At 41.4% G+C, this 125,299-nt stretch overlaps 5 protein-coding genes across 8 annotated transcripts; 3 read left to right on the top strand and 2 right to left on the bottom strand.

Moving 5' to 3' along the window:
• Positions 1-10,460: 10,460 nt before the first annotated feature.
• Positions 10,461-30,905, bottom strand: LOC146645053 (uncharacterized). The gene is made up of 5 exons (XM_085393134.1): positions 30,661-30,905; positions 25,690-25,905; positions 23,448-23,663; positions 22,815-23,066; positions 10,461-13,049 (listed from the first exon to the last, which is right to left on the bottom strand). The coding sequence occupies exons 1-5, from the start codon at positions 30,821-30,823 to the stop codon at positions 11,341-11,343; spliced, it is 2,556 nt and encodes an 851-aa protein (XP_085249260.1). The 5' UTR covers positions 30,824-30,905; the 3' UTR covers positions 10,461-11,340.
• A 598-nt stretch (positions 30,906-31,503) lies between these two features.
• Positions 31,504-39,884, top strand: LOC146645052 (tonsoku-like protein). Its single transcript, XM_085393142.1, has 6 exons — positions 31,504-33,057; positions 34,687-34,838; positions 35,000-35,076; positions 35,554-35,814; positions 38,123-38,432; positions 38,619-39,884. Exons 5-6 carry the CDS (start codon positions 38,148-38,150, stop codon positions 38,775-38,777), a joined length of 444 nt encoding a protein of 147 aa, XP_085249268.1. The 5' UTR covers positions 31,504-33,057; positions 34,687-34,838; positions 35,000-35,076; positions 35,554-35,814; positions 38,123-38,147; the 3' UTR covers positions 38,778-39,884.
• A 187-nt stretch (positions 39,885-40,071) lies between these two features.
• Positions 40,072-60,471, top strand: LOC146645051 (TELO2-interacting protein 1 homolog). Of its 2 annotated transcripts, none has more exons than XM_085393144.1 (4): positions 40,072-42,258; positions 45,213-45,361; positions 45,681-45,821; positions 60,275-60,471. In XM_085393144.1, exons 2-4 carry the CDS (start codon positions 45,308-45,310, stop codon positions 60,458-60,460), a joined length of 381 nt encoding a protein of 126 aa, XP_085249270.1. In that variant the 5' UTR covers positions 40,072-42,258; positions 45,213-45,307; the 3' UTR covers positions 60,461-60,471. The 2 variants fall into 2 exon arrangements, with proteins under 2 accessions (XP_085249270.1, XP_085249271.1); XM_085393145.1 differs by lacking the exon at positions 40,072-42,258 and adding an exon at positions 44,516-44,620.
• Positions 60,472-61,239: 768 nt separating this feature from the next.
• LOC146645050 (twist-related protein 2-like) lies at positions 61,240-65,045 on the top strand. The gene has a single exon (XM_085393139.1). The coding sequence runs from the start codon at positions 61,745-61,747 to the stop codon at positions 62,378-62,380; it is 636 nt and encodes a 211-aa protein (XP_085249265.1). The 5' UTR covers positions 61,240-61,744; the 3' UTR covers positions 62,381-65,045.
• A 3,003-nt stretch (positions 65,046-68,048) lies between these two features.
• On the bottom strand, positions 68,049-124,456 carry hdac7a (histone deacetylase 7a). 3 transcript variants are annotated; one of them, XM_085393122.1, is made up of 26 exons: positions 124,263-124,456; positions 106,355-106,423; positions 85,468-85,661; positions 85,239-85,329; positions 84,471-84,591; positions 84,198-84,292; positions 83,561-83,683; positions 83,215-83,324; positions 82,514-82,615; positions 80,834-81,005; positions 80,249-80,454; positions 79,678-79,881; positions 79,179-79,404; positions 78,701-78,834; positions 78,396-78,516; positions 77,609-77,658; positions 76,964-77,071; positions 75,626-75,681; positions 75,050-75,137; positions 74,818-74,937; positions 74,627-74,724; positions 70,669-70,787; positions 70,178-70,311; positions 69,577-69,658; positions 69,301-69,439; positions 68,049-69,188 (listed from the first exon to the last, which is right to left on the bottom strand). In XM_085393122.1, exons 1-26 carry the CDS (start codon positions 124,279-124,281, stop codon positions 69,146-69,148), a joined length of 3,024 nt encoding a protein of 1,007 aa, XP_085249248.1. In that variant the 5' UTR covers positions 124,282-124,456; the 3' UTR covers positions 68,049-69,145. The 3 variants fall into 3 exon arrangements, with proteins under 3 accessions (XP_085249248.1, XP_085249249.1, XP_085249250.1); XM_085393123.1 differs by lacking the exon at positions 124,263-124,456 and adding an exon at positions 107,548-107,750; XM_085393124.1 differs by lacking the exons at positions 106,355-106,423; positions 124,263-124,456 and adding an exon at positions 93,601-93,757.
• Positions 124,457-125,299: the final 843 nt, after the last annotated feature.

Genomic DNA, 125,299 nt, shown 5'->3' with positions numbered 1-125,299 from the left:
ACTTCAAGCCGCATACAAGTGTAACGCTCACAATTTTCTGCTATCACTCTAAAAAGCAACTTAAGTGTTAGTGATGTCACACCTATGCGCCACTGCCCTCTGTGGAGAATGGGAGAAATGTGCTTGCACCTCAACCTATGGACTCAGACGGACATTCAATCATCATCTTCCTCACTCAAGGTAACCTTATGGCTTGTAGGAACACTGCACATGTATGATAAGACTGTAGCCGTTCAACCGGCCCTTGTAAGGTTGCTGAAGACAGTGAACACCGTGGAATTCTCAGTATCACTGTGGTCCTGGGTTTTTCCACTGTCCTGCTAAGTGCCTATGTAATTGTAACCAACATAGGAGAGAGACGTAACATCGTGGAAGAGACATAAAGTGAGTAAAAATGATCTAAATGCATTTAGAATATATTTAGAACTACAAATTACACGTTTCTTAGCAATTATTGTTTTTTATGTCAAGCTTCAAGCTAGCTTCTTTATTGGGGCTTGGGACCAGCAAAAGTGACCCGAAATTTGGTCTTTAAGTCTGGTCATTAGCGTGTCTGGACCCAAACTACACTGCAGGTCCCAAAGTCAAATGATCACTGAGAGTTAAAAATCTGTCTGAAGTTAGAAGTTAGCAGAGAGTTAGCTCGCTAGTTTCCGTCTAAATATAATATACCAGGTTCTGACTGAGGGATTTCTAAAACAAATTAAAAGGCACAGCTCTGCTATCACTTCTGACATACATGAAGACAGGAAAGTAAGCAGCAGTGATGTTTGTAGGGTTACTGAAGTTTTGCTAGCTGGTATATAGTGATGTGATATGTGACTAGCGAAACAGCTATGTTAGCATAACATTAACACAGTGATGAAGGGGAACTTTTTTCCCACTGGATAAGAGTTAAGGTGAGGGTTCCCGATGGTTAGGGACAAATGCAGTGGCATGGCAGGATGCTGTAAACGGACCAAACTTCAGTCAAGAGAACAACTGAGATAATCCATCCACATACAGGTTAGTCATTAATGTGCTGCTGCATTGCCTGGGCTGTAGTTACATGGTAAGGTTTTAAAAACTGAGCTTTAAAATGAATAGTTGTAATAAAAACTGAGAGAGGCCGACAGTGATCGCTTACTTTTTGTAAGGGGCTTGTTGAGATTAAATAGAACAAGTTACAAAGCATTAAAACATGTTAAAAACACAACAGCCTTATTAAACGCAGAGTAGTTTGGGCCCAGAAGTAGGATTGATCACGTCATCACTTAAAGACCGGATAGACACACGGTGAAGTTACTCATGTTTACTGTTGTTGCCACTTTCTAAATGTAGCAGGATGAATATTATATGTACTGGTTGATCCCACTTTTAGTCAGGCGCATTTTGAGGAGAAATAACTTTGCTCGTTATCAAATTATCAGTATCTCTGGAAACATTTAATACATTGTGATGGTTTAAATGCTCAGTCGTTTTCTCTTGTAGAATTCATATTCATAATAATATTTAGACAGCGGCACTATAGGTGTTGGCAGTTTTTGCAGTTTTACAAGCCCTCACGGTAAAAATATGGAATTAAATGTCACTAATGGGCTCTTCTCAAAAAAATCAGCGTCTGTGTCACACTGATTTTGATTAACTGACTTATTTTATTGTAATCAAACCTATTTTGATATTGTTGTCTTGTTTTTCCTTTAGCGAGGTGGTTTCCTTCCAATTGTAGCAGTACCAGTACGTCTGCCAGCTCCAGGTAGAGCTCCAGTGACCAGGAAGACCTCAGCATTCACCAATTCCTGCTGAATTACCGCAAACAGAAAGAACTGACAGAGGGCATTGGAATAGAGGATGATTATAACACTGAAGACCAAGGTAATAGGTCTGTCTAAGGGCCAGTGGAATATAAGCTATATGTTGTAGTGGTGATTATTTTAGATTAGGGCTGCCACGATTAGTCGACTAGTCACGATTACGTCGACTATCAAAATCGTCGACGACTGATTTAATAGTCGACGCCTCGTTTGAAGCATCACAAAAGACGCAGGAATAAGTAGTAGGATTTAAGAGTGTAATAACGGACTGAAATAGAAGATGGCAGCACTGTATGTACAAGGATGCCAGCTGCCGTTAAACCCCAAAGAAGAAGAAGCTGTATCCCAGAATTCATAGCGCAGCGCAGCTCAGTTTACAACAATGGCGGCAGCTAGTTAGTTTTAATATTACTCTTATTATTCTTTCTGGGTCACAAAATAAACGATTAAAATATTTTCAGGCGAGAATGTAGCTGTGTAAACCTCAAATATTTGCTCAGTTTATCAAGACACCACACGTTTTCGGAGACGTCTGTTACCCACTAGTTCGATAGCTAACTGGGGGCAAGGCTCACTAGGGCTGTATCCCAATTCAGGGTCTGCAGCCAAAGTACGCAGCCTCAACGATCCTCAAGGGCCGCGTACTTAAAGACTGCTAAGGCCGGAAGTGCGAGGCTTGTGAAATGGGACGGTCTAGCCCAGGTTTCCTAGCAACCATGATACTAACAGCTGGAAACGTTTCATACAGCTTTGTTTGACAGAAATGAAGGAGAAAATCTTTTGTTCATTTGTTTGTTTGTTTCTACATGAGCTTTGATCATTCTCTGTAAGATTAAGCTCAGCTATTGAACGGCGTATATTTTAAAGTAAAGGCTTTAAAACCAAGTTAGTACAAACGTCACTAATGTCACATAACTTTGCCGACATGTGGCCAACAGTAATGTTTTAATGTTCTTCGTTATTAAACATTTGTACATAAATAAGTGACATAATATTCAGTACTTAAAGTTTACTCTTCGGGCGCCCCTCATCCGCTGTTTTTTTCGGCAAAATTATCCACACCCACCGCCGCGCTATGCATTCTGGGATATGTTGGGCCAACGAAGTCTACACCGCCACGTCCTTAAAATTCAGGGAAATGAAGGACGCATTTGAGGGCCGCATTTCGAGCAGCCTTTCGAGCAGAATCCCGGAGCCACCATTCTCCCAAATTTCCACCTGGACAACAAAATTGAAAAACCATATTGCAGAATTCATAGCACGGCCCAGCCAATTCCAGTTTACAACAATGGCGGCAGCAACTTAGTTTTAATATTACTCTTATTTCTCTTTCTGGGTCGCAAAAAACAAAAACAAAACTTTTAACATATTTTCAGGTGAGAATGTAGCTGTGTAAACTTCAAATATCTGAGCCGATCGACACATCGTCTTCAAACCCCCGCGATCTTTCACCACTCGGGTTAAACATGATATATAAGTCACTTTGATAACTTAAAAATGTTATTGTTTGGCTTTTTCAGTGTTTTATTTGTTCGTGAGTAAATCGGTTTGGCTGAGATTAAAGTTATTAGATTAGATTAAATTAAATTTAACTTTATTAATCCCTCGGGAGGGTTCCTCCGGGGTTTTCACACAGCTGAATAAACATCAAACAGAAAACTAATTAAACAAAGTGTGAGACGGTCGAGAGTTTACGCCAGCGCCCGGTTATATTTTAGATAGCAAGGAGCAGACGGCAGTTTCACTCCACCGAGGGAACTCATGACGTACTACCCGGCTTTCTTTAGACCGCGAAGGGCGGGTCCTCAGGTGGAAGCAGCCTCTGAATTTGGACACCCCCGCTGTTTCCGGGCCGGCTAATAATAACGGTGACATTTAACGTATTTTATCCGATAAATAAACCCTGTAAAATGTATTTATCACCCCCCCCAACAGCCCTTTTGAATGTCTCCCTAATTCTGAGGTCTCAAGGTTGGGAAAGTATAGCCACCACACCTCACTGTTGGAGCACTTTTTTGCCACATGTATTGCAAACCATGTCTCAGCTGTTTGTGGAGGTAAAATACGTCCGCACAATTACGCTCAGCCATTGTTGTGAGTGCGCGCGCCAAGGGGCTACGAGACATTTATACAGCCGTATTTCGCACATGACTATGAAAGGCGGAAGAGGAAGTAGTTCCTTTGAATGTAGACAATCCGAATGTTATAGTTTCTTTCCACTGTGTTGCTGTTAATGATAAACTACAAATTTACCCTAAATTACTAAAAAATATCGATATTTTAATGTGAGAATCGATTCTAGAACATAAATGACTGGTATCGGAGGAATCGATATTTCAGGATTGATCCGCACATCACTAGCCGTCAGCAGTGTTCATGGGTCTGTGTGCAGCCATGGTTCCTGCTGCTGTTATCGTTTGTGCAAAGGCATGAAACATGCTTGTGGTGTTTGCATATAGTATTAGCTATACTGCTTTTAATATGGTTCTACTGCTCTTGCTCTTGTCATCATTCTCAAAGTTGGAGGAATTTTCATTTTAGCATTGATAACCTTAGCTACTAAAACTGAATTCTGTGTCCTTTGTAGTGCAAAGGAGGATTTACCACCTAACATTTTCAGCCTTTCTGTACTTCAGGAAGCAGAGGACAGAGTCAAGCAGAAAGGATTTTACTCAAAATGGTGAAGGAGGAGTCAGTCTTCTTGCTGTCAGGAAGGCCAGACATAGGAGCAGGAAGGTGAAAGCTCAAAAGCCGGCGTCTTGTATTTCAAGTCCCACAACTTCAGAGCCCTAGCTAACACAGTACTTCTCATCCATAATGGAATTAAGGTAAAGTTGGTCTACTGTCTGGCCCTCCTCCACCCCATCTCCTGCACTTAAGTAGAAGTACAGATACTTGTGTTAAAAAAACTAATCCAGTAAAAGTACTGAGTCAACTTCTTTACTCAAGTTAAAGTGAAAAAATACAGTCTCTGAAATCAAAGTAAGAAAGTCCTTACTTCTACCATCCATCTACCATCTATTTTTATGCTCAAGTAACTCGATCTTCAGCGATATAAATATAAAACTAATATAATATTAGTACATGACAATACAAATGATCATCGAAGCTAAATTCTAGTTCTAAAGAACAAAGTGGTGTTAGGTGTGGCTGTGTGCAGACAGGAATAGGACCCAAGGTGCAGACTCCGGAGACAGAACTTAAACCAAAACAGCTTTAATGCTGAACTCAAACATAACATAACTGGGAAAAAAAGGTCAAAAATAAACTAACACCAGCGGATTGACAAAACACACAGCAAAATAAACGGTAGATCGCGACACGGACACAGAGAAACACAGGGCTTAAATACACAGAGGGAGCAATCAGGGAATGGGTAACAGGAGGGAAACACAGCTGGGGCAAATCAGGCCTAACGAGACAAGGGGAAGCAAAACCAGACACATTAACATCAGACATAGACTTTCAAAGTAAAACAGGAAACACATAACACAGACTGAACAAAGACACAGACTCGCACGCACTGCAACAGAGGGAACAGAGACGTGGGACCAGGGCAGACACAAACACTGACTGGACACGGGGATATAGCCACTAAGGACACACAGAGACGCGAACTAGACAAGGGGATACAGCTGACAGGGGAGACAGAGCAGCTAGAGAAGACAGAGACATAAACTATAAGACAGAACTCAAAGAAACCAAAGACTAGAAAGTGTAAATAATATAATAAACTCAAAACCCCTGGGTCAACGACCCAGGCATCCTAACAGTACCCCCCCCCCCCCTTAAGGGCTGGCTTCCAGACAGCCCAAACCAAAACATCAAAACAAAACAAAAACAACCCAACCAGGGTGGGCGGCGGGGGAAACAGGATGGAGGGCTCGAAACAAACCAAACAAGGAGCCAGAAACTAAAAAAAAAAAAAAGAACAAACAACGGAGCCTGGAAAGCAACAGAACAAAACACAGGAACAAAGTCCAAAACAACAGCACCAAGGCCCAGGCATAGTCCAAAAGCAAACAAACAAAAGAGCTCACGAAAGGCGCAGAGGCCCAGGCAATAGTCTCAAAAAAGTTCAGGGGGGCCGGCCCGGAGGCTAACGGCACAACAGTCCAAACCCGGGCAGGTCAGGGGGGCGGCCCGGAGGCTGATGGTCCAAGAGCCCAGAAAACAGGTCAGGAGGCCGGCCAGGCGAGAGGCACCGGCCAGGCGGGAGGCACCGGTGGCGACCGAGCAGATCAGGAGGCCGGCCGGGCGGGAGGCACCGACGGCGACCGAGCAGATCAGGAGGCCGGCCGGGCGGGAGGCACCGACGACGACCGAGCAGATCAGGAGGCCGGCCGGGCGGGAGGCACCGACGACGACCGAGCAGATCAGGAGGCCGGCCGGGCGGGAGGCACCGACGGCGACGTAGTTCAGGGGGCCGTCCATGACGGCAATGGCGTCCAGTCATCGGCCGGACAGGACGTGCAGGACGAGCAGGCCGGACAGGACGAGCAGGACGTGCAGGACGAGCAGGACGTGCAGGCCGGACAAGATGTGCAGGAACAGACAGCATGGAGACCTCAGGAGCAGACGAAGCTGAACACTCGGAGGCCGGACCAGGCAGAGCTGCAGAGGCTGAGGTCCGATCAGGCGGAGCTGCAGAGGCTGAGGTCCGGACCAGGCGGAGCTGCAGACTCGGGGGCCGGACCAGGTGGTGGAGCCGGTGGTGGCTGAACGGCCTTGCCAGAACCATCAGCAGACACTGGGACGTGCTGGCTGGGTCCTCCCGGACCCCCAGCTGACGAGGCAAGAGGCTGAACGGGCCCCTTGGATCCTCCAGCAGGAAGAGTCGGCTGAAGCGGTTCCTCGGACCCTCCAGCGGAGACAGGTGGCTGAACGGGCCCCTCGGACCCTCCAGCAGAGACAGGAGGCTGAACGGGCCCCTCGGACCCTCCAGCAGGACGAGTCGGCTGAAGCGGTTCCTCGGACCCTCCAGCGGAGACAGGTGGCTGAACGGGCCCCTCGGACCCTCCAGCAGAGACAGGTGGCTGAACGGGCCCCTCGGACCCTCCAGCAGAGACAGGAGGGTGAACTGGCCCCTCGGATCCTCCAGCAGGAAGAGACGGCTGAAGCGATTCCTCGGACCCTCCAGCAGAGACAAGTGGCTGAAGCGGTTCCTCGGACCCTCCAGCAGAGACAGGTGGCCGAACGGGCCCCTCGGACCCTCCAGCTGACGAGGCGTGAGGCTGAACGGGCTCCTCGGGCCCTCCAGCTGACGTGGCGTGAGGCTGAACGGGCTCCTCGGGCCCTCCAGCTGACGAGGCGTGAGGCTGAACGGGCTCCCCGGGCCCTCCAGCTGACGTGGCGTGAGGCTGAACGGGCTCCCCGGGCCCTCCAGCTGACGAGGCGTGAGGCTGAACGGGCTCCTCGGGCCCTCCAGCTGACGTGGCGTGAGGCTGAACGGGCTCCTCGGGTCCTCCAGCTGACGAGGCGTGAGGCTGAACGGATGACCGAGGAGAGGAGCGACGGTGGCGTCGCTTCCTTTTAGACGAGGGAACAGGAACCGGTGGAGAAACGGAGACCATCCTCTGACCACACAGCCGCCAGAAAAAAGGCAGGCGAACGGACAGGCGAACAAGGTCCCGGCTGGCGTGAGGAAGGGGAGGAAGCCTGCAGTGGCGATGAGGCAGAGTGTGCGTTGCCCTGCGGCAGCGGTGGGGAAGATGTAGTGAGGGAGAGAGCAAGCTCACTAGCCCTGACTTGCTCTCTCCAGGCAGTTATGGTGTTCCCCAACTCAGTGTCCTTAGCAAACTGGCTAAGCCGGGGATTATGCCGAATGATGGCCTCCACCGCGCTCAGCCCCACTGCCATGGTCCTTAAATCCGAGGACTGGGCGATGCGGTCGAGCAGGCTCACCAGCCGCTCCATCTCGCCGCTGAACTCTGAGAAAAAGGAGTCTGCAGGGTCCATGTTCTGGTTGCGATCTTCTGTTAGGTGTGGCTGTGTGCAGACAGGAATAGGACCCAAGGTGCAGACTCCGGAGACAGAACTTAAACCAAAACAGCTTTAATGCTGAACTCAAACATAACATAACTGGGAAAAAAAGGTCAAGAATAAACTAACACCAGCGGATTGACAAAACACACAGCAAAATAAACGGTAGATCGCGACACGGACACAGAGAAACACAGGGCTTAAATACACAGAGGGAGCAATCAGGGAATGGGTAACAGGAGGGAAACACAGCTGGGGCAAATCAGGCCTAACGAGACAAGGGGAAGCAAAACCAGACACATTAACATCAGACATAGACTTTCAAAGTAAAACAGGAAACACATAACACAGACTGAACAAAGACACAGACTCGCACGCACTGCAACAGAGGGAACAGAGACGTGGGACCAGGGCAGACACAAACACTGACTGGACACGGGGATATAGCCACTAAGGACACACAGAGACGCGAACTAGACAAGGGGATACAGCTGACAGGGGAGACAGAGCAGCTAGAGAAGACAGAGACATAAACTATAAGACAGAACTCAAAGAAACCAAAGACTAGAAAGTGTAAATAATATAATAAACTCAAAACCCCTGGGTCAACGACCCAGGCATCCTAACAAGTGGGGGAACACTAGGATCTGTTGTAGTGGCTCAGCGTGGGGAAAATACTAATAGCTCACAATAATAATGGGCTGTGATCAGCTGACCTGCTGTTATTTGTGGATTTACACAAGTGAATTCAACAAAATGTAAGCAGATGTTTCACATCTGGGCTGAGTTCCAACATTTTTCTGTATATTGTCTTTATATCAGACAGTATGAAGTTGGTATGAACTTAAATATAAATGAATCTCTGCTACACTTGATGTAACCTTTCGCTGACCACCACAGTCACTGTGATTTCTCCACGTTAATGGTAAATGGACTGGTTCTTATACAGCGCTTTTCTACTCTGAGTACTCAAAGCGCTTCATACAACTTGCCTCATTCACACCAATTCATTTTTCTGCATAAGTGCTTTCTATCTAACAGTCACACACATGTATATGTCATTCATACTCTGATGGACACATCGGAGAACAACTTGGGATTAGTATCTTTCCCAAGGATATTTGGCATGTATACTACTTTCCACATCCTGCTCTACATTGTCACATTACATGTGTAAATCTGCAGTTTATTTCACTGATTACAACACACTGCACTCGTTCCGGCCCAATTTGACTCCTGAGTATGAACACAATCACTGCAGTACTTTCAGCTTTCTCTTTCATCTCTCTGTACCTCAGGAGTTTGATCCACAATGAAAAAACAGCGCACTCTAATGGCTTCAAGCTGGAATTTGAGCTCACTCAACAGACCAATGGACATCAGATTCCTGTTATGCCTTGTGCCACAGCTGACTGTGATCTTGAGTGGGCTGAACTACTGACACAAGTGTCAGTTTTTCTGCTCTAGTAAATGAAAGAAATCTTTTTCAGCATAAAGTGCAGTAAATACATGTGTCAAGGTTCAGATATCTCATTACTCAAACTGTCTTATAATGAAAAAAGAGAGCTCTTTAATCACTGTAAAATCAGAAATTTCTATAGTTGTGAAATAACAGAAAGATCTCTATCATTTAAACATTTATTTATTGACTGTCTGTCCATGGTGTTACTGTGTCTGCTTGTGAGTCTGTCTGTTGAGTTCAGTGTCTTGTCTGGTTCTTTGTGTCTGTAAGTTTCCTGTTATATTCTGAAGGTCTTTGTCTCATGTGAGTGTGGTCAGTTTACGTTTCCCCTGTCTCGTCAGCTCTGATTTGTCCCAGGTGTGTTCCCCTCCTGTCTCCCATCCCTTGGTTACTGCTGTGTGTATTTAAGCCCTGTGTGTTCTCTTGCCTGTTGCTAGTTCGTCTGCGTTAATTCCCTGTGTCAACCTGTGTTCCTCCCTGCGTATTTCTATGTTCCCGGGTCTCCAGTTAGCGCTTCAGGTTCGTTTTGTTAGTTTTCTACAGTTTAGGTTATGCTTAGTTTCCTACACACCTCCGCCGTTTCTGTTTGTATCTCCATCTTCTCAATAAAACTCTCCTGCATCTCAGCTGCCAGCATCTTGGGTCCTAGTTAAATTCCACACAGCTCACCCCACGAGCCATGATACCTCCTAAGGAATTGTTGACTGCATTAATTAAGTCCACTTTGATGTTTAATTGGCTAACTTAATCTGAAAATACCATCGCAGATTTGTTTGAACAATCTGTCTTCACGTCACTGATGGTGGTATAGAAAAGTCTTAGACATGCTCTTGGCAGACAGGGGAGGTGTGTGTTCAGTGTTTGCTATTATTTGCTCCACTTTTGTTCTGAAACACACAACTTCAGGAGACATTGATGGAGTACCGTTGAGGACCTGGAAAGTGAGGACGAGAATCAAGGAAGTTAGCATGATTATCCACTTGAATGCGTTGAATCTTTCTGACCAGTTGATCACCAAAAGGCAGATCACACGAAGCCCTGTTTAACAGCTCGTTTGGAAGTACTGTTAGTTTTTCAAAGAGCAGCAGGATTGTGGGGTCGCAAATTTTAAAGGCTTTGCAGAATTTCTATAGGCTGGAAAGATGTTGATTCAGGCTTTTGGAACACAATTGAAACCAAAACACAAAATCTACAGGAGATGAGTGAAGTGTGATGCCAACAGTTTTATTGAACATACAAGATTAACAAAGATTTAGAAGAAAGAAAAGCCCACTAGGGTGTTCGCCATAAGTACATGCAGGCCAAACACCAATCAAGATAAATAAAGATGAAGACTCCCGGGACTCTTCTGAGGTCCTTTTACAAAACAACAGCTGGGTATCAACAGGTGTTCACATAACAGTAGTGCAAGCTATGTTAAAAATATGAATAATAAATGACCTAAGTATATGGGTCACAAACAATACGAGAACTTGAATCAACCGCCTAACATTGTCATTCCCTAAAATATTCCCTTTCCATCTACAAAGCACTTCCCATTAATGTCAATCTAGTGTATAAATTCATTTAAAAAAAAAACAAAATCCCAACAGGAGTTCTGGCAGTGTGCAAGTTAGCGAACAGTGTACAGTTAGTAAACTGTCTCATGCTTTAAACACCTTCAAACTGTGAACTTCAGAGAAAAAACTGATTTCAATAAAGGCTACCGCATGTACACGGGTAGTTTTTTTAAACTGATATTTCCAAGTGTGATTCTGAGAAATAGTTCTTTTATGTCAAGACCCAAAAATATCTCAAGCACTGTTGAGGCCATGCCAAAGAAAATGAAGAAACTTCAGTAAAGACAAAGCCCATAAACAATAAAAAATGATGTCAGAAAATGTGATAAAGGTGCAAACATTTCATGTTGCGAGACAAACACTTTTTCTTGTCCATGTGTGAAAAAAGAAACTGAGCTTCTGAAAACCTTTTCAAAATGAAGTTTTTTTTCCCGAATGCTCATTTTTAAATGATCCAAACACTGTTTATGTGATCTGCCATCACCATTTTCTAAGAATGAAACTTAGCATGTAGGATGGTTTCCGAAATGCATTTTCAACTGTACTAAAGTAATACAGAATGTGGCTTCTCACCTGTGTGAATTCGCATGTGCATATTCAAGTGACTCTTGCTAGTAAATCTTTTCCCACAGGTGCTACAGCAATGTGGCTTCTCACCTGTGTGAATTCGCATGTGCATATTCAAGTGACTCTTCACAGTAAATCTTTTCCCACAGGTGCTACAGCAATGTGGCTTCTCACCTGTGTGAATTCGCATGTGCATATTCAACTCACTCTTGCTAGTAAATCTTTTCCCACAGGTGCTACAGCAATGTGGCTTATCACCTGTGTGAATTTGCATGTGTCTCTTCAAGTGACTCTTCCTAGTAAATCTTTTCCCACAGGTGCTACAGCAATGTGGCTTATCACCTGTGTGAATTTGCATGTGCATATTCAACTCACTCTTGCTAGTAAATCTTTTCCCACAGGTGCTACAGCAATGTGGCTTCTCGCCTGTGTGAATTCGCATGTGCATATTCAAATTACCCTTCACAGTAAATCTTTTCCCACAGGTGCTACAGCAATGTGGCTTATCACCTGTGTGAATTTGCATGTGTCTCTTCAAGTGACTCTTCCTAGTAAATCTTTTCCCACAGGTGCTACAGCAATGTGGCTTCTCACCTGTGTGAATTCGCATGTGCCTATTCAAGTGACTCTTCACAGTAAATCTTTTCCCACAGGTGCTACAGCAATGTCGCTTCTCACCTGTGTGAATTCGCATGTGCATATTCAAGTGACTCTTCCTAGTAAATCTTTTCCCACAGGTGCTACAGCAATGTGGCTTCTCGCCTGTGTGAATTCGCATGTGTCTTTTCAAATTTGATTTTACATGAAATCTTTTCCCACAACTACTACAGCAATGTGGCTTCTCACCTGTGTGAATTCGCATGTGTGTTTTCAAATTTGATTTTACAAGAAAGCTTTTCCCACAGGTGCTACAGCAATGTGGCTTCTCGCCTGTGTGAATTCGCATGTGTATATTCAACTCACTCTTGCTAGTAAATCTTTTCCCACAGGTGCTACAGCAATGTGGCTTCTCGCCTGTGTGAATTCGCATGTGTATATTCAACTCACTCTTGCTAGTAAATCTTTTCCCACAGGTGCTACAGCAATGTGGCTTCTCGCCTGTGTGAATTCGCATGTGCATATTCAAATGACCCTTCACAGTAAATCTTTTCCCACAGGTGCTACAGCAATGTGGCTTCTCGCCTGTGTGAATTCGCATGTGTGTTTTCAAATTTGATTTTACAAGAAATCTTTTCCCACAGGTGCTACAGCAATGTGGTTTCTCACCAGTGTGACTTCGCATGTGTTTAGTTAAGTCTGACTTCCAAATAAATCTTTTCCCACAGGTTCTACATAACTTAGCTGTCTTGGAATTTTGAACTGACAAGCCTGATACGATTTGCTCCGACTTATTTCTGTGTGAGTTACCATCCTTGCTTTCATCCTCATCTGTGTCAGAAGAGTTGTGAGAAAGGCACTGGTCACAGCATGGTTCTGATTCACTGTGGTCACTTTTTTCACGAGATGGAAAATTTGCAGTCTCCTGCATTAGTACAAGCGGTTTTTCCTCTTCAGTGGTACTGAGTTCCTCCTGTTCCCCTTTAATCTGTGAAGGATCCTCCTGGCCTAAACTGGAGTTCTTCTCCTGGTTACAGACCTGCTGATTTGTGAGCCCCTCCACATCCTTACAGTCATGTTGTGGAAAATCTGAAGGGACAGATCAAAAAGCATACATTTTTTGCCTTAACCATTAGCAAATCTCCACATGGTAAGCATGTTGCTTAGATATACCAATGAAAATCATGTTGTGGGGAGAAACAGTTTTGCTGACTCAGTGAAAACCATTTTGGCTGCTCATTTACAAACTCTACAAATAATATAAACAGACCATCTACGATGAGAAAATAAAGACGATATATAATCAAACAAAACAAAGTCGTATCCCTGAAAATTTTTAATCAAAGTGCACAAAACATTTAAAAGTTTATTTAAAATTAGTTAAAAACTTTACAGGACACTCACTGCAGTATTTTTTTGTTTATTTTTTAGATTAACCATTCATTGCCTGAAAGTTGGGGAGAATGGCAGGTAGAACCTTCACCTTTCAGGTCCCTCTTCTGTGAAAACAGCTGCCAATTTGGATTCGGAAGACAGATACCCTCTCTACTTTTAAGATTAGGCTTAGGTCAGTACTGTTGGGGCAGTTAGCATTCTCTTAAAGTCTCTTTGTATGTTTTCCTGTCTGGTGGCCTCTTGTTGGTTTACATTATGGTTAACACTAGAAATACTGACTTTTTTCTTGGTGCAAGTCCCTACCACTAGATTTACTAACCCCGTGCAAATTTGCGTAAATTCCCTGAACCTAACACCTACTAGCACCCCCAATATATATATATTAGGGGTGCAACGATAAACAAAATTCACGGTTCGGTTCGGTTCGATACTTTGGTGTCACGGTTCGATATTTTTTCGATACAAAAAAAATGTTCATGCCTTTTTAATTTGTCATTTATTAAAATTATAAATATATATTTTAACTCAAAAGTACAGTTTTTAAATTTAACCCTAACCCTTGTGCGCGTTTTTTATTTTGACAGCGAATGCGCACCTGTGGACCACTTATGTGCAGCCCTGGTTATATAGCTTGTCATATTGCAGCCACAGAAATTATTTTGTCCATGAAACCATAAAGCTGCACTTTCTTTTTGCCTTATAGTCTGATTTGTCATAACTTCTCCGTTTTGTGGTAAGCTTTTATTTGGCTGTCACTTCTTCACCCTGACCTGTCTTATTTGGCTCAGCAGAACTGAAATGCTTTTACACGCGCACTCACATAAGCTCAGCGATTCTCTGCGCGATCAACCTCTCACATGTTTAAGCTGCGGGAGATTTCACTTGTCATGTTTGCATAGTAAGCTAACGATTAATAAGACGATGTCAGAGGAATTGGTGAGGAATCACTCATCTTTGGAAAAGAGAGTTTATTACAGAGAAATGGCTCTTTCCAAAATAAAAGCTATACTATCCGCTTCTTCTGGGCTATATTCTCAGCAGCATAAGGAGAATCATGTGCTAACAGCTGTCTAAATGACTCGGCTAAAGTTAGTAGCATGCTTGTTGTTTTTGTCTTTGCACTAGGATGATGTCGGTGTAAATGTGCAGTCATATTCGTTGTGTTCCCACTAGTGCTTTCAGGTTAATCTCGTTGAAATGACCTTAACGCCACAACACGGCAAATCTCCGTTAACGAGCTACCGCCGATCGCTCCGTGCATGGGGCTAGACGGCCAACACGTTAACGAGCTAACTGCGCTAACACACTAGTTCACACCAATGTAATTGAGCATTGCATGGCACATCCAACATACTGTTTTACTTTAGTCCATGACTCGCTTACCTTCAGGGTCATACGTCACATGAAAACCAAAATAATTCCAAACGCCAGATCTGAATGAGGGTCAATTTGCCTGTTGCAAGGAGAGCTTAACTTCTGTCTCGCTAGCTTGCCCTGTGCTCTTCCTTCTGACTATGCTGTCTGTGTGGAGCGCTCAGTGGATCTGCGCTCGACAGTGCAGCCTAGGCGGAGTAGTCGAACGCAGATCCACTGAGCGCTCAACACAGACAGCATAGTCAGAATGAAGAGCGCAGGGCAAGCTAGCAAGACAGAAGTTAAGCTCTCCTTGCAACATGAACCTCCCCCACCCTCATTCAGATCTGGCGTTTGGAATTATTTTGGTTTTCATGTGACGTATGACCCTGAAGGTAAGCAAGGCAAGGCAAGGCAAGGCAAGGCAAATTTATTTGTATAGCACAATTCAACAACAAGGTGATTCAAAGTGCTTTACAGAGACATTAGAAACAAAAACAAATAAAAAGCATGATTTAAAATTGATTAAAACAAGCAAACAAACAAACTAACTAAACACACACATTTCACACCTGTTCGCGCGATCTGAACCCTTATCGTAAGGGGAGCTACCAGTCCTTCTGTGGACGAGCTACTTTCTATTTTAAATTCCCTGAATTTAAAGTACTCTCTAGACCCAGTCTAGACCCAGTTGGGGAGCTACCCAGAGCTCTAATCCCACACCTGTTCGCGCGATCTGAACCCTTATCGTAAGGGGAGCTACCAGTCCTTATGTGGACGAGCTACTTTCTGTTTTAAATTCCCCGAATTTAAAATACTCTCTAGACCCAGTCTAGACCCAGCTGGGGAGCTACCCAGAGCTCTAATCCCACTTAACAAACAAACAAACAAACAAAACAGTATATAAAATCAAAACAGATAAAATCAGAACAGTAGATAAAATCAGTAGTTAATGTAAGTTTTGAAATTTAAGCTTAACTAATTAACAAACAAACAAAACAGTATATAAAATCAAGACAGATAAAATCAGAAATAGATAAGATCAGTAGTTAGTGTAAGTTTTGAAATTTAAGCTTAAAAGTGTGGATTTGGTGCTTTATTCAAATGCAGCTGAGAACAGGTGAGTCTTCAACCTGGATTTAAATAAACTGAGTGTTTCAGCTGATCTGAGGCTTTCTGGGAGTTTGTTCCAGATATAAGGAGCATAAAAGCTGAATGCAGCTTCTCCGTGTCTGGTTCTGACTCTGAGAACTGATAAAAGACCGGATCCAGATGACCTGAGGGATCTGGAAGGTTCATACTGGGTTAGGAGGTCACTGATGTATTTTGGTCCTAAACCATTCAGAGCTTTATAGGCCAGCATCAGAACTTTAAAGTCTATCCTCTGACGGACAGGCAGCCAGTGTAAAGACCTCAGAGCTGAACTGATGTGGTCCACTTTTTTGGTCTTAGTGAGGACTCGAGCAGCAGAGTTCTGAATGAGCTGTAGTTGTCTGACTGATTTTTTAGGTAGACCTGTAAAGATGCTGTTACAGTAATCAAGCCTACTAAAAATGAATGCATGGACTAGTTTTTCCAGGTCCTGTTGAGACATCAGATCTTTTATCCTTGAAATATTCTTGAGGTGATAGTAAGCTGATTTTGTTATTGTCTTAATGTGTTTTTCTAAGTTTAGGTCTGCATCCATCACTACACCCAAATTTCTCGCCTGGTCTGTGGTTTTTAGATGTATAGATTGAAGTTCTCTGGTGACCTGTAAAATTGCAAAGTGAAAGCAAAAAAACAAGCGCAAATTCAAACGGGATTTCAATATGTCACATATTGACAGTGGCTCACCGATGCCAATGACATAATTACCCAGCTACATTTCTGAAAGAATGCAAAAGCATTGACATATATTTTTCCTTCCTACAATAGCCCGACGGGCAGGGCAGAGATAGATTTTGGTAGCCCGACTGAAAAAATTGCTAGCCCCAGGATGTCGGGCTAGCGATTTTGCGAGCCCTGTATCTGATTGAGGAATCACTCATCTTTGGAAAAGAGAGTTTATTACAGAGAAATGTCTCTTTCCAAAATAAAAGCTATACTATCCGCTTCTTCTGGGCTATATTCTCAGCAGCATATTAAACATATCAGGTCCCCATAAGGAGAATCATGTGCTAACAGCTGTCTAAATGACTCGGCTATAGTTAGTAGCATGCTTGTTGTTTTTGTCTTTGCACTAGGATGATGTCGGCGTAAATGTGCAGTCATAGTCGTTGTGTTCCCACTAGTGCTTTCAGGTTAATCTCGTTGAAATGACCTTAACGCCACAACACGGCAAATCTCCGTTAACGAGCTACCACCGATCGCCCCGTGCATGGGGCTAGACGGCCAACACGTTAACGAGCTAACTGCGCTAACACACTAGTTCCCACCCATGTAATTGAGCATTGCATGGCACATCCAACATACTGTTTTACTTTAGTCCATGACTCGCTTAGTGGAGCTGTTCTCATCGAGACGACCCCTCCTAACTACAGTTTTATCAGTGAGGCCAGGGTGAGCAGGAGAGGAGGAGGGGTTGCTGTCTTATTTAATGAATCATTTCAATGTAAGCAGCTATCTCCTGGAAGTTTTCAGTCTTTTGAATATGTGGCTTTACAGCTGAAGGCCCCGTCCAAAGTTGTGTTTCTTAATGTTTACAGGCCTCCCAAATACTGCACAGACTTTTTTAATGACCTCAGTGAACTGCTGTCTGTGATCTGTGTTGATTTCGACTGTGTAATTATTGTTGGGGATTTTAACATCCATGTGGACAACCCTCAGGACAAAGGGACTAAAGACCTGAGTAACACTCTGGGCAACTTTGGGCTGACTCAGCATGTAACAGAGGCCACACATAATAGAGGACACACTCTTGACCTACTGATCTCCAAGAGCCTGAGCATTTCAAACATTACTGTGTCTGATGTGGGCTTATCTGATCATTACTGTGTTTTCTTTGAAAGTAAAATCTCAGCCCACACAAATACAGTGGGGCAAAAAAGTATTTAGTCACCAATCGTGCAAGTTCCCCCACCTAAAATGATGACAGAGGTCAGTAATTTGCACCAGAGGTACACTTCAACTGTGAGAGACAGAATGTGAAAAAAAAAAAAATCCTTCTTCCTCCAAACACGACGAGTTGAGTTTATACCAAAAAGTTCTACTTTGGTTTCATCTGACCACATGACATTCTCCCAATCCTCTGCTGTATCATCCATGTGCTCTCTGGCAAACTTCAGACGGGCCTGGACATGCACTGGCTTCAGCAGCGGAACACGTCTGGCACTGCGGGATTTGATTCCCTGCCGTTGTAGTGTGTTACTGATGGTGACCTTTGTTACTTTGGTCCCAGCTCTCTGCAGGTCATTCACCAGGTCCCCCCGTGTGGTTCTGGGATCTTTGCTCACCGTTCTCATGATCATTTTGACCCCACGGGATGAGATCTTGCGTGGAGCCCCAGATCCAGGGAGATTATCAGTGGTCTTGTATGTCTTCCATTTTCTGATGATTGCTCCCACAGTTGATTTTTTCACACCAAGCTGCTTGCCTATTGTAGATTCACTCTTCCCAGTCTGGTGCAAGTCTACAATACTTTTCCTGGTGTCCTTCGAAAGCTCTTTGGTCTTGGCCATGGCGGCGTTTGGAGTCTGACTGTTTGAGGCTGTGGACAGGTGTCTTTTATACAGATGATGAGTTCAAACAGGTGCCATTCATACAGGTAACGAGTGGGGGACAGAAAAGCTTCTTACAGAAGACGTTACAGGTCTGTGAGAGCCAGAGATTTTCCTTGTTTGAGGTGACCAAATACTTATTTTCCACCCTAATTTACGAAGAAATTCTTTACAAATCCTACCATGTGAATTCATGGATTTTTTTTTCACATTCTGTCTCTCACAGTTGAAGTGTACCTCTGGTGCAAATTACTGACCTCTGTCATCATTTTAAGTGGGGGAACTTGCACAGTCGGTGGCTGACTAAATACTTTTTTGCCCCACTGTATATTTCTACTTGGAGAAATTTAAGAGGCTTATCCCTCAAAACTTTAAATACAATAAAGTTGCAAAAAATAGTTTCCCACCACAGGAAATTTATTTTGAGTGTCTTCATAGTTTTATTTTGGAGATACAGCAATTTTTATATACTGCAGGAAAAACAAAAAACAATCCTATGATGCAAATTTGCAAAGAAAACAGCATGTGCATCATTTCACTGTGGGAAGTGTTACGAACAGCTGATAGGAACGGCAAAGCGTGTTTCTGGAATATTATGTTTTTGTTCCTGCAAGCGCTTTTTATGCAATTTTTGCAAAGCTATATGTGGAACGAAACCGTGACCGAGGACAAGCTGATGGCATCAGATGTAAGTACAACTCCTCCGGTTTCATATGCAAAACAAATTATTGCGCTAGCTTACACGGTTCAGGTTCTACAGGGATTTAAAAATAGTTACGCAAAACGGAGCGTGCTGCTCTGACCGGCTTTAAAGGGTTAACAATGACTTTAAAAAAATAATATAAAATAGTGTGCAACACCACTGAAGTTTGTTTTTTTTTAAACTCTCTTTTCAACCAACGGCAGTCACTCTCCAAATAACTTCTGCTTAGCTTTCCGAGCTTCCCTCAGGTCCTCTTAATCAGCGGTCTCCAACCTTTTTTGCGCCACGGACCAGTTTATGCCCGACAATATTTTCACGGACCGGCCTTTAAGGTGTCGCGGATAAATTAGGGAGGGGCTAATAATCGGCTCAGTCATTTTTAATGATCGTTGAAAGCCCAGATCGTAATCGTGATTAAAATTCGATTAATTGAGCAGCCCTACGTACTATGGCAATGACAGACCTTAGCAGACTCTGTGGGTCCAGCACGAGTGAAGCACGAGCGATTTGCTACTGCACTGGGCATTCCAATGTCCTCCTCTACCCACACAGTGCCGTCTTTTGCCGTGTGGCTCAGACTGGGCTTCCCAGTACCACGGTGCCTCTTCCATGGAGGCATGTTGGGTTCTTGTTCCGTCTCCTTTTTAGATTCTTCTGAGGAGGTATCAGTGGCCTGCTGGACAAATGAAACCTCTCCTCCATCAGAGTCTGCTTCATCCATTTCCTGAAGCAAGGAAATGGATGCGCGCCTGTTGCGCGCAGATGTTCTTCCTGTGAGGCAGTGATACAGAGGCCATCCTGATGTGCCTTGTCAGAAATGCGAAGAAGAAATGATTCTCCAGCCTGGGCTGTCTGCTTTTATGCACAGCACTGTGCTGAAGTAATGCAATGCCACTCCCTCACATACACAGTCACAATGGAAGATCTGTGGTGAGAGTCAAGGAACTGCATTGCTGAATGCTGCAAACAGACTATGACACAGACAGACAGACTGTGTGGGAGAGTAACCTAAGACAAAAGGCAGAAAGATGAAGAGATGAACCAACCTGGAACTGAGGGACAGAATTAATTTTTTATGTTTTGCTATTTTTACATGAACAGGCAAAGGAGAGAACATGCAACGCTGGGGAGATCACACATGTCACTCATGTCATTGTATTAGCAACTTTTCATTCTGTTTTCACACAATTTTTTATAAATAAAACAGACTTGTGTTTCCATATATTGTGAATGTGTCTTACACATTTGCAGGTCAGTCAATGTGTGGGATATTTTGTATAGATACAGCAGGCATTTCTGAAGGTTGTAACACAGAGGTTTGGCCTGCCTTGGATCTGAGCTACTCTGAGTAAACGTGCCAGGCCTCAAAGATAATGGGTGGTTTGCACAACAAAAGCAGGAGAATTGAGCTGACGACCTTTGAAAATCTCAGTAGGGGTGAATAACACCTTGGGTTAGTAAATTTAGTGTAAAAAAAAGTAAGAAAAAATAAACAACATCATTTTAAAAAATGTTTGAAACTCAAGAGGTCAGAAATTTCACCAAGCTGTGTTACGGCTATTCTTCCCATCCCATGCAAGGACACCTGGATTGGCTGGAGGACTGTTTACTTAGCCTGATAGGCCGAAGGACACTGTCTCAGCTAAACTATGGACACGCAGACACACACACTTACACTGATAAGCACTCACTCATCCCCTCTCCCTTTCCAACGCCTTCGATGCTTGTGCCCTACCGGGGAAGATAGCAGTCAACTGGACCAGCACAGATGCTGCAGGACCGGATGCGCTGTCTACACCGGCTCTCTCTTACCCTTTACCCGCCCCTGTTGCTTGTCTTGTGTTTCTATGGTGTATTGATAGTCATGTGCTTTTGTGCTGAGGTGTTTTTTCTGTTATCAAACTGTTCTCCCACTAGGAGCTCAGTCTGAGTGGAGTTTTTTTTCTCCTCCTCTTACCTCATGTAGTGTATTTTCGTTGTTTTTTCCTATCAGCCTACCTTTCTGACATGTTAGATTAGATTAGATTAGATAGCACCGACAGAAGTTACAGAGTTACAGAATATTATATATATATATATATATATATATATATATATATATATATATATATATATACACACACACACACACACATATATATAAATACAGAGACAATATAAATAAAATATACGAAGGGGATAAATAGAATAAATAGGAATAAAAATAAAAATACAAGTGAATTGCACATTTCAAGTATTGAGTCTATTGCACCGTTGACTATTTACAAAAGTATTGCACAAAAGGTATTGCACAGTGAGGTGAAGAGGCACTACAGCTTAGTTGTTCCCCCCTCCTTTGTCCTCCTGTTTCCCCTCCCTCTCCCCTCCAGGGAGGAGTTAAACAGTCTGATGGCGTGTGGGACAAAGGAGTTTTTAAGTCTGTTAGTTCTTGTCTTTGGGAGAAGCAACCTGTCACTGAACAGACTCTTCTGGTTGTTAATGGCCGTGTGCAGAGGATGCCCAGCATTGTCCATAATGTCCATGTCTGCCCAATGTGATGTTTGTGTAAAGTTGGTCAGAAGGTTCCTTTGTAAGTGCGCATGCGCCATTAGCGTGCTGCCTGCTGTAACCCTAATTTCCCTCGGGATGAATAAAGTATTCTGATTCTGATTCTGAAGCTGAGCATTTTTAAAATCAGGGTCACACCTATACTTCTCTATAGCTCGTAAACATGAAGCAAAGACAGCGCTTTGTATGTTGCAGACATTCATCAGCAGCTGCTTAAAACAAATCCTCCGTATCCAGTGGCCAGAGAGGATTACAAACTGTGGACAAGTACAAACCAGAAACCAATAGCAATACAGTTCTGAGAGAAAGTGGTGCTGGATTGGCCACACAATCAGGAAGTCCACCAATAACATCACTACACAGGCCTTGTGCTGGAATCCAAAGGGAAAGAAGAAGAAAGACCCAGAAACACATGGCACAAGGACACACCTATCATAGTGTTGTGTGGTTTGCTAAAAGCTTAGTTTCAAATCGATATATTTTATTTTTAAATTGATCGTTCAGTCCTCATGGGGATTGTTATGTTATCCACAAAAGGTTTAGTGGATGTACTCAGTCATAATGTACAGGGGCGGCTCCAGAATTTTTTCATATGGGTGGCCATATGGGGGCCACTGAAAACATTGAGATGGCACACCAAAAACATAATTTAAAGTTCTTTTTTTTGTTTTATTTTTTTATATGCTGTTGTCAAATATAGGTCACTTGAAAAATGTGGCCAAAAAAAGAAAGAAAAGTACATGCCTAGTTAATTTCCTGTTATTAAATTTGATATTCACTGTAAGTGTGCCTGCAGGTGCAGGGGCGCAGCACAGGCGAAGGAGTGACGACTGCAATTTGGAGGGACAAACAAAGTGACCATATGAATGACAAATATGAATATGGAGGAATAAATAACAAGCTGACGTTTCAACTCATTGTAGGGTGTCTTCCTCTCTCTTGTACTCAATTATTTTCAACATAAGACAGTCCTGACAGGGGCGACACTGGGAGGGCTAGACATTTTGGCTCTTAGAATATTACGTCAGTTTCCTTATTGCAGTCGGTCTTTAAATTCTTCATGTGCCTCTATAAAGTATATTGGAGGTCTGATTAGGACCCAACATGAGTTAGATTTCTTAATACAAAACTGAATCTATCTATTAAAGTTTTGCATACCTATTCTGTGCAACTTTACTTCAGGGTTCCACATGATGCCCAGCTCCTGCCCGGTCCAGATGATGATGCCTTTGGTTTCCTGCTTCAGTGCAAGCTGCTCTCCTTCCTGATTGGTGGAGATTTCCTCCTGTTCCTCTTTAGTCTGTGGAGGATCTGTGTTCTGCTGGTCCAGACTGGAGTTCCTTTCCTGGCTACAGACCTGCGGGTCATCCAGATCCTCATTTTCCTTACAATCATGTTGCTGTGGGAGGTCTTGATGGACAGAACACACAAGAAAAAAGTCACACTGTGAGCAGGTCTCTCAGATATGTGAGCGATATTTAAATATTCTCTCTCATGCAGCGAACAGAGAAGAATTCTGTTTACATGCAGAAAGTCATCATTTATGAGGCGTACAGCTCACTACTCCAACTTGGTCCTTGTGGCCAATAATCCACAGTTTTCATTGTCTCAACATTTTTCTACATTCTGCGTACAGTTCTGGGCTAACATGACTTAAATCTGAAACAGAAAACATGTCTCCAGTGAGGCAGTATCCCAGGCGGTAATGCACGCCATGTGTCTTTGTGACATTTTGTTATAAGTCATATTCATTTCTATATTATGAAATCTGCTTATTACACTTTTACATACCAAATCTGGTCAGCCGTGATCCAGGTTTCCACAACAAATCCAGCTGTTCTCCGGTCCAGACATTAATCCCTTCATCCTCCTGCTTCAGTGCAAGCTGCTCTCCTTCCTGATTGGTGGAGATTTCCTCCTGTTCCTCTTTAGTCTGTAGAGGCTCTGGGTCCTCCTGGTTGAGACTGGAGCTCCTCTCATGGTCACAGAACTGCTGATCATCCAGACCTTCGTGTTCAACAAAAGGACACAAGAAAATAGTGACTAATGTGATGATAAGAAAGCTCAAGAAGGATGAAAACGGTCACCTATTGAGAATTTAGCTTGCGTTTTATGTTGCCACAGAAACATTCACTGATAGTCATTTGTTCACTGGATGATGTTGATAACCTTACAGCTGTCTGGGGTCTGATTTTTAGATGTGACTGCCAGTGATCATCACACACTGTGAATAAACAAACAAATGAACAGCAGCATGATCTGAATATGATCATGAAAGCTTAAAGTATTTTACGACGGCAGGTAAGATATGCTGTTAATGCTAATCTTTTAACATTTTACTAATAAATATGATGCAAATCTCATGGTCCACTACATTCCAAAGATGCTCTGTTGGGTTGAGAGCTGGTAACTCTGGAGACCCGAGTACAGAGAACTCAATGTCATTTTAAGGGAACTGCATATTTTCTCTTTTTTGGACTACTCTCTGTAAATCATGCAGATGTTTGTGCTGGAAATTTAAACAGATCAGCAGTTTCTGAAATACTCAGATCAGCCAATGTGGCACCAACACCCACACCATGATCAAAGTGATTTCAATCACCGTCACTGATCGCTATATGCTGAAATGCATGGACTGCTGCCATCTGATTGGCTGATTACATTTTGGATTAAAGAGTAGTTGAACGGGTGTAGTTAACAAAGTGGCCGTAAGTATGTTTACATAGATGCAGTGTTAGGGAGTAACGGCATACATGTACCGGCGTTATGCATTTAAAATACAAAACATGAGTAACTGTATTCCGATATCCATCCATCCATTCGCTTATCCTTTTCAGGGTCGCGGGGGGCGCTGGAGCCTATCCCAGCTGTTATAGGGCGAAAGGTGGGGTACACCCTGGACAGGTCGCCAGTCTGTCGCAGGGCTAACACATAGGGACAGACAACCATTCACACTCACATTCACACCTAGTGGCAATTTGGATTATCCAATTAACCTATCCCCACAAGCTGCATGTCTTTGGACGGTGGGAGGAAGCCGGAGTACCCGGAGAGAACCCACGCAAACACGGTGAGAACATGCAAACTCCACACAGAAAGACCCCGGCCTGATGGTGGAATTGAACTCAGGACTTTCTTGCTGTGAGGCAACAGTGCTAACCACCGTGCCGCCGATAGTTACCGATAATTTGGTAATAATTAGAATACAGTTACTTCTAAATAAATGGATTACACGATGGTCTTTTCCTGTTTCATATGTCAGGCTATACCCTCTCTAATTTTGTTGATTTCACGCATTACCGGAAACCCAAACAAAACACGCAACAAGAAGCTCTAGTGTAAGTGTCTTGGTAATGTTGGTGGCGTCAGTTATACAATGGACCCAGAAACCGAGCTGCTCTCAACTATAAAGACTCCACCCGAAAGAAACATCTGGAAGTACATTCTTTTTTTAAAGACTAACATTAGCTAGGGCTGTGCGACATGACCAAAATCTCATATCCCAATATAAGACGTTTCTCGTCTTATATTGTAGTTTTATTTTATAGTGTTTCTGTGTTCTGCTGGTCCAGACTGGAGTTCCTTTCCTGGCTACAGACCTGCGGGTCATCCAGATCCTCATTTTCCTTACAATCATGTTGCTGTGGGAGGTCTTGATGGACAGAACACACAAGAAAAAAGTCACACTGTGAGCAGGTCTCTCAGATATGTGAGCGATATTTAAATATTCTCTCTCATGCAGCGAACAGAGAAGAATTCTGTTTACATGCAGAAAGTCATCATTTATGAGGCGTACAGCTCACTACTCCAACTTGGTCCTTGTGGCCAATAATCCACAGTTTTCATTGTCTCAACATTTTTCTACATTCTGCGTACAGTTCTGGGCTAACATGACTTAAATCTGAAACAGAAAACATGTCTCCAGTGAGGCAGTATCCCAGGCGGTAATGCACGCCATGTGTCTTTGTGACATTTTGTTATAAGTCATATTCATTTCTATATTATGAAATCTGCTTATTACACTTTTACATACCAAATCTGGTCAGCCGTGATCCAGGTTTCCACAACAAATCCAGCTGTTCTCCGGTCCAGACATTAATCCCTTCATCCTCCTGCTTCAGTGCAAGCTGCTCTCCTTCCTGATTGGTGGAGATTTCCTCCTGTTCCTCTTTAGTCTGTAGAGGCTCTGGGTCCTCCTGGTTGAGACTGGAGCTCCTCTCATGGTCACAGAACTGCTGATCATCCAGACCTTCGTGTTCAACAAAAGGACACAAGAAAATAGTGACTAATGTGATGATAAGAAAGCTCAAGAAGGATGAAAACGGTCACCTATTGAGAATTTAGCTTGCGTTTTATGTTGCCACAGAAACATTCACTGATAGTCATTTGTTCACTGGATGATGTTGATAACCTTACAGCTGTCTGGGGTCTGATTTTTAGATGTGACTGCCAGTGATCATCACACACTGTGAATAAACAAACAAATGAACAGCAGCATGATCTGAATATGATCATGAAAGCTTAAAGTATTTTACGACGGCAGGTAAGATATGCTGTTAATGCTAATCTTTTAACATTTTACTAATAAATATGATGCAAATCTCATGGTCCACTACATTCCAAAGATGCTCTGTTGGGTTGAGAGCTGGTAACTCTGGAGACCCGAGTACAGAGAACTCAATGTCATTTTAAGGGAACTGCATATTTTCTCTTTTTTGGACTACTCTCTGTAAATCATGCAGATGTTTGTGCTGGAAATTTAAACAGATCAGCAGTTTCTGAAATACTCAGATCAGCCAATGTGGCACCAACACCCACACCATGATCAAAGTGATTTCAATCACCGTCACTGATCGCTATATGCTGAAATGCATGGACTGCTGCCATCTGATTGGCTGATTACATTTTGGATTAAAGAGTAGTTGAACGGGTGTAGTTAACAAAGTGGCCGTAAGTATGTTTACATAGATGCAGTGTTAGGGAGTAACGGCATACATGTACCGGCGTTATGCATTTAAAATACAAAACATGAGTAACTGTATTCCGATATCCATCCATCCATTCGCTTATCCTTTTCAGGGTCGCGGGGGGCGCTGGAGCCTATCCCAGCTGTTATAGGGCGAAAGGTGGGGTACACCCTGGACAGGTCGCCAGTCTGTCGCAGGGCTAACACATAGGGACAGACAACCATTCACACTCACATTCACACCTAGTGGCAATTTGGATTATCCAATTAACCTATCCCCACAAGCTGCATGTCTTTGGACGGTGGGAGGAAGCCGGAGTACCCGGAGAGAACCCACGCAAACACGGTGAGAACATGCAAACTCCACACAGAAAGACCCCGGCCTGATGGTGGAATTGAACTCAGGACTTTCTTGCTGTGAGGCAACAGTGCTAACCACCGTGCCGCCGATAGTTACCGATAATTTGGTAATAATTAGAATACAGTTACTTCTAAATAAATGGATTACACGATGGTCTTTTCCTGTTTCATATGTCAGGCTATACCCTCTCTAATTTTGTTGATTTCACGCATTACCGGAAACCCAAACAAAACACGCAACAAGAAGCTCTAGTGTAAGTCTCTTGGTAATGTTGGTGGCGTCAGTTATACAATGGACCCAGAAACCGAGCTGCTCTCAACTATAAAGACTCCACCCGAAAGAAACATCTGGAAGTACATTCTTTTTTTAAAGACTAACATTAGCTAGGGCTGTGCGACATGACCAAAATCTCATATCCCAATATAAGACGTTTCTCGTCTTATATTGTAGTTTTATTTTATAGTGTTTCTGTGTTCTGCTGGTCCAGACTGGAGTTCCTTTCCTGGCTACAGACCTGCGGGTCATCCAGATCCTCATTTTCCTTACAATCATGTTGCTGTGGGAGGTCTTGATGGACAGAACACACAAGAAAAAAGTCACACTGTGAGCAGGTCTCTCAGATATGTGAGCGATATTTAAATATTCTCTCTCATGCAGCGAACAGAGAAGAATTCTGTTTACATGCAGAAAGTCATCATTTATGAGGCGTACAGCTCACTACTCCAACTTGGTCCTTGTGGCCAATAATCCACAGTTTTCATTGTCTCAACATTTTTCTACATTCTGCGTACAGTTCTGGGCTAACATGACTTAAATCTGAAACAGAAAACATGTCTCCAGTGAGGCAGTATCCCAGGCGGTAATGCACGCCATGTGTCTTTGTGACATTTTGTTATAAGTCATATTCATTTCTATATTATGAAATCTGCTTATTACACTTTTACATACCAAATCTGGTCAGCCGTGATCCAGGTTTCCACAACAAATCCAGCTGTTCTCCGGTCCAGACATTAATCCCTTCATCCTCCTGCTTCAGTGCAAGCTGCTCTCCTTCCTGATTGGTGGAGATTTCCTCCTGTTCCTCTTTAGTCTGTAGAGGCTCTGGGTCCTCCTGGTTGAGACTGGAGCTCCTCTCATGGTCACAGAACTGGTGATCATCCAGACCTTCGTGTTCAACAAAAGGACACAAGAAAATAGTGACTAATGTGATGATAAGAAAGCTCAAGAAGGATGAAAACGGTCACCTATTGAGAATTTAGCTTGCGTTTTATGTTGCCACAGAAACATTCACTGATAGTCATTTGTTCACTGGATGATGTTGATAACCTTACAGCTGTCTGGGGTCTGATTTTTAGATGTGACTGCCAGTGATCATCACACACTGTGAATAAACAAACAAATGAACAGCAGCATGATCTGAATATGATCATGAAAGCTTAAAGTATTTTACGACGGCAGGTAAGATATGCTGTTAATGCTAATCTTTTAACATTTTACTAATAAATATGATGCAAATCTCATGGTCCACTACATTCCAAAGATGCTCTGTTGGGTTGAGAGCTGGTAACTCTGGAGACCCGAGTACAGAGAACTCAATGTCATTTTAAGGGAACTGCATATTTTCTCTTTTTTGGACTACTCTCTGTAAATCATGCAGATGTTTGTGCTGGAAATTTAAACAGATCAGCAGTTTCTGAAATACTCAGATCAGCCAATGTGGCACCAACACCCACACCATGATCAAAGTGATTTCAATCACCGTCACTGATCGCTATATGCTGAAATGCATGGACTGCTGCCATCTGATTGGCTGATTACATTTTGGATTAAAGAGTAGTTGAACGGGTGTAGTTAACAAAGTGGCCGTAAGTATGTTTACATAGATGCAGTGTTAGGGAGTAACGGCATACATGTACCGGCGTTATGCATTTAAAATACAAAACATGAGTAACTGTATTCCGATATCCATCCATCCATTCGCTTATCCTTTTCAGGGTCGCGGGGGGCGCTGGAGCCTATCCCAGCTGTTATAGGGCGAAAGGTGGGGTACACCCTGGACAGGTCGCCAGTCTGTCGCAGGGCTAACACATAGGGACAGACAACCATTCACACCTAGTGGCAATTTGGATTATCCAATTAACCTATCCCCACAAGCTGCATGTCTTTGGACGGTGGGAGGAAGCCGGAGTACCCGGAGAGAACCCACGCAAACACGGGGAGAACATGCAAACTCCACACAGAAAGACCCCGGCCTGATGGTGGAATTGAACTCAGGACTTTCTTGCTGTGAGGCAACAGTGCTAACCACCGTGCCGCCAATAGTTACCGATAATTTAGTAATAATTAGAATACAGTTACTTCTAAATAAATGGATTACACGATGGTGTATATATGATATATATGATATATATCCCGATAATGATATATATGACAAAATAGTGCTTTTTCTGTAAATTCTGTGAATATCGGGCAACTTGACTTTCATGAAGTGTTTTCAGCTGGGTGTCGTGTACCTGGAGTCGAGTATTTTGACCAATGCACTATATATTTTTAGATATATGTTGTAACGGCCGCCATTTTCTTTCTGAGTATTTATTACACGTGGGGGAAAAGCCTGTTCTAACGTATGAGTCTAAGGTTTATTTTGAGCACCTGATGGCTCTTTTTTGCTTCTCATCTATAAACTCTCTCCACAAACTTTCACATGATTCATGCGCAGGTGGTCGAAGAGGTTTGTCGTGTTTGAGTCCGTGGTGGGAACCAGTCTGGGCATAATTTCCATAGTACAGTTTTCTGATCCGTGTCAGACTTTTCATAACCAAACCATGTCCATGCAACAGGGGGAGCCCCTCATTTAGGAATAACATCCTCAATTTGTTTTGACTGGTCCTTCTGTTTGGAGCTACCAGGTTCTGCCTCATCTTTATTGATTGTACAGCCCTAACGTAAGCCTACTACAACTACCTTGTATTAGTTTATGTAGCTATCTAGGTTATGTCTCACTTCAGAATCTTCGATGTACTATTGCTGTGTGACTCATTACTATTACTGAAGGCTGCATTACAACCTGCTACTTGCAAATAATTATGTGCAGTTCTGAAAGCAAACAGAAAGAAAACCTATTACTGATACAGAAATTGTGTTCTATACGAGATCGCTGCAAAAACTGCAGCCTTGCCTAATGTCCACCCTACTGTTACTCATTTTACATCACGATTTAAAAATTTACTTGAGATTGCTTTCAGAACTGCACATGATTGTTTGTAGCTAGCAGGATGTTAATGCTATGAATCAAGTCTAACAGTCTTTAGTCTATGAAATAACTTTAGCTAAAGCCAGCTAACAATGTTAGCTCGGTGGCTAGTAGCCTTCAGTTATAGCAATAATTCACACAGCAATAGTACATTCAAGTAGTTGTAACAAGCAAGTAATAAAGTAATCCGGACCAAAGTATTCAGAATACGTTATTCACATTGAGTAACTTAATGGAATAGTTACAAACTCCATTTGGGCCATGTATTCTGTAATCTTTCGTGGAAAACATTTTAAAAGTAACCTTCTCAACACTGCACAGATATAACTTCATACACTTTACTGTGGTGTATTACTAGTTCAATGCATTTAGATCATGCCCACGTGAATCACACGATGATCCCGCAACCCTCACACCTCCACACCTGTATTGTGTGACTTTATCCCGGGTCTGATATCAAGCAGTCTTAGCTGACGGATCTCTTCCTCATACCGGACGATCGTTTTTTCAAACTCTGAGAAGATTTCTTCTGCAGCAGAAGTTAATCTCTCCTTGATAAACTCTCTAAGATTCTGAACTGAAGACATTATTGCAACAACAACCGACACGGCCAAACCAACATCTTCAAACTTAATTCAGGATCGCGATGGGATCTCTCAATGGCGCCATTGCTGCTATTCTTCTTCTACTGAATTTACGGTAGGCTGGAGGTATAAAAGGCGTAATACTGCCCTCGTCAGGTCTCCTGATTTCTCTAGTACAGACTCTGCTTTGTCTTTCTACAAAGAGTTGATGACATTAAATACAGATGTTTTAACAGTGCTTGAATGTTTTATTTTGTTTACTCTAGCCTCCAACTCAAACTTTGGCTGCTCCTATGCCCACGTCACTTCCTCCACCAATCAGAATGAGGGTCCGGGTTCAGGAAGACGTCTTCCTGATCCCAGTTCCACAAAGGTCGGTGAAAACTTTTAAGTTTGAGCAGTATATAAAAATAAATCCCAATCTGATTGGTATAGTGTTTTTTTGTTGTTGTTGTTGTTTTGTTTTTAATTTCTGTTTAATCGCCGGTCATTGCTCTGCATCCCAGTGAGGCCAACTCCTGCTCTGTGTCGTGGCTGTGTGAGCAGGCAGCTCAGCATTACTACCAGAAATGTGGCCTCCTGCCTCGTCTCTCTCTGCAGAAAGAAGGCGCTCTGCTCTCCCCGCAGGACCAGCTACTGGCCATCCTGCACACAAATGAAGAGGTGAGGTGACACTGAGGAGAGCCAGAAGTGACCATACTTGGACCACAGACAATTTAAAAGATGCTGAAGACTACCATGATTGGTTGATGAAGTCTGATCACGAGTGTTTAAGACAAATGTTGTCACTGTTGCTATCTTGGATTTTTTTTAAAAAAAAACCCACAGTGACAAGAGGATGGCTATGACTGTGAAACAGCTTGCATGTCAGCCAGTGAGCATACTCCTTTTCTTAGGCAAAGTATGACCCAAATTCATAAAATAGACTTTCTCATAGACACAGAGGTCTTTTCATTAAATCACTGATAGAAGGAATGGAGGTTCTAGGTCCTTCCACAATGACTTCATCTTTCATTACCCAGATGAGGCGTGCAGGTTTTAGACTGTATGATTCTGGTAAGAAGGTGAAGGGCTGATTATGTTAACAAGCTGCCTGAGAAACTACAATCTGAGAAACTGTAAAGATTAGAACCATTTCTATTACCAGACTGGATGCTGACTTGCTTTTGGAGCCAGCTTCCAGAAGACACTGAAGGAATCACAGTTTTTGGGATTGAATCCTTGGCTTCACTTTCCTGCACCAGTGCAGGATAACTGATGGGTTTGTATTGCAGGTTCTGGCTGAAGTTTGCTCGTGCACTCTCAGAAATAGAGGTATGAGAGAAGAACATTTTTGTACCTATAGGTACATTTTTTTAAAATGTTCCCTTAAAAGTACAATACTGGCCTTTAAAAGTCCAGAAATGCCCCTTTAAAGGTACAATTTAAAGTACAAATCTGTACCATTTTGACCTGTACTGCAGTGACAGTGGCAGAATGTGGTAATGGGTCAGCATGGGAAAATCTGGATGGGCCTGGTTAATTGTAAAATTCATATGAGATGTGAGTGTGCTCATAAAAGCTACATGTTATAATCAAATCTGTTGGTCCTCTCCTCTGTACGTAAATTATCCTATGATGCAAAGAATATCTGTAACCTACCTTTGTGTAAGTTATGTTAAATTATATTTAAAAAAAAAACACACAATGACATGCAGGCACAACCAAATGATGTTAAAAAAAACTGGTCCATTTCCATTTTATTAAGTTCCAGTTATAATTTTTAATGTTTTAAATCTTGGTTGTAGCCTTCAAAAACGTGAAATCATATTACTGTTATGTTTGGCCATTTACTTTTTCGCTTTTACTACATCCTAGAATTGTTCATTAATTGGGAGGTTTTTATGGAATTTGCAACATCAAGTTAAACCGAGGTTCTTTGGAAGTTAAAATGTCAAGCAGATGTTTATGTTACGGTGACTACACTTTGTAAGTTACAAATATAGTTCGCCAAGACAGCATAACGGTTTCTAAACAACTGCGCATTAATACCACAATGTTGTATTTCCATGTATCAAGTTCGCAACGCGCATTAATCCCAAAGGCTGAAAAGCCAGCAGCGATGAGTGCTCCGCCTCCGCGCTGACTAGCGTTGACGCAGAAAATGACTCTCAGGGGGTTATCAATGGAGGAGCTCCTTATAAAGTTGATGGAAGAAGGCATTGATGTGTCAGACGACAAGGCGCAAAGGTTTAGAGGTAAGTCGGGTGTGATTTTGTGTTGTTATAAAAATTACAACGTGTAATTTTACAGTAGAGTTAGCAAAAGTCCGAAGAGCTAGCTTTAACATGGGTGAATGCTAGCAGTTAGCTAAGTTTTAAACAAAGAAAGGTACAAATGTGGACTATTTAGACCAGGGGTGCTCAATACGTCGATCGCGATCGACCAGTCGATCGCAAAGGTAGTATTGGTAGATCGCATGGCATTAAAAAAATAGATGCCAGCCTATCATCCATCCCGTCACTTGATTGATACAGGGAAGCCAGTCAGATGACATCAGATTTTTTCTGACGCTTAGGTCGCTGCGCATGCGCAAACAGCGGCGCGAAGTGTAGTAAAACTGACAAGCTAGTCAGCGAGTTAACTCCAATTTTTAGCTCTCGGTTTTTTCTCTTAAACCTGGCCGTCAGCTATGAAACGCTCTCACACACACAACTGAAATTTTAGCTCTCACACACACTACTGAAATTTTAGCTCTCACACACACAACTGAAATTTTAGCTCTCACACACACTACTGAAACGCTCTCACACACACTACTGAAACGCTCTCACACACACTACTGAAACGCTCTCACACACACAACTGAAATTTTAGCTCTCACACACACTACTGAAACGCTCTCACACACACTACTGAAACGCTCTCACACACACTACTGAAACGCTCTCACACACACACCACTGAAACCAGAGGCATTTCTGCTGAACAGGAAGTTGTTTCCTGACAAGGAAACTGATGGAAAAAGTGGTATATTTCAAAACACTACAAGGATTTCTACTCAGCAACCTGCTAGTACAGCAGTCCCCAACCTTTTTTGCGCCACGTAAACAATATAAGAAATAAAAAAACGATAAATACCATGAAAACCATAAATAGAAATGTGTTCGAATTTTTGTGGAGGAATAAAACCCATTACATAGAAAGATCTCAGCTTGTGAAGGGATACAATAAAGGTGGTATCAAAACTCCAGAATTGGAATTTGTGGTTGGCACCCTTAGAATTAAATGGTTAAAATCTTGTCTGGTTGACGATTCCACCAACAGTCTAAATTTTAGACTGTTGGTGGAATCGTCAACGTCTGTCTTCCCGCCGTATTCCAGTGCTTTATCAATAAATAGTCACTAACCTTGTACAACAATGTAAAAAAATCAATAATTTCTCAAAACATGCTTGTATGTAAATATAGCTATTAACAAAAACGTTTTCTAAGCAAAATTTATCGCATCTAACTTGTTTCCCGCTCAAAGGGATTTTAAACAATGGAAGGTACACATTTGCACCATTCCACCTACTTAGTGGGATTTGGGATTTTCGAATCTGAGAGCTGTAAGCTCTGCGCAGGGACACTGTCTGCAACCCAAGAATTGTTAAGATGATTGGGGAAACAGCTAATGATTTTTTTTTTTTTGTCTCTAAATCTGATTATTATTATTATTTTCTGTACTAGCTGATTAATCAATCTGTTTATTAGCTTTAGAATTTTTTGATCAAGGGTTAAAGTACTTTACATTTATCTCCAGTCTGTGTCTTTAAACATGTCAAAAGTTTAAATCCTCAATGTAAAATGTCATTCTTTTGTCTATTCTGCTCTTTTCATTTCCAGTTGTGTGATGAGGTTGATTTAATGCATCCCTGCCAAGACAACATCTGTCGCCGCTTTAGCAAAAACTTCACTGCTGTTCTTCAAATGACCAAGGATTTGCCACTGAAGAAGGTCTACATGGAGGGAGAATGCACTGGCTGAAGACATTACAGGTGCTAATTTGACCGCATACAAATAGTAAATTTTGTGACAATTCATTTGCTCTCTCTTCCAAAGATAATTGATGTACCATAGTGTCATGTGAAGAGCATGTTAATGGGAATTTGCATGCTATCAAAATCTAATGAAGTGCATTTGCATCTGTATGACCTAGGAATTGACTTCAAGGGGGCACTTCTCTTGCCATCCATCTTCAAGGAGAAGATAGAAGATTTCATCATCCTTGGAGAGGTAAATGCATGATGCAATGCATAGCCTTTGGCCACAAGTTTCATTCTCTGTGTTTTGTTGGCATGGAGCTGAATTCAGCTGCGGTTCAGCATCACAGCTAAGCTAATGTAGGGGAAACACTGCTGTTAATCCACAGTGCTGCTGTGCTCTTGGGTTTTGTCTGGTGTTTATATAGATAGATAAACCTTTATTGTCCCCTTAGGGAAATTCTTCTTCACAGGTACTGTCACTGTCAGGGGTGATTGCTTTTGCCCTTGAATATTATGTCAAACTTTAGCAGCTTATCAAACACTACCACAACAGTCATTGGTCAAGAAGCTTTTTGTTTGGAGTAGGGGCCATGTTTACAGGTTATCAGAATAGACAGTTTTGTTTTGCAGCAAATAAAGAAGGTAATTTGAGGAATCTGTTGAAAATCCACTTGGCACATATTGCTTAAACATACTGTATACTAATGTTTTTCTTCCTCTTCTGCAGAATACTCCCACGAGTCCATACCCAACCATTCGAATGAAGGATAAGAGTTGGACAACTGCCCTCTTAAGACAGTTTCGCTGTGTTGTGACAGTTGAAGGAGTGGATGTTTGCTCGTGCCGCTCGCTGGATGAGGCCTACATCTCAGCATTCTCCACCTTCTTCGTGTTCAACATGACCTACCCTGCATACTTCAAGAAAACACTTGTCTTTCTTCAGAACTGCATTGTCAACATAGGAGACCAGGGAGACAAACCCCTGCCAGTAAGTGTCACCAGGGTACTTAACCAACTCTATTAAATATGCCCCCACCCAAGTGTCACTACCTTATTCACTACCCAAGGCTGATTTTGATGTATGGTCCTCTTCGCCCTTTGTGGTGTATGGGATATGAAAGCAAGCATCAATATTTCAAAAATCTAGCGAGTAAATGCAAAAACTTTGTAAACATCACTGCAACTCTTAACAATCGTCATCAAATGAAACAGTGCTGGGAGTTTTCTTCAGATAAGTTGCTTGTTGACTTTGAACATTCACTCAGCACAAGTGTCAGTGTGCCATTTTCATCTCTGCCAGGTGACTTACAGAATGCTCTGGAAATGAACAAAAGTTTTACAGATGTGCATTTTCAGGATAAAGTGCTTCAGTGTGTGTCTGCTATATCTGTCAGCAGTAGGGCTGGGCGATATGACCCAAAATTCATATCTCGATATTTTTTAGCTGGATGGCGATATAAGATATATATCTCAATTTTTTTTTTTTTTTTAAAAGCCATAAGTTAAGAACAAAAAGAGAGTTCTTAGTCACACTGTGTCCCAGATGTCACACGGGCACTTTTATTTACATACAGCGTAGATGTACATGAAAAAATTACTCAAAAATAAATTCTCAGCATTTATTAAATAATCATGGTCCATAAATAAAAGAAAACTATGTTCTTTTTGTGCATAACAAAAAGCTCACAATTGTGCAGTCAAAATGTAAACTAACAGACGCTGAGCATAATAACAAAGAGACAGATTTCACAGCTGCACCACGTCTCTGAACAGGTGCCATTTGTGGTCCTTATACACACACAGTACGGTAATATTACGTTGAAGCACAGTATGTATCACTCCGCGAGGCTCCTCCTCGGTAGCCGTAATCATCCGACAATCCATCAAGCGGTGCAGCTCCGTAGCTTAGCAAAGTCATATTAAAACATTTTTTGACAGATTGCTGAGCGCTGTGTACCACATAAAATTGGTTCGCGGTCAGTAAGCACAACCAGAATTCATACATAGGGCGCACTGTCGAGTTTTGAGAAAATGAAAGGATTTTAGGCCGTGCAGCCCGGTTAGCGCGGTTAGCTCGCTAACACGTTGACGCCGTCCAGCCCCACGCACGGGGCGATCCGCGGTAACTCGCTAACGGAGATTTTCCGCTTTCATCTTGTCATTGCCTGCAGATGAAGCTATGGCGGAGGGGCAGTTGTGTTCAGTGAAGGAGAGGCGAGGCCGAGTAACGCAGCGTAGAGACAAAAGTGGACGAAAGAGAGGCAAACCTGCGGCTCCACAAGTATACTATATCGATATAAACGATATTGTCGCATCTTATATCTCGCATGAAAATATATCGATATTTTTAAAAAACTCGATATATCGCCCAGCCCTAGTCAGCAGTGTCAAATATGAACTTGAGGATGTTTTTGTAGTTGGCCATACACACACTGAAGCCATACCTATATTCCTTAAAATCAAGTATATTTTGAATGTTGATACTTGTTGGGTATTGTGTGGGAAACTGTTACTTCCTTGCACTTATGAATGTCATTTCCATGCTTACCAAGTTCAGTTGACAATGACTGGATCCTGTTCAATCCAGGAAATGAATTAGACTTTCAAGCTCTAGACACGTATTTAGTAGATGATAGGCTGTTTGTGTCCTTGAGGTATTCTGTGTGACGTGATTGCAAGCACATTTTCCATTGTGTTCAGGTGTTTAATGTCTTTATGTGATTGTTTACTTTTTTTTTTTTTTTTTTTAAATGAATGTATTTTTCTTGACATGTCCTATGGCAATATACGAAAGTAATCAAGGATGTATTCCTGTGGTTGTTTAAATGCTTTGATGTGATTCTATTATCGAGAATAAATGGTTAAATAACCAAATATTTTGGAATATTGGGGGTACATTTTTGTCTCTTTAGGTACGAAATAGGTTGTCGCTGGGGGGGTACCCTCATAGGTACCCTACTGTACCCTTTTCAAGGGAACATTTCTGTACTATAGTTTCAAGGTACATTTATGTCTTAGGAAAGTACATGATTGTACTTCAGATGGTACAACTTCATAAGGTACAAAAATGTCCTTCAAAAAGGAACACCCCCAGTGACAAGCATTTGTACCCTTTTTGGTACACTTTGGTACCCCTATTTCTGAGAGTGTGGGGATCTCCCTCCTCTCCCTGAGCGATACAAGAAGGCCTGTCAAAGTCTGGCAGTGGGTGAGCAACACAGAGGAAATGCATTATAAAACGCACACAAGTGCATTTTTGTATTCTGTTATGAAGTACCATCTCTTTCTACCTGTAGATGAGAACAAGCGTGTCTCCCGGCTATGAGGTTCGGGACCGGGGTTCCTCCGTGTCAGGACTCCAAGTGTCTCGGTTTGGCCGCCTCTTCCCTCGGCCCGCTCCTCCGTGCCCTAAAACTTCAGGCCAGCCTCACGGAGCTGCGAATTTCTGGAAACCGTATGTCTGACGACCTTCTCCCTGAGCTGATTGCCACAACGCTCACCATGCCTCGTCTGCAGCTGCTGGACATTTCTGCCAACTGCATTACAGGGGACGGCCTGGAGAAGGCTGTAAATGCTTTAAAGGGACAGAGTGCACCTGCATTCCCGGTAAGGGCCTCAGCTAGCCAATAGTGGCAGCTCTAGGTTTACCATCTAACCTGTATTTAAGTACCTCTGGTCTTAATAACTACCTTAGATCTTAATAACAAGCTAACCTGATTCGTATCAATGATATCTGTCAGAGAGAATTGGCTCTCGTGATCATTTGCTTTTTCTGCTCGTTTCCACTCAAAGTGCCTGGAGGAGCTGGACCTCAGTATGAACCCACTGGGGGACGGCGTGTCTGAGTCTCTGTCCTGTCTGCTGTCCTGCTGCCCTGTGCTAGCCAAGCGGTCTCTGCAGGCCTGCGGCCTCACTGCTCGTTTCCTTCAGCAGCATCGACTGCATAATTAATAATGAATTATTAATTTCATAATAATTCATAATAAAAGTGGTCATTTTTATAAACATTTTGTTTAATGAGGCTACACCAAAAAGAAACAAGATAAAAACAAAATAAAGTGACATGGCGTCCACCGACAGTCTGTGGATAGCTTGTGTTTTATGCATTTTTGTCTGCCTTATTTATACATGTAAAGCTCTGTATCTGTATAAAGAGTTTGTGTTAGTGTGTGAGAGGTTTTGTGTCACAATGGTCCTGTTTTGGAGGATTTGATAAAAAACAAAACAAACATAATTAAAGTAACCAACGATGCTATACGTTGACATCGTTCTTTCACTGTAATACTCAGCAGGCTATGGTGAATAATCACAGCAATTTTCAGCTCTGAAGAAATCTATCTAGGAGCTATGACAGTGTAAAGACACCCTGCAATTTTAAATGTGTGGCGACATTTGAATGAGGCGCGTACCAGTAGAGGGAGCCAACGCACCACGAATGGTACACAGCCACAGATGCGCTTTGTGCAATGCAGGAGTGTCCGCAAAGAAATGTGGATAAGTTGTAAATCAAAAGCTAAAGAGCTCATTCTTGCACTGTTTTGATCAGAACACACGTGGGAATAATCAAGTGTTGAGAATTTGTAATTATAAAGTGAATTAGGGAAAGATATTAGATACTGCCACTGGCTAGATTTCAACCTGGGTCTCTCGCTCCCAAAGCGCGTTCTCTACGCCGCGGCCTGCCCTATAATATATTTCAAGCGTTTACCACAACTGAGAGGTGAAAACTGCCGTTTCTTCGTCTTACAAAATGTTCTGTAACTCCAAAAGTACACGGACTGTCGACATCATTCTTTCACTGTAACAATCAGCAGGCTTTAATAAAAAAGGAAAAAAAAAATCAAGGCGGTTTTCAGGTCTCTAAAGAAAAATACATCTAGGAGATATGAGGAGTTGACAACGCCTCTGTTACAGAATTTCAGCTGTCATTTTCACTCAAGTCTCCATAGACTTTGAATGTGGACATTTTTTAACTGTGTTGCTTCGAGGCCATTTGCGAGGAAACGGCAACTCCGACAATAATGACAGTGCCATTTTGTGAAAGGCAAGAAAAATACCTACATTTTGATGTATAATTTGTGTTAATGAAGGCAAAATTGAGCGTTTGTTCGGACATGAAGAAGAGATTGAGAAAGCGACAATGCATGGTGTGTTTGGCGTCCATAGCAACCATAACAACCAATATTGATTGATGGAAGAGATTTTGAGACAGGGGTAAAAAAAAAAAAAAAAAAAAAAAGGCAGAGAGAGCCCATTCTGTAGGCTCGCCTGTAGGCTCCTAGCAAGCGTAGCAAGTGAATTTCAGAGCCAGGGATTTTTTTTTTTTTTTTTTTTTTTTTTTTTTTTTTGTGTCCCCAACATATGGTCCGCATGGGATTCGAACCACTGCCCTCTGTCCTCGATCTCTGCCATAGGGCCTGTCACGTTCCCATGAGCCACTCGGGCGGCCCGGAATGACAGGGCAAAAGTGCTATATTTAAAGTGCACACCCGCGCAGCCGCACCCCAATTTTCGGCTCTTTTTCATTAGCTGGACACCAGGCCTTATCTAGTCAGCCGTTCCAACCACATCCCTGCCAATGTGTGCCTACGTCAAGCCGCATACAAGTGTAACGCTCACAATTTTCTGCTATCACTCTAAGGCAACTTAAGTGTTAGTGACGTCACACCTATGCGCCACTGCCCTCTGTGGAGAATGGGAGAAATGTGCTTGCACCTCAACCTATGGACTCAGACGGACATTCAATCATCATCTTCCTCACTCAAGGTAACCTTATGGCTTGTAGGAACACTGCACATGTATGATAAGACTGTAGCCGTTCAACCGGCCCTTGTAAGGTTGCTGAAGACAGTGAACACCGTGGAATTCTCAGTATCACTGTGGTCCTGGGTTTTTCCACTGTCCTGCTAAGTGCCTATGTAATTGTAACCAACATAGGAGAGAGACGTAACATCGTGGAAGAGACATAAAGTGAGTAAAAACGATCTAAATGCATTTAGAATATATTTAGAACTACAAATTACACGTTTCTTAGCAATTATTGTTTTTTATGTCAAGCTTCAAGCTAGCTTCTTTATTGGGGCTTGGGACCAGCAAAAGTGACCCGAAATTTGGTCTTTAAGTCTGGTCATTCTGGACCCAAACTACACTGCAGGTCCCAAAGTCAAATGATCACTGAGAGTTAAAAATCTGTCTGAAGTTAGAAGTTAGCAGAGAGTTAGCTCGCTAGTTTCCGTCTAAATATAATATACCAGGTTCTGACTGAGGGATTTCTAAAACAAATTAAAAGGCACAGCTCTGCTATCACTTCTGACATACATGAAGACAGGAAAGTAAGCAGCAGTGATGTTTGTAGGGTTACTGAAGTTTTGCTAGCTGGTATATAGTGATGTGCTATGTGACTAGCGAAACAGCTATGTTAGCATAACATTAACACAGTGATGAAGGGGAACTTTTTTCCACTGGATAAGAGTTAAGGTGAGGGTTCCCGATGGTTAGGGACAAATGCAGTGGCATGGCAGGATGCTGTAAACGGACCAAACTTCAGTCAAGAGAACAACTGAGATAATCCATCCACATACAGGTTAGTCATTAATGTGCTGCTGCATTGCCTGGGCTGTAGTTACATGGTAAGGTTTTAAAAACTGAGCTTTAAAATGAATAGTTGTAATAAAAACTGAGAGAGGCCGACAGTGATCGCTTACTTTTTGTAAGGGGCTTGTTGAGATTAAATAGAACAAGTTACAAAGCATTAAAACATGTTAAAAACACAACAGCCTTATTAAACGCAGAGTAGTTTGGGCCCAGAAGTAGGATTGATCACGTCATCACTTAAAGACCGGATAGACACACGGTGAAGTTACTCATGTTTACTGTTGTTGCCACTTTCTAAATGTAGCAGGATGAATATTATATGTACTGGTTGATCCCACTTTTAGTCAGGCGCATTTTGAGGAGAAATAACTTTGCTCGTTATCAAATTATCAGTATCTCTGGAAACATTTAATACATTGTGATGGTTTAAATGCTCAGTCGTTTTCTCTTGTAGAATTCATATTCATAATAATATTTAGACAGCGGCACTATAGGTGTTGGCAGTTTTTGCAGTTTTACAAGCCCTCACGGTAAAAATATGGAATTAAATGTCACTAATGGGCTCTTCTCAAAAAAATCAGCGTCTGTGTCACACTGATTTTGATTAACTGACTTATTTTATTGTAATCAAACCTATTTTGATATTGTTGTCTTGTTTTTCCTTTAGCGAGGTGGTTTCCTTCCAATTGTAGCAGTACCAGTACGTCTGCCAGCTCCAGGTAGAGCTCCAGTGACCAGGAAGACCTCAGCATTCACCAATTCCTGCTGAATTACCGCAAACAGAAAGAACTGACAGAGGGCATTGGAATAGAGGATGATTATAACACTGAAGACCAAGGTAATAGGTCTGTCTAAGGGCCAGTGGAATATAAGCTATATGTTGTAGTGGTGATTATTTTAGATTAGGGCTGCCACGATTAGTCGACTAGTCACGATTACGTCGACTATCAAAATCGTCGACGACTGATTTAATAGTCGACGCCTCGTTTGAAGCATCACAAAAGACGCAGGAATAAGTAGTAGGATTTAAGAGTGTAATAACGGACTGAAATAGAAGATGGCAGCACTGTATGTACAAGGATGCCAGCTGCCGTTAAACCCCAAAGAAGAAGAAGCTGTATCCCAGAATTCATAGCGCAGCGCAGCTCAGTTTACAACAATGGCGGCAGCTAGTTAGTTTTAATATTACTCTTATTATTCTTTCTGGGTCACAAAATAAACGATTAAAATATTTTCAGGCGAGAATGTAGCTGTGTAAACCTCAAATATTTGCTCAGTTTATCAAGACACCACACGTTTTCGGAGACGTCTGTTACCCACTAGTTCGATAGCTAACTGGGGGCAAGGCTCACTAGGGCTGTATCCCAATTCAGGGTCTGCAGCCAAAGTACGCAGCCTCAACGATCCTCAAGGGCCGCGTACTTAAAGACTGCTAAGGCCGGAAGTGCGAGGCTTGTGAAATGGGACGGTCTAGCCCAGGTTTCCTAGCAACCATGATACTAACAGCTGGAAACGTTTCATACAGCTTTGTTTGACAGAAATGAAGGAGAAAATCTTTTGTTCATTTGTTTGTTTGTTTCTACATGAGCTTTGATCATTCTCTGTAAGATTAAGCTCAGCTATTGAACGGCGTATATTTTAAAGTAAAGGCTTTAAAACCAAGTTAGTACAAACGTCACTAATGTCACATAACTTTGCCGACATGTGGCCAACAGTAATGTTTTAATGTTCTTCGTTATTAAACATTTGTACATAAATAAGTGACATAATATTCAGTACTTAAAGTTTACTCTTCGGGCGCCCCTCATCCGCTGTTTTTTTCGGCGAAATTATCCACACCCACCGCCGCGCTATGCATTCTGGGATATGTTGGGCCAACGAAGTCTACACCGCCACGTCCTTAAAATTCAGGGAAATGAAGGACGCATTTGAGGGCCGCATTTCGAGCAGCCTTTCGAGCAGAATCCCGGAGCCACCATTCTCCCAAATTTCCACCTGGACAACAAAATTGAAAAACCATATTGCAGAATTCATAGCACGGCCCAGCCAATTCCAGTTTACAACAATGGCGGCAGCAACTTAGTTTTAATATTACTCTTATTTCTCTTTCTGGGTCGCAAAAAACAAAAACAAAACTTTTAACATATTTTCAGGTGAGAATGTAGCTGTGTAAACTTCAAATATCTGAGCCGATCGACACATCGTCTTCAAACCCCCGCGATCTTTCACCACTCGGGTTAAACATGATATATAAGTCACTTTGATAACTTAAAAATGTTATTGTTTGGCTTTTTCAGTGTTTTATTTGTTCGTGAGTAAATCGGTTTGGCTGAGATTAAAGTTATTAGATTAGATTAAATTAAATTTAACTTTATTAATCCCTCGGGAGGGTTCCTCCGGGGTTTTCACACAGCTGAATAAACATCAAACAGAAAACTAATTAAACAAAGTGTGAGACGGTCGAGAGTTTACGCCAGCGCCCGGTTATATTTTAGATAGCAAGGAGCAGACGGCAGTTTCACTCCACCGAGGGAACTCATGACGTACTACCCGGCTTTCTTTAGACCGCGAAGGGCGGGTCCTCAGGTGGAAGCAGCCTCTGAATTTGGACACCCCCGCTGTTTCCGGGCCGGCTAATAATAACGGTGACATTTAACGTATTTTATCCGATAAATAAACCCTGTAAAATGTATTTATCACCCCCCCAACAGCCCTTTTGAATGTCTCCCTAATTCTGAGGTCTCAAGGTTGGGAAAGTATAGCCACCACACCTCACTGTTGGAGCACTTTTTTGCCACATGTATTGCAAACCATGTCTCAGCTGTTTGTGGAGGTAAAATACGTCCGCACAATTACGCTCAGCCATTGTTGTGAGTGCGCGCGCCAAGGGGCTACGAGACATTTATACAGCCGTATTTCGCACATGACTATGAAAGGCGGAAGAGGAAGTAGTTCCTTTGAATGTAGACAATCCGAATGTTATAGTTTCTTTCCACTGTGTTGCTGTTAATGATAAACTACAAATTTACCCTAAATTACTAAAAAATATCGATATTTTAATGTGAGAATCGATTCTAGAACATAAATGACTGGTATCGGAGGAATCGATATTTCAGGATTGATCCGCACATCACTACAGCCTAGAGCCTGTGAGAACACCGGACTCCTGCAAATCGTTTTCAAACCCTTTCGCTACTCAGGTTAAACATGATATATAAGTCACTTAGATAACTTAAACATGTTATTGTTTGGCTTTTTTTGATAATTTTATTTATTCCTGAGTAAATCGGTTTGGCTGAGATTAAAGTTATAGTTTTTACACAGCTGAATAAACGTCAAGCAGACAACTGATTATCAGAAGTGTGAGATGCTCGAGAATATACTCCAGTGTCCTGTTATATTTTAGATAGCAAGGAGCAGACGGCTGAGTTTATTAAACTTCACCGAAACAATCTGCAAATTTCATTAAAATTTAATAAACTATCATCTTGTCTTTATTTTTAGTTAGCACAGACCTTAAACACTTAAAGCTGTAAGCTAAAGATAGTTATATAAGAGCAGATGCATGCTGGTGGAATAAGCTGTACGTTTTACGTCCAATGGATGCATGATCTGATTAGTCGACTAATCGCAAAAATAATCGGTGACTAGTCGACTATCAAAATAATCGTTTGCGGCAGCCCTATTTTAGATTCAGAGTGTAGAGGAGATGGATCATTGTAATTAAGAGTCATAGAAATCTGAACCTCACTGCAAAACTGGCGGTCTAACTGTACATGTGCTCCATTGCAGAAGTCCCTCCCTCTGAGTGTGAGGATGTTGAAGATACTGGTAGTCCTGATGTGAAAGCAGAGCTTCCCTCCCACCTCAGCATCACTAAGGATGTTATGGAGCGCTGCATTCATCTGCTGTCTGATCCCAGCCTCAGGCTCCGACTCAAGGTACTGTATCAGTAGTTTTATGTAGAGTCAACTGTTGGACTAATAACAAAAATAATCATTCTTGTGAAGGTAGGACCGCCAGCGTTGGTACAATTCATCCTGTCAGAACTGTGTGGAGGACTGTTCAGTGGTGTAATGCTCATCAAGGAAAAACATTCAGTCTGGTCCAGGAGTGAAACAGAAATAAGTCTGTGCTGAAGTCGTGCCTGCTCAGGAGTTTGGGCTCTCAATGAAGACCTCAATAATTAGTTTCAGCTCACATATAATCAGGATCAAAACAGAGATAATTGTTAGGTGTGTTGTGTTTCTTTGTCCTTAGGTACTGGACGTGCTGGAGTTGTGCGTTCAGGTGCTGAATGACAGGGAAAATGAACTGCTGCCTGTGGCTCATCACTGCTGGCCAGCACTCCTGCAGAGACTCACAGCTGATGACCCATTAGCAGTCCTCAGAGCCTTCAGGGTAAGTAAAACAAACCTCTCTTTTCATTACGTGAGTCAAAATTATTCAAGTCGTCTTTAGTTTTAAACTCTTAGTAGTAGTGATGGGCAGATGAAGCTTCATGAAGCACTGAAGCTTTTCATCCAATTGGTTCACCCCAGTGCACAGCTTCTTGAAGCTTCATTTGCTCTAGTAGGACATCTACTGGACGTAAAAATATTAGTTGGCATGAATTTGAAGAGTGTGGCCTTTTGCACACAGCCTGTAAATGTCAACAACTAAAGGAGTGTGTAAAACATGTATATTGTAGTGATGGCAGCATACTGTGTATATTTATACTGGCAGTATGGAAAATGATTATTTGGAAATGCTTAAAATGGAAATGATCATTTACTGTGAGGTGTGGTTGGGGGTGTGGACAGTGGTTGTGCTTTTGTAACGTTGAGGTATGGACAGCTACACACTGAGGCTTTGAGCCTCAGTCCTGCCCACGTTTTATTCTGTAAAAACTAAATTTTCACTGCTTTTATGACCTTTTAGTGGGGAGAACATAGCTAGGATTTAATGATTTCACAAATCTTTTGAATCCTTTGTCCTCCACAATGCTAAATGGCTGGGAGTCCTCAATCACCATGCTAACCAGGTCTTCATCTATTGGAGATTGTTCTCCTGAGGAAAGACAATAAAGACAAAGCACAAATATAAATATCACACACGTAACTTATTACAGTTGTATAATATTGTTATATCATTTAGTAACATTACTGCATGCTATATTATCATGACATTTGATGGCTCACCTGGTCTTGCTCCACAATCGGTGTTCCCCTTATTCTCATTCAAAGCTCTGTAATGCCTAAGCATGGATGAGGTGTTGTTGTTATATCCCAGCTCCCTGGCACATAGCAAACACTTCACCTTGTACAAAAGTACAGACAGCTTAACATAAATTGTATTGCACCATCAGTATTATGAAAATACATCTTCTGTGGAAATTTACATACCTTGTTGGGAGATATAAGATCAAAATGTTCCCACACAGCGGAGGACATCCTCCTCTTCTTAGCTGGCTCCATTCTCTCCTGACTTTCTCTCTAAACCTCCAAACTCTCACTAACCGCAACTCTCCATCAAACACCCACATTTTGAATGAAGTCTGAGGGGTTTATATCGCTGTCATAGCTCGCGGCAAAGTTCGAACCACTTCATGAACCAGTCACGTGGTACAGCCGGGCAGCGAGGCTTCGGACGTCATCATTTTCAGCTCCTCCCATAAATGAAGCAAGCCTCGATACGCGCATCGCGGAAACGCCCCCTCCATTACTCGACACAAGCTTCGAAGCCTCGATACAGAACGTCACATCACTACTTAGTAGTCAAAAAATGAAAGATGGTGCCCAACAACAGGCTTATTTCATTCAGAAATAGTTCTGTTATTTTCTTTTTTGGGTTGTAATGTGAAGACTCTTTAAACTAACATTTCTTCTATCAGCACAGAAAGATCACTGTGTGGATGCCTTCTTAGAGGCTGCTTTTCAAACTGTCTCAGAGAATCACAAAGTAGGACTTTGTGATAAATGAAGCTGATAGTTTTTTGTGATCTTTGGTGCAAGTGTCAGCTGATTCAACTTGTCGGTGTAAATTGGGCTACTCGTCAGCTCCTGTCATCAGCTGGAATATTTTTAAATTTGTTATTCATATTTTCATTGATGAACTGACAAATACAGACACGTTAAGTCTGTAAACAGTCATTTATTCACTCAGAGCTGCTGCTGGGAAATTGTTTCATCAGCTTTTGGATATATACGAGTTTTGTAAATACTACAATTCATCCAGGAGTATACAACGGTAAAGTTTTATTGAATTTTGACAGCTTGCTGCTTTTGTACATTACATTTTTGTACATTACATGCCAGGTGCTGTTTGTGCTGGGTGAAAGATGTGGGGACTTTGTGAGGAGAACTGTACCTGGGCTCTGGCAATGATCAAAGCAGCCACAACATGGACAAATCAGAGCAAGACAACTATTCTTAGTATGACGCCTCACTTTATGGAGATTGGTGCAACAAGAAGCCCATTTATGTAAAACCACATTGAAGATAGATTACCTCTTATCTTATCTTATCTTATCTTATCTTATCTTATCTTATCAAAGCCTATTTGATTACACGGCTGTAACTTTCTTGTAGGAATAAACTTAATGGTTCTTCTTAAATGAATGAGTTATAGTCAGCTTTCTTCCTGTGATTGAGACAACAGCAATACAAGTTTGTGTCTGTACATTAGTACAGAGATGAAGACGTCTCTATACTAAGGTTAACAATTAGGTTGTTAGCCTGATTTGACATTAAAGCTGTGTGTGGGGAGATGCGTCGTCAGAAAAAGCCAAAAAAGTCAAAGAACTCATTGAAACTCTTTCACCACCAGGTGGCAGTCTTGTATAACAATGAAAATCAACCATTGGTATCATCGTCAGGGCATCTCGGTTTTATTATAAAAACCTTAAACTGTGAAACAGTTTGACATCCTAAATGCATGACGGTGATGTTATTACTAAAAATGCCTCTTCACTGTGGCAGCTCTGTCATTCAACATATTTTAAACATGACTTTGATGATACGGACCACAGCCAGCTGTGCCAGCAGGATGCTGCTCAGGTCCAAACTGCACACACAGCTACGACTGCAAGCAGCTCTTCTTATACCCAACTGAGAAACGTGATTGTTCAATCAGCGAATCATGAGGTGACAGCGAAGGAGGCCGTTTAATTGATAAGATCAGAGATGATGTTGTTGTTGTTTTTGTTTACTTTGTGCTCATCATACTCCCATTAGCATGTTGAAAATATTCAAGGCCTGCAGGCTTCTGCCATTACATTCCCAATTATGCAATTATGAGCTGCTTGTGTAATTTTTGGTCACCTGCGCAGTGTATTAACACAACTGATCTGAAATCACAGAAAAACAAAAAATCCGAGTAGTAGTTAGTAGTACCACAGACACGTTTAGTGAATTATTTTCATAACTTGAAATGCAAATATAAATTGTAAATTTTGAAAACTTGTGCACAAACTTTGTAAACAATAAAGTTATATACAACTATTTATCTAAAAATGCAGCCAGTGCATGTAGTGGGGTTTTTTTGGACAACCATTAAAAAGTACTACGATAGCTAAAATGAGAGAACGATCAAGTGTCACAATAAGATGCCACACAAATTATTTGTGCCTGTAAAAAAATAAAAAAATAAAAAAATAGTTTGTCCGCCACAAGACAGAAGAGAACTCCACAGGGTAGGGCTGCTCGATTATGGCAAAAATGATAATCACGATTATTTTCACTGAAATTGAGATCACGATTATTTGACGATATTTATTTAACCCTTTAAGACCTACTATAGAACCAAGTCCACCAGAGCTTATATTATTTTTTTACATGCTGTAGTGCCATTTGTGGGAGCATTTCAAGTTGCTATACATCAATACAACTGTTATAGCCCATATTTTAATAATATGTATGCATTAAGTCCATAGTAATTACATAAATTGCAAAAAAGTGCAATAAACTACAAAAAAAATTGAAAATCGCTTTTGTTTTGTTTACATATATTTCTACTTGGAGAAATTTAAGAGGTTTATCCCTCAAAACTTTAAATACAATAAAGTTGCAAAAAATAGTTTACAACAACAGGAAATTTATTTTGAGTGTCTTCATAGTTTTATTTTGGAGATACAGCAATTTTTATATACTGCAGGAAAAACAAAAAACAATCCTATGATGCAAATTTGCAAAGAAAACAGCATGTGCATCATTTCACTGTGGGAAGTGTTACGAACAGCTGATAGGAACGGCAAAACGTGTTTCTGGAATATTATGTTTTTGTTCCTGCAAGCGCTTTTTATGCAATTTTTGCAAAGCTATATGTGGAAGGAAACCGTGACCGAGGACAAGCTGATGGCATCAGATGTAAGTACAACTCCTCCGGTTTCATATGCAAAACAAATTATTGCGCTAGCTTACACGGTTCGGGTTCTACAGGGATTTAAAAATAGTTACGCAAAACGGAGCGTGCTGCTCTGACCGGCTTTAAAGGGTTAACAATGACTTTAAAAAAATAATATAAAATAGTGTGCAACACCACTGAAGTTTTTTTTTAAACTCTCTTTTCAACCAACAGCAGTCACTCTCCAAATAACTTCTGCTTAGCTTTCCGAGCTTCCCTCGGGTCCTCTTAATCAGCGGTCTCCAACCTTTTTTGCGCCACGGACCGGTTTATGCCCGACAATATTTTCACGGACCGGCCTTTAAGGTGTCGTGGATAAATGAGGGAGGGGCTAATAATCGGCTCAGTCATTTTTAATGATCGTTGAAAGCCCAGATCGTAATCGTGATTAAAATTCGATTAATTGAGCAGCCCTACCACAGGGATCCAGTTTTCCATTTGGAGACAGTGTTTACATTGCAATCTGCTTTTGTGACATTCATTAGTACCCTCACCGACACTCAAAACAAAGCAACGAACACACAACACACTAACTATAAGCTCCACGCTAAACGTCACAAATCTTTCACATCTCAAAACTCTCTCTCGCTGCCATCACTCCCAAAACTTTCCCCTCTTCCTAAACAACCAAATCTCACGTGTTGCCATTTTTTTTTATTGCTCAACATGGTACATTTTTCCACCAATAGGAAAGAGGTGGCTTTTTTTTTCTTTCTTTACTGTTTCAAGTAATAATTTTACACAGGTAAAACCATTACTTGAAAATGATTACAAACACTGATGTGAAGCTATTGGATGCCTGACAAAGGATAAATGGGGACAAAATACAACACGTGGAAATAAAGACAGAGCCTTTAATGGTAAAATAATGTCTTATCACATTATAATTAAAAATCAGAATAATCAAATAAGTACAGTTGAAGATCACATGAAGTTGTCTAAGGAGCTTTGAAAAGAAAGCAACTAGACTTTGAATAGTGGGTTAAAGACCCTCTTAAGTGACCATCCCCACTAGCGTTTAAATACACGGGACTCTGCACCATTTGGTCTTAGAAGAGAAGAAGCCTTCTGAACCAGGTGAAACATAGAGGAGTCCAGTTGTTGTTTTTTTCATGCTCTTAGACTACTGTGACCTGGATGACTGAGAACCTACACTGACATTACATGAAGCTGTTTGCTGATTACATAAATTTTAGTTTTAACCTTTAGGGCCCTACATGGTCAGGCTCCTCAGTATATGTCTGACCTGCTGAAACCTCATTCATCTTCCCGAGCTCTAAGGTCATCAGGTCAGAGTCTGCTAGCTCGTGGTGATCGGGCCTTTCAGGCAGTGGCACCACGGTTGTGGAATTCTCTTCCACTGTTTTTACACTGCACTGACTCCATTGTTTCTTTTAAAAAGCAGCTAAAGACATTTTTATATACACAAGTTGTCAACTAATTAGTTGTTTTTATGTTGTTTTACATTGTTATTTCTTATATTTTCATTCTTATTCATTTTCATTCTCTGTATTGTGAATCACTTTGTGATTTTTATCTGTGAAGCGTGCTATATAAATAGATTTTACTTTACTTTTACTTACTTACTTTGCCTTTGTACATAAAAAAACAAACAAACATCCAAACTCTTGCTAACGATAACCATCTTAGCTCTTATCTCCTCACTTTCAATTTTTGACAATTGTTTTGCTTACACCGAAGTGTTGTATGTAATATAGAATATATACAATACCAGTTATTGAACATGAACTGTTGTGCACATCAATTCATGACACAACAGAATGACAGCAGGAAGCCACATACCAGTTACAATACCAGTTATTGAACATTACAGAACATTACAGAGTAATAAAATCCAGCCTCCAATAAACAGATTATCACAGTATGTTGCTTTAATACCTAATACTCCTCTAAACCTGGCTTGTTAGGACATGTCTTCCATCACCCTAACAATGATTATGTGTAATATGACAGAGGGCTGTCATACAGTCCAGTACAGCAATCAAGAAAGGTAACAAATATGTAGTGTTGTCTCCCTCTAGTGGCAGGAAATAAGTCTTAAAATAGCATGTGCCAAGACCTTTTTGTTTTTTTCCTCTTAGTCTTCATAGGATTAGTTTGCAAGTTCACTGTTTAAGTTTTTATTGTGAAAATGAGATAAATGTTGAAAAATAGTGGCAAATAAAAACTAGTCCCTTTGGCTAAAATAACATCAGTTGGTTGGTGCACAGCAAGAAAAAAAAAAAGGTGTGTGTGTGCAGGGGTGTAAGGCCCAGGGGCCAAGCAAGGACTAATCCGGCCCAAAGGAAAATGTGAGGGAGAACACAAATGTTGGACATTTAACTGTGTTTTATAAGTTTTGCATTTTCCTCTGCTGATAAAGACCTTCCTCACAGCTATTTAAATTATACCAAAGTAATAAATAAATGATTAAATGATAGAAATCTTCCTGTTATTTCACAACTATAGAAATTTCAGATTTTACAGTGATTAAAAGCTTTCTCTTTTTTAATTATAATGAGATATCTCTACCACATCAAGGCACAAGCAATAGAAAAAGCCTTGTTAAAGGGATACCTGAACTTTTACACGTGTATTTCCTACACTTTATGCCCCCAAAACGACTTAAAATTATCTGTGCACAAGTAGTACACAAGAGCATTGATACATTTGATTTTTAATATTCTTTTATTGTCCGCAACTCATAAACTATACTAAAACATAATGACAGCATAACCTTTTTGTCAGTTTGTGCTCATGTAAATGTGTTCATATACATTCAAGTGGCTTCAAAGTGCTTTCTTCAAACATGACACCTGACATACAAAAAAGTGAAACAATATTTGCACATTTAACAATATCCAGACCACTGCTGTGCTTGTTTTGGCTCAGCCAAACAGTTAAGGTGTGCTTTACATCCATGTCTGTCCACTCATGATATACTATACATATGTAGTTAGTTATGGCTAAAAACTCTCCTTTGATTACTGACTTGCATTCGCTTCATCAATGAATCAGAGTGAACATTTGTCCTAGATTAACACTGTAGGGTCTTTACCTTACAATATGACGTGCCTTGATAAAAGATTTGTTGACAGTGGTGCTATATGAATAAAACTGAACACATCTAAAAGTCTTCCGGAAATTTGGCTTTATTAGAACAGGATGGATTGATGACCACAGCCCTCTCAGCACAGGGCTGACAGGACTTTTCCCCATATAGTAAATAAAACACAAAATAGATTAAGACAGAATACTATACCAAACTTAAAGATAAAAGGGCATTAACTGTTTTATCAGCTCTTGCTTTTCAAAGACAATGAGGAGCAAAGTACAGTTAGAAGTGTTTGTTCTGATGGAGACTTTTAAACTGTAAACAGCGGCTAAGTGAACAAGAATCTGTGTCCACGAATCCTGGGCAGTGACAACACTTAAACACCATCGTCCAAAATCCTCAGTGCAACCCCTTATCAAAAAGTTTGACATATTTTACAACCATTAAATGTTAGAGAAGCCTCTGAAAAAGAGGTCACAGTTACTACCTGAGCAAAAACCTCTGCTTATGCTCACAGATCCTAAATCGTAACAAATAAGACAATAACAACAACACGAGTGATGACAAAGTGACACCAAAGGTTGGTGAAGAGCAAGCATGAAGTGAGACATTGTGTGCACACTTTCTCTTTTAAAAAGTATAATGCTAACTCTTTTTGGAGCTGGGTAGGTATACTACTGTATATGCTGAATTTACCAAACATGCTCAGCTGCTGGAAATTGATAAGCAAAGTGAGAGTGAAGACGAGGTGAAACCAAAACAATTAGCTGAAAGAATCTAAAATGTCCTCTGGGTTGTTCAACATTTAGAACAACTCCCTAAAATGTTTAGATCACAGATTCTGTGGGTTTAAGATTTGTGATCATTTCTGTGAGGAAAACAGAAGAAAAATGTTTCCCGTGTGAGCTTGGCTACTATTGCCGTGCGAATTGTGAAGACTGTTATTTTTAGATAAACAGTCAAAGTGTCCCAGTGGAGGAAAGCATAGCTGTGACATGTAACATTTTAAAGCTTGTCTTTATTTATTTTTAAGACTGTACATGCCACATTAAAGACCCATGTATTTTGAACATGCGTGTGCCATGTGTGTGCATTCAACCTTTGCGTTTGATAACATTCTCCCATTTCTGTTGTCGGAAATATTTATGGTAAGTCCTCATTTGAGCATGAAGCTCAGACGGACAAGGTACGGCACGTTTTTCTCTTTCTAAACACAGGATCTGGGAGGCCTCCCCGTGCACGCATGATCTGCCTCTCCCCTATACCCTGCCCCAATTTATATGTTTATATTTAGGCCTGATATTAATTTCCATCACCACCATAGCTTGGAGTTATTTATTTTTAGACAGCAAGGAGCAGCTTGAAGTGAGCTGTGATATGTAAATTGTTGTGATCCATTACAGGTGTCTCAGCGCCCACACACGGGACACATGGTCTGATGTTTAGAGAGAAGAAGATGAAAAGGGTTCAGCCAGTTTGGCAGAAATCTGTGCACACGAGTGTTTATGGAAGCTAAATTTGATAACAATGTATCAGAGCTGGAGGTAATTCAAGTTTTGATATAAATATTTCTTGTCACCACACCAGACTGCAAAGCAAGTTTAGCACAGCCAAGGGTTTTCTTTCTTTTTTTCTTTTTCTTTTTTTGTTAGCTGGGATAAACCCCAGTCAGAGCTTCATGAAGACAGTTTTAGCAATTTGATCCATTCTTTGCATAAAGTGGAAAAACCAAGTGCCACCTTCAGTCAAGAGCAGGGGTGGGAATTTAATTTACCCCAAAGGGAAACTGGGACTGTTGTGGAGGGGCACACCGATAAGCTAAACTCAATTCTGCTAAATACTAATTTTATATCTTTCTAAAACTGCTACCGGTAACACCCAGCACGCCCCTGCGGGCGGTTTATCCTTCAAGCTCGGGTCCTCTACCAGAGGCCTGGGAGCTTGAGGGTCCTGCGCAGTATCTTAGCTGTTCCCAGGACTGCGCTCTTCTGGACAGAGATCTCCGATGTTATTCCCGGGATCTGCTGGAGCCACTCGCCTAGCTTGGGAGTCACCGCACCTAGTGCTCCGATTACCACGGGGACCACCGTTACCTTCACCCTCCACATCCTCTCGAGCTCTTCTCTGAGCCCTTGGTATTTCTCCAGCTTCTCGTGTTCCTTCTTCCTGATATTGCTGTCATTCGGAACCGCTACATCGATCACTACGGCCGTCTTCTTCTGTTTGTCTACCACCACTATGTCCGGTTGGTTAGCCACCACCATTTTGTCCGTCTATATCTGGAAGTCCCACAGGATCTTAGCTCGGTCATTCTCCACCACCCTTGGGGGCATCTCCCATTTTAACCTCGGGTCTTCCAGATTATACTCGGCACAGATGTTCCTGTACACTATGCCGGCCACTTGGTTATGGCGTTCCATGTATGCCTTGCCTGCTAGCATCTTGCACCCTGCTGTTATGTGCTGGATTGTCTCTGGGGCATCTTTACACAGCCTGCACCTGGGGTCTTGCCTAGTGTGATAGACCCCAGCCTCTATGGATCTTGTGCTCAGAGCTTGTTCTTGTGCTGCCATGATTAGTGCCTCTGTGCTGTCTTTCAGTCCAGCTTTGTCCAGCCACTGGTAGGATTTCTGGATATCAGCCACCTCCTCTGTCTGCCGGTGGTACATACCGTGCAGGGGCCTGTCCTTCCATGATGGTTCCTCGTCTCCCTCCTCTTTCTTGGGTTTCTGCTGCCTGAGGTATTCACTGAGCACTCGGTCAGTTGGGGCCATCTTCCCAATGTATTCTTGGATGTTCGTTGTCTCATCCTGGACTGTGGTGCTGACACTCACCAGTCCCCGGCCCCCTTCCTTGCGCTTAGCGTACAGCCTCAGGGTGCTGGACTTGGGGTGAAACCCTCCATGCATGGTAAGGAGCTTTCTTGTCTTTATGTCAGTGGCTTCTATTTCCTCCTTTGGCCAGCCTATTACCCCAGCAGGGTACCTGATCACGGGCAGGGCGTACGTGTTGATGGCCCGGATCTTGTTCTTACCATTCAGCTGACTCCTCAGGACTTGCCTGACCCTCTGCAGGTACTTGGTGGTTGCAGCTTTTCTAGCGGCCTCTTCATGGTTCCCATTCGCCTGCAGGATCCCCAGGTACTTGTACCTGTCCTCTATGTCTGCAATGTTGCCTTCTGGTAGTTCAATCCCCTCAGTTCTGACTACCTTCCCTCTCTTTGTTACCATCCGACTACACTTCTCCAGTCCGAATGACATTCCAATGTCATTGCTGTATAGCCTGGTAGTATGGATCAGTGAATCGATGTCTCGTTCACTCTTGGCATACAGCTTGATGTCATCCATGTACAGGAGGTGGCTGACAACTGCTCCGTTCCGTAGTCGGTATCCGTAGCCAGTCTTGTTAATGATCTCACTGAGGGGGTTCAGGCCTATGCAGAACAGCAGTGGGGACAGAGCATCTCCTTGGTAGATCCCGCACTTGATGGTGACTTGTGCTATGGGCTTGGAGTTGGCCTCTAGTGTTGTACGCCACATCCCCATTGAGTTCCTGATGAAGGCTCTTAGGGTCCCATTGATCTTGTACAATTCTAAGCATTCCAGTATCCAGCTGTGGGGCATTGAGTCATAGGCCTTCTTGTAATCAATCCAGGCAGTGTACAGGTTGGTCAGTCTGGTCTTGCAGTCTCGGCTGATTGTTCTGTCTACCAGTAGCTGGTGTTTTGCGCCTCTGGTATTCTTGCCAATCCCTTTCTGTGTCCCGCTCATGTATTGACCCATGTGCCTGTTCATCTTAGCCGATATGATGCCTGACAGGAGCTTCCATGTAGTACTGAGGCAGGTTATTGGTTGGTAGTTGGAGGGGACCGGTCCCTTCTTGGGGTCCTTGGGGATCAGGACCATCCGACCTTCGGTTAGCCATTCCGGGTGTCTGTCGTTAACTAGCAGCTGGTTCATTTGTGCTGCCAGACGCTCGTGGAGTGCAGTCAGCTTCTTTAGCCAGTAGGCGTGAACCATGTCGGGCCCTGGTGCTGTCCAACTCTTCATACTGGAGACCCTTTCTTGGATATCTGCCACTGTGATGGTTACTGGACCCTGTTCAGGGAGGTCGCTGTGGTCTGCCCTCAGATCCACTAGCCACTGAGCATTGCCGTTATGGGTTGCGTCCTTCTCCCATATGCTCTTCCAGTATTGCTCTGTCTCCAGCCTTGGTGGTGCTGTTCTCTTATTATTATTGTTCCCTTGCCACTGAGAGTACACCTTTGCTGGTTCTGTGGAGAACAGCTGGTTTATTCTCCTGCCTTCTATCTCTCTGGTGTACCTCCTCAAGCGGCTGGCCAAGGCTATGAGTCTTTGCTTGGCAGTTTCCAAGGCCTCAGGTATGGACAGCTTGCTGTATTTCTTATGCACCTTCTTTGTCGCACCTTTCTGCAACTCCGTTAGTTGGCTAACCTCCCTCCGTGCTACTTTGATCTTGCCCTCTAGCCTCCTTCTCCATGGAGGGTACTGCCCCTTGTGGCTGTTCAACTTGTAGCCAAGCATCTCACTGATCACTGCTGCCGTATTGTAGATTAGCTTGTTATATATATATATATATATATATATATATATATATATATATAGAGAGAGAGAGCACTTTTCTATCTGGGGACTCAAAGCTTGTCTCATTCTCTGTTCTTTCGATCTAACATGCACACCCATTCATACTCGGATGCATCCCAGAGCAACTTGACTTTAGCATCTTGCACAAACGGGAGGGATCTAACCACCAACCTTCCAATTAGCAGATGACCTGCTGTATATTTAATCATCATCCCATCATCCCCCCTCAAAATGCCCATTTTTACAAAATTTAAAAGACTTTATAAAAAAGTGATTTTGCTATTTTTCTTGCTGTTTAATGACTTCATGTACAGTTTTCCACCTTTTCCTTGTTCAGTGTGCGAAATCTAGTCTTTAACTAGATATTGAACCTGAGCTTTGAAAGTCAGTTTTTGTGCAAAGTTCGGTTGATGTTAACTGTATTATTTACACATATAAAAAGCCATTGTTAATTTAGTAATGTAGACCTGGATGTTGAAAAGACTGTGAGTTCAAAAAGTTCTGTTTACACTGTAATATTCATACTGATTTTCCTAAATCTTGCATCAAGCATTTGCCATAAATACAATAATACTTAAGAGACATTTTCAAACAATAAAAACTCGAGTGAAATGGGCAAACCTGCTCTGGAAACTAACTAAAATAAAATGGAATTAAAAAGAGAAAAGTAAAAAAAAAAAAACTAATAAGAGAATACAAAACTATAATAACTTTGATATGTACTTAACTCCAGTAACAGACCATTCTCTGGTGTTATCTCAACTGCAAAGTTGATTAATTGTCGGTATTGCAATTGAAGCTCTGTGTTTCTGGCTGTGCCATCGATCCCTTTTGTTACAGGTTGTCCAGAGACGGGCACATTTTTGAAGACTTCTTTTTTCTTAGGACATATTAGCGAGGTAGTGTCGATCAAGCCCTCATTGCTAAACTCCCCATCAGAGATTGGCTTACTGCTTTTTGTGATTTAGTGGGAAATTACAAAGCAGGCCTTGAATGCTCCATCCCTGGGTGTGTAAAGCTGGGTAAACAGTTGTTCTTGTCAGATGGGCATTTGAATCTCATCAGTCAGGTTCATGTTTTTTTCTGTAAGTTGAGTCTTCTAATAGTGATTTAAATCATGCTCCTTAAACGCAGCAAGCTGCTCTTCATTAAATAAATACTCAGGAGTGCAAATCTTGTTAAAAAACCATACATTCAGAAGAGAAACTTTTGTGGTTGTTACATTCTCTTTAACTAACCAGACCAAAACAGCACAGAACCACATCATCAACTTTTTTATATTTACAGTTGCTTTAATTTCTGTATGATCTGTGTAATACTGAATAATATTCTTGTAGCTACAGAGCAGCAGATATGTCCATCCTACACTGATGATCTTGACAAGCATGAAGAGGCTATGACTGAGGAGAATAGTCTTAACAGAGTCATTTAAATTAAGTCATTTAAATGATTTATATGTATTTAATTTTAAATCATATCAAAGGATTCAGATCATGTCTTCATAATGGCTGGTAGCCTTATTTATTTGAGCCTACCAGGACAAATAACTTATATTGTGCATCACAAAGATGAATTGTAGACTAATTTGTTATAAATTGTTTTTTTTTTTTTTTAAATCCACTGTGGAAAAGGTGGACTGGGTTTGACAATGTCTGCAATCTGATACAACTGCAACTAGATAGTAATACGGAGACGTGTCTTTCTCTCACTGCAGCTGGACAATGTCCATGACGTTTCTGCTCAGATGTTTTTTTGTTAGTTAGTAATAATTATTTTGTTTTATTTTGTCCAGTTGCTTTCTTTTTTCAAGTTAATACAACCAAGCCGTTTGATGGAAGTGAAAATGATCAACCTAGGTGAATTCAAAGACACCTTTGTGCTGATATTTGGTACTCAGTAGTTTGTATGACCCCACGTGCTTGTATGCGTGCCTGATATCGGGGCATTCTCCTAATGAGATGTCTCCTGGGGGATTTCCCCCCAGATCTGGATCAGGGCTTTGATAGTGTGAGATGTGATCTGGGGATTTCAGATGGACCAAAACATCATCTCCTAGAGGTGTTCTGTTGAATTTTAGGTAGCATGGGGGCCAGTCAATGGTATCAATCCTTCATCCTCCAGGAACTGTCTGCATACTCCTGCTGCATGAGCCCGGGCATTGCTGTGGACCTTCTCCAGATCCTTTATCATTTGTTACATGTGCTCAGGGTGAACCTCCTCTCATCTGTGAAAACCACAGGGCACCAGTGGTGGATCTTTCAATTTTGGTATTCTGTGGTATTCTGATCCTAAAGTGAAGGGGGAAAAAAAGAAAATGCGAGGAGAGAAAAAAAAAAAGGCCTCTACTTTAAAAGCAGATGGGGATTGTCTCATTGTTGCCCTTCTAGTGTAGCTGCCGTTAATTTAATTAACAGCAGAGCAACAGAAACAGATAAAAAAAAAAAACCCTCTGCTACTTAACTCAGCATATCAATATCCCAGACGTTTAATTGACTTCATCCTATACTCTGATTAAAAACTGTTTTAGCAGTATTTATTCACTAGAACAAAAATCTGTGGCAAAAAGAGCACTTTGATGCTGAGCAGTGGTGTGTGCACAAGAGAAATGACATCATTTATTATCAGGAAAATAGAGGTTTCTCTTCTAACTGTGGACTTGACTTATAACTCAGTGGGGAGAGTTTGAGAATTTCCAGCTCTGTGTCCTAACTGCGAGTGTCAAAGAAATGCATCATGAACCGGGTGTTTTCATCAGAGGGAAGCATCTTTCCTATGAAATGCAAAATGCTAACAATAGACTCTTCTCTTGTCAGGGTGTGGCTGTGGGCCATGCTGTACTGGAGGCTGACCCAGAAATTTGGAGAGCTAAAGCCCACGTTGGATCTGGACCAGTGCATGCTGAAGCACAGTGGATGAAAGTAACAAAATGTCCCACAGGCCTGCCTCTGATTCACAGTACTCATTCTTTCCTTAATGCTGTGATTAGACCTCAGTGCTGACTGAATGCCAGCTCCTTCCTCCCTCCAGGTCTGTGTTTAGTAACTACAGCTAAGGCATTGCCAGTAAAATAAAACAGTATTGTTTCCAAAACAAGAACCTTCTGTCTTCATTCTTTTAGGATTGTAAGGAAATGTATCAACTCTTTATACAAGAGATCATTATTTATTTATTTTTGCATTTACTACATATGGAAAATAATGGTGCCTCATTGGTGGCCAAGTGTTGTGGTAATAGACTACCATGTTCATTGTATTTCATGTAATTTAATAAGTATTATATACAGCAGTTCCTGTTAATCCCACACCTTTAATCATTGCATACATCCAAAATCGCAACACTAGCTGAATTTTCTTTTCTCCAAGTTTTAATTATTACTCCATCTGCTTGGAATGTGTTTAAAAAATCACCACATTTCATTATTTGTAAAGCACAAAAAACAACCTAGGGGCAGAAAAATCTAAGTTGAACTTTGCTCAACTTTATAATCAGAGACAAACATTGGTGGAGCTTCTTTTTAATGAATTTTTTTGTTTTTAATTATATTGAAGGCAATGGTTGACTGTGCTGAACTGTTATAGAGGAGACGACAGAGAACGGTCTGCGAGAGGCGGGGGATGGTATTGGCTTGCTTTAGAGGAAATCTGGAACCTATAAACTCGGGCAACTTCTGGGACCAGAAACGTCAGAGCGATTCGTTTCACTTGGTTGTATGGCACACCTTTGTCTCCGCCTCATCCTTTGATCCAACCAATCAGTCAGAATTCATTTTTTTCTGTTGTCTTGTGCTCAGCTGTCCCCCAGAAAAAGAAACCTTTGGACCAATCAGTGAGTCAGATGGGTGGGCAGCTGAAAGCTTCATGCTCCCTTCGCTTTAAAAAGTCTGATTCGATTTGCTGTTGTCTCACATGCTGCAGTGGGAGTGGGACATGAGAACGTTCTAGCTTTGCTGATGCAGCGTTCTCTCAGCGAGTATGGGAAGAGATTTTTAACATGTAACGCGACAGAGCTGATCAGAAAAACTGAACTCATTACTTACGTGTTTTGGTTTGGCATGTCTGGATATGACAATGTGAAAAGTTGGTTGGCGAAGAAGAAGAACCCAGCAGAAGATCAGAGAAACCCGCGGCTGTACTGAGGGAGTTCCCGGCAGCAATCGGAAGGGAGGGAAACTGCTGTTACGGGTGGAGGAGTGGAGAGAGACATTAAAGGAAACTGGACAAAATAAGAGTGAAGGATACAGTGAAATAAAGAAGACAGGAGATAGAAGAAGAACGTGGCCAAGCATGCGAGAGGAGGAACACTCAAATGACCATCCTGAGGGAGGGGTGGTGTCCAGCAAGGAGAACAACAAACGACCACTTTCTAACGCCTGTCCTGTTGTGGTTGCGACGGCGGGGATCACCGGGCGTAAGCGGCAGATGGGTGCCCAAATGGAGGATCACATTTCCGCAATTACACCCACCATGTCGGCAGACGACGGCAAGGTCAAGCCAGTAGATGACATTCAGAGCTACAATCCTACTGGCCCCAAAAAGCTCAAGAAGAGTCCTCAGCATCACCCGCTTTCCCTTTCTCCTGCGCCCGGTCCCAGCCCTGAAGGTCTTTCAAGCGGCCTCGAGGACCCACACGGCCAGCGGGTCATCGCCAACATCCGGGAGCGCCAGCGGACGCGATCTCTGAATGAAGCCTTTTCCTCGTTGCGCAAAATAATCCCAACGCTCCCGTCTGACAAACTGAGCAAGATCCAGACACTTAAGTTGGCGTCACGCTACATTGACTTTCTGTACCAGGTTCTGCAGAGTGATGAGATGGACACCAAGCTGGCAGGATGTAACTACCTGGCCCATGAGAGACTGAGCTATGCTTTCTCTGTCTGGAGGATGGAGGGAGCCTGGTCAACCATGTCTGCTGGTCACTAGCCTTGTCTGGAAGCCTAAAAAGTATGATGCAAAGGGGCTGAGGAGATGTCCAAACTGTGTCTGCTCACTAGTGGATTCACACTACTTGACACCTCGGTTGCGATCTGGTTGCCTCAATGAAAAGACAGCGTAACACTTCATGAGAGGAAGCTTTCACATGAGCATTTGTTTGATTGGTTATGAACTTATGAGATGTAACCGTGGATTATTGTCATTCCACTTATCTGCTTTTACCAAAGCAGCTATCACTGCTCACGAATGCAAATGCAATGAGTTCAAGCAGGGACTGCTAGCTTATTTAGGGATTGTTTTCTCTCTTTTTTTCTTTTAACATGTGTATTTTGTTTACATGAATCACAATGGAAGCTTTCATTCAACATGCATTCGCTTCATCAAGCTGATGGTTAAGGACTCGATCGTCTTTGACGCTTCATAGCAGCACAGCTAATTCTGCTGGAGCCCCCTGACCCACCAGCTCTCTCAGGTACTGAAGCATGACAGCTGGTTTCATCATCATTGCCATCACCCCTGATTTTATCACCTTAAATAAAATCAGTATTATCACTATTATCAGTAACATAATCATCACCATAGGTCTACATACAATGAGCCATTTTTTATTTAACTTTCTTTCTTTCTTGAGGTAGAAAGTGTATAAAGGTTTGTGTAATATCTATAGAGCAGAGGACTTAAAAGAAAGAAAGAACTGCGAACACCATACTGAATGTTGCAAGAGTTGTCAGGATTTTGACTTTTCCGTGGGCTTTCAGCTCCTGGTTTTCCAACATTGACATTTAAGGAATCCCTGACTACCTCTGAACCTTAGCAAAAGTTGGAAGAAAAAAAAAAAAGCAGCCACGGCCGTCCGTCACTCTGCCTTAAGTTTCTTGTCCATCCCAAAACCTAGCCCCTTTGTTTCTTTCAGTGCCAAAAAAACCTCTCCCCTTGACGTTCTTTCCTCTCGTTCTGGCCCGAATTTGCTTGCGTTGCACGAAACCGCGATACAGCTAGCGAGCTGATGAGGAGGCGTAATGAAAACAAACGGTCTCGGAAAGCCATGAATCATGTGTGTCACCATCAAAGGGGAAGGCTGATGTGGCTCCCTGCTGGGCTCCCATAAACCACTGGTAGTGATGGAGGAGGTGAGAGCTGATTTATACACACAAATGTAGAGGTGCACACATGCAACTATGCACTTAAAAAAATACACTTTTTTCAATACATTGGCTCCACTAGGGAAATGCTATTGGAGTCCACATCATTACCAAATGATATACCTTTCTTTCTAATATTGTAGGCTTTTGTTTTGTGAGACGCAATGAACATTAAGTGTAAGGTTTACAGTTATTTCAAGACAACAGGACTGACATGCTGTTTGGCTTCAAAGCACATCCATGACAATCCATTTCTCCCCTCACTGCCAAAATACATGAAGACTGGCAACCTATCATTAGAACGTCCCAGGGAGGTAGCTAATGTTTCCAGCTCTTTTAAAGACTTATGGAGATGTTTACCGGGCCCCACAGTCAGCACAGTGCGGTCTCTGAAGGCTAGACTTCACTGACATGTTAGAAGACACTTGACATTTAGAAAGAATCCAGTTGTGGGCCAACAGAGAAAAAGCAGCCCCTGTGCATTTCTATGTGAAATGCAAACATTAAAATGAGTGCATGGCCTTGCCTATTCTCTATGTTGTCATGTAATTCAAGTTGTATTCTAAATTTTCATTTATGGATCAAATTGAAACTGGAAGTGACTCATCTCTCGCTTGAGATGCCTAAGAATAACATATAGTTATATCCTGCCTTTTGCCATTCTTACTTGGAAACAGGAATTTTGAATTATCTTTATATACGCAACATCCAATGCTGATGTGTATAAGTGGTTACAGTAGTAATATGTCTTTCTTTGTCTGACCAGCTGCTGAATAAAGTGACTGTGATCTTTCTTTTGAATCTCTGTTCTGCTCCTTGTTCTTCTTTCTGCGTATGCACTTTGTATGTCATGCTTCAGAGTAATGTGGGAAAACGAGGATCAGCTATACATACAAAGTGCCGTCATTTACCGAGAACATTTTTTGACCACTTTCCTTCTGTAGTACCTTAAAGAAGCTGATATTATAGCTGTCGCTGTAAAAGATTGTGTAGTCGAAGCCAGGCTTTCATTTCAGAGAGCATTAGCGTATCCATCTCTTGTGCACTTCTCAGACTTTAAAATCAGGCTTTGTTTTTATGACTTATTACTTGAAATGTGTACAGTGTGATGCTTTACATACTGACACAGTATGACTTCGTAAAGCATCCTAAGCAGAAAACTCCTGAAAAATAAAACTATCTGCAAAACTTTCTTGAAGTTCTTATTTTCAGTGATTGGTGCACAGATTTATACTCTCACCACGCCTTCCTTGTCTCCTGTCTCTCTTGTTAAACTGTCTCCTTTCCTTTCCCTTCCTCCTGCCTCCCCCTGCTTTCTGTTTTTTAACGAGGTCTGTGTGCCTTTGCCCGGTCAGGAACACTTAATTCTTCCCAAAAGAAACATGTTAAAGTGCAATTAAGTGCTCAGGAAATATTTATAGTATGTTTAGACCTAAATAATAACTTATAGCTTTATCATCTCAGTTGTGCTACTGTTTTGAAACTTGATGATTTAACAAACACTAAATGAATAAAGCTTTTGCACCACAATGTAAGAGTATTTTATTTTCATTTTTATGATCGCAAGGGAACATACAGTATAAAACTAAGTGAAGAATTTCGGTACAAAAACCCTGAATTGCAAACTATCCAGTGATGACAAAGCTCCCAAATAAAACAAGAATAACGTGATCTTAAGACTTGTGATATCTGTCTGCTAAGATATGTAGCTCCCCGATTTACAGCTTCTGATGTGCTGTGGTTTACAGAAAAATATAAACCCAAATGATTTTGACACAACATAAATACACTCACCAGCAACTTTAATCTTTAGTGTTAGCTTGTTAGCAGCCATCGTGCTGGATTTATAGATGCAAAAGTGACGATATTCAGATAACAGATGAAGTCCTAAGTTTTAAGCTAGTGCTAGCAAGTTTGATTAGCAATCAATTACCAACCATAACAACCATCTGAAAGGTGGGACTTGAAACTAAGTGATTTAGTATTTTTAAATGTCTCTTATCAAGTGACACGTTTTCGCTGTCAGCTACGACACTACATCCTCACAGGTTAGCGACACTGACATGGCATAGCAGAGCCTGACTTATCCTCCCATTTTTCTCGCTAATGGAAACAATAAGTTACAAAACAAACAGAATGCTGTAGTTTGTCATTTCCTTTGTAATTAAAGGAAAGTGTTTACTGAGCTAGCAGACAAAAGAGCCTTAAGCATCATTAAGTTGCCCCCTGCTGACTGTTAGAAAGAAAGCAAATTTAAGGTACTTCCATTATTTTTTTACTTTTCTGACCTAGAAATGTCCACCTTTTATATACAGTATTTCAGATTTACTGCACTTCTTTTAGAAATGCAATCATCAGATTGAGTGGGGGCAATCAGGTCCGTCAGCTAAACGCTACTTTTATTATCAAAAGTGATATTGCATGTATACACTTATTAAAACTTGTATTAAATGGATAAACAGTTCTAGCAGATCTCAGACTAAATGAGTCCATTATGTTCATAATTTCTGTTTGTCATAGGTGTATTTTCCTTTCTTACGATGGGTCTTTTCGTTTTCACAGTCTAGTGTATACTATTAGTGTTAATTTCTGCAGAAAAAATAACTTTCTGAAAAAAATGACACGGAAAAAATCAAGGGCTTATACTGGAAATTATTTTTTAATCAAGAGGAAAAGACAAAAGTACAAAATAGATAATCTTTCTATACATACAAATGGTAGGAAATGTAAGAAAATAACATAAGTAAATAATAAAGAATAGTATGAAATAAAGATTTCAATGTCATGTTTAGAGATACAGAGTTACTGTACGTCCAGTTAGTTAAGAGTTACCAATACACATACTACTGAATGCATCAAGGCACATGTGCAACGTGTATTTTGGTCTTTGAGTTACTATTTACAGTGTCTTTCTTTAAGAAGAAGGTACAAATTACATAAGTAATAAAGGGAATTAAGAGCGGAGGCAATACTGGCCTCTACATAAGACCAAAAACACGAGTATAATACAAGAGAGGTCATTTACAGAATCACAGACAAGCAGTTTAACACTTGCAAATCCATGCACATTATGTACTAGTGTGCATGCAATAACAACACACTCTCTCTCTCTCACACACGCACACACGTCAGATAACGTTGACTTCATACTTTACTTTCTTTTAAGAAAGACGCAGCATCGCGTTTCAATGCTGCCACTTTGCTGTCGAGAATACTCTGGTACTCTACAAGAAAGACATACCAGCTGCATTTATCGGAGAACAACGATCCTCCGTGCAACATTTTCTCAATAATTCCTGTTGAGATACACGTGTACTGCAGCAACATTGGGATAATAAAAAAATTTAAAAAAGGAAAAAAAAAAATACATTTTGGTGTCCACTGTAATTTTTGTTTAAGGTAAAAGCTCCGAGGCCTCCTGTCGGGCAGAGTGTACCCAGGGTCTGATTAAAACAAATGCTTAAAGTTTATTTTACCCGGATTTAAAAAAATGATTCTTTGTTATTTATAAACATCAAAATCATGGAATACAAAAAATCTAATTGTGCTGCTCAATCAATCAAATCATGGATGTAAAAAAAACCAAAGAAAACTTTTAGACAAAGCTAAAGAGTGACTGCACTGATCAGTTAAGAATTCTAGTAGTTATTCGCTGTTAACAGAGGTCTGAACTTTACACTTTACCTTCAAAAGCTCAACTAAAAACATTAGTACTGGTCATCAAAATGTGAAACTGGTCAAACCTCATATGATGGGAAAAAAAAATACTTTAACAAACTAGATTTTGCTACAAAATAACCTAGAAGAAAAACGAAGAAATACAGTCTTGGACTTTGACTGTTTGGAATGCCGAGCCCTTTATATGCTTCTTTAAGAGGGTGGTCCAACCCCCCCCAAAAAAACAAACGTCAAATGATTGACAACATGTCAATTAAATTACAAACATCAGCTTAGATGATGGACTGACGTGTTGTAGCGTTGTCTAGGCTGATTGCATGATAACAGTTTGAATGAAAAGATTCTCACAATGAAGTTCACTTCAACATAGCATTCATTTCCTTAATTAGGCTGTGATGGATTATAGATAATGACCTAAATATTCAACAAAATAAAAAAAAAAACAAAAACAAGTCACTGTACTCATTAACCAAATCAAACAATTTACAAAAAGACTGCATATGTGATGTTCATCTAAATCCACAGGTTTAAACGTTGTTTTACAAAAGTCAAGTCGCTGCGGGAGCAGTATCCATACTGGTCCTTTGCAGTGCTTCAACACAGTCCCATCACCAAGTGCAGGCTGTTTTAAGGCAATTTTCTTTGGGTGATGTCCTTTAAGTGCATTAACAGTATTGCTACTACAATAGAACAATACAGTGGTCCTCAGTGGTGCCACGGTGGAATGAACACTCCTTTAGTCTCAAATATAAACAATAATACACAGTATTGAATACTAGTGGTACATCGATAGTTTGTCATTGCTGTGTGTGTGTGTGTGTGTGTGTGTGTGTGTGTGTGTGTGTGTGTGTGTGTGTGTGTGTGTGTAGGCTTTTAAATGCACATGAATGTAAGACACTGAACAGCAGTAAATAATAATTCTGCTTTGAAAATATTGCCTACTTTCAGATGAATTAAACTCTACAGTATTTCAGCCCAGACGTGTCCACAGTCAGTCAGAGAACATTTAAGACATCTCAGATGAAGAGTGGGAAAAAGATAGCAAACAACATTTCATCCAAATCTTCAAAAAACCTTTCAATTATCTACAGAGAGGAGAAGTTTGTTTTTTTCTTTCCCAGAGCTTTGGAATTTCTCATGGTTCACATTATGGAATGAACAGTGCAATAAAACAATGAAGAACTGCCCGTTCTTTCTTTGTTTTGTGTCTTTGTTTCCTCTTCTTTGCTTTGTCGTCTTCTTCTAGTGGTTAAATTGTAGGTAATGACATCATTATAGCAGACGCAGCAACTAGGTCTCTCTTTTTTTTAAATCTTGTTTCTTAATGATGGGGCCACTTCTTCATGGTGCTACGTTTGCATCGTGTCCATCAAGCATATACGCCTTTACCTGATGGTATACAGTAGTTTTGTTCTGCATTGTTTTTCATCCCACTCAGTTCGAGTCTGATATGAGAAGCAATGTGGCAGAAAGAATTTATGATCTGAAGTTTCCCTCTGATGTTGGTATTAAGGCAAAGGTAAGGCAACAAAAACAGCTGCTGGTGCTCAAAGAGGAATCAGAGCTCAAGTCCACTTCTGATTTTTGGTCTGATCCTCAAAGGTTTGTGGTAACAGGGCTGTGGCCCTGACAATACGCACACACACACGGTCCAATGTCAGTAAGAAGACATGAGAAGACTATTGAAATCAACTTGTATTGCTCTTTGGTGAGGTTTCAGAAGGTTACTCAGCTGCTGGCTTCAGCTGAGTGGTTGAGGTGCTCAAAACGGCGGGTCTGTAGAGGTTCAGCATTGTGTCTCAGTTGGCCTGCGTATGTGTGAAGAAGGTCGGGGCTCAGTGGCTTTGAAAATATGTGTCCCCTTCATGTTCATATGACAACACGGGAGATCTGAGGCTTCTGAACGTTCTGCGAGGTGATTGGTTGGGTTTTCCTACATGGAGTCGCTGTCATGTTCCATTGGCTCATCAGGGAGGCTGGAGGGAAGTGTGAAAAGCACATGTGAGCAGAGACCTGGGAGAGTTTGCATCAATATAAAGGAAGGAAGTGGGATTTTTGACTGTGTGTGTTTGTATCCATGCACTGTACCTCTTGCTTGAAAGAACTCCAACAGAGAGCGAGGCCAAAGCCTTGACAGCATCCGTTTCCTCACAGTCTCTGCTCTGAGCAGCCATGTATGACAGACCCACTGATCCACTGTAGGCCTTCACACTCTGCCAGTACTGACCTGCAAACACACAAGACGTAACAAAAATGTCAAGCGAATTTCAACGTTGTAGTTTTGACATCATATCCACTGGTTAAGTGTTGATTACAACTGAAATAAAAATGCAGAGAAGAGGATGAAACATAAGCGCTGCTCACTTTGTATCTGTATGACAGTTTGTAGGGAGCGGACTGCGTTAGCGTTGGGCTTCTGGAGGAGGACATCTTCCGGCAGCGGTTCCTACAGGACAAACACACAACAAAACACCATCTTTAGAACCAAAATGGCTACGACAGTATCATTTAATTTCTACAAATTGAAAAGACATTATTTATTTTTCATTTGAAGCTTACACATGCACAAACTGGTTAAACAGAGAATGTTTCATTAGCCTGCCTGTTTTGCAAGACCTTTAAAAATAGTCTTAACATCCTGACAATAAACCAGAATTCAACTGACCCTGGAAAGAATTTCAGCACTGATCATCTGCTGGTAAAGTAGGACTGTGATCAATTCTGTCAAAACTTGGCACTATGTTTATTGAAATGGAAGCACCACTTCAGTGAACACATTGTGGTAGCTGATCCATGATGTGACGAGTGACACTTGTACAAAATGAAAGAATAACGAACTCCGAGATACACTGTCCCTACCAAGTCCCTCTAACTGTAGTAAAAAATGGGACACTGTGCTCCAGCTAACTGTAAAAAAACCCCAAAAAAACAAACAAACACTAGTAAAGAACTCCATTAGTCATACCTGTATGCCCAAGAGTGAACTGACACAGGCTTCAGATGCGTCACAGATTGCTGTGAGGTCGTGACCTCCCTCAAGGGCCAAAACCAGACGGCCTCCTGCTAGAGACATCAGCTGACGGGTCAGGAAACCAAAACCTGCGGCGAACACAAACACGCACACAGAGTTGTTAACATTAAATGACAACAAAGCTTAGCAGGTGAACTGTTGCAATTTCCAATAGTCTCCAAAAACAAATGCATATTTTCATCCGTAGATCCTCCCACAGCAACATACCAATTACTAATTACTGTAATTATGGTAATATCAGCAGTGAAGCAAGACACAGTAGAAGGAACTTGAATCCTGCTCTTTTGTTCATGCTAAACATGAGCTTCAAGAAACTCAAATATCTTGAGACACTCAGGGTCTTAACAGAAAGTTTCACTGTCTCCTGCTACAAATAAGACAAAAGTTAAGGCCAAGTGCAGTCTGCGGTGGGAAACTGTTCTTACATTTGGCCGAGACCTTGTAGCCTCCTAGAGGAGCGGGGTTTCCCTCGGCGGCGTCAAACCCGGCTGACACCAGAACTACATCCGGAGAGAACTCCTGAGCGATCGGCATCACCACAGACCTGTATGAACACACAGAGTTCATAATGACTTCAAGGGACTGGGAAGGGATGGTCGTAGGGGACTCTGCTGGTTTCCAATACAGTCTTCAAAGGAGTGTGTAATTTTACTCAAATATCTTGTGTGTTTTGTACTTTTGTGTCATTTTCCTGGCTGTAACATGCGCCTACAGTTGTTAGAAACACATTGCTGTCGAGGAATAGGACAATAGATTCTGATGTGCACATTTGAGCCTTAATTATAAAGTTCAACAGGAAACTGAGTCACTGATTGATTTGAAAAATCAACACCATTGACAAAATTAACACAAAATGAACGTGAAAAACAAAACAAAAAAAACGATATATTGACATCACCACTGAAACATCGTGGGGGAAGTTAAGTTGCACTAACAGGACACAAAGTGATGAAAAGCAAAGAAGAACCAGCTGTAGTCTCCATCTCTGTTGATTCAATGTTTAAATAAACTGCTGACAGAAGCACTTCGGTGTGGATTCATTTCATTAGGGTGCTTATGAAGACCGGCCCTAGCATTCAGTGAAATATAGCCGTTTTCAAACACAACTGGGCATGTCCAAACTGGACACAAGACAAATATTTACCATTAAATCTAAAGAAGTCATTAACATGACAAGTGAAACGACGTACTGGCTGATCCCAGACTCAGCAGCCCGAGCACAGCTGACAAAGAACTATTGTTTCCTCTGTGGGAGAAGCTGCAGAGCTCGAGGAACACAAGCCAGCTCAACAAAGTCATATTGTTGTTTTGTCAGCTCTTATACTCGCTAACTTCTTTGTGGATTTCCAATAGATGAAATTGTCCTTAATGCTCTTGTTGTTAGGGAAGAAAGTAGTACTGTCCGGAGACGGGGAGAAGCTCGACTCGATGCTGTCGGCGAGAAGTTCAAAGCTGCAGCGTGCGAGTCTGTTTCCCATTAGAGGCTTGTCACTCTCCTCACGTCATTGACAACACAGGGAAAAAGAGGAAAAACAGTCCATCTGGGATCCATTTACCTTCATTATTCTGCCTGGGGACTTTGGAGACCTCCCCTCCTTCCCCCTTCAAGCACACGCACACACAGACACAGAGGCGCACATATCCAAATGCATACTGCTGACATGACTGCGTGCAGATGGACAACATGAGCTCATAGAGAGAAATAAGGTCGCCGAGATAAAACAAACACATTCCAAAATGAGCGTGCACGTGCAAACACGCACGTGCACTGATGCAAACGCACATCAGTGGTGCTTTGATTCGTCCAAAAATTGTAATTCATAAAGCAGGCCTCAGCTTTATCACACCGATGCAGATATGAATCAAAAGCGTGCGCACACTCCTCACTCATCCCCACACGCCTGACCGCAAAACCCAACCCCACCTCCCCTGTAGAGCCATTAAAGCTGCCACGGTCCCCCCAGAGAGAGAGATTGCAGACAAACTAATGGAAAGATGGAAGAAAGGAGGGGAGGGCAGGATTGGGGAGAGGAGGGGACGGTTATTAAAGATCAATCAAGGGAGGACAGGAAGAGGGCGAGAATGTGTGCTGGGTGGTGGTGGGTGAGGGTTGGGGTGATGGAAAACTTAAGGGTGGGGAGGGTGAGTGAGGGATAAGGTGAAAATACAACAAAGCTCCCCCTCTGCAGCTAAGCGCTTGCAAACTTAACTCATAAAATGGATTCTATTAAACAGCGCCGGCACTTTGTGTTTTTCCACAAACCCTTCGATGCTTTCAAAAAAAACTTTATTAATTACAAAGCGCATTCATAGCGCTTTAAATGCTGGGTGGCTGAGTGGTGAGGGAGTTGGGGTTTTTAAAAAGTTTTTCAGGCAAAGCACCTCCCCATTAGGGCTTAAACAGGGATTATGTTGGCCTACAGGCTAACCATAATAGAATTATAAACATTTGCTTTCAAAATAGCTAAAAAAATACTTCCAGCTAATCCTCATCAGGAAATCCAGCACAGTTATTTATTTATTCTGAACACTGTCAGAAAAATGAGCTCACGGCTACATTTAAGACGTGCAGGCTGATTCGATTAGCCTGACGTTCTAAATAAAGATCTACTTTTTTCACAATAAGAATAATTCAAATATGTAGTAAATCTACAGTGGTGTTGAATGGGTGGGTCTCAAAATCGGTGCACCATACTTCACTGCACGTGGAAGAAATGTGAGTTTCTGAAGTTTTGCAACTTATATACGAAAAGCTCACATATTAGCATCAGTATTATTTTGAATAACTGAGAAGGCAATTATCTGAGAAAGCTTTGATGTCGTGATCTTTTGTCCTCATGGGGCTCCAGGCAGAGTGAAAAACAGAAAATTACTTAGAAGTTCTATTAGGTCCAGATCTGTGTTATGTACTAAAGATGATACTCTGAAGCAATTTCACTGTGTCCACTGCAGATGAGTCAGCGCGCTCCTCTCAAGTAAGATCTGATTACTTTAGAGACCCTTTCAATTTAATTTTGTTAGTGATCATATTTTTTTAAAGAACTAAGTCTGTTTTAAATCTGAAAAAAAGAGATCAGTATTTTAATCATGTTACTCTAGAAGGTACAAACATCCCAGATAATCAAAAGCGTCCTGAATGTTAGGGACGGCATTAAAACACTGAAGTCAAGGGACCAAACCTCAATACAAATGATCAGAAAATAGATCCACCGGCTTTAAAGGGAACAAAATTTCAAACTGAACTTACAGTAATGTTTCTCTTCACACTCGACACAGAAGTATTTTTGTCACCATATGCCCTTGGAATATAAGACATGCTCTGACTATCAATGTGCGGATAAACCCAAAAATCCAAATAAAACTAAGAGCCAGTCCTAAAACAAGCACTTTTAGAAATGCTCTAGAACTAAAGGAGCACTGCATAAATAAAACTCACACAGAGTGAGCTTGTGTATTATGGGGAGTAAACAGTCAGAACTAAATATTTTGGCAGATCACTGTTGAAGGCGCACGGCTATTTTGTCATTTCCTGAGTTTCCGGATTATGACCGATCCACCTGATACGTACTTGAATATGTTTGATCTTACGTGTTTGGGTTTAAACATTTGTGGACATGCATATATGCAGAGTTCCCCCACTTATGTCTTTGAGCTCACCACTGTGCCTCTTTTCCAGTAACCACATGGTTGCCAGTGTTTCCTTGGGGCTTGGAAGCACCAGACAACCAAAGAGCCCACAAGACTGAAACTTTATTGGTGCTAAACTCCCACCGATGACAATTATCCAACCCACCAGCAGGAAGTAACTGTTTGCAATCTGTCAAACACAAGACCTGGAGACCATTTACTGTAAACCATCTGAAGTTATTGGAAACAGGGAGGGCTAGACACATGCTCTCCAAATGACAAGGATTATTAATTACGCAAGAAGTACGTCAGAGGTAGCGGGGAGCTGAGTCTCTGATCGACTTCAGTGTTTCAGTTGTGGCTCAGTTTAGAGGAAATGGGAGAAATCTACTGATTACACTTGTGCTAAATGACACTGTCCTTATCAATCAAAACTACTGTCATACAGGAAAAGAGAAAATACCTATAAATGTTCATTCTTTCTACACTTTGATATATTTCCAGTCTCCATGAAAAAGCTAACGAATAAAGAACTCTGTGTAATAAAGCATGGCGAATGCAGATATTTCCATGGATGGCGCAAGAGGCCAATGGAAAGTAATGATGTGAATCATGTATCTTATTCAACAAGGCAACCTTCATTCAACCCAACTGAACATTTAAGAGAAATATTTCAGGGAGGTTTCCATCACTATATTTTAATTTGTCACCCATTTAGCTGCACTGTGCTGTAAACGCAGCCAGAGTTGGCTCTACCTGAATGCAGCGAGGTATTCAGCATCTCCCATGGGTGGGTCCAGTCCTCCTGTCCACGCCACATTCACATTAAAGCCCTCACCAGCTCCAGATCCAACCTAAACGCCAAATAACAAAGACAATTGATGTCATTCTTCTCTGATAGCATTACTCTCTCAAAAGGGAAGCAAACAGTCCTGGATGTCACCTACCTCAGCGGGAGACCCACTGCCGGGGAAGAAGTTTCCGTCGTCATAACGATGAAGTGAGATGTAGAGAACACTGGGGTCGTTGTAAAATACTTCCTCCGTGCCATTACCATGGTGAACGTCCTAGCCACGGCGATGAGGAGAGATTACTTTAGCACAATAGTTGCCACAGTCATGTTCTAAGGGGATGGGTATCACACAGTAAAATGAGGCCACAGTTAACAGGAAGTCTTACCCAGTCGACAATGAGGATCTTGCTGACGCTGAGCTTGTGTTGGAGCTGTTTAGCAGCTATAGCTACAGAATTGAAGTAACAGAAACCCCTGAAAGACAGAGACAGAGCCAATGTTTAAAGACAAAGAATATAAAGACTTTAATCTTTAACTGACAAAAAAGTAAAGGTAATTGGTTAATGAAAAGACCTGTGTGATTTTGACTTTTGCCATTTCCTTATTCTTGGTTTCAGAGACATGCAAGGTGTTCAGTACTAATACAAATGTTTAAAAGAAGGTATCCGACTGGTCTCCAAATCATTCTGAACCATGAAAATTGTCCCTAGCATACAATCAGACAAACTATATTTACTCTTTAACAGGGTAAAGAGTCCTGCAAAAGTTATTGATGCACAAATATTGCTTAAAAAATTAAATTAAAAAAAAAAGAAAAGAACATCGTGTAAACAAACCCCCACCACAAAAATATTATATTCTGTCAGTTTTTTTCCTCTTTCACAATCATCCACAGAGGACGTGCTGACAGCGCAGTAAGAACAGGAAAACCAACTATGACTCACACACAAACACACACTTACATGGGATTGGAGGGGTCTGCATGATGCCCTGGTGGTCTGACAACAGCAAAGCCATTCTGCAAAGAAGAGATAGATGCCACTAATTAGCATTGTGACATGGTAAACTTTAACAGAGCTGTTCAGAACCTACGATCTTTGGCACACAAGACTAAAGACTCACGCGTGCCCAAAAAGGTACAATGCTACTGTCAAAAACCCTGCTAGGCTCAAGCTAACTGATAGAGGTCACGTAAGGAAGGATGGTTTACATCAGTGCTCTTTGCATTTATAGGAGTGAAGTAGCTTTCTGATCTCTTAATAGATCATTTTTAATCCCAACAAATGTTATAATTTTGGCAGTTTGTACTATTTAAGTGTAACATCTAGCTTTGTTAGCTAGCTCTACTATACCAGTGTAATACACTGATGCGGTATATTAGAACATAAGCACAGGTGCAGGCATAAGAACAACATTATTATATTAATACTAATTATGTGTGTAAAGCGCATGCATAATATGCACTGAATGTAGCATGCACAGTTTATGGAGCTGAACGCCAGGATGCTGCTTTACTGTTTTTAACACTGTACTTGACCTGCTCGTTTCACACATTTGTTTCATGCTCGTTTGGTTGGGTTTTTAACAAAAAACCTTTTAGGTCAACCTGCTATTTCATCTTTTTTTATTAAACCAATCATGTTTTTACAACAAAAAAAGTCTTTCATCCCAAATTTTGAGTGCAACGAGGAAAAGAAAGACAATTAAGGCCATAATATAACAGAAAAGCCCTTTTTTGAAACCCATCACCTTTGAAGTGGCTTCTGCTGAGAAACGCTTCTCTGCTCAGTTCTAGTCTACTAGTTTACTCGTAGAAACAAAGCACCGCCATGGTGGATATAACCTCCTCGAAAACAAGTTAGTTTCTCTAATTTGTTTTGGCCCACAGCTCAGAGCCTGAGGAGCATTAAATAAGTCATAAATACACTTACTGTACTACATGTTTTTAAAATACTGTTTCTCAGAAGGTGCTGTGCAGTTTTTGGTGAAGCAGTTGTTCAACTTACTGACATCATGACAGCTACACATTACATCATATTATAGCTGCTTAGAAACGTCAACTTTATTGATCGTTACCACCGACAGCTAACGTTGAATGCCAACTTTAAACTCGGTCCATTCAGTAGCTCAGTGGTTCCAAATAAAGTGCTTTACTGCAATTGCCGCAGGTGACTACATGTCGGAAACTAGTTTCCGACATGTAGTTTTGCAAACAAAACTACATGTCTGAAACTAGCCTGTCCATCTGTGGTCTGTCTCTTTCACACAGCGTTAGATGACTGCAGAGTTTTGAGTCTCACCTTTAGTTCTCCTTTGGCCACTCTGAACGCCAGCTCCACGACACTTCCTGCTGCCAGACGTGACGCCGTGGAGGTGTGCGACTCATTCCAAATGGTGTCATTATCAACCTGCCGATCCAAAAATACAAATGATCAGTATGCATTGAAGGAAGCATTAAAAACTACACAGTTTATGTCGCTGCTGCTGAAATAATCTCATTTTTTAAAACAGAATCTCCTGCACTAATGTGACTCGAGAGTAAACATGTCACTTTTCTCTCCCATGTTAACACAGATCTATATTTACAAGTCATTTTTCTTTCCATTGGCTTTTTTCTCTCTCCTCTGTTTGTTCGCAACCTGGCATAACTGCATTTGGCTCAGACGATGAAATCTAAGGCATTCCTTTCATCCCGGGTCCTGGACATGTTGTTCTCATTAGTCTGAGTTGTCATGGTTCGACTTGGACTGTCAGGCAAATGTTAGCGCAGGGCTGAGCCAGGTCTCTTTTCCACTCTAATATATTCTCTTTATTTCTGTCTGTTTTGTAATATTCGTGTCTTTGCTGCTTTTCTTTGAAACAGTGTTGACTTTCATTATTTCAGCGATTGTGGCATTTTCTACGGCATTCATTAAGTCTTGGTGTGTATTGTTGGTTTTTCTTACCCCTACACCGCCGCATGGTAACATCACAAACATCCTTTGAGACAGGATCCCTGAAAATCAAAGAGAAATATACATTTTTATTGTGCATTCATACATTTATTAGAAGTAATTGTTTTGTTTTTTAAGCTTGTATAATCCTTTTATGTCATGAGGAATCAGGCATATTGTGATTAAGCTATCATAATGCCATAAATGTCATTTTTGTGTATAAGACAGCATACACAAATACACGCTTCCAAAACACATTTATTTCATATAAATATTTAAAGAGAAGTGCAGAGTGTTTGTCTCCCCCATCTGGCAGTGAGAATAACTGCAGAACTGAAAACTTGTTTTTGATGATAAACTGTTTTTGTCCCTGCCATTAGATTTTTAACAGTTTAATCCCTCAAAAGACTTATACATGCCTGATCTTCATTTAATATTCTTAATTTCTTTAAAATCTTTCCACCATTTTTCCACTGCTGATGCCTCCAAGCAGCTCCTAACAAACTCTGTCTTCACTGCTATTGTTGATCATCTCTCTTCAGCTCTGTCAAACCAGCCTTTACTGGTTTGAATAAAATTAATCCATTTTGTCATCACTCGATTTAAAACCCAAGTACGCTGCCAAATACAGAGAGATCTGACTGGTTCTGATAGGCATAATCAGCACTGCATGAACTCATTTGGCAGGGATTGAATTCAAAGGACGTTTTGTGGATAAAAGTATAATTTCTTTCACTCTAAAACCCTTGAAATTACTCTTTGATGATTCTAAACACAATCAATATGAGGTGAAGCGTACCAGCCAGTTTGCGGTTATCCAGTTTGAGCCTGTTGAGCGGGTTGGTGCCATATAGCAACACGTGACGCTCCGTGTGGACGGACTGCAGCTCCTCCAGAGTGGCTTTACGGCCGCGGATACTCTGCAAGACGAGCATAACATGCATAAAATGATGATACATTCGAAATCAATATCTTATTAATAACAATAATGATACCTGACTAACCATATCCTGTGTGTGTGTGTGTGTGTGTGTGTGTGTGTGTGTGTGTGTGTGTGTGTGTGTGTGTGTGTCCGTCCGTCCGTCCGTCCTTCCTGTGTCATACCTCGCACTGTCCCTTCAGGCCTCTCTCCTGTAGTCGGGACCAGATGCTCTGTATCCTCCCAGCATGCTCTGGGTGACTGCTGTTATCTCCACAGGTACACTGGTGTTTCAGCATTTGAGAGTCATAGACGAGGCCTGTGTACAAAAAAAGGATTAATAACAACATGTTAGTCGAGATGGCCATTTTGATAAGAACTGCCACCAGTAATCACACACCCACTGTTGCAGATTAACCACTATTAACTGAGCATGCTCCTCACTTATGATTTTTGTCAACATATCAATATAAAGATTTACATTTAATAAAACACAACTAACTCTCGTGAGTAGACCAGCTATTACAGCACATAATTTGTGAAACCATCTGGAAAAACCCTGTCAACTGTTTGATAGATCTGACATGTTATACAGCCCCAGCCTAAAAATAATAAAAATTTGTACACAGAAGGTGCTATATGCATTAGAACACTGTGACTCACCAGTGGTGAAGCGTGGCTTGCTGCTGGTGTCTTGTGCAGGCAGACTGAGGGTTTTCTCTGGCAGAGTGAGAGAGGTGGAGGCTGGGGAAGACTGCGTACGGAACACGGGGCGATGGACGCCCAAGCCACCAACGGCCCCGCCGCCTCCACGCAACACAGGTACTGCCAGGGTCTCCATTTGTCGGTGGAGCTGCTGCAGCTGCTTCTGCTGTTCCCATAGCAACGACTAGTGGGAGAAATTGATAGGGAACATAGATAAATCAGATATACAGTCTATAGTTATCAATAATAAAAGAATAAAAAGGAGAAAAAGTTAAATTACACAAAGAAAAATGTTCAGTTGCTACTAATATGAAATATGCAGATGCCAGTGTTAGGCTGCCATCTACAGGACTGGATGATGAAGAAAAAATTTCCACAGTTGTGTTTTACCCAACTACCTGTTTGTGTTTGTACAAGAGTGTGTGTGTGTGTTTGAAGGTAGTCTATGTTTCCAAACCTGATTAAGTATGAGGGCATGCTGCAGGTTCATCTGCTCCTCTTGTGTCTTGGATGCTGATGGCTCCACTTCCCTCAGCGACTCTGACCGCCCTCTGCTGTGATAGGCTGGCTCCGTGGGTGACGTCCCGCCACCGTCCTCTGAGTCCATATCCTCAGAAGGTATCTGATGCAATCTGGGCTTCTCACTGGACTTGGACATCAGCTGTACATGGACATACACACGTTAAAGATGGATTTAAAAGTAAAAAATGTTTGTGAATCTGTGTTCAGTTCACTTTAATCCATTAAAAAGAGAGAAAAAAAAAAAAGAACGGCTCAGAATGGCTGATGTCGCAGGTAAAGTGAATTTAACGAGTGAAGGGCAATGAGCTGTGACAAGAGGCTTAATAAAACAATCTCAAGAAAGGCTCAGCCTCCCCCACACCCCCCTTAATGACAAACCTGGGTGTACCTTTAATCATGTTTAAAAGGTTACAGGCAGCCAGTTTTATCAGTCTTGATGCAAATGTGGCAAAGAGGAGATCATGTATGATCTCAAACAGCAATGAAAGGTGCACATGTATTCCTACCTTGCCCAGGTGTGTCTGCTGTTTGAGCCTCTCCAGTAGTTGTGTGTTGTGCTGTTGTTGTAGGAGATGTGTGTGAAGCGCGTGGGGACTCTGAGGAAGGGGTTCTGAGCGTGCTCTGCTCAGGGGCTTGTGTGATTGAGCACCTCCAGCAGACAGGTGGTCCAACGGCTGCGCAAACTGAAGCGGAACGGAGTCTAGGCCTTGAACTGCCAAGAGACAGGGTGATAAAGAGGAAATTCACTTGCGTGAAAGCAAAGACATACGTTCAAACAAAATGAAAAGAAAGAAAAGTTACTCAAATGAAGCACACAAAAAAGGTGAGAGATTAAAAATAGTCTGAAAGTCAACAAAAGTGCATTCCCAATGTAACCACCAGGTGGTGCTGTAACATTTCATTCACTAAAACTAATAACAGGGTTACACAACTGTCAATACCATGGATGTGCATATTTTGCAGCGTTGTGCTTCTGTTTTAATGCTGATGTAGTTTAGCAAATAAATCACACATAACATTAAAATGAAAACTTTTCAACTGTGAACTGCAGAGCTTTTGCCTCAACACTGTGGATGAGTGCAGAGTCTCACCGGTGAGTAGCGGAGTGCGGACCAGTCCAGATGGCTCCAGGATGATGACAGGTAGGTGTGGGTTCATCTGCCCTGCCTGATCTTCTCTGCTGAGGGGGAGGAACACTGAAGAGCCGCCGGCAGTGACCACGGGTACTCGGCTGACCTTCAGCGAGGACAGCTCTCCTTCAGTCTGCACACACAGTTGAAAAAAACTTTGTAGTCACAGCAAACACACTAGTTTACGTTCAACACGGATGAATTCACAGGACAACAAATAACAACACACATTTCGTTGTGACAAACATTTCTGTGTTGATCAGTTCTGACGACACTGATGTAAAGCGGAAGTGACATAACCGCCTAAAGTGTCTTTTAATTTCATCACGCTGTAATGTCAGAAAGCCAGAGTTTCAGGTCATAGTGAAACAGCAACTCCTGAGAATCAAGCTTCCTTTAATTGACTTACTTCCTTTGTAAAACAGGATATGTGAAACAGAGATTATTTCATTCACTTCAGAGAGATTTTGAAGTCACTGTGATGTGACTTAGGTTAATTGTAACACTACAGACTGCACTGCACAGTCATCTCAACACTCAGATTTGAGTCTAGATAATTTATTATAACACAAATTTAATAGTGCAAACCTCCGCCAAATCAGCTCACTCTCTGCGCAGCCTTTACTTTCAAGGACACAGTGAAGTATTTTGTATATATCTGTTTTGTTTTCTTTGTTCTCTTTACATTCAGAAGTTTGGAGTGCCATAAGAACAAATACAAAGTACAGGCTTTTGTTATTTGCCTTGCTGAAATCCTTTTTAATATACGGTTTATAATATATTGGGATATAGTAAATATATAGCATTCATTTTACTGTTAAGTTTTTTTTTTATGTTTAGCAATAAATAGCAAAGGAAAAAAAAACCTTATTCAGAAACAGTGTACATTAATTTTTTTACCTTAATGTACATAACAAAGTCATAATAATTAATATGATATTTAGAATCCTTATATAACATTCCCTGTATGCCTGTATGTTGTCAATACAAACTGGTAACTGGAGTGGTTCTCATGTAGTGCTTTTCTACTCCTACCTACAACATGACTTAGTCACCCCTTCACATCCAATCATAAAACCACTTTTTTTCCTATGCTTTCTAGCTAACAGTCACACACATCGACACTCTGATGGATGCATCAGAGAGCAACATGTGGTTCAGTATTTTGCCCAAGGATACTTTGGCAAGCAGTCTGGAGCAGCCAGGGATCAAAGCATGAACCTTACCAGTAGTAGATTAGTTCCATCGCCTGAGCTACAGCCAACCCTAACCCACCCACACAAGGAAATTAAGAAACATAGTTTTAAATAGCTCTATATCGCATTATGACTTTTCACCTTCATATCAATCTATTGTGAGGTCAGAGGTCAAATGTGTCACGATATTTAAAACTTCAATCACAGTTTCTACGTTATAAGGCTTTTTGTCACTTTTTGATTAACAAATAATCAAGTTGACCTTGAACAGATGTTTAACATGAAACTGCTCTACACCCCTAAAAAGTTCAGTCAGAATTCATCCAAAAGCTTTCGAGATGTCGCGTTTACAGACAGAATGACAAAATGACACGCGCACACACACATAAACGCTACCAGAAACATAACTTTCTTGGCAGAGGTAAGAAATGAGTTCAGTTTTTACCCTCGAGTTAGCCGGTAGTCCCAGTGTGATGGTGGGCAGGGTGGAGGGACTCTGGATGGTGAAGTTAGCTAGAGTACCATCTCTGAGCAGCAGTTTCTGGGCCTGAGAATACCAAACATAAACATGATGTAAAATTGAAATCCAACTGAAACTGTGCTGATGAAAATAAACTTTCCTAATCTACACCATATGTGAAAAAAACAAACAAACTGATTTTCACATTTTAAACCAAAGCTGGTATACTGTCTAACATTTTCTACTGTTAATAATAACTGAAAATGTTATTATTTAGAATAATTTCAGTCTGTTTTGAGCTACTCTACACCAGCATGGTCTAATGAAACCTAAGCTAATGTTTTGTCTCTAGCTGCCTCTACACTGGGAAATCATGAGTCAGACATTCGCAGCAGGTGTGACAGAGGTTGCTTTGTTTTGACTTTGATGATTAAATGAATTATGTATAAACAGCTGACAAACAGTGTTCCCATACTCTTATGGATTTAAACATATCATTACCCAGCATCTCAGCAGCAGCCAATGCATGGAAAACAACTTTTTAACCCTGCTCAAAATGCCTGTTTTACTATTTTACTAAAACAAGTGTGAAAATAACTTAATATCATTACGTCAACTTAGATAGAGTTAATACAGTAAAACTGAGAGGACTCAACAGCACTGTGTGTGTGTGTTTCTTGTCAAACCTCATGTGAGAGGCCGCCTGCAGATGGCAGCAGTCCATTCTCATTAGGCAGACTGTCGTTAGGAGAGCTACAGCCAGAGACTGGAGTGCTGCTGCTGCTCGGGGACGAGTCTGCAGACAGACAGACAGAAGGTGAGTTTGATATTTGACTATGAAGCTCGATTGTGTTTCAATCACATCACAGCAGATCAATCAAACAATCATGTACAAAACAAACAAACAAGGCAAAAAAACAAAAATGAACAAATGAAAAACGTTGCTCGCATCGGTAATAATTGAGAACAGCTTACGGCTACAATAATGCAGCGCTCTTATGTATTGCTGCATTTGTGTGTCTGTAAGGTTACCCAGTGTATCAGGAACTCTGTGCTTGACAGTGGGTGGGGCACTGTCTTTGCGGGTGAGCGGACTCTTGCGGGTATTCAGGTGTTTCTTCAGCTTGTTTTTCACCTTCAGATTAGGCTCCGACGCTAGTGAATAAGAGATGAACAAAGGAATATTACTTCATGCTGTTTGCTGACTGTAAAAGCTGAAAATGAATCAATTTCCATGTAATGAAATCCCAAATGTTCACAATGTGTCGTAACAGGAAAATGTTAGTGTTACCAAATACTTAATCCACAGGAACTCTTACTCTCTGGACTGAGTAAAGATTATTCAGTAGTTTTTGATAGAAAGGTTGGAGACAACCTTTCAAAATAAACATATATATATATTTTATTTTATTTTTTTAAACAGATTTTGATTCCTCCGGTTTTGGCATGAAGTCAGGAGCAGTGCAATATTTCTTCCCTTCTGAAAGAACTAACTGAAGTAAATATTTCACTTTGCTATTTGAATGATAAATGATAAATGACCAGGCTGTCTTCGGGTCTTTCACGTCATAACTCACTTTCACTTCCCTATAGTGTCAATTCATAGCTTCCGCCATGATATGTATTCGTCAGATTTCTCCTTAATAGGATTTTGCGTCAAATGTTTCACCTGCTCTGCGCAGCGGCGTGCCCTCTGGACCCTCATGAGGGGGCTGCGTTGAAGAGGAAACAAGAGTGGGTATGCTAGGGTCAGGGCCCAGCTTTCTGCAAAAAACACAACATAACAACAATTACACATCAAGCCATTCATGTAAACACCTGGTACAGCTTTACTTCAAATTCACGATATAAAGTGCATTTAAAGAATAACACTATTATTATGATGAGACTGTGTTGTACACTTAGTGTTTTGTGTTCTGCTTGTTCACACATGCTGCGTTACCTGTATTGGACAGGAGGTGCAGTCAGAGAGTTAGCGTTTGTTCTTTCCAGCTCAGCCTTTTTCTGCTTCTTAAGAATCACCTCCTGGAGTTTCTGTTTCACTAAGGAACTTGCCACCGCGCCTGTCAATCAGCCACAGCAACCAATCAAATCCACAGAAACATTTACCAGCTGTATCAGCATGAAGGGAGGAGCAAGCCCTGCCTAAAGCACAGTGTTCACAGCTAGACATTATTTGCATAGTTGTGCAGGAAATAAATACATAAATAAAACGCAAATACTATACATGCATGTATGCTTCCGAGTGTCGATGCATTTGTGTGCAATGCACTGTGAAGTCACCGGTTAGGCCTGAGACTATGTTTGCTTCCATTCTTGTGTGTAAGTGTGCACACCGAGGTGGCAGCTGGTGCTAGGAGTGATCAAGTCAATATTGACCCAGGGACTTTATGTGCCTGGATGCAAAACTATATTTATCTCCACTTTTTCAGGTTATATTTAGATCTCACTTCAAAGAAAGCAGCTTTGCAATTGAAGAAACACTGTGTAGCAAAGATGAAGATGATCTCTTGCAGGGACTTTCCTCTCTGGCCATGATTAGTACTCTGGGCCATAATTATTCTTAAATTTGTGGAAATGGTTTTATGAAAAGTGAAAAAAATAAATAAATATTAGCTGGAGTCTTGTAGAGACCTGTAGAGTAGCAAAATTAGAGTTTAATTTCCAATTTTGTGTGTGGGGGTGTGTGTGTGTGTGTGTGTGGACTCACTCTGTTGACTCTTGTCTTTGTGCTTTAGCTGCTGCAACTCTTGTTGTTTCTCGTGATGTTCGTGCTCTCGCCTCCTTTGTTCCATATTAAACTACCCCACCAAACACATACACAGATTAGCAACATTTATAAAGCAAAAAGTCAGGTAAGACTGCAGTGTAATAAATATATTGTACACAAGTTTTCCCAAGAAGTCTTTTATGGTTTTACTCAGTTTTTTCCCCCTTACCCGGATTTGCTGGTGAAGCTGTTGTTGGGAGAAGGAGCTGCGAGGTTGTGGGGAGAATGGTGAAAGGTGTAAAGGCGGGTGCAGCGGGGTGAGGAGCACCGTGTCCGAACCAGGGCGCATCCCCCGCTCTCCCACCCTGAGATCCATGGGAAACAGCAAGGATGTGCGCGACACTGCCACTGCCACTGAGGAATCTGGGAAAAGGCAAGGATAAAGTGAAGAGAGAGAGACAGTTTGCCCAATCCTCAATGAGGAACAGTTGATGCTCTGTGGGAAGTGCTGAAAAAACAAACATTTAGGATTTCAAGGAGCACATGGGAGTCGCTATGAAGCAGGCTTTATATAAATTGCTTTACAATAAAAACGGAAAAGCACAAAATTATTTGGGCCTTCTAGATCTGTGCTTGAAATAGCTTTCAGGAACCTTGGGACAAATTACAACAGGATTTGAAACTACAGCAGTGAAAGCATGAAAGGCTCTTCAGCAACTACCTAAGCTGATGCCCAATGCAGTACACCAAGACCCAAAGTGAAGGAATAATAAGAAACTGACACAGGAATCAAGAAAGTTGGGTTTATGTAAACACAACAAGTAGAAACAGCATTCCTGAAGCATTTATGGCATCTGTGTAGGTCTTTCATTACCAACACTCACACGAGACACACACACACACACACACACACACACACATCCATGCTTTTTGCTGTTGGGATTATCTGCATCGCACAGCTGAGTCAATGGGAAAGATTGCCTCACCCAGTGCTAAAAACAAGATCCAGGGAGGGAACAGCTTGGGAACAGCTTGGGGGTGGGAGGTTTCCGTCCATGAGGCACACACAGACACAAATGTCTACACATGACTAAAAATAAATAAATAAATAAAATAATATACAGTGGCTCAAACCAAAAAAGAGACAGAGCTGTAAGCACATATAGGTATTCAAATATATCTCACCACACATGTGGATAATGCTGCAGCAGGTGACACACATTCACCTGCATATGTCGGTTTATTTATTCACACATTTGAATAACCACCCACGCATAAACAAGCTTTCCGAAAGCAAGCAGGCACACGTACGGTAAAAAACATTTACACACAATCACGAGCTGCACACAAAATAGGCTTGAGTAAATACCGATTGCACAAACCTGCCTAATGCTTAAACTTGCATGTGTGCACAAACACGCGCACGCGTGCACGCACACACACAGCACAATGAAATAACTTCATATGACATCATCTTGGGTGCCGCTCAGATGTCGGGCTGCAGAGTGTGAAGTAAATGTCACTCACAGCGTGGCCTGGCCTGATGCCAATAGCAGCACTTGACTGGATATGGGCAAAAGGGAAATGAATAGACGCCACAGTCTCAGGGGAATTTGTAAAGTAATCGCCAAAATTAATCTTATTTGTATTCGTGCAAACAAAACGATCTGCTTCCAGTCTGAAAAACAAGACCACCTTACGAGCCAGGAGCCGGTGGTGGTCGGGTAAGTCAAACAGCTTTCACCAAGGAGACTGCAGCTCGAATCCCACACTATCATAAAAATAAATATTTTTACACTTAAGCTGCCTTTTCTCTCACTGTTTGGTTAGGTTTGAGAAAAGATTGTGGTTTAGGTTAAAAGAAGTCCTTTACCGCATGTCTGACAGCTACTACATTTTGTAGGTTACCTCAGTCACGAGTGCTAACAGAGGAGTTTAAAGAAAGAAAAAAAATACTCAATGTAGTCAGAAAACACACTTTCAGTTTCAAAATCTTGCTGCCCTTCATGAAATACAGGACCATTCATGTTTATGTGCACCACATAACGTCAAGCAAACTGCCTGAGGGCCAGAAACTCACCTTTAAAAGCAGCCAATCCAGCCCCTTTAGTTGGCCTTGGAAAATGTAAAAGATTTAAATAAAGGAGGGAAGATTTTTCTTGTTTTTTTTGTCTGAACTTTTAATTCCGTCCGAGCCAGAAGTCTAAAGTTTTACAACAAAACTATCTGGTTAAGCCAAGAAGCTGTGCTGATGCTTTTTTAAAGTTTATTACAGTGACCGCAGAATGACTGAAGATGGAAATTTAAAGCACCATGTTGACATTGTGCATCTCACGCTGATCATCATTCGCTTTGTAAATGGATGATTTATTCATTGTGAATAATTACATAATGTGCATGGACTTCTTCAGAAGGTGACTATTTTTACAATCTGCGACAAGGCTGGGCATGAACACAACAGTACAGAAGACAGATGATGTCAGTAGTGCTGTGTCTCCTAGAACAAACATTAAACCTCACCTACTGTATTAGATCGTCAGTACTCTTCCTCCATATTAGGCTACAAATGCAGAAAGACATCCCGAATGCCGGCCGTGGCTGGAATAATAGAAATCCCTTGGCAAACACACACATTCACAAAGACACAGGCGGCTATGCACACATATTTTCTTTAATGACAACACAGAATAATAACGTCATTATTCTGAGGAAATGTAGAGGAGAACATGCTCGTGCAAGGAAACAAAGGCTGGCACAGTACACACACACACACACACACACACACACCAGTGTCTGTCACCCTGCTCTCCTGAGTTATAAATAGCAAATGGCACTCTATTCCAACATTTACCTACATAGACGTCTTTGTTTCTACAGGGAAACCACAATCTCTCTTCTAGAGTAACCCAGTGATGTCACCTGCAGCTTCTAGTTAGTTGTCAAAAAAAATTAATTAAAAACAAAAAAATAAATAAAAAAAAACACAACGAAGATGTCCATGAAATGCTGACCCACACACACACACACACACACACACACACACACACACAAAACAGCTTTCTCTTATTAATTTCAAGAGTTTGGAAAAATCCTCATTACTGCCAAATGTTGCTAAACTTGCTTGTCTTTATGAAGAACTTACAAAACATGAAATCACTTGGCAGTAGAGCGCAATTATCTCAGCAGAATACAATGTAAAAAAGTTTTTTATAAACTTGTTACTCCCTGATGTGTAATCTGTGTACCAAGCTATAACTTTATTTGACACTGTTGATATCCAGCAGACCTCTAAGGAACGTCTGTTACATGTTACTCTGCATTCAAACTAGACTGACCAGGGGACTGGAATCAGTTGATTTTCAGCACTCTTGACCCTGACCAGACATTGTCCGGTAAGCCCATGTGAACGGGAGTGCAGGACACACACACTCACAGCCTCGCACTGACATGCCGTTAGCGTGGAACCTCACTGTGAATGAAGACCCAAAGTAAACGCAACCATCCTAATATCTGGTCTTTGTCCTTTAACAAGATATAAACATTTGCCAGTAATTATTTAAACACAGGACAATCATTTTGTTTTTGTATTTCGGGGGGTTGAAAATCGTGTAATTATACTGGTTTTGGTACAAACTACTGCATTTCTAGTATTGTGATGTGCTTACATTGGAGTATCCGGTTGTTCAGTGATGACGCGACGAATCCTACTTCCGGGTCTAAAGTAGTCTGTGTTTAATATGGCTTTTGTGTTGTTAACATGTTTAATGTTATGTATTTTCTTCTATTTGATCTCAAAAAGCTCCTAAAACAGTCAGTGATCACTGTTGACCTCCCTCGGCTTTTATTACCGCTAATCATTTATTTAAGCTCAGTTTTTAAAACCTTACGATGTAACTACAGCCCAGCCCATGCAGCAGTATATGAATGACTAACCTCGTATTGTGGATGGATTATCTCAGTTGTTCTCCTGGCTGAAGTTTGGTCCTTTTACAGCATCCTGCCATGCGATTACATTTGTTCCTGACCACCGAGAACACTCACGGTAACTTTTATCGAGTGGAAAAAAAAGTTAGCTTGTTTATATTATGCTAACGTAGCTGTGTCGCTAGCGGTCACGCAGCACATCATTATATACCAGCTAGCCCAACTTCAGTAACCCTACAAACGTTACTGCTGTTTAGTTTTCTGTCTTCATTTATGCTGGAAGTGATAGCAGAGCTGTACGTTTTAATTTGTTTCCAAAACCCCGCAGTCAGGACATGCTATATTGTATTTAGATAGAAGCTAGCGAGCTAACTCCCTGCTAACTTCTAACTCCGTTAAATGTCATAAATTCCGTTTTCATGGATGCCTGGATGTTAAACTCAATTGTTACACCTGGTAGAGCAGAACGCTGATCATTTTATTAAAGATGAAAGACTTTAGACAGTTTTTCAACTCTCAGTAATGCCACAGTGATCGTTTGATATATGGACCTGCAGCGGAGTTTAGACCCAGACACGGCTAGTGACGTCAGACTGAACAACCGGATAGGACTCAGTAGTCATCATGGTTGAATGCCTCATGAGCTGCCCATGAAGCCAACATGACTTTAAGGCTAGACACCATGTAGTGGTTTAACTTCTGCAGGCACATTTAAATCATTCAAAGTCTCTCTCTCTGGGGCCTCTCCCAGTAATACGAGGCTCTGGTGTTTTCAGTTCCCTTAAAGAATGGCATTATGTTACACTTCATTACATCTGCATGTTGCACTCAGATAGAAATAACAAATCTTGGCCTTGTGCTTATGATTGCATGTTGATTTTATTTAAAAAGCACAGCTATTTTCTGCAAATAGAGCTGGGAATGCATGTGCTAAAATAACATGCATATCATGCACACATACATTTAAGCAATAGGTCCTTTTTCGAGCATTAGTAACATGATACTCATGAAAGCCAAAGAAAGTTGAGAAACTAATTTTAAATTTATTTTAAAACCCCCACTGCATTTGGAACTTGATGGGTTTTATGTATTTATTTGTCCCAAAGTTCCGGAGGAGTACCAAACAGGTTATGTTTTTGGTAATGCGTGGTAATTGTGTGTGTGCCATTCTTTCTGTGTGTAAACATGACAGTTTGGAAAGAATTCTGGGGTGTAGGGCGGGGTCATCTTAACTATCCATTAAAATATGACTTTCATCCATCAAAGTCTTCAAGGTCGACTTAATGATTTATTTGAGAAAAATGTTTACTGAAAGCCTGATAACTATGATTTTTAATAGCTGACCCCAAAAATATGTTATATCACTAAAGGAAGTACAGTCAAGAGAGAGAATGTGCTGTCTAATTATTTGGAAATATACTGAAGTAGTAAAATACTATATAATAAGGTCAAGTTATTTATGTCCAGTGACAGACACACACACACACATACACACATATATATATATATATATATATATATATATATATATATATATATATATATATATATATATATATATATATATATATATATATATATATATATATATATATATATATGATAGTACTGTTTCCTTAACAGTAAATACTGCCCAGAGAGTGAGCTGTGCTTCTTGTTAATGTGGTTTTTTTTAGCCTTACACTAAATCTGAGACCAACATTCAGAAAACAACGTGGTCGTGCATTCAGCATCGGCAGACTTTTATACTAAAACAAAACGGTGCCCACATCTTCCAGTCAAGGGTAACAAAGTAACTACTCTGTGTGTTTAAATGTGCACAGAACTCCAAGACTTCTTGTTGCCAAGATTAAAACTTCAACATACCTAACACTGTAATAGGTTACGTTTTATTTTGAAATTTGGATTTAACAGTGACACACAGCTAAGCTCTTTGTGAAACAAAGACAGACAAATTCAACTGAGAGGTTTACATTCAGTGAGTGTGTTTGTGCGAGTGAGAACGTGTGGGAGTGTCAGTGTGTCATTATGAAAATTACCAAGGGTGCAGTACGATACTGCTCGCCTAGTTGCAGAAACCGTTGGGAATGTGCTGAATTATCAGGCAGATTATGTAGATTAGGTGCATGTCCTCAATGAAGACAACATGAAATTCAAATGGGTGCGTCCAGATGTGTGTGACTGATAGAGAGAGACAAGGAGTCCTTCCCACAGCAAGTGATTTTGGGTAATCCCTTACATCTGAGTCCTCCCTTCTTCTATTCTTTTATTCTGTACTGGTGTACAGCTCAGTCTGGACTGGTTTTACAGGTAAGACAAGGATATGCAAAGGCCTCTCTCTCGTTCTCTCCCTCGCTTGGTATTTTCCTCTCTCCCTTTCTTCCTCAAAACCATCTTGTGGAGTGGAAAATGGGGCGAGAGAGAAAAAGCCGCTGCAATAAAACTGAGGAACACTGGAAAGAAAAAAAAACAACCCCAAAACAAAACGAAAAAAGTACAAGCAGACAAGAAAGGTGAAGAGGTCCCCTCTCTTTAACACCGTGTAGATAAGGCGAGTTATTCTCACTCACTGAGAGCTGACAGCCAGAATAGTGCCACAAGTGAGAACCACTCACTATAAAGTCAACAATCAAGAGAGCACACAACCACTTTGTGTCTTGTCACACATCCAAATATAGTTAGAACTCCTTCTCTTTTCTCTCTGCTGCATGCGTGTGTGTCTAAATCACACTACACCTTTTAGAGGCACCAGCTAATTTCAGAAGATAAAAATGTCATTACCGCAAGGTATCTGTTGAGCTGCAGGCACAAAAAAAGACTCCAATGCAAATTAGGACCTTTCAGATGAAGGAAAGAATAAGCACAGTTAACAGAGGTTCAACGACATTCAGAGATCAAATCAAATCAAATCTGAAAGAAGGCTGCCTTTTGACTCCGATTTTCGAGTCTTTCTCTTTAAGCCTGAGACGGCATTCATCCATGTTATTACAGTGCTTTTTCAAGCTTATGTAATAGAAGAATCCACCTGTGTTTATAATGTGGAGTCAAATATGATCGCGCACACACTCTGAACACCTGTCAAACCATTGTGCGCTTAGTGTGATGGTATTTGAGGATGTGCGCGTGAATACTTGCTCCATAGAATTCCTGATCCAAGCCTGCAGCATGTCTTTGGAGCGCTTTGCCAAGGAAAACAGTTCCAGTTTCATCCAAAGCAAACAAATGCACGATCAGACCCATGGGGTTTAAGCCTGGCTCTTCTTAAGTAAGCAGCTTCTTATAATCTGCAAAAACTAAACTAAAATAACACACTGCAGCAGTTATCGGAAGCAGGATGAGAAATGGTCAGCTCTTGAAGCCACATGTTGACACAAATAGAAGTGGCTTTATGAAACTTTATGTCACCATTTTCTGATGCAATGTAAATCTGGCAAATGACAGCACTTAGCAGCGTGACTTTTGATCTATACTAGGCTACTACTAGAAATTCCCTCGATGCTAAATTGCACACTCGTGCAACGTATATTCCTGAAATCCTACTACTTCTCACTTCCTTATTTGCCAAACCAAAAATCTGAACTTTATGCTGGAAGTGCATTTTAAACCTTCCTCTATGTTGCTGACTCAACCAGAACCATCCATCGATAATAGCAGCAGAAAACTATGTCAAAGGCAGGTTTTACTGCATAGTATTGCGGGCACATGGAAGTTGAAGTAAACGCTAAAAATCTCACATGTTGATTGATTTCATTCGATTAATATTGCCACCATTCCCTCACAGGAACCGCTGGCACGTGCAAACAACCAGAGCAGTCATCCCAAAACCATTTAAGTGTATAAAAGGTGTGTGTGCATGTGTGTAACAAACAGATGGGACTGCAAGTGTGTGGTTATGTCAGTATACGTGTGTGTGTGTGTGTAATAGAAGAAGGTTGATGTATAATGCACTGAGGGTCCAGTTTCCCAAGTCCTCAACGAGTTTCCATAAGCATCCAGTGCTGCTGTGTGTGAGATCAGCAAGAGCACACACACACACACACACACACACACACACACACACACACACACACACACACACACACACACACACACACACACACGTAAACTGTGCTGCCGCTGTTAAAAAAAGTTTAGTAGTAACTGTCGAAGCACAGTAGTGCAGTATCAAAGAAAAGTGAGACACAGGGCTGAGAATTAAACAACGCAAGAAAGAAGCTCTTTAACTTTCTGCACCGCTCTCTTTAATACACAAGCTGGGCTGATTGAGGTCAGTCATCACACTCTCAGACGCACACATCACAGCAGGGTTCTAGTGCGCGGTATCCAGTGAATTTCGTACAAGTTTTCCCTCACCGTACTCTCTCTTAAAAAAAAACCAAACTGTCGCATGCACAAGTACACACATGGAAGTAACAATAAAAAAGTCAGTGGCACATACCCGTGTTTGTCTTGTAAATATCCGGCAATGTGAAAGCCCCAGTAGCACTTCTGCCTCAGCCAACTCACAGCAGGATCTATAATTAGACAGAGAGCTCCACTCCCCTCCAGTCATCTTTTACTGTCGGCCACATCCTCTTTTTTTTTTTCTTTAACTCCTTCTCTTTCTTTCCTCCCTCCCTCTCTCTGCCTCTATTTGGCGAATCTCTCTGACACCAGACTGCTCATTTCATCATTTTGCTCACACTCCCTCACTCACCTGGAGCAAAACAGTCCTAAGAATATCATAATTAGTATAGTAAGTATAACAAATAAAATCTGAACTACATAAATTAAGTGATAACTCACATCTGTAGTAACACTAAAGGAAGCGTTCTAAATCCTCACGAGCGCACACCTCTGTACAACTAAAAGCATATTTCAGCCCCACAAACACACTACACATTTTCCGCATCACACTCTTGACACAGCAGTGACCGTTAGTGTCTTGCCACCAGGGGATCTTTGAAGTCCATCCCATAAACAACATGGATTGCAACCATGGTAACGGGGGCGGTCATGTCAGCAGGAAGTCGAGTCTATAAAAACACAACAATGAGAGAACCAGGGTGGCTTCCTGTTTAAGAGCTCAGTTTAGACTCCCATTTCCTCCCCTCTCCTCCTCCCCCTGCTGTTGTTGTGACGCTGACGCTGCCACAGTGCCCTTGAGCCCTACAGCTGGAAAGTTTCTCATTAGAATAACACTGCTTTCTCTGAAGGCCTCTTTGTCGGACACTATCGCCCGATCGGTTCAAATCGCCATTTCTGTTCACGATGAGCTGAGAGTCTGACATCCATTAACGACTAACACTGGCCCTGAAGGCAACAGACTAATGTAATGAACACACACGTTATAGGCACATGGAAAACTACTAAGTCAGCTATTGACAGCCCAGATAAGTTGTGTTTCATCCATTTCAATTGTTTGTAGTACTAAATAGGCTCAGACACAGCTTAAAGAGTTCAAGAACTTTGCAGTGCTACTTGACCAGGACATTTAGTTTTTCCACTACTCAAGGAATACTTTGGCTTTTTAGGACATTATCTCAGCTAATTTTTAGGAAGCAGGAGTGGTGCAAGAAATTTTTTCCACTGTTGTCAGTACATGTTAACAAAACACATGTTACAGGAATGACTAAAACAAATTTTTTAAACAGCATATTAAAAAAAAAAAAAAATCTCAGCTGTAAAGCTTACTATAACTTTTTTTTTTGCGGGGGAGAAGTGCCACTATGGGGCAAACTGGTCACAGCAATTCGACATCTTTTTCAATGGATTGTTCAATTCCTTCCTGGTTTCCACAGGTGGAGCTGTTTGTTTTGTCTGTCGGCCATGGCGACACCTGATTACACTGTTAATTTTTTCTTCTTTTCCATTTTTGGAAAGGAAGAAAAGAAGAATGATTTGTTCATCTTGACTTTTAGGTTCTTACGAAGCGTCTTACAAGGAAAGATCCAAGTCACTGGGGGAGGGACTCAGAAAACCTATTGCAAATACAGATTTTGTCATTTAGCATTTAGTACAGAGCAACAATAGTAACAGCTAATCAAACAGAGTAGAAAGCACAAGACATGGGGGTGTATTCACAAAAAAAGAAAAATCCACGAAGTTGCTAAATCAGCCTTGTGCAACGCAGGATCTTTATAAATAGTCTGGTACTGACAGTTAGAATCACATGCTCTTTACTCTGGGAACGCTCTGCGTTTCTTTGTTCTCTCTAAGAGTACCAACTCAACTGTGTGCTACATCAAAAAGTTAACTGCTGCCAGGACATGTTTACATCTCATTATTTAATCTTTTTCAAACCTGAAATAATACATTTATTTTAAAATGAGACACATATTGATACTAGGATACTTTTTAGGGCCATGGGTAGGTTATATTGATCAGCTTTGATATTACTCTGCTCCATAGAGTGCGGTTCAATTTGCAGGGAGTTCGTTGAGGAAAAAGGAATTCTGATGCACCCCACGGGTTTTCATTCATCCCAATCTGTGTTTTTCTTTGTCATTCCCGCTCTCCTTTTCCACCACTTCTTCTCACTCGCTCATTCCTTCAGCAACTGATCCCCCTTCCTTGCTCACATTTCCTATCTACTATCTCCCTTTCTCCCTCCTTCATCCAGAGGAATCCACAGCTGTCACTCCCATTCAAAACCTCGTCTTCCCAGAGCAGCTGGCCAGACTGTGGTTTGTGTGTGCATGTGTGCACAAGTGCGCGTGTATGGGTGTGGGCCTCCCTGCCTACAACTGTCGCCAAAATATTTCTATATTTATGATCTCGCTCTGCTGGTGCATAGTTGGAGTATCCAAGTGTAAATGCTAGTGTGTGTGGCTGTCAACAAGTTTAGGAACTACCCTCTGCTATGTGTATGCAAGTGTGTGTGTCCGTATGCATGTGTTACAGCAAAAATGAGGACGACCCTCTGAAGTGAAAACATCACCGAGTGTTAAGTGAGGACACCAGAGGCACCTAAATCATCCACAAGCCTCTGAAAGATATCTGGCTGCAGGCCTTCATGTGAGAACGACAGGAAAAATCCACACTTGGATTCGTTTCACCCTCCTCCAAAACATTTGCCAAGCTCAATACATAACTACTTTGTAATAAATCAATAAATAATTCATGATTTTCTTCCCGCTTTAATACTTAGATTGCAGGTTACCTAAGAATCCTGTTTGCCAGCCCCCGTACAGTTGGCGTGGGATTAAAATGAGATGATAATGGTTCAGTGTGTGAGGTTTGACTTCTATTTATATAAACAAAAACCAGCCTGATGAATAATTTATTGATCGTTCAAAAATGAAGTTTTCATTGCCTCTGTAATCAGCGTGTTTATGCAACATCACAATTTTTATATTTTTTTTCCAAAAATAAGATAAGAGCCAGCTGCCACTGAAATAATAAGTCTACAAATAAACTATACTAGCAGCTTCGACAGGACCAACCACAAGCTAACAACAGTTACAATGACGTTATACAGCTACAGCGTTTACCACTTTCACCATAGCAATATTGTGTTTTAATGTTCGCCAATTAGCCCTAAACCTGACTGAATTTATATATTTCAGTAGCCTAATCTGCCACATGGCATTTTTCTTATACCACACACATGGTAATTCTTTCTTTTACATTCACATGATGATACATCTGGGACAGTCTTTAGAAAAAGGGACTTCGACAAACAGACAGAAAGAGCTCCACCTCCTGAATCACAGTGAAGATGGAAACAGTTTTAAAGTTAAGGACATAACAGAGTCATTACCGAGTATTTCCAAATCTGAGTCAAGGGCAAGGTATTTGAAACAAAAGCCACTTTATTTTTAATTACACGTTTTTAAAATTTGTCTCATTTCACTTTTTCCATCAGGAGATTTATGAACATCGTGTGAGGAATCTAAGTCATTACATCCTGTTCCAATTCATCTAAACAGGTGCTTTGGGATTCCACCAGCTCAGCATACCAGCAATACACCCATTTACATAACTCACATACAGGTCACACAGATAGAAAAACTCTGACAGAGTGCATCTCTGTCACTTTGGGGTTTTTTTTTTTTTTTTTTTTTTAAATTATCTTAACCCAGTATTATAATTTGCTTGAAGGTGGAAACAACTCACTCATCTGAATGCCTCCGTCTGTCACAGAGGTGACACCAGGTGTGCTCTCCTGTTTGACAAATAACAGTCGACACAGACGTGGTTCAGAGAGCCACATTATCTCCGTTTCCTGTATTCCGCTGAATGCCACACACTAGCTCAGTGACACATTAAAAGACACCAGATCGTCTGCCATTTTTCCCCATTGCTGTTTTACATACTGTCGGTTAAGATATTACTCCAAACACTCTTCTAGCACGGGGAAAGTGATACTTTTTGTGTTTGCTTTGTTTTGCAACAAACAGAAGAACTGTAACTTGGGAAATGAGTACTATGACTGACTGACAAATGTTCTTAAGGCCCAAGTTGGTATTGCAACATGTTAATCATAACACAGGTGAGGAAAGGTTCTCTTTGTGTTGCACGAACTCAGATTCTTTGAGTTTTTGTTTGTATGACATCGGACACCTTCATTGCTCAATACAGGCACTTTGGTTTTTCCTTGTGTCATACTTTTCAGGAGACCAGAGGTTAAACTATGAAACAAACGAAAAATAAATAAATCCTTATACTCCGAGACTGGGGTAATGTGGAGACTTAAGAAACTGAGTTCCTTCTTTGACAGGAATAGGACCGTTTATTTGCTGAATGGCACTTCTCCAGCTGATGAAATACAGCTGCTCACCTTCCAAAAGCAGCACTGGTTGTGTTGGGCATGTTCCTGTTCCCAGTGTAACATGAGGAAACTATTCACCATCGAAAAAATACGATTACATTTAAAAGTTGTGTGCTGAGCCACACAGGAATAACATTTCCTGTAAAATTACAGTAAAGTACCGGCAGCTGCATTTCTAGTCTTTAAGCTGCTATTTTACAGTTTCTCTACTATAAAAAAAACCCAAAACAAAACAAAAAAAACCCAACACAGCAATATGTGGTATAAAATATAAACTTTACACTACAATAACTGTTTGATTGCCATTATACTGCTGTTTTAGTGTTCCTACATCACACCAACACAAACTGTTGTGAACTATAAATGGATGACACTCCCTTGCAGCCTGAATGATTACTCAACTGTGGCCAGTATTTTTCCCCTCAATGCCATCTGCATTTACAGTACGAGAACAGCAAATTGCTTTTTTTTTTTTTTTTAAATCATTTTTTTCTGTAATTTCTCACAGAATTTTAAGAATTCATTGCACTAATCTTCACAAACTCTACTTTAGAGATCAATCCAACTTCAGTTCTGTTGCACATCTGTATACATTTTCCTTTTCTCCTTCACACTCCTGCTGTCCTTCACATCAAACACATTCTTCACATTTCCCAACAAAAAACAAAAAAAACAAAAAAAACAAAAAACCCACACTCGACGGGATCTCCCTCTTTATCTTTTATAATACACGTTACACACACACACACACACACACACACACACACACACACACACACACACACACACACACACACACACACACACACACACACACACACACACACACACACACACACACACACACACACACACACACACACATCATAAAAAGCCAGAAGAAAAGGGGAAAAAAAACAAAACACAGAATTCACACATTTCTTAAACACAGAGCCAGGTAAGGGAAATAAATAATAATGCCTTAAGTGTCTTGCTCATATCTCTTCTCTCAAATATTGTGTGATACTGTAAGCACGATTATTTAAAATAAACTAATATTGCTGGTTGTAAGTGAAAACAGTGAGTCATCAAAATGACAGTGGTGACTGATATGCTGATAGCCTGTGGCTATTGCCATATCTGGGGGGAAAAAAGCCTGTGGTAGTGAGATTGGTGGCTACAATCTGCAGCAAAGGCCTTTGGCTGATAAGAACAACACAATATATCTGCTTATCTGGCTGAAGCCTCAGCCCGTCTTGCATGGAAGACGTAGTTTGACTTAACTCAGCAAAATCGGACAAAACTTACATCAACATCCAGTTCAGCGTAAACAAGTTTGATGAGCGTTCCTGAAGGATAAAGAAAGACTCCCAATTTAATTACTTGATGAACGCTGCTGAAATGCTGTGTACATCGGCGCAACTTTGGTTTCCCCCTCTACTTGTTTTATAACAGGTTTCAAGATGCAAAGCTTGACTGCGTGACCTGTTCACATGGAGATTTTTTGGAACGGTGATAACATGCTGGAGTGGCTGACTGCCAGAGCACCCAGCTTTGGTGCCTGTTGCAACTGCAAAACATTAATGAACTACAATAAAGTACATGTGTGAAATAGGATTTGGGAAAAAACTGAAAAGAAACAAAATGAGAAGAGAGAGAATCTACAGTATCGCTCTACTCTATCTGCTTCTCTTAAATTTAAATCTCTTCATTTCATGGGAGTAGTTAACATGTTCCAGGAAAGCAGCTTCATGAATATGCACCATCACACTCTGCCGTCTGCACAGATAACAAAGGAAGAAGGCATTAACATTCCTGCACATGCTCTGCACTCTGGTCAGGGATGAACACACAAACACACATGCGCGTATCTAACAAAGGAAAAAAAAACATTGATTCTGGAAAAACCCAATTCCATTCTTAATCGTACACAAAGATGGAGGCCAAACATTAAGTTGATGATGTTCAAAAAGAGAAATTGTTTGGTAATCAAGGGTTGATCATATTTTTAAAAGAAAGTCTCTTTGTTTTGTTTTTTCTAATTTTAGTAGATCAAATGTGGAAATTTTCTGGTTTCATTTGATTTCTTTAAATAAACAGATGTTTGTTCTGCCCATTGGACAAAAAAAAAAAGAAAAAAGAAAAAAAAGCTAATACTTGTAGATGATTTTGTACTCATTTTTGTGAGATTGGTAACATGTGACGCCTGCCTCTTTGGCTGTTGGATGGTATGACAGACATAACAGCAGTAACGTCTATGGTGTGCAATATAAAAACGTCACTACATAATGCAGAAAGCCATCCCATACTTTTTGCCACAGAGCAGCTCTGGCTCTCAGCACTTCCTGCAGGACATGTAGCTGCAAGCATCACAGCTGAGCAAATGGTGGTATGGAGTCAAGTGGCATCTTTGCCCTAAGTTGCTAACTAGTTCGGGAAATACATTTCTGGAAAGTCAACAAACAGCAACACCATTGTTTTCCCCTTTCAATGCAATTCCAGCACAACCTCACTTTACCCTTCAATATCGGAATGTTTTACTCTCTAAAAATAGGCATCTGCCTCGGGCCCAAAACTCCTGTACGTGTCGGGTTTTAGTTTACTGGAGATTTCAAACTACACAGCAGCTCTTCTCACCTCTGTTGCAGTACTATTTGTTTTCATCATCCTCGGTGAAAAGGGGTGTCTCACAGAAACTTGTCTTACATATACTGAAACACACACCCAGACAGACACACTGACCACAGATGGGCATTGTATAAACCTGTATCGTGTGGTTCTCCTATTCAATTACAAAGAAATCAGCCTGAAGCTGTAAACGTCACTGAAGATAATCAAGACACACACACACACACACACACACACACACACGGAGTCACATGTAAAGTCAGGAGTCCGGTCAGATCCTATTACATCCGCACCTACAACAAGCCATCTGATCCGAGGTCAGCATCAGTCGGTGTGAGCTGAATCATGACTTGGTTGAGCTGTTTAGGTCAGACGGTATCATCTGGTTCGGAGAACTTGTGACTGATATGTGGCTTCTACAGTATCAGGAATCAGGCTAACTTATTATCTATGAGCAAGATGATTAGCATTAATGATGGACCTGTATCTCCAAAGAACTTTAATGCTTCAGTTAACATCTAAATTTATTTTTTGTTCAGGGCTGTTACATGAATGTTCTTGATTTTTATTTCTACATATGTAATGTTTAGTCAGCAACTAACCATTTCAAAGAAAAAAGAACAAAGACAAGGTCACTGATCCTGAATATTTTAGGATCGGTGACTTAAGTATTAATTGTATAAACAAAAGCAAATTAGCTTTAAAATAAATGGTACACAAATAGTAAAATGTGTCCTTTGATTCAAGTTTATTTCAATGAAAGTTCATGTATATAGAACCAAATCATAACAACAGTCACCTCAAGGTGCTTTATACTGCAAGGTGAAGAGCCTACAGTAGCTGGAGAAAACACCAACAATCAGATGATCCCCTAGAAACAATCACTAGGCAACAGTGGGAAGAAAAAACTCCCTTTTACCAGGAAGAAATCTCCAGCAAAACCCAGCCACTGGTGGTGAGGGAAAGATAAAACAAAAAAAGAAGAGGATACTAATTAAAGCTAGGACATCTTACTTTCCGTGTATTTGTTTCTCACCAATAGTGGGAAACGGGAACAACCCCAGCTTCCTTAAAGTTTGGAACTCAGAAACAGATTTAGATCCAGGGCTTCTCGTCTGGCACAGTTGCTGTAACTGAGGTGAAAATTGAGTGTTTCGGGATTTTTTATACCCTGAATGCCACAGGAATAAATCCTTAGAAGAAAGAATTCCATTGACTTCAGTAAATTTAATCCGAATTACGTGCCTCGGCATGTACACGGCTGTGTGCATGGAAGTGAGAGAGAAATGGGAGGGGGAGGTATCAGAGTGAGGCTGGAGGCCAATAAGAGACCAGTTACCCAGCAGACCACAGCAAAAAGATTTTAGCTCAAAGGTTAATGCAACGTGAATTGATTTGACACAGTAATAAAATGTTGAGGACACTCTTACCTCAAGCCACAGCGCACACTCTTACAGTCTCTCAGTCCCCTTGCAAGAAAATACTTTAAATATGTGCAGCCTGTCACACAGACACAGAAAAACTCACACACACACGCTCTAAAATGAAATAAAAAGTAGACAACTGCACCACACACAAACACAGTCCTGTGAGCCCCCCTTGGAGAGTATTATATAACATTACCCCTGACATATCAAGTGATTTCATGCACCTCGAGGCAGGACAATTGAGCCATTTGTTCAGCAGGTCAAAAATAGCCGCCAAACCTCCAACGCCGTCTACTGTTACAACCATTACTACCTCGACTACTGAACAGCTTGTGTCTGCACTCCCATTTGGCTTTAATGGGTATTAGAGTTCAAAATCACCTTAATGTATATGTTGTTCATTAGTACAAAATGTCAGTACGTTTTTGAATTTGCAGCTGCAGAGGATGAATGACCTAATGCTATTTGGGTGCCAAAGCGCAAACTGGAAATTCAAGAAGGAGCACAATTAAGCTCTAAATAAACAGTCTAGCAGCTGCAACATTACAGTCTTCTAGTGATATATCAACTCAATAAAAGGCTAAACCTGCTGATTAAATGTTTCAATAGGAATCATGTTACTTAGATATACAAATAAGTGAGAACGATTACCAGCATTAGAGGTAATGATTGATTGATTGTTGCTTATCAACTTTCCTCCAGTTGAGTCTTTAATTCAACAGGAACCGGTAACTAAAAGAAACACAGTACCCAGATCAGCTAACCAATGTGGCTGGAAACCACAACTAGGATATGTGATCTCCACTGCATGACTGTTGGAGTTACTCCATTTAGCGATCCATAGAGTAAAGGCCTGAGAAAATGAGCAGAGTACACATGCAAACTGCAATAAGTCGTATTTTCTATGAAGAAATTTGTAAGGAATTTTTGTTGATTTCACTGACAGCCCTGAAAAAGGCAGTTTTTTCACTCCTTATTAGGAAAACAATTATTGAAAAATAACATTACTATGGTCAATCAAAAAAACAAAAAAAAAAACAAAAAACTGAACTATTTTGAAATATCTCTGTTTGCAGGATTAAGAGTTGTGTCTTTTTTCATTTCTAGGGCGTGTAGAGGAAAAGGCTGCTGGAGGAAGAAGTTGAATATGAGGTGAAGGTCTTTTTATTAATAGACATAGCTTTTGAAAGCCATTGTGAAACTTGTCCGAAATCATCATTATACCTGTATGCTCTCACTTCTGGTAACTGCTACAGGAGCCAAGTATTACAAGCTATTCTTTAAGTGAACAGCACTTCTGCGTGTTTTCTGTTTCACGTATGTGGAAAATTAGGGTTCAAGGTAGAGCTGGGCAATATGAGATTTTTTCATATCACGATATGTTTTTTTCATTTCAGGCGATAACGATATCTATCACGATATAAGCCAAATAACTATATTTGTAAGATTTAAATGTGCCGTTGCTCACAAGTAAAATGTGAAATAATCAGCAGCTTGTTTTTAAATATTTATTTCCCATAATAAGTTCAACAGGGTAGATGTACTTAAGGAACATGAGACTTTTTCAGATAAATAAAGGCAAATATTGCAAACTACACAAAAGGCAGCCGCTAAAGCGTTTAAGTTTCAAAATAGAACAAACGAAACAGACTAAATTGTCAATTCCACTTAGAAATAAAGTATTAATTCTAAAAATAAATCTTAGTTTGTTTTACAGAAGAACAGACAAAACTGACTAACTTTTGTCAATATCAAGTAAACTGAGAACTAAAAGGAAATTCTCAATCTCTCCTTGTTGTATAGCTGAGCTTTTCAAACAGTTTTAACAGTTACTTTAGTCTGACAAAAGCCGAATGATGAATTAGCGCTTCCAGTCAGAGACTGAAGCTACGTCCACACGTACACGGGTATTTTTGAAAACGGAGATTTTCCGTTTTCGTTTTAAAAAATAATCCCGTCCACACATAAAGGCAGAAATGAAGGAAAACGCTGCTATGAACATGCCAAAGCAGCAGGTGGCGCTAGATTCCTAACCGTGCAGAAATGTTGGCCAATCAGAAGTCTAGAAGCCTCGGTGGGAAAAAGTAAACAAAGCTGGGGCATAGAAGCAGAACCGAGTCGTATGTGTGGAGGGACAGTAACTGTGTGTATATGTAAGCATTTAAACACTGCAGAGAGTAGAATTAACAGTAACAGTATTGTAGAAATTCATTTCACCGAAACAATAACGTGGCGCACAGTGTGACGCATGCACCAGTTTATTGTATTTCCAGACTTGCTTTCGGCACAATTTACAGTGCACGCTACTCTGTTTTTTGTCAGACTTGAAATAGCCGAAATACCTTCACACTACGGAACTTCTATGGCTCTTCCGTTCGACAATCTCTCCAGCATTGGAAGCATCATCTGTTTTCTCTTCGGTCACGCTCGGTTGATTTTTCTAGTCGGCACACTCATTTCCTCCATTATGCGCTGGCTCCATTACCCGCTGGCTGCTTCCCAAACAAACACACGTGCGGCTTGGCACTTGTGCTGTACGTAGCAAGTCACGCGACGTGACGCTGCGGCTGTGATTGGTTCGGCTCTGCGCTACTGAATTTGGATCGGCTGACCTTTTTTTTTTTTTTTTTTTTTTAAGAGGACAAGAGCGGCGAGGTCTATCGCGATAGCTTAATTTCTCTATCGAGTAAAAGTTATATCGCGATACATATCGTTATCGTTCTATCGCCCAGCTCTAGTTCAAGGCTATTACAGACACAGCAGGACAAGTGGGACGTAACCCTGCAGGTCTATTATAGCACTCTGTGTAGTTTAAAGGGCTGTTTGAGCTCCAGAGGCTTTTAAAATGGTGGTTTCACATGTTATGCACATCTGGCGCAGACCGCCGCCACCTTAGATCGCTAACCAATCTCCGACTTCAGACGTCTGGCGTAAGGGCAATGCACTCCACAGGCCAAATGATTTAAAGCGAGGTGTGCATGTTTGAGATGGAGAAATTAGAGAGAGGAAGACAAAGGATAGAGAGCCAGTGCCAGTTGCCCTGTGTGGACAACACGCATGTAACCAGACTCTGCAGTTACGGCCATGACCTCAATGGGGTTTTTTTTGTTTAGTTTTTTTTCCAGAGACATGCACGCAGACACACAAAGCCCATAGTGGGTCCTTGGTTAGCATGCAGTCAGCAGAGCCTGGCACAGCGAGAGCCGGCTTTCATTCAGAGAGTCATGCATTGTAATCCTACACAGCGTGATCACACAGGCATGCTTCACAGCAGAGAATGCTAATCTAAACTAAAAATGCAGGACTAAAAGTGCCAGCCTGGGTCACTTGTTTCTGATGCTTGGAGCAGCAGATCAAATACTTTTTGAGCTCAGGTTTAAGAACAAAAGCATCAACTAGGCTTTTTGTTAAAGAGAGGCACAACAGATGAATACATGACAGGAAGGGTTGCTGAAAATTGTTGAAAATTTGACACGATTACAAAGAAAAGTAACAAGCCAGCTCTTATTTTACTGGAAAGATGGTGGCATCTTGAAATGAGTGCTAAAGGGTTAACCTAAGTTCACGTCCTGCATCACACTAGTAGTCAGAGCGAACATTTTCATTATCTAACCATGACCACATTGTGAAAGAAACAGTTGCAATCAGCCATAATTAGGAGGAAATGTGTTTTGATATCTCCAGATGTTTATGTGAGAAGCTTTTGTGCCAAGAAGAATGACCGTCAGAATCCTTACTGATGACTCTTACACAATCCTGGAAGTGAAAATATAAAAAAGTGAAGTGAATCCCTCTACTGTACTATACACTGGTACCAGTGATTTCCTAATATTAATTCGAACACAGAACTAAGTCTTTTGTTTTAGTAGGAAACTAACTAAAACCGGATGCTATTGGACGTTTACTAAACAATAAATAGCTCATGTGGTAAATTTACATTCACACATTTTTGTAGGACTGCGTGACGCATGTTCAATTAAACTTCTGCATGACCTGCAGCAAAACTAACTTCTAAACCCACATGAAAAACACAGCCGAGGAGGCTGCGTCTTTCCAACTAGGCCAGCACCTGTTCTCTACTTTTACTGCAGCTTAGATCATTGTGGAAAAACTGCTGTCACCCAAATTGCATACACTGTGTGTGTGTGTGTGTGTGTGTGTGTGTGTGTGTGTGTGTGTGTGAGCACGCGCACATGTTAAAAAGAAAATGATGTAAAGAAAACAAGATGTAGTCGTGAGCAGGGACTGCCTGGAGAGCAGCAGCATCTTTTTCCACAAGAGCGTTTCAGCGCTAATGGCTTTTGCCTAACTTTAAGAGGTTCAAGTAAAATATTACCAAAAAACCCAACTACTTATTAAATCAGAACTGCATTCTGAACATTTTCAGCAGAGGTTTAAGGTCTAACCTGCCACTGTGGGAAGTACGCTGTCCTGTCTGTCAGTCTTTACGATGTTCCCAGAGGTGCCGATTCCATCTGTGGGGACAAAGACAAAAGTATATCACTGAACTGGAGCTCATATTCACAATATCTAACAACAATGAACAAAACAACAACAACAACAACAAAAAAACAAACACAGTTGATAACTGGCAGCTTTCACCTCTGAACCTTTCCTAAAAATGTCACAATAAACAAAGCAGTTTTAATACCAGCCTTAAAGAGAGAGGTGACAACGTTTCTTGCAGGTGTGTGTTAATAGATTTCACCACTGCCATGTGCTGGCACTTGGCACAATGTGAGCTGCTCATGTGATGTATCAACCACAGGTCTAGTGCACTATTTTGACCCACATGTGGATAGAAAAGATGAGAAAAGTGTGTGGTGGTCTGGGCTGTACCACGCAAGCACGCGCGCGCGCACACACACTCTCACACACACTCTCTCTCTCACACACACACACACACACACACACACACACACACACACACACACACACACACACACACACACACACACACACACGCGATAATCCCAGTCGTAGAAAAGTACGCGAACAGTGCACCTGCACTTTAAACTGGGTTGCGGAGGTGCTGCTGCTAAACTGTGATGCTGGCCGACATCTGCTCAACCTCACTGGGGCCAAAAGTAAATAATATTTGAATCTTATCTTAAGAAATGACTGATAAGAAACGTAGGTTTGTGGTTAACACACCTCCGGCAGTTTCAACAAAGCACTCCTTACTCTGTTTAGGAAGGCAGACATTATTTACGTGATTTACAGCTTGTCAACGGCACTTTGCTTTAAAGTCACTTTCTTGCTTCATAATGACTTGAGCTGTAATGCAAATCATGTTTTAAAACGACTGTTGGAGTTGATGGTGACTTTATGTAACATATGTACAAAAGACTAATGAAATAAATTAAAGCTCGAGAAAAGTACCAAATTTTTTTTTTTTTAAGTTTTCGTCAAAGATGCGCGCGCGTGACACTTTTCCAAGCGCTCGCGAGCAATTAAAAGAGTGCACCTGCGCACGTAGCTTAACGCCATACTGCACCTGCCCGACGAGTCGAAAGCCCGACTCAAAACAGCCCGAAATTTAAGAACATTTATCAAACTTTCAGCTGCTCGGACCGTGTCACCACCAGCGCTTGCCTACCTTGTAAACTGGAGCCCGTTTACACCTAACCGCCCCTTCAAAGAGTCCAGTCACACTTGAAGATAATCCAACTTGTATCGGAGTCTGTTTTTGAAACGTTGAACAAGTAAAAAGAGCCAAAAAGCTGACGGAACGTGATGGAAGCGAGATGGAGAGGTCCGCTGGTATTGTCAGTGAAGCCTGTACTGACTGAGGAGCCGAAACAGGAACTTATCGGAGGCAAGTTACAGAGAAGTAAGTCCGGCCCCCTCGAAGCCCTGCTCCCTCCCCTTCGCTCTCCTGCTGACAGAAATAGCAGGCGAGGCGGGCCCCACCAAAAATAGCCTTGACTTCACACAGGACCTTCTTGACTATTGTTTTCCCGCACCGACTCACTCCCTTTAAGTGCACGCTCCGCGTTTGACTGCTCGTAACTTGCATGGCGTTCTTAACTTTATTTCTTTTTCTTTTCTTTTTTTTTCTTTTTTTTCTTACTTTTTCTTACAAATAAGATGGGGATTTTGTGCCACATAAAATAATAGCTCCCTCTCTGTGGCTCCATCTGCTGTCAAGAACTTCCAGCAGCAAGCAGAGTGACTCGGCTCTGGGATCTCCAGGGTTCTTTTGGAGGCCCCCAGAAAAAAAACCAAAACAAAATTAGGCTCTTTTTGCGAACATTTACTATTTGTCATAAATGCTTAAATGTTTCCAAAACAACAAACAACCCACACAGTGTTATTCATGTCAGGATACGGCAACATGTGACCCTCCAAGATGAGACAGATGTTGGTCAAAATGGAACTTCCATCACTACAGCACTGACTTGCACAGATCTGCTGTGCAATACCTTTCTTAGCGCTCACTTTATTTATAGTACAGTGAATATAAATAGTTGTCCTGCATATTGATTCCTGAGCTTGTACTTACAGTAAATTACATACTGTTGAATAGCGTTTTCAAACGCCTCATACCCCCCACTCCATTAACTTTGTCTGTCTGTGGTGTAGGTGTGGACAAGAAAATCTCTGATTACAGTCATACACCATTGAGCTAATGTGCAATGAAAACCATTATAGCACCGAACAAATTAGCTTGTTTGGGTGCACATTAAAACTCGAGTCTGTGTGAGTTTCTGCACAAAACCATAAAAGCTGCAAGTATTTTCTCAGGAAACAAAAACAATTTTTGAACCTGGTTTGGTTTCCTTTGTAATTCTGATTTCCTGCCTGCAGTGCTCAGTTATGAAGCTATTTCAGATTTGTTTCCTAAATAACTTATATAGACCACTATCACAGTATTATATAGAATCACAAAGGTAAGTATTAGAGATATTTCCTAACAAAACTGAACTGTGGGAGCGCAGGAAATAACTTTACATTAATCTTTGGAAATTAATCTGCAGTTGGAGCTGAAGCTGAATAACATTCATTGCTGTCCCAAAGAACAGCAGGAAAAACAAAGTAAGGCTGTTTAAAGGGGCCCTCATAAAAAATGTCTCAGATAGTTTCTATGTGCCAAATTACCAATGCCATATACTGTAGTCTCGATTCTACAAATACAAATGACTTTACTTGCTCCTGTACGTGAAGAATGTAAATCTGTGTGTTTAAAACTGCACCCGATTCACTCGTGTGGTAGAGCAAGCAGGAAGTCTGTTATGAAAGAAAATGCAGTCATGTAGAAACATGGACATTTTGTGTAGTTTTTCAATAGCTTGTTCACGCTAATTGAGTATTAAGTGTGAACAAGCTTCCTATTGTGCTTTCAAGTATGTTGTGCAGAAAGAGAGATCATGGTTGCTGGTGGCTTGACGTGATCAGTCCTGCTATTTATGGGAAAAGACTTTATCCATAATCCTCTCTTTAAAATGCTTAATTTTCACGAAGAACTTTGCTTTCAGTCATCATTTGTCAGCTGTTTTTGATGAACTTTTAAGTATTACAGGCATAACAGTAAAAATAACTCCACTGTAATCGGTGTACACCTTGCCTTGATACAGCAGATACTGCTAATATCAAAAGAAAACGGGGGTAATTAAGAGCAGTTACGGTTAAACAAGGGATGTGGCAGTAAATAAAGCAGGCTGACATAATCCTTAACAAAGTTGAGTCATAATAGACTTTTACAGTTGAAACAGTTAAAATCAGGGTAAAACTATCCAAATAGATGCTCTCGATGTCTAGCTATCTTTATTTTCCCTCATAATAACGAAGGACTGAATGTTTGTAATTCTCTCCTGCGGTAATGCAGACTACTTTTTTTTTTCAGAGATTAAAGACACTAAGTTCTGTGCAATGTTCAGATGTGCAGATACACATTTTTTTCTTGACATTTTCAGACCACCAAGGAAGTAGAGCATCCTGTCAGTTTTCAAGCGCACACACTTGCAGTACAACACGCTGCTGTGGAAGCCTGCGTGACGCAGGAACATTGCCTTGTCAAATCTTATAGCCCAAAGTCTTCCTAGAATCAAGAGGCAGTTTTCTGGTAGAGGCCACTGACAGTGAATCGCACACATCCTCGCGTCACAACCACTCCACTGTGGTCTGCATGATTCAGTAAACCTCTCTGGCCCTTTTCTACAATAATTTGCAAATCTGTAATTTCTCCAGGGTAGCACCATAAAAATCAAACCTCTGTTTGTACCTGCAAAACAAACTTCCTCCCAGAACTTCCTGTCAAACATTCACATTTAGAAGACATTTTAAAACATAAACTAATACACCAAACTGCTAGAAATTAGTTTGAATTATTATTATTATTATTTTTAAATAAGGCCGCAGGGAATGTCTTCATGCATGGCGGAGGTGCTTGGAGACGCTATCTACTCCCTGTTTTTCTCACTCTTCTTAATTCAGCACCATCTGTAGAGTACCGTTTAAATTTTTTTTTTTTGAGTCAGAAACTGACATTTATAATAAGTTTCACAAGCACTTCACAATGTTTTTCCCCACTTTTAACCGTCCTTTTTGTTTCCACAGAGCACGAGCGTGTGCAAGCGTTTTATCCTTTTTCCGATCTCAGCGTAAGCCAGGTCAACAACTGATGTTTAAGACCAATATTGAAACCAAGAAACGAGCGCTCTGTCTGCTGCTGGTGGTGCTTCATCGTCCGCTCGCTCACCCTCGGGTGGCTCTTTGAACGGGGGGAACCCAGCACTGTTCCCAGAAACCCTCAGTGTGTGGGTGTATCTAACGATATAACGGTGTGTGTGAGAGAGGGTTGTGTCCTGTGTGTTTGTGTTTGCATCGTTTATGCGATTGTGCGCGTTCAAAAAGTGTGTGTGTGTGTGTGTATGTGGTTAGTCCATTCAATTACACAATCTAGCATGCAGTCTGAATCACATCCGGTTTCGAGCTGAAAATAACCAAACCACAGGGTGACAGAAAAGCAGCGCAGCAGGCAACCGCCCACAGGGAGAGAGGAATAGATACATATGCATACACACTCTGTCCAGCATTGGTCACTTGGTATTTTTCACAAACAATAATAGGAACTGGCGTCTATTTCAGTGTGCTATGCTTTGATTCCTGAGATTTTCAAATCAAAATGATTTCACATTTTTGTAAAACTCATCGCATGTATTAACGCTTTTGTAAGAAATCAAATAATCCATGTTATCTTCTTAAGATACAACAGGGGATAACACAGCTATGAAGACAGTGCAGAAAAATGATGCAATGCACATCAGGTTTTTTTTTTTTTAGAAACATGATCAGTCATCCTTTAAGATGTAAATTAATTTGAAATGACATAGAAAAGTTTGACGTACGGCTCTTTTTTTTGTCAGTTTAGTATATGGGGCAGGATGTGGTCAAATGTGTGCTACAAAGTTGCCTCCCACCTGCAGGGATGTGCTACTGCTAAAGCAACAACATTTGACACAAGAAGTGATTCTTCACAAAAACAACAATAAAAAAATAAAGAATGTGCAAAACTAAACTGGAGTCCTCACAAAATAAAAGGCAACTGATTAAATTCATTTAGGATGCTTTAAATGTCATCTACTTTACAGGTAAAGTGGATGTCTGTCTGTGTGTATGTGTGCGTTGGGTAACTTGGGGGAGCCTTTGCTGTGAGCATCTGTGTCTGATACTTGATCTACCATGTGCAGACAGTGTGTCGTTAAAAAACAGCACATGCTCTGGTATAAACACAAATGAGTCTGTTGTGCGTAAGAGGGAATGGTATGACCCTTATTTCCACTAATTATGAGAGACAGCAGTCTCAGTAAACTGGTTTAACATAGTTAAAGTCCGAGCTTACAGATACTATCAGTAAAATGGAATTAGTGGAGGCTTAAGAGAAAACGAATAAAGGAGTGAATGTTGAAGGGAAGGGATTAAAAAGTTAAAGGAAAGTCAGGAAGAGGATAAGAGGACCTGAGCAGTGTGGTTTAGGAGATAAGCGAGGGGAAAAAAATAAGACAGATAGGATGAGAGAAACGGAGAGAGCGACAGAGAGAGAGGCTGGGAGCACTGTAATAATGTTTGGCCTTGGTCTGCCAGCGGGGTCCTTCCCCTTATGAAGCCAACAAGAATGTGAGGAATGCTGCATGAGAAGAGGGAAGGAGCTGAGGGAGAGAAAACAGAAGAGGATGATGGGAATGAAGAAAAGCCAAGGAGGAGGAAGCAAAGAAAGGTATCCAGATGAAGACGGAAAGAGGGAGATGGGAAGATGCAGAAGAGGGAGGGTAATAAGAGGAGGAGGAGGAGGGGCAGACGGGGAGGAAAAGATGTATTATCTTTAGTGGGGCTGTGTAAACACAAGAACAAAGAGGATAAAAATAATAAGGCTGGAAAATATTTGGTAGGAAAAGCACTGGGATTTTATTTTTGTGAATATTGCGGACATAGATGTATGCACACAGCCATGTGTTTGTGTGCGTTTACATATTTTCATTTCAGAATTCTCTTTGCTAGTAATTTAAGCAGCTAAAATTATATATGTGTAACATACTGAAAATGCTTCCCCCCACCATGTTTGAGTCTGCCTTAGTCTGGTGATCATCAGTTTCTAATCATGATATAAAGACAGAAACCTTCAGACATGCTTTTTAAAGTTCCACCAAACTGAGCACACAGAAGAAATGCATTTCTTCACAAATTTAAGCTCAGAGCCTGCATTCTGAGTTATACCAGAAACTGCCAATACCCCACCCACACCCACACAAAAAAATGCATTAGCCACACATTCAAAGCATAAAACAAGAAGCTTTTATAAAAGGTCAATGTATATGTAAGTAATCCCTATGATTTGAAAACTCAGACATCAAACTGCTCCAGTTGTCCAGATGTCCTAATTTTAGAGGGATGAGATGTCCTTAAAATCAGCGGTCACCAACCTTTTTTGTGCCACGGACCGGTTTATGTCCGATTATATTTTCACGGACCGGCCTTTAAGGTATTGTGGATAAATAAACAAAATAAAACCAATACCGGTACCAAAAAAAGAAGATTTATTCATAACACACAGAAAAAGACCCGGGGAAACCAAGTTAATGATAAAAATGCTAAAAAAAAAAAAAATGCTAAAAACCAATAAAAACCCTGAAACCATACATTTCACACCCGAGCCTCAACTCTCGCAGCCCGATATCTGGGCCAGATATATGGCCCGGGTCCATGGGCCACGGGACCACAGGGGTTGGGGACCGCTGCTTAATATGGTCTTCTCAGGCAAAGAGAAGCCCCGCCCACCTACTATTTAAGCTTGTGAGGGGCAACCAATCAGAGAAAAGATGCTTAAAGTAGTTGTTTTCAAGACAGATGATAAACTGAGACCCATTCATGACACGTAAGGATTATTTTGAACTCTAAACCATATAAAGCTATTTTAGTAAAGGACAAGAGTAAAAATATGGATGTGGAAATTAGAACAATGAGCTTTCACTGTTTCCTCATTTCGCTCATGTATTAAAACACGGACATGTACGTTGATTTACGATGTTATTCTTTTTATGTTCATTGTATCACTATATATAGGTATATGAGGTGGCAAAAATGGCTGTGCATAAATACTAAATAACTAAATAATTGATTTATATATTTATTGTTCTTCTTCTTCCAAGCTACATATTCATTGGTAATCAGGGTACAGGCATTATTAGCGCCACTTTTTCCACACTTATTTACAGATGACAACACAATTCTCAGACCCCAAAGTTTCACTGTACTAAAAGTACTTTATCAACATGAGTTTAGAAACAGATTACACATAATGTACACAATATACGTATAATGTAGATCTAATGTTTTAAGCCACCATTCACATAATGTGAATGTCAAATTTATATAATTTGAAAAGCTCAAATTATATAAATTATAAAATTAATTTTAAAAAGCTATTTAGATGTCGACAGTGCTGGTAACCTGGGCAATGTATATAATATAAGTTTAATCCAGATTGATTACCTGTCTAGGAGGAGTTAAGGAGGAGCAGACACAAATGTTGCAGTCGTCATAATGGGTCTGCCTAGCCCAACATACTGTACATACCTGCACACAAAGGCAGTATGACTAGACTAAAACAAAAAAGGACACAATGTTAAAAAGCAAAACCTATAAAAAATGTCAGCAGATGTGAAAGAAACCACAGACTCAGCCGACTTAATGCACCGAGGAAGACTGTTCCACATTTTAGGAGCTACAACCTAAAAAGTGTGGTTGCAGAATGGGGAACAGCTGAAAGACCTTGATCTGATAAACGGAAAGCGCGACTGCTGTAATAAGCTTTTGGCAGTTCTCCTGTATAAGCGGGGATAAGGCCATGAAAAGGCATGTGCACTAATAAAATTTTGATATGAATTCTGAATTTCACTGGAAGCAGAGATGGGAAGCAGGGATCAAGGCTGATATGGAGTGGCAGGTTTTGCAGATTTTTGTTAGCGGTCTAGCTGTTGTGCTGTGGACCAATTCATATGAGGAGTGAGTAACAATGAGCTGCATGGGAAACCATGTATTAGGAAATCCAAGCTGTAGGTCGATAGCACAGCGTTGATTGCAAAATCATTCTTAATTGAAAGAACTCTTAATGATATGAGAATAAAATGCGTAAAAAAACATAAATATAGATATAGAGATAAGAGATAAATATAGAGATATTTAGAAATAAATATAAACATGAGAAGTTTGCTTCCTCTTTATTGTTAGTTAATTAGGTTGTCTTTGGGTATTAAGAGTTGGGCAAAACAAGAATCCTGAACACATTCCCTTGTGAAGATTGTTACCTTTATATATTATTATTTACTAAAGATTTATGTTTTTATTTTATAAAGTCTATTTTAGGTTTACTCTTAATTTACTTAATTTTGCTGTGAGTCTTAAATATTTACGTTTTTTCCAGCATCAGTTTGTTAGTCCCGTTGTTTTACATGAGACTGTTAGCATCTTCAAGCAGAATCCTAATACATAAATAAGCTAAGCACATACATTATATACAGTACAGACCTTTGAAAGTCTTTCAGGTTTTATTCATGTTGTGTGGACTGTATTTATCCAGTCACATTATAGGATGTCTTTGTTCTGGGGACTTGCATTTTTTGTTAGTTAAAAAAAAAACCCTTTGATTAAGATCAAAGTGAGGGAAGTTCCAGGAAATTAATATACATCTTTCTACTTTCAAATTACAGATATGTGTGAAAAGACTGAGGCTGAACCAGTGTCTGAAAGGACTCAGTGCATGGAAAGCTTCGGTGACATATGCAGTCCACAGAAACACAATGGATCGCTGACAGGCATTTTCCGCAAAATAGCAACAGTGTCATTTGTGCAGTCATCACTAACCACCACTGAAAGGTAAAACAAAGAAACAGTGTTACTTTTTTTCCAGCTTTATGTGCAATATCTCATCATCCACTTCGGTCTAAGAGGCATTACCACACACACCAGTCGTATAGCATTATTTATCTATACAAACTATACATATAGCATCTTTAAACTGCAGAGAAACTTTTATCAGCATTTTAAAAATCCGAGCGCTACCAAAGCCATTAAAAAAACTAAGAGATCTGTGAGAGGTTTAATGCAGAGCAACAAAAGATGGCGGTAAGTACTTGAACACAAAGACGGTTTTGACTAAATGAATTACAGCCTCTCTTTTGGACGTTTGATCTGGTTTGATTGAAAGTGAACTGAGGTCAGCTCCGGTGACGGCACAAGAGGAGTATATGATGAAGGACCGAGGATCCCTTAACACCCCGAGGACGTTTGGAGTTATGGTAAGTTATTCAAAACACCACAAGAAACCATAGCTACCACAAGAAAATCCCAGGGATGTCAGCAGCCAGCTCACACACACACACACACACACACACACACAAAAGCACATACGCACACACACACACACACACACACACATATACAAAGCCTCAAAACGTAAAGTCAAATCAAATCAAAACTCAGCCTTATAACACCCACCGTTCTGAACAACAACAAGCCTGAGAAGCGTGAGCGTGTGTGTGTAGGAAACACCCAGACAGGCCAAAAATAGCTCTACTCTTGTTCCCCCTCTCTCGCTTTCAATCCTTCGCTCATTCGTTTCGCTCTCCGTCTGTCCCTCTGTGTTTCTCTGTGTGTCTTGTTTGTGTCATGATTAACCACGGGTAGGAAAAAAATAAGTTAATTTTTCCATATGGAAAATGTCACCCTCTTAAAGAGCGCACTCGAATGTGAGAATATCAGGCTGAGTATGTGATTCAGCGAACGGAGAGAACAATGACTATACTTTGGCATAACTGTTGCATAAGGGGAAACATGAAGGTTTTCACAAAATGGGAAGAATTAGTTGGTTGAAGTCTGTCTGACACGTTGAGCAAATGAGGCAGTTCTCTGAAGAAACTGTAGAAGATCATAAAGTAGTATTTATCTTTTTTTCCCCTCTAAATTCCTGTCAAAATAAAACAATCCAGGATAGACTAAAATAGCTGCTGGCACACTCTGGCCATGCACATACAGTAAATTATGATTGGCCTGTGTTTTCCTGCATCTTTTTCACAGTGCTGTCACGCTCACGGATATTTAACCGGGGTCCAAAGCATTGTGGCAACTTTGTCAGTTTGTTTAGATTTAGTATACCCAATTACAAGTGAAGCAGCCCCTGTAAACAAAAGTCACATGGACTCACGAGGTGTTTACCGGACAGTTTTAGTAACCTGTCATCCTGCGTTGTTACTGATTTTTTTTTTAAACAAATATAATTGCAGTCCTTGTTAAATAAGCAAAACAGGCTGGCATGGTTTTGTTTCTCGGGCAGTGTCAGCCTGGGCTTTGTTAAGCCAGCTGTGTGTATGCTTAAAGCATCATTTTGAATTATTAGGGTCTTGCTTTCTGTTATAGTAGAATCCTCCTCACTTACAGTAAATATGTGAAAACAAAAGGGAGCTCCAACAACAGAATGGGTTGTAAACAAGCCAGAGTTTAACCTGGTTATTTGAACCACTTCAGTTCAAGGTAAAAAAAAAAGAAAAAAAAAAGAAAGAAAAAAGTCTTTGAATGTTTACAACTTGTCTAATCTGGAACAAGAAGCTTCGAAGATCCTAAGGCCCATAACTATAAGCTCATCGTGCAGCACAGAACGAGACAGTAACATCATTTACATGCAGATACAGATCAATGTCCCCGAGAACATATGTGGTTGTCTGGTCACATCCATTTTTAGACGGCTGGGGTATGTACCATTTAGACCTCTCATCTACATAAAAATCATCTGTGAGAAGCTAATGTTAAGATTGACTATATGCCTTTACCATATACTGATATTGATAGTGTGATCTCCAGACACAGAATCATGCATTCCTTTTAGCTGCACAGAGAGAAGATGCAAACTCCACACAGAGCAGGTTTGAGCCAGTATCCTTGCTTTGAGGTGAGCGTACTAACCACTGCACCGCTGTGCTGCCCCGTGCCAGATGGGACAGGCTAAAGTTGGATATCTGGATAAGAAAATGGCTAGACAGATGTGCCGCCATTAAAAGACGAGTACATTGTGGTCATAAATTGATGGACATGGTCAACAACAATAACCAGAGAGTCTGTAGCATTCAAAATTGGTACTAAAATATCCACACCATTATGGCAGCAGCCTGAATCTTTGAAGGCACATTGGACACGTGCTTTGGTGTTGTTTATACCAGATTCTGACTGTATCATTTGAATTACACAGAGACTCATCGGACCATCTTTTCTGGTCCGGTTTTGGTGAACCTGCTTGTATCCTCAGTTTCCTGTTCTTAGCTGACAGAAGTGGCACCCGGTGTGGTCTTCTGCTGCTGTAGCCCATCTGCTTCAAAGTTTGACATGTTGTGTGTTCAGAGATGCTCTTCTGCAAACCTTGGATGCAGTTTGAGTTACTGTTGCTTTCCTATCAGCTTGAACAAGTTTAACCCTCTGATATCAGCGATGCATTTTCTCCCACAGAACTCCTGCTCAGTTGATATTTCCGCTTGTTCGGGCGATTCTCTGTATAACCTAGAGATGGTCATGTGGGAAAAGCCCAGTCTTTGGAACACTTACACCAGCCTGCCTGGTAACAACCACCACATTCAAAGTCACTTAAATGGCCTGCATTTGTATAGCGCTTTTCTAGTCCCTAAGGACCCCAAAGTGCTTCACACTACATTCAGTCATTCACCCATTCACACTCACATTCACACACTTAAATCACCTTTCTTCCCCATTCTGATGCTCAGTTTGAAATTCGGCTTGGCCAACGTCTACATGCCTCAATGCATTGTGGTGCTGCCGTGTGAGCATGTCTGAGTTGAACAGGTGTGCCTAATAAAGTGGCCGTGAGGGTATACCATACTTTACTATCACAAATGCGCTTCCCTTCATTGGTTTCACAACAACACGTGGCAAAGAAGCAAATGAGATGGTGACACCTTTGAAGCAACAAAACCAAAAATCTTGTGCTCTCGGTAGTTTCCTGCTATTAGATGTCTTGACAAACCACAGTACTGGTTTTCTTAGAATTGCCTCACAATTTCTGGCATTGATTGCGCTTGTAAGTCATTGTTCACACCGGTTCAAATGAAGGAAAACATGTATAAAAGTGCCAAGTGCCGTCTGATACAAATACCTTTAATATATGACAAATTTCCATTAATTCATTTTCCTCTTCCATAAATGGGGCTTAACTGCGATTGAATAACAGTTCTTTCTGAGTAGTAAGTTGTTGATATCAGTTTAAGGCATGACTGACTGAAACAGAAGAGGGATGATTCATTGTGTTTTTTAGACACTGTCTGGTTAAGATAAGATCAACTTTGCTACCCCTGTAGGAAAATTCCCTCTAGCTGCTGAAGCCCCTGAAACAAGTGGATAAAAACATCATACAGCTGTCATCGCACACTTATATAAAACACTCAGTGTGCTCCGAGTTCTGCTGAAGAAGAAGAACATGAAGTAGGCACATACATCAGCTGTCTGCCACCGATGACTGATGAACTTGTGTTTTCTCAGGGGTTTTCATGGAAAGGTTATACCTCTGCTTACTGCTGTGCCTTTTGTGGGAATTTAAGACAGAGAAGGAGAGGGAGAAGGAGAACCAGATGGCTTTTCCTTGCAGGATATCCTGTTATAAGTTGAGCTAGCCGGGCTCTATCTGACCTCCTCACCCCTCTTGACCCTTAACCCGACCGCAATTTAGGTTCATATCTCCGCTGTTTCCTAATCGCCCAAATGTCTCAGCATCCTTTGCTATGGCATTGTTGCTTTCTCTTCTACTCAGCTGCTTAGTCAAACTCACAAGTAGCTGCCTTTGCCACTCTTCTGTTTATTTCATTAATGTTTTTTCCCCCTTCTGACTTGTGTGGTTAATTACGAGAAAAACCAAGTTATAATGCTAGGCTTTAAATCCAATATCCATAAAATTTAATGACAAGGGCCACAACCTTTAGCATCAATCCACATCCCAGGTGCAAATTATCTTTTTTTGAAGATAAGTGCAGACAGTCATAGTATATGGCAGATGGCTGCTCCTCCCTGAGCCTGAATCCATCTGAGCTTTCTTCCTCTTAAAAGGGAGTTTTTGCATCCCACTTTCTCCATGTGCTTGCTCGGACTGCTACAAGGTTATCCGATTGACAGGGTTTTCTCTGTATCATTGTAGGGTCTTTGCCTTACAATATAAAGCTGCTTGACTGTTGATGTGATTTGGTGCTATATAAATAAAATTGAATTTAATTGAATTAATTTAAAAAGTAGATGTGTCCTTTTCTCATTATGCAAATTTCTAGCTCGTAAAGTTTAGTAACATGAGACCTCATCCACTTCTGTCACTTAGGCAACTCATTTTCCACCATGCAAGGGTTATGCGTGAGAGATGATGAATGATTTTCATAGATATATAGACACACACACACACACACACACACACACACACACACACACACACACACACACACACACACACACACACACACACACACACACACACACACACACACAGAAAACACCGGAAAATAATAATAATAAGAGCAGCACTATAAAAACTCTGTGTGTGTGGTGTTTCATACTTAGTCGCTCTGACTTTCACAGTTCCTGCTTTCTCTCTTTTTTCTTTTCTTTTCTTTTTTTTGCCTGTCCCGTTTGGCTCTTCAGAATTGTTGTCTAAAGGCAAAGAAAGATGCCCAACGGATTTACTTTACCAAATGGACCATCCCAGCCTTGCCATAATGGTCTATTTGATTCACCTTTTATTGTTTATTTTATTTTATTTTCACTTGCTAAATACGGGACAGACTTGACTGGGGAAAAGAAAGTGGAGAAAGAAAGAGGGAAAGAAAAACAGTGGGGAAGAGGGACGGGGATAAAGGGCAAAAACCAACAAAATAAGCAGACAAAAAATACATATATCAATCACCTGGATCACCTGTTGAGAAAGAAAAAAGAGAAAACAAGCAGAAGAAAAAAAAGAGCAATATAATAAACAACATCATTGCGATGATCTATGGGAATATGACAGTAAATACTAAATATTAAACATTATTGTGCAGCACGTAAGATCGACAGCGCACAGTGTGCTTTGAGGTAGGAGCCAAAAAGGGTGTAGTTTGTGTGTGTGAGCACCCGTGTGTACACCTGTGAGCATGAGCACGCTTGTATTTAAAAGGTTCCTTCATGTAATGATCTGCTAGAGGGTGTGGGGGGGCCACAGCCCCGTCCTCCAGGGCATGAAGCAGGTATGGAGGAGATCAGAACTCCAGACATCCAGAGACCCTCAGAACACAAGAGACCAAGGAAGACCAACAGAGGGGCAGCCGTGCCACTGTCCCAGAAAGAGCTGAGGAGAGCCCCAGATAAGGGGTCACTCAGCAGCCGCGGAGCAGAAGCCAGGGGGGTTGCAGTGACGTGTCCGTGAGCTCCGCCGGCAGTCAGCTGTGCCAGAGTGACCGAGCCCCAGGCCGAGAGGCCGGGGGCACCCCACCCCCGAAGTGGCCCGAGCGAGCCCCAGGCTCCAGGCCCCGACAAGCAGCCACCAGGAGTGAGCCGGTGTGTACCTGGACGCCCACCCCCGGACACAAAGAACCACCAACGCACCGACACCTGAGGGTGTCTGCCACTGGCAGGGGAAGTGGTGGTGGGGGGAGATAGGCCTCCATACCTTGGAGGGCCTGAGATGTCCCTACAGAGGTGGCGTCTGATACCCAACCTGACATATAGACACAGACAAACAGGCACACACAGATACAGACATCCATTCTCACCCTCATGCTCTCATATGCAATTACTCAACACTCACCCAACGTGGAGACAGACATAGAGAGACACTGTACACACAATCACACTCCCCAAGCGTACTCTACGAACTGGGTCTAGGTACCCTTGCCCCTGGAGGGGGGAAACTGCACCCAGACCCAGGTAGTGTTACCCTTTTCCCTGGGGTGGAGAGAAGCAGACCGCCCCGACTCGGCAGCAGCAGGGAGGCCCCACTTTCCAGACCCCAATCGGACGGCCAATTCCTCCTCCTAGCCCCCCCGCTCCAACAGGCAGCAGAGAACGGGGGGGTGTGAAGACTCCAAACCTCCCTCCGCCCGCTGTGTTCCTGCTTTCTCTTACAAATCCTTGATTCAGAATTCAAAATAATTCCACTTGTTTTTCTGGCCATGTGCGTCACTCGCTGAAAAATAATATCCTCCTAATACTATCTTGGAACAAGTTTTTAAAAAACCCAACTGAGTGGGTCTAGGATTATTTGATGCCAATACTTTCCCAAATCAAATATAATTTTCTCAGTATTGCTGCTGTGTCCATCTGTCTTTCCCTCTTTACCTTGTTTTCAGTTAGTGAAGATGTTGTTCAAGCAACCTTTAAAAAAAGAAGTCATGACCTCACTTGGCAGTGCAAATTTAAAACACGCACACACAAAGATATCATAACATCATAATAATCTTAACATAATCAGAACAAAAACAAGTAAGAAAACGGAAAAATAACCCTTCAGGTATCGTTTCTGCCCTAATGCACAACTTTTTGTCTTCCCCATCTTCTCTTTATGTCACCTCTTTCTCCCTCTCTCTCTCTCTGGCTCACACCCAGCCCTCCCACCCACCAGTGTAACTGGAATCCATTAGCTGATGAATGGTTGTTTGTGTTTTTTTAAGCTCAACAGCGCCTCCATCCACATCAGTGGCCACAGAGGGTGATAACAAAACATGCAGCGTGATTAGGGAAATAATTAGCCAATCATCCTGTGACCTGCAAGCCAAGCCTGAGGTCAAAGAGACGCAAACCAGGCTGCTTCCCAGGTGCTTTCCCATGAAAATCAGTCAGGAGGCACAGCTGCGAAGCAAATGCATACTGGGGTCATTGTGAGCAGACAGCTTCCAATCACAACACATGCGCTTCTTTGCCTGTATCCCAGGCTCGCTGCGATACGGCTGAGAGTGCGAATGAGGATCCCAGTGGACTCAGTGCAGAGTTTGCCCAGGGAGGCTGTGGTGGAAATCAACACTTCCTGCTTCCTGTGGCGAGAGGAAGTGCTACCGTCGCTGTCCCCTTATCGCTGGGTATCCAGGCAGAGCAGAGGGAGGAAGGCAGAGCAGGGAGGGAAGAGGAAGAGGAGGAAGTAGAGGAGCTGGAGGAAGGTCATGCAGGCTAAACAAAGGGAGAGGACTGAAGAGACTGACTGGGTTGTGGCTTATGTTCTACAGGGTTACATTCTGGCATTAAATTACTTAGAAAGCAGTAAATATTTAAAGGTGGTGAGTGATGAGAAAGAGGAGAACATGTGTAAAATGTCTGTTACTGGCTTGTAAGGCGCTGCTGATGGACAAATCAAATTTCTTTCTTTTTTTTTTTTTTTTGTGATATCAGCTTTTTGCCTGTTTTGTTAACCATCAGCCATAATCTCTCCCATGGGACAAAACAATAGCCTTTGGCTGTGACTTGCTGTGACTGAATCACAATGTTGCACAGTCTGTGCTTTGCCTGTGCTTCTTCCACAATGCATTGATACTGTTTTATATTATGCAACATGCAATTCAAAAATGCAGCAGGGCTTCCCCATTCTCTTAGTTTTATGTTGTCATGTTACATCTAACATGCTGGCAGTTTATCCACAGGGAAGCAGAGGGGAAAACAGAGGCAGGACGTGACAAAGGATATTTAAAGAAAGAAAAGGCAGAAGGAAAATAATAGCGGCATGTGTCTGTAAATGCAACAAGTTGGATGCCTTCCACAGACTGAAATCAAAATGTATCCACTTGCATTTTATGGTGAAGGAGCAGGAGAGAGACAATGAGAAAGACAGAGGGAGTGAAGGGGGAGAGAGATGTTTGGGATCAGGGTGGGGAAGCTTTCAGCACTTGGGATTGTCCCAGATGGACACAAGCCGCTCCCTCCCTTTATAAACAGCCTCCTCTCCTCTCCTCTCCTCTCCTCTCCTATAATGCCTGTTATCCACAACTCAGCTCCCACTTTGCACAGATTCTGGGACCCTCACCAGAAAATATGAACAAATTGACACTTTTTGTTTTTCTTCTCTTTCTCTTTTTCTGACAACTTCTTCTGTCCCCCTGCACTAGCACCACCACCGCCCCCAATCCCTGCCATTTCCAAAGTCAACACACCACTAAATGCCGGGCTGACTCACTTCCACTGTGGGTGGCTCTGTTTCCAATTTTCTCACTACCCCACCACCTTGGAAGAAAAGAGAAAACTTTTGTCCAGAAAAAAAAGTAAGCAACCAGTGCAAAAGGAAGATCCATTTTTCCAAATTGCTCAGTGCTAAAAGGGACAAAAACTTGCACGGAGGTGCAGAGAGAGAGACGTGGAGCGAAACCGTACCATGCTTCTCCCACTTCTTTTGTGGCTCTGAAATAGTTATCGCCGTTTCCCTTCCTTTCTTTCTCTTTAAGAGAGCGTGGGAGCGCCCTCAGAGTACTGCAGAGAAACCACGGGGCTCATAACAACAGGAGGAAGCCGGTAACTTGAGTAAGTTGGGCCGGGCAGAAAGAGGGGGATACGGAGAGGAGGTGGAATGAAAGGAAAGCAAAAAGACAGAGGAACCTTCTGCAAGCGTTTTTATATCTTGAAAACATTAAAAAAAAAAGTTCGCAAAGCTCAAAAAACGCAGAAACACACCACACATTTGCAAATAATCTGCTGGATTGCTGACAGCATTTCCCCACACGCAGACCCAAAAACACACACACATACACACACATATAGACACACACGGACACTTTTGCATTTGCATGAAATCAGACAGCTTTCCCAAGAACAGGACTGCCTTACCAGTCTGCCTTGTAAACATTCAGCGCGAGGAGTGCTTCACAAAGTCCCATCAGTCATGTTCATGTACAGTTCCAGAAAGTGGTGAGGATTCTCCAACATCACACACACACACAAACACACACATGCAAAGGCACAGTATCAGTTCCCTCTGTCCAAGAGTTGAGAAAGTGAGGGGCCGCAACAAAAGGCAACAGAGGGAGGGAGAGACTGAGGGAGAGAGAGCGAGAAAGAGAGAGAGAGATTAACCCCTCTGAGCTGACTGGTGGACTCTCTCCCTCCCTCCCTCCCTCCCTCACACACACACACACACACACACACACACACACACACACACACACACACACACACACACACACACACACACACACACACACACAGAGTTGGTTTTGCCGTATCACTGACTTCTTGTGTTTTCTCTCAAGTGCCAAGAGGAGGAAGGGAGAGCAGAGGGAGGGCAGAGACAGAGAATGTGTGTGTGTGTGTGTGTGTGTGTGTGTGTGTGTGTGTGTGTGTGTGTGTGTGTGTGCGCACACTCATGGTCATGATGTGTGTGTATGTGTGCTTGTGTATTTTAAGGTAGGAGGGACTGGCTGGCTCAAGTCCAGAGGCAGCTAGCCTGGTAGAAAAAGACAATAGCAGGAAACACTATATCAGGAGGCAAAATACCAGCACAAAAATAATTAACAGACATTGAAAAACAATGACATCCACAGTGGAAAACACAGCCTGCAGCCTGCTTCGAACAATGATAGTGGAAACAAAAAAAAAACGAATGTATTTTTGTTATTCTAACCACAGGATATAAAAACACTATAAGAAAAAAAACAAAAGAAAAAATGTACACAGATCAAAAGCATTAGCTGTAACGAATGTAAAAAAATGCCGCTATTATTTTTGTTGGCGCAACATTGGATGCAAAAATTATAAAAAAGTGCATTGCTGGGTCTCATGGGGGGGGGGGGGGGGGGGGGGGGGGGGGGGGGGACGATAGTTCTCAGCTTCTTCTTCTTTTTTATTTGCATCATTTTAAAAGTTGT

This window comes from Rhamphochromis longiceps, linkage group LG20, assembly GCF_057381845.1.
Source record: "Rhamphochromis longiceps isolate RC_006_pf linkage group LG20, R_longiceps_female_GT1.1, whole genome shotgun sequence".
NCBI lineage: Eukaryota > Metazoa > Chordata > Actinopteri > Cichliformes > Cichlidae > Rhamphochromis > Rhamphochromis longiceps.
Note: the sequence above shows the minus strand (reverse complement) of the source record. Positions and strands in the feature narration are given on the sequence as shown.

Bases quoted from the DNA above. Each gene is read 5' to 3' on its own strand.
- hdac7a (XM_085393122.1), bottom strand. The intron at 74,938-75,049 runs GTAAGACTTCCT...CGCCGTGGCTAG, and splicing joins AGATCCTCATTGTCGACTGG to GACGTTCACCATGGTAATGG. The intron at 69,440-69,576 runs GTGAGCAGCGCT...GTGTGTTTGCAG, and splicing joins AACTGTCATACAGATACAAA to GTCAGTACTGGCAGAGTGTG.
- LOC146645050 (XM_085393139.1), top strand. From the start codon at position 61,745: ATGCGAGAGGAGGAACACTCAAATGACCATCCTGAGGGAGGGGTGGTG.
- LOC146645052 (XM_085393142.1), top strand. From the start codon at position 38,148: ATGAGGTTCGGGACCGGGGTTCCTCCGTGTCAGGACTCCAAGTGTCTC. The intron at 38,433-38,618 runs GTAAGGGCCTCA...TTCCACTCAAAG, and splicing joins AGAGTGCACCTGCATTCCCG to TGCCTGGAGGAGCTGGACCT.
- LOC146645053 (XM_085393134.1), bottom strand. From the start codon at position 30,823: ATGTCTTCAGTTCAGAATCTTAGAGAGTTTATCAAGGAGAGATTAACT. The intron at 25,906-30,660 runs GTGTGGAGGTGT...TTGAACACGAAG, and splicing joins GATAAAGTCACACAATACAG to GTCTGGATGATCAGCAGTTC. The intron at 13,050-22,814 runs GTATGCAAAACT...CTGTCCCTTCAG, and splicing joins AGTAAAGTTGCACAGAATAG to ATTTTCCACAACATGACTGT.
- LOC146645051 (XM_085393144.1), top strand. From the start codon at position 45,308: ATGGAGCGCTGCATTCATCTGCTGTCTGATCCCAGCCTCAGGCTCCGA. The intron at 45,362-45,680 runs GTACTGTATCAG...CTTTGTCCTTAG, and splicing joins GCCTCAGGCTCCGACTCAAG to GTACTGGACGTGCTGGAGTT. The intron at 45,822-60,274 runs GTAAGTAAAACA...TTCTCTTGTCAG, and splicing joins CAGTCCTCAGAGCCTTCAGG to GGTGTGGCTGTGGGCCATGC.